General features: G+C 37.6%; 6 protein-coding genes across 8 annotated transcripts in view; 3 read left to right on the forward strand and 3 right to left on the reverse strand.

Annotated features, from left to right (window-relative positions):
- The window catches only part of LOC139149960 (actin-related protein 2-B), a 12,476-nt gene extending 1,193 nt beyond the window's left edge, over window positions 1–11,283 (forward strand). The window contains exons 3-9 of the mRNA XM_070722050.1: window positions 465–680; window positions 2,542–2,614; window positions 3,783–3,919; window positions 4,672–4,757; window positions 5,613–5,676; window positions 6,082–6,360; window positions 8,895–11,283. Coding sequence (XP_070578151.1) covers window positions 465–680; window positions 2,542–2,614; window positions 3,783–3,919; window positions 4,672–4,757; window positions 5,613–5,676; window positions 6,082–6,360; window positions 8,895–9,062 — 1,023 coding nt within the window. The 3' untranslated portion in view covers window positions 9,063–11,283. The remainder of the gene's footprint in view (window positions 1–464; window positions 681–2,541; window positions 2,615–3,782; window positions 3,920–4,671; window positions 4,758–5,612; window positions 5,677–6,081; window positions 6,361–8,894) is intronic.
- A 17,675-nt stretch (window positions 11,284–28,958) lies between these two features.
- LOC139149958 (cysteine-rich motor neuron 1 protein-like) lies at window positions 28,959–89,787 on the reverse strand. Of its 2 annotated transcripts, none has more exons than XM_070722048.1 (15): window positions 89,049–89,787; window positions 88,003–88,146; window positions 46,782–47,030; window positions 42,037–42,157; window positions 41,782–41,903; window positions 41,106–41,438; window positions 40,470–40,583; window positions 39,808–40,080; window positions 38,903–39,115; window positions 38,197–38,406; window positions 37,365–37,577; window positions 35,344–35,532; window positions 34,182–34,235; window positions 33,819–33,941; window positions 28,959–33,175 (listed from the first exon to the last, which is right to left on the reverse strand). In XM_070722048.1, the coding sequence occupies exons 1-15, from the start codon at window positions 89,365–89,367 to the stop codon at window positions 32,808–32,810; spliced, it is 3,045 nt and encodes a 1,014-aa protein (XP_070578149.1). In that variant the 5' UTR covers window positions 89,368–89,787; the 3' UTR covers window positions 28,959–32,807. The 2 variants fall into 2 exon arrangements, with proteins under 2 accessions (XP_070578149.1, XP_070578150.1); XM_070722049.1 differs by having other exon boundaries at window positions 37,365–37,571; window positions 89,049–89,644.
- A 17,639-nt stretch (window positions 89,788–107,426) lies between these two features.
- On the forward strand, window positions 107,427–114,230 carry LOC139149965 (proton-coupled folate transporter-like). 2 transcript variants are annotated; one of them, XM_070722059.1, is made up of 6 exons: window positions 107,427–107,791; window positions 108,710–109,672; window positions 110,341–110,583; window positions 111,719–111,802; window positions 112,085–112,244; window positions 112,833–114,230. In XM_070722059.1, the coding sequence occupies exons 2-6, from the start codon at window positions 108,781–108,783 to the stop codon at window positions 112,942–112,944; spliced, it is 1,491 nt and encodes a 496-aa protein (XP_070578160.1). In that variant the 5' UTR covers window positions 107,427–107,791; window positions 108,710–108,780; the 3' UTR covers window positions 112,945–114,230. The 2 variants fall into 2 exon arrangements, 1 of the variants encoding a protein (XP_070578160.1); XR_011556176.1 differs by having other exon boundaries at window positions 107,657–107,791; window positions 111,719–111,817.
- On the reverse strand, window positions 114,175–120,756 carry LOC139149966 (large ribosomal subunit protein uL4m-like). Its single transcript, XM_070722060.1, has 9 exons — window positions 120,563–120,756; window positions 119,526–119,619; window positions 119,204–119,378; window positions 118,633–118,684; window positions 117,944–118,061; window positions 117,361–117,518; window positions 116,787–116,845; window positions 116,133–116,212; window positions 114,175–115,075 (listed from the first exon to the last, which is right to left on the reverse strand). The coding sequence occupies exons 1-9, from the start codon at window positions 120,716–120,718 to the stop codon at window positions 114,918–114,920; spliced, it is 1,050 nt and encodes a 349-aa protein (XP_070578161.1). The 5' UTR covers window positions 120,719–120,756; the 3' UTR covers window positions 114,175–114,917.
- A 195-nt stretch (window positions 120,757–120,951) lies between these two features.
- LOC139149967 (DNA-directed RNA polymerase II subunit RPB7) lies at window positions 120,952–130,752 on the forward strand. The gene is made up of 8 exons (XM_070722061.1): window positions 120,952–121,071; window positions 123,697–123,806; window positions 124,110–124,269; window positions 126,370–126,420; window positions 128,027–128,092; window positions 129,638–129,709; window positions 130,179–130,212; window positions 130,594–130,752. Exons 1-8 carry the CDS (start codon window positions 121,060–121,062, stop codon window positions 130,605–130,607), a joined length of 519 nt encoding a protein of 172 aa, XP_070578162.1. The 5' UTR covers window positions 120,952–121,059; the 3' UTR covers window positions 130,608–130,752.
- Window positions 130,738–141,769, reverse strand: LOC139149964 (prolyl endopeptidase-like). The gene is made up of 15 exons (XM_070722058.1): window positions 141,338–141,769; window positions 140,727–140,758; window positions 139,926–140,025; window positions 139,696–139,768; window positions 138,804–139,178; window positions 138,425–138,551; window positions 137,961–138,177; window positions 137,142–137,333; window positions 136,436–136,639; window positions 136,112–136,287; window positions 134,598–134,667; window positions 133,960–134,106; window positions 133,235–133,384; window positions 131,839–132,018; window positions 130,738–131,191 (listed from the first exon to the last, which is right to left on the reverse strand). Exons 1-15 carry the CDS (start codon window positions 141,614–141,616, stop codon window positions 131,138–131,140), a joined length of 2,376 nt encoding a protein of 791 aa, XP_070578159.1. The 5' UTR covers window positions 141,617–141,769; the 3' UTR covers window positions 130,738–131,137.
- Window positions 141,770–144,179: the final 2,410 nt, after the last annotated feature.

Raw genomic sequence — 144,179 nt, forward strand, 5'->3', positions numbered from 1 at the left:
TTATTAGTAATACTCCATTTCAAACAACTCAGCCTTAATCAACAGTGTAAGAATTATTTGGGCATCATAGAGAATACCAAGTTTTAAATAATTTTAGTCAAATAGAAACAGAAATCTGACATTTTATGATATCAGTTAGTTTATGTCTGTGTAAATTGCAATATTAACATCCTGATATTTCCCAAATATAAGCAAATTTGGATTTAACCAAAGGTATTTGATCTAAAGAATATAAAGAATACCATTCAGCAGCTGGAGAAGATAACTTGGTTTCGTTTCTGCCATGGATGTTGGTCCTTTTTCTGCCGTGGATGTTGGTCCTTTTTCTGCCGTGGATGTTGGTCCTTTTGCGGCCATGGATGTTGGTCCTTTCAGAATTTTGTTTCCTATCAGATGATGCCAAACTTAGGCAGACTATCAGTGATGTTATGCTCAAATTTTTCCCTTGTTGGATCATCCTGCAGGATTTAATGGTTGGAGATGAAGCTAGTCAGCTGCGTTCTATGCTTGAAGTAGTCTATCCAATGGAAAATGGAATTGTTCGTAATTGGGATGACATGGTACATGTGTGGGATTACACATTTGGAGAGTCGAAACTCAATGTTAACCCAAAAGAATGCAAAATACTCCTAACAGAACCACCAATGAACCCGTCAAAGAACAGAGAAAGGATGATTGAAGTGAGTTATTCTTCTTTTTTGTCAATTCAGATAATTGTACAGATCATTTGTCTCTAATTATGGACATTATTGTACACCTGTGTATGTAACCTATTGAGTTTTGATGTACAGTAGTAAGTTTTGATGTCAGAGTGCATGGAATCCAATAATTTTGATTTCGAGTACAATGACTTTAGGTTTTATTGGGTATTATGTGACCTTAGCAGTGTTGCCGCCAGGACGCGCCCTTGCGACAATGTCCCCCAAACGAGACCCGTTGTCCCGCATTCTTGCGTCCTGCGGGTCACCTCGGGCGCACTTTTGAGCCACCTTGTGACGGTGTCGTCTGCAAGTAATATCTGACACTGACGGCGACCTTTTGTTTGCATGTTTCTTTCGAGGCTTTTATTTACGTACTTTCAGAGCTAATTAAAACCGTACACTTGATATTACAATTTGCTTTGATTTGTAGTCCGACAGAGCTCTGATTGGCGGCAGATACCGCATACTGCTACAATTACTTCCGCAAAATTCAATCGTAGTCCGGCCGCTTGACATTTGTTTTGTGAAACAAATAAGTTGCAAAATGATACAAATTTGATTGACGACTAGTGCATTTTCTTTTCGTTCGCGGAAAATTCCATTCTATTGCCATGCATCGACAGTTGAACGGCATTTCGGTAGGCAAGTTCAATATGGCAGGACGTCAAAAGCGAATTACATCATTTTTCACGAGTCCAATTCGGAGTTTGTCAACCGATCGCGATCGCAATGACGATCAAACACCGTCTGTTGCCCAGGGTGATGACTCACACTCGACGCGATCTGATTGTAACACATGACACAGTGCGATCCACCAGATTCGAAGAAAAAGAAAACCACGGAACGAAAGTTTCAACAGAGTTGGAGGAAAAATGAAAAGTATTCTAACTGGTTGGAATACAAGAGTGAAAAGAAACAGATACATTGCAAGATTTGTCCTGAAACTGGCAAGCAAAATACGTTTACTGAACAGTCTGGATGTGCAAACTTCCGTACATCAACACATTAGACCGCCTCATGCGCGGTAGTGATCACTTGCAAGCAATTGAAGAAGTCGTCTTGTTTCGACACCGCCGTCAATCGAGCTCTGTCAGAAAACGATCAAGGTATTATATCGGCAATGCAGTCGGTTTATTGGTTGGCAAAGGAGGACATTGCCACACGAAAATATGAATCACTTCTTGAAATTCCTGAAATTGCAAGGCGTTCAAACTGTGGATAAGTTTCGGATCGGAGAGAATGCAAGTTACACCTCCCGAAAAACTGCCCAAGAGATACGAAAAGTGATTGCTGATGTTTATGTTGTCCCCAAAATATACAAAATGTCCCCAAAAATAGACAGTAGCGGGACACAGTGTCCCCTGGTTTAAAAGTCCTGGCTGCAACACTGCCTTTGACCTTATAACACCTTTATATCAACATTGGGAAAAACGAGATTTTACATTTTTTGCAAAACACACATTTAAACTTTCAGTAAGTTACGCTGTGAATAATGGTGTGTCCAAAACCTGTGAATTTTATGAAATTATGCTGGTGAACTACAATGTTGACCACTTGAATAGTGCTGCATGGGTTGAAGTTTTGTTCTGTTCACTTAGCGGATGCACTGAACGCGTTCCCAGTCTGACACACGTTCCACCTGACATAGTGAGCAATTGGCATCCTCAAAACGCTAAAATTGGACTAAAAAGACATATGATAATAAGGTTATTCACAAAATAGCGGACTCTGTGTCTTCGTACATCGTACGCTTTGGTATTGACCTCGACAAGTTGGCACTTCGAGTCTGTAAATGAGATTTGCTTTCTGATTATGTTCTGATATTCTTGAAATATTTCAGATGATGTTTGAAAATTACCAGGTTGCCGGCTGTTACATCGCTATTCAGGCTGTACTTACACTTTATGCACAAGGTTAGTGTCAACTTCTATGTAATAAATGACTAAAAGTTTACTACAGGCCTTGAAGTTAACTTACTTATGTGGTACAGTCCAAGTGGACAACCATTTCCAAAAATTAGTTTTGCCAAGAAAACGTCTTGTGGTCAGCTTTTACCCCAACCGCACATCTAATTTTATTTTACATGATTCCTGTGTCTGAAAATCTGAGATGAGTATCATACTCTGACATCATCTCCCATTTACTGTAGTTTTCATAGTCAGTAAGGCAACGCAATGACAGTGGTGGAAAGCACTTTCAAGCCCAAATTGTACTAAAACTCTACCACAAAACAATCAGTTGTCTTGTTTGTTTAAGCAAATGAATATGAGACAAACTGTACACCATCCTCCACATCCTATCTTTTATCGTCCTTCATGGCCAAAGAAGATTTAACATGAATATATTACAGATGATGATCAATTGATCATTGTTGTTCAAATTTTACCAAGATACAATCACTGACATTCAGAAAAGCATACTAGCAAGCTCAGAGCCAACACATCTAATTCAGCTGTATAGTATGGTTTCATTCCATGACACAACAATAAGTGGTAGTTCCATTGGACAACCACTGCCAGAAATAAGTTAGACCAAGGCAGTGATTGGTTTTTCTAGGACCGGGGACTACTGTTAATTTAGAGCCATGTACCCGGTACTATACAATGTAAAGTCTGATTTGACACTGAAGTACTGTTCTCAAATTTTGCAACAATTGGTCAGTAGATCATGAATTACCAAAGCATTGTGTGATTGTTTTTGTATACCAAGAAACTTCAAATCAAATAGCTATAGGATAATTGGCCAACTGAAGTAGTATTTTGACCTTGTCCAGCACATATGGCTTACATAAAGATTTGGAAGGGGTAGAATATTTTAGTGAGCAACATTTGAACAAAGAGTCTTATATACCAAGTTGAAGACCTGTGCTTGCCATCATAAAAAATGATGGATTGTGACTGCTGGAACATTTAACTTTTAACAGACTTTTCATTCTGTTTCTGTTTACTTCAGCTGTTTATAAAAAAGTTTGCCAGCTAACATTTGTAAATGCCAATGTCTCAGAAAAGTTAGTGAGGAGCATTGTTCATTTGACTCTTTGCAGTGGATTTGTAATGTCATTGTAATTTGCCCTTATTCTAGGTCTGCTTACTGGTGTAGTGATAGATTCAGGAGATGGTGTGACTCACATCTGTCCAGTCTATGAAGGTTTTGCTCTTCCCCATCTCACAAAACGTCTAGATATTGCAGGGAGAGACGTCACCAAGTACCTTATCAAAGTGAGTCAGAACAGACAGTCATGGCAATAGTGCCATGACAGGTACAATAACTTGGGGTCTATCTTATGCCATGAGTTGTGTAACCAAGTGCAGTGTTCCATGATATTCTGTACCCATGTTTTTATGTACAATACCAAAAAGGAATACCAGCATCAGTAGACAAATGATTGTTGCAAAACAGGAAAATTGAAAACCATGGTAAATGTCACAATTTCTCCACTGATGACATTATGTTATTATTCAGCTTACAAATCCTGCATTCTACAATATCAGAAAGACATATTCCGATTTACTTGTGAAAAGAACAAAGGATTAAAATATCTTTAAATAGTAGTCAGTATCATTAAATTGTTTCAAGCCTTCAAAATTACCTCCCAGAAAGGAAACCTTGAACATTAGGTGTTTCAGCGACCATGATGTCTGCTCATGTTTGCTGTCTGTGATGATGAATTGTCTTCTGACACAACTGTGAAGAAGCTACATCGACATAATCCTCTAAGAAGTGCTGAACAGACAAACACATGAGTCCATCATGGTGAATTTGAACCTCTTGTTCTGTCATCTACCGTGTGCCTTCCAGAAATCATGATGGGAATAACATAGATTTTGCACATTCTTGCATATATCATGTGTCAGCATTGCAATGCAGTGTGTGTTCAAACTTTTCAAGTCCTGTCAGCCTCAACACATTACTGATTGAGAAATTTGCATAAGAGTAGACTACATTATACCTTCTTTTTATTTCCTGACAGTTACTCCTTCTTCACGGTTATGCATTCAACCACTCTGCTGATTTTGAAACTGTTCGTATGCTGAAAGAAAAACTTTGCTACGTTGCGTAAGTCCATCTGTAATTCACTGTTTTCCAGACATTTGAACATCATGTGTGTAAAAGCAAGACCAGTGTATCAGGAAGTTAATAAGAGATGTGTGATATACAGACTGCTAACTTGGTCTCTTGGTTTTATATGCTGACAGCATACTTCCTCTTGGTATTGAAACAAGTAAACAGGATCTCTACACAGATGACAGGTTTTCAGAAATGTAACATCATGATTTTTGTAGAACTACAACAACAGTAGGGAAGAAAGCCATGTGTGTATCCAATTTTTTATCCAATATTCAGTTCCATGAAGAACAAAGGGAATATTGGAAAATGACAATGCTAGTAGACGAAATACAAATCAATGTGTCCTTTGTTAATGGGAATACTCTTTCAGTATGATAGAACTAATAAAAAACAGTTTTGCTGAAAATTTTACTTTTTAATAACATCAACAAAACCTGGTAAAATGCAAGTGTTAGCAATCCCATGCAATGTGATATATATACCACAGCATGATACAAGTTGTTTACTGTCAGAGGTCATGATATGATTAGAAACAAAGGTCTTCTGAATTCCTACCAGCTTTCACTCTTTAGCTCACTGCTGTAATTTAATCAAACTGCTGAATTCCTACCAGCTTTCACTCTTTAGCTCACTGCTGTAATTTAATCAAACTGCTCAAGAATGAAAAAGATTTACATAGCTATTCCTCTAACAGAACAGTAAGCTGAAGGCAAATAACAGCTAAAATTGTGTCCTTTTTAACAGTCATCACCAAATTAGCCATAGAATGTGCACATATGAGTGCCTATTGGTAGGCGTTCCACTCTTAAAAGACTCTAATTCATAGTGGCTATTATGTTGCAGGTATGATGTTGAACAAGAACAAAAGTTGGCTCTAGAGACGACAGTTCTAGTTGAGTCCTACACAGTAAGTGATTGCAACTCCTTTGAAGCCAATGCATATTTTAAAAGTGTGCTCCAGCTTAAACAGTGATTGTTGTTTCAGAGTAATAAAGGCACAAGGCTCTGCAATACTGCTTAAAAAATGTTAATACTGCACTTCTGAACAATAAAGTGCCATAACTTTGAATGTTGTTATATATTCATTATAAGATTGTTGTAAGATGTCATGTATCATTTTGATATTTTTTAATCAAAGGATGAGGTACACAAGAAAATGGACAGTTTTACAATGTTGATTTGTTACATTTGAAGAAGTTAAATTGCAAATCAGTGTTTGAGGTTTGAAAACCTCTCTTGAGTTTGTGAGTAAAAATTTTAAAGATGGAAATGATCAGATGTGTAATGTCTCTCCCCTCTGTCCCCCACACAGCTACCAGATGGCAGGGTCATCAAGGTCGGAGGTGAAAGGTTTGAAGCACCAGAGGCTCTCTTTCAGCCTCATCTCATCAATGTGGAAGGAGTAGGAGTGGCTGAATTGCTCTTCAACACTATTCAGGCAGCTGACATAGATACCAGGCCGGAATTTTACAAACACATTGTGCTGTCAGGTGGTTCTACCATGTATCCCGGTCTGCCGTCCAGACTTGAAAGAGAAATCAAACAGTTATACCTGGAAAGGGTGCTTAAAGGAGCCACAGATAAACTCTCCGTAAGTTGATTTTACATATTAAATTATTAAATAGCTTTATTTATGAGTTATGTAGGAGTCATAAATGCATCTTTGGCTCATGTTTGTATGTGTAATGTGTATCTGGGTTTAGTTTTGTTTTACAGGTACCATTGTATCTGTCCAAGTTTCTAATTCAGAGCTAACTCATCAGTGTAATGTACTTTTAGCTCCGCTGTCAGCGACGCGGAGCTTATCAAATAGGTTGATTTCCGTCGTCGTCCGTCGTCCGTCGTCCGTCGTCCGTCGTCGTCGTCGTCGTCCGTCAACAATTGCCTTCTCCTCTGAAACCGCAAGTCCAATTGCTTTGAAATTTTATATGCGGTTCACTTGGGGTGACCTCACTTAAGTTTGTTCAAATCGTGGTGAAATTTGCATATTTGTATTTTTGGGGCATTTTTTGGTGTTTTTGGTAAAAAATCTTCTTTTCTCAAACCGCTTGTCCGATTGCTTTGAAATTTAATATGCAGTTTACTTATGGTGACTTCAGTCAGATTTCTTCAAATCGTGGTGAAATTTGCATATTTGTATTTTTAAGGCAATTTTTGTCATTTTTGGTAAAAAAATCTTTAAAAATCTTCTTCTTCAAAACTACCGGTCAGATAGCTTTGAAATTTGGTACATATGTCCCTAGGGATGATCTATTTAAGATTTGTTCAAATTGTGAAGAAATATGCAAATTTGCATTTTTAAGGCAATTTTTGCCATTTTTGGTCAAAAAATGTATTTCTCAAAAAGTACTGGTCTGATAGTTTTGAAATTTGGTATACAGGTTTCTATAGATGCACTTAGTAATATATATTGAATTTCTGATGAAATCTGTAATTTTGTATTTTTGGGCAATTTTTGCCATTTTTGGTCAAAAATGTGTATTGCCAAAACTACTCATCTGATAGCTTTGAAATTTGGTATAGAGGTTCCTACACATGAACTAAATGATATGTATTGAAATTATGATGAAATCTGCAATTTTGTATTTTTGGGGCAATTTTTGCCATTTTTGGTCAAAAAATGTGTATTTCCAAAAGTACTCATCTGATAGCTTTGCAATTTAGTATACAGGTTCCTACAGATCACCTTAATGATATTTGTAGAAATTATGATGAAATCTGCGATTTTGTAATTTTGGGGCAATTTTGCTATTTTTGGTCAAAAAACGTGTTTCTCAAAAAGTACTGGTCTGATAGCTTTGAAATTTGGTATACAGGTTCCTACAGATGAGCTAAGTAATATATATTTAATTTCTCCTGAAATCTGTAATTTTGTATTTTTGGGGCAATTTTTGCAATTTTAGGTCAAAAAATGTGTATTTCAACAACTGCTCATCTGATAGCTTTGAAATTTGGTATACAGGTTTCCATAGATGAACTACATGATATTTATTGAAATAATGATGAAATCTGCAATTTTGAATTTTGTGGCAATTTTTCCCATTTTTGGTCAAAATATGTGTTTCTCAAAAAGTACTGGTCTAACAGCTTTGAAATTTGGTATACAGGTTTCTATAGATGAACTCAATTTGATCTTTTGAAATTATGATGAAATCTGCAATTTTTATTTTTAGGGGGCAATTGTTGCCATTTTTTGGTCAGAAAATTTTATTCTCAAAACACTACTCATCAGATAGCTTTGGTTGACATGTTCCTAGGGATGATCCGATGTGATATATTCAAAGTATGATGAAATCTTCAATTGTGTATTTTTGCAGCTTATTTTAGCCACTTTTTTCTGGCCACTGCATTGAGCTATCAAAGATTTCCTCCTTCTTCATCAACATGTGTCAAATATAGTTATTCTCTACATAAACACAGCGGAGCTATATCGGCCGCTAGGTCGCTTGTAGTTTATTCCTTTGATTTGTGATCCAAGTAAATTAGAACGGTGTGTTTTCAGAGAATGAAACAAGCTGGTGAATCATACTGAAGAATGTGATCAAAAGCAATTGTGCTCAATTTTATTGAGTAATCATATCTGCATCATGTCCAGAATTGAATATACATTAAAGGGACAAAGTCAGCCATTTTTCATGAATTTTGTTTGATGCGAGATACTACTTATATTGTTTGACATGTTGAAAGATACTGAATGAACATATTCGAGCCTGGTTTTAGACACGATAAACAAAACAATTGTGAAAATGAATTAATGGTCATGACCATTAATTCATTTTCGCCATGGATTCATTGATCATGTCTAAAACCGGGATCAAATATATGCATGGTCACCCATTCGTTCAGTATCTTTTGACATGTCAAACAATATAAGTAGTATCTCGCATCAAACAAAATTCATGAAAAATGGCCGACTTTGTTCCTTTAATTTTAGTACAAATGATTGAAAATACAAATATAAATGCCCCATTGAGGGTAATGTAATTCTATGTCTAATAAGGAAATCCTGCTGCTGAAAGAATATTTGTATGAGACAATTCAAATAAAGGTTGCCTATAAGCAGCCACAAAGCAGTGGTGGATGCATTAAATTACAAGAAAACGTGTTCTCACATTTTTGTTTCAGAAATTCAAAATCAGAATAGAAGACCCTCCGAGACGTAAACACATGGTGTTCCTTGGAGGTGCCGTTTTAGCTGACATTATGAAAGACAAAGATTCGTTCTGGATGTCCAGAGAGGAGTACCAGGAGAAAGGAATCAAAGTTTTAGAAAAACTGGGGGTTAAAGTATAAATAAAATCTGAAGGGGAGGGAGGGATTTCCATAGGGGGAAGGTTGGGTGTTTTTTTTTACAATTGCCAGGTATTTTGCTAGCCATAGTCAATAGTTGGTAGGAATTAAAAGGAAGAATGTTATTGTAAAAAGTCAGTTTTATTTACAGAGAATTATAAAGAATGTAAATTGTTTTTGGAAAAAAATCATGGAGCCAGATGCAGTTGCTTCTTCTAAATTGTTTTTGTTTCCTTTTTCCTGTTTATGTATACGCAACCTCTTGGTTTCCAGGGCAGGAGCAAGTCACAGTATGAATGCACATCTCTCAGTATTTCACTATTTCTGTGTGGCATTGATCAAGTGAGAGGGCTTGCATTGTTTCCTCGGGTAGGAATTTTGAAGTAGCCATCAGCAAGGTGCTGGTAATGCATGAAAGGGATCACTGTTACAAAAGTCAAGGTTTCTGTAATGCATGCATATTCACAGAGTTAAACATCCACAACAGCAGAAGTCAGATGTTATCATCCTGGCACCATGTATTCTTTGTTGAACATCTGGAGTTTCAGACTGTGCCAGAAGGCCAAAGTTAGTTAACATTTTGTATAAATCTCGTCTACATATTTCTCTTGTATTTTTGTGAACCCCTATTTGACGTGGTTCACCCCTTCATTGTTGTATTTTTTGTTCTGATCACACAGCATCAAGTTGAGCAAAGGTTATGTGCAAAATCAGAAACTTACGGATGGATCCAGTAATATTCCAGAATTTTTTAAATAGATTTCTTTTCTGAGAACAGAATAAAAGTCTTGTTTGATCACACTGTAATACTATGTGCAGAGGCGAAATCAGTTTCAAACAAGCAGCTATCATAAATACATGAATATTCAGAATATTCAAAAACCTTGCCATTTTCAACAATACACGTTTTGTGATATGATATGCAGATGTCTTTCAATTGAGTTTGTTTCCAGTACATCCTAGTTCATTTCTCGTTTGAATTATCTGATTGTGGCCTAAAGAGATGATTTGTTAAAGAATGGTAGTGCCAGGTTACCATCCCGTCATTAATAACGAATTGAAAATATTACAATTGTTAGAAAAGAAATAAACCTATATACAGAATTTTGAAATCAAGAAGATTAGCTCATGATACGGTTCTTTTACCCATTATATCAAGTAGTGGAATTCATGTTTGATTACTTGTAAGCTGTTGACCAAATGTAACTCTGTAACTTGGTTTTATCTGTTTGATATGAAAAACCACTTTAACAAGGGCAACTTCCTGGTGGTATGATCAAATTGATTGTTATCTTTTTCATAATTCAAAGTTCCAGTAGGATTATTCCATTTACTGATTTTTATATTGGCCCAGTAGTCAGTTGTGCATATGCGTCATCTTTGAATCCTGAGAAGCACACCTGTAAGGCCTTTACTTACTCAGCCTTATTGTTCAAGCAGAGCATTGGCAGTGCAATGAAATGTCCATCTCAGTAGAAGACGCAGGGAGAGCGGCTGTTTTAATCCAAGAGAAAAGACTAGACTCAACAGAGGTGGGGGAAATATGAACGTCTGCAAGACCCTTCAATTCCTCAAATGTGGCGTTTGCTGAACCTTGGCAGTGACACCACCTTATCCTTGCAGCGTGGTACAATATCATTCATGTGCATAAATGTAATAATGAATTCATTTAAAATATGTATTACCAGTCAAAAGCATATTATAGTGACTCATTGTTACAGATAATTCATAGAGAGTGTCATTGGCACAGGATAACTACTTTCCTTTGAGTGGACAAATTACATTCTCGATCAGAAAAATATTATTTCTGAAAACACTGAAATAAGTATCGAAATCTGTATACACTTGATGTAGTATACTGTTTAAACATGAAGCAAATGTGAACTGTTAATCTTTTCTATCTCTGCTTGATCTTAAATTAGAAATATAATACCAGGGAAATCAAAATGGACCACACAATCGTATCGCAGTCTTACAAAATTATTTTATTTAAACAGCTTTCTGTAATATACCCGTAGTAGTTTCCTCCTTAAGTTTTGTATGTATCTATACAGTGCATCTTCTTGAATAGATACATTGTGAAAAACCAATGTATGGTAATTTTTTTTTCAACAATGAGGTGCTTGGTGCTTCTTTTCAGAAATTCTCAACTGTATTGTACCATAGCATCAAATTGAATCTGTGATCAATAAAACATGAGAAATAAACACCATTGTACCTTGGAGTTAAAGGTTTCATTTGTTTTATTCTTTTAGACATTTAAGGAGTGAGCATTGCTATATTTCAGTGTTATTACTGTGAATTTTTGTTTCTAAGAAACAAGTTGTGTTGCTGTACCATATGGTTTGTGTTTCAAATGTCTTCAGCAGCCCTGGGTAGGGGATACAGCATGTAGATATTTGAATGACACACAGGTCATTGCATTTGCCATCAATTACTCCTTACAATTATGTAGTAGTGCCCTACTTATGGATTGAATATGTCTGTGTTTCAAAGACACCAGTTGTGTCATGTGCCATCTTTTTCACCATCCAATCATAGTTGTGTGAGACCAGAGTTTTCATGGGTTGTCACTGATCATGTTTCATTCAGTTTAATGAAATCACTTTTTGAAGGAAGCAATAACGCCTAAAGATACAACTTCCTGTGGAGGTTACAAAATCTAACAGCTGTTCCATTCTTTCAAGTTGTGTACCTCTGCAGCCTTTCTTTCCAATTTTTCAATTTTTATTCAATAATATGAAGGTGACTATTCAAACTGCCTCATTTCTCAAAGTTCCTGTGCTTTGCCACCTATAGCGTATGCATGAAATATTGTTATTGGAGATTTTAATATATTATGCTACCATGCATCATTCTGATTGGACGAGAGCTATACTATTTGAGCATTGCTAAAACGGGTCCGTAAACCAGCATAGAGGGTTAATGTGGAAACCAATAAAAGGAAGGGCATTTAGCTTGCGAGGAAATTTTGGGGGGTGATAAATATATAAATAAAATAAATAGTTAATTTAATAATTAGTATTTTGCAAACACAGGTGTAGACTTTTTCATCCTCATTTTAGAAATGCCTCACTGTACTTTTGGCACTTTGCCATACTTGCACTGTCACTTTTTGTAGTCTGCTTCATCGTCTCAGGTGCTGAATTTTTGAATTTTTGACGTCAGTTTGTGCATTAAGGGCTTAAAGTGATGAGAATACCCCACTAAGACGACAGAGACACACAAGTTGATATAATAGCAATAACACCCACCACAGTCAGGTATACACTCAATTTTGGTACAATTCGTGGCATATAGCAAGAGCCAAAATCTCATGTATACACACCTGTGGTGGGGGTTATTGCTTAATTTTAATGACACGTCATTGCGACACATACCTGATTGACATACACATGGATGTGGACACACATTTTTCATGTCCCCCTGGAGCTGCCAGCTGTTTAATTTGCATAAGATTTAGTACATTGTGACATCACTGTGTTACCCAATCAACACAGTGAAGCAGATCTTCATCTCAAGGGGTGAGACATTTGTGACGATATTAAAAGGATAAAGGATAATTGCAAAAGGCTTACCATGTGATAAGACTTGAATGATCCTAAGCAAGGCAACATTTTATTATTAAAATTATGGTGCGGAACCTACGCATGTTCTCCCTCAAGTAAGAGTTCCTTTTTGGCTTGAAAAAGTAAGAATTGTTTAATTGTATTCTTACTATCCACTGACATTGTTTTCTTTCTAGTTTTTAATGTTCCGGTCAACTTTCAATCAGGAAATAAACAATGTTTCCTGTTTTCTGAACAAAAGATTTGGCTTGTGAAACCGTCTATCATATTTTATGAAAATTAATTTGATTTATTAATGTCAAAGTTGTGCTTCTAGTTTTGCTTTACCTCCGTGACTGAGATAGGACCTAATTAATGTGCACAACATGCTCTATGTGAAAAAAGCAGTAAAGCAGAACAAGGCTTTAGTCATGGTCACACAGTTTGAAACTGCTTCGAACTAGTATACTCCAGCAAAGCACTGGGTTTTAACACCATTTATCACCCAAAATATGCCTACGTCTGCAGCATTGGTGAGGAAATGTGGCCAGGGCCTGAACTTTGTTGTAAAGTTCACAGTGAAATGAAATAATAACATAATGATAGGTACCGTAAAATTTCATTCGTCATTGAAATGTATGCAGCCTTAAGGGAATAAAAACAATAGGTTGTTACACATTGTCGTTAGATGGCGGGCTTAATCCAGTTCTCGGATGTTTCCTGATGCAGCCAGAGGCTCCTGGTCTTTTTATCAAAATTCCGGACGAAGACTGTCACGATGAAGTTATGCTGGTACTTGATGGCAGCCGCCATGGGGATATCAAATAGACAGTAAGTGGTGAGAGGGTAATGAACTGGAAGTCATCGTCTCGGAGAATCAATCTTTTTTGACAGCCGAGGGAAATTTGAACCTACATTCCCGAGGCAATGAGTCGCTGACGAGACCTGCTCTTCCAAAAAATTTCATCGCAATATCGTCACCAATTAAACTGTAAGAACTTTCAATTTCGTCCGCAGTTAGGATTCTAGACAGGTTATGTTGTTCGAGAAAATTGCGCGGTTTTACATCAGAAAATTACTTAGTTTTTGTTTTCATGGGCTTGGCGGTGTTTTGCTACTACTGGAGCAGACGACAAAATTTGTCACTTTTGAAATGCGAAGCTGCAGGCAGTGTGTGCGTGGTGTAAATGTCAGCACCGCGCGGATGTGCGATAACAGCGCATCGATATATTTTTAACACTGTCCTCACCCCATTTAAAAATTTCGAAATTTTTGTTTAGTGCAATAACCCCTTTGAGCTCTAAAAACATTACCAACGTTGTGTTTATTCGCGAACATTTTGGACGCTCTCATGAACATAGCACATATTATCGCGGTCCTCTGTAAAATGTGGGCGCAGAAAATATGAAATTTCAAAATTTCGTATCACTCAAAATATTTGTTTTTTACTAAAAGAAGTTTAGTTCACTTTCATCATTATAATTTGGTTACCTTTTTTTTCTTAAAATCCTGCTCGTGGAGATCTTTTCCTTTCGAAGTATTTAGACTACGTTTTTCAGTTTTCATATGGTCATGATGGTGTTTGGGGCTTGAGGTTGGCGTTGCTTAAAAAGTCTATTTTCTAGTTGTCAAAGATGCTGTTAATAGTGAGAACACATGACGGTGATTTGTACAATATACCTCCACTTCTCCCACTCAACCCAATTTAGGGTTTAGCTCAAAATGAGCAATACCTAAAATATCTGAGATGTTGGTAATGAACTGGAAGTTATTGTCACTTGTAATGTTTTTTGACAGCTGAGAGAAATTTGAACCTACATTCCCAGGGCAATGCGTGGCTGATGACATCTGCACTTGAAGTGAATTTCATTGCAGTCGTTGTCTCCAATGAAACTAAGAATTTTGTTATTGCTACTATAAATGGGAATGCCAGACAAGTCATGTTGCTTGAGAAAAGTGTGTGGTGGACAGACACAGGAAAATGAGTTTTTGTTGTCATAAACTGGACGGTAATGGAGTTCTACATTGTTCTATTATAGTTTTACACAACAGACAAAAATACATCATTGGTGTGGTAAAGTTGCAGACATTTGAATAGAGAATAGAATACATGCTCGTGCGTGACAAACAACAAAGCGAGATATTTTTTCAGTCAACACTCCTGTTTACCAGTCAACAAATCAACTTAATTTTAACAATTACACCAGCAGTAAAATTTTTGTGGGTGGAAATATCTTTTGTAAATAACTTCTAATAATACAGTGTATCCTGCTTATTAACTAAAAAGTAACATATGTCACAGACTTGTCAAGTAATATCCATAAAAAGCATGATGGTACATTGTGGTTCAAGGTAAAATGGGGGTGTTGGAAAGGTGAAATTTCAGAATTACAAATTTGCTCCTCTTCATACCATCTATGGGTACGTTTTTGTGCCCTCCTTTCCTGCAGAAATCACAGAATCTTTTTTGTGTTTTCCTTTAACTCTTATGTTTAGAAGTCTTGTTTCCTTGAAGAACTTTGTATATTTTTACATCACATTTTTCACATGATATTTCACAAATGGCTTGTGTTTCTAAAAAATCACTTTCTCAGTCTTCAAGATGGTAAAGTACAAAATGCTAAAAGAGGTGCCCTCAATCTAATTTTCAAGCTCGCTCCAAGTTTTTGTTCTGCTCTTCTAAACTTCCCACTGTTTGAAAGTAAGCTTCACTGGCGACAGTGATAATAGATAACAAGGTCATTAGCCAGATTTTCAGATAGCCAAAGTGATTTTACCTCTGGTTATTTATACTCTGCTGAATGGGGTTTGCTGAGCTAAAGCCATACCCAGTACATTTTGGTTCACTGTAATGGCCATAAGTTCCTCAAACATACTGAGGCAATGAATGAAAATTTTAAACTGTGCTTTACTGTAGAACATTGAAACATTACCAAATGGCTATGTTTATCTATGTGCAAGATGGTGCTTTTAAGGGACGATCTCCAAACTTGTGTCAGTTTCCAGCAGACAGTAGGGGATACACTTTCAACAGTGCTGCTTGCACTTTTCTCAAAAAGTAATACATGCTTTTTTCTTTGGCTGAAGTTTGGAATTTTTCTTTGTTTGACAAAACCATTCATCAATAGTTGCTACCTTTAGTAGCCTGTTTTCAAATACATACTTAGAACAAGAAATGTTGGAACCTAAGTTAAATGGAAAAAAAGGCCAATTGTTTCAAGATTTCTGGATTCTCAAGTGACACTTTTTTGCTCACAGCTCCCCATCAGATACTTCTTATGTTGCTGGCGAAGCTTACAACATGTTGCCAATATCTTGATGAATTTCCCGTGTTTTCACAGATTTGAATGGTTTCTGACCTTCAACACGTCCATAATGGCTTAAAAGGCCAACAAAGTGTATATTTTAGGATAAAGTCATTTGGCATTGGTATTACCAAGCAAGCAGAAATCAAATTCAATTGAGTCATTGATCTGTTTCTGTTATTTTGAAGACTGCCGTCATCAATTAAGAATTCTAGGTTCCTACTCATATTCAAGGGTATGTTATGATGAGTAATGTAGCCTTGAATATCATGCACGCACATATCTTTGACCGTTCAACAGAGTCAAACATTTGATACATCCTGCACTTATTCAGCTTTCCTTGCAATATTTCTGCTTATCCCTGATGTAGATTAAGTCATGTCCTGTCATGGCCTATGGCTTAACACAGTCTCTTTGACTTCTCACTTGTTGCTATGGAATGTTCTTAAAGAGGTTTCTGAGGGTGTTTCAAGCCCTTGCAACCCTCTTGAGTTAAGTATAAGTACAACAATATAGAAAAAGTGGAATGGATTTTTTCATTGTAAAATGGACATGAAATTACACGATTAAGGCTGAATATTACCAGCGTAAGGCTGAATATTACCAGCGTGGTAATTTTAAGTTGAGAAAACAACACAATTCATGTCTGTTATATTACATAACAATATTGGCATATTTTGAAGTGAAATTTTACTGATGAAAAGCATCATCAATTTCCTGGATTCCGGATAGTTCATTCAACAAAGCAGCTCAGCAGTGTAAATTAAGTTGCCCTATTATAACTATTCACAGGTTAGCGTAGGATGGATGTCAATATTGGCACGTCTTGTATTGCTAAATATTGGTAGATGTAATTTAGAATCAGTGAAGGTAAATGAGACAATATCTTGTGAAAGAAAAGTGTAATATTATATTATATTATAATCATAATAATGCTAATATGCTTGCCTGTAAATAAAGGTTTACATTACACTTTGTAGAAGTAAAGTTTTACATCAAAACAAAGTTAAATTTCCTCATATAACAAAACAAATAAATTGTAAATGATAAATATCTAAGGGTATATGATGTGAAAATATAGTCTGTGAGTTGTTCATTGAATGACAGTTCTTGTTTTGTCAGAAGAAATACAAGTTGGTTTTGATATGTGTCATTTGGAAGATTGTTGAGAAAATTATTTTGTTGGACTTCATATTCAGACAGATTGACAAAAAGTGAAATTCATCTTCTCTACTGTTACATTGATTGCAATACCTTGCAGCTGAGACAAAAATACTGGAACTTTAATTAGACAGGTGCTTTCAATGATGAGCCCTTATCAGCTCTTCGAATATCTAGGTCACTGACATACACACAGGTCCCAGAATCAATTGACAAAAGCCACTAATTATAGAAAAATAGCAGGATCAAAAATCTGCACCAAGGCACATCTAATACTGCAGTTCCATTAAAGGAAGGCTGTAGAATTGTTTAGTGCTTAAAACCACAATAGCTGCAAATGTGTAGTGAACCGATCTCAAAATATCCTGAGTTTTCCAAGAGTTTTCTTTGAATAAGACCCATTAAAGACTGAAAAAGTGTATAACACTATCATGAGTGTCGAAAGTGGCATGTAAATTAAAATTCATCATTTTAGATTTCATGCTATTTTCAAAGACTAATCATTTAACAGAGAAAATAACAATTACAAAATGTTGGTCATCATGCGTTGTGCATTCAAGTAAATGGCATCACGCTTGTTTCTTGTATGATCACAGTGTGTATGTGTGGGAAATACTGCATTTTGTGTACTTTTCCATGGGGGCGCCATTTTATGAGTGCACCCATAAATGGCACCCAATTATTATTTAACCTAGCTGTTAAAACGTATAGGCATGGTCCAAATCAGCAAGCACTGATACTTCTATACATCCTCCGGTTAGCACATTACACAACCAACCAACTTTGGTTTGAAAATAAATCATGAAAATAATGCATAAATTTGCAGCTATTGTGGCTTTAAGTACAAAATATACAACTATATGATTGTAGTCCAAATGAATGATATGGAGGTACAATATCATCTCAATAACAACAGACAAGCTGGAAGTTTTATCATGCTGACAGAGAAGCACACCTAATCATAATGTTACACAGAACACATATATGCCGAAACTTAGTGAGCTACTGTTGTCCCTTCAGCTTCACATTATTAGGCGCCAGGTTTTTTCTGTTTTAAGGTTTTTCCTCCAGATGTAACATTTTTTAGTATGTGTATATCATGATTACCAGCAAATCTTTGGGCCATTAAGCCAAACTTACCGTTAAAGTCATTTTATAAGACGCGTCTTTTATTATGATGTTGCAAATTTTGAGCCCGAATTATTACTCAAAAGATGGGGTGCGACTTATAATATGTACTTTTTGCATTTTTAAAGAGGGCATTACCACTAATAACATGGAAATTCTCAGATTACTTTTTTCGAGGAGTGGGGGGGGCCTACTGATGGATTCACCTTTATTGAATAAATAACTTTAAAAGATAATTACAAGAAGAGTTTGCTAAATGGTAGCTCTGTTTTGGAGGATGTGATTGCCCATGGTTGAGAAACATGTTTCAATTTTATTGAACCCCCAAGGAACAACATAGTTTCAACTTTTGATGAATAGAGCCAACCTCAATGGTGGCTGGTAGTGTGACAGCTGTGCTAGAAAAGGGGTGCGACTTATAATGCATACGTTTTCCATTTTTGAAAATTTAAGGATTTCATCCTATTCAAGTCAATCAAAGGTGGGTGCGACTTATAATGCAGATGCGTCTTATAAAATGACTTTAACGGTAGTCCTACATCAGGAGGATGTCAGACATCATTCTTTAATGTGTGCAGTTCCATACTTTATTACAGCTGCTCTACTAAAAGACTTAAGTGGTTGTTTTGTTATGTCATTGGCTTTGAAGTCAATAAAGGATGTTGGTTTTTCAGTGTGTGGCTTTCAATTTAGAAAGCAAGGAAAAGTTAATTTAGAGCCCTGGAAAACCAACAAAGCCTATCTAAACAGGAAGGGCTCACAGGGCTCCAAAGCTCTCAAGGTTAACAGAATGAACAGAGAATAATAAAAAAAAAATTGCTATGGGACGTACCAGTTGATTTCTGGGTGGGACTTGAGGATTTTGATTATGGCCCAGCTTTTATAGATTGATTGATAATTAATTTGGTGCATAGGATATATGTTATGAATTGGTCAGTGGAAATATAAAAGCAGAAACCTGAGTATGCATGGATGTGTACTTGTATTCTGTTCATTTGAAAGTTATTTACAGCTAAACGTCAGATAACATATTACCGATGTTTCAAAGTTTAACTTTTTCTCTTGAACTGGATTTTATTGCAAAAGAAAGCACCAGTAATTAGGCATTGTAAAACATTGGTGAAAACTTGTAAGGCAATGAAAGAAACACTTCAGAAGAAAGGTAAAAAAAGGGGACTTTTGCCCCTTTAAAAACTTCTATTCAACAATTTTCAATAAACATTTTATAAAATGGCAACTTTCTTGGAATGTCTGGTATCTGAAAAACTTCAAACTTCAAGCAATCAGAAAAGCATTTCCTGCAGAACAATTTTATGATATTCTGAAAATCTAAGCTATTCTAAAATCAACACTGCTAAGTTTGTCACAACTTAGAAGTTGAAGTATCTGAATCTGAACATCTGTAGGAACCAGCAAAGTGAATTTCAAAAGAACTACATAAGCTGTTTCTAGGAAGATTTTACGACTAACCAGACCTATCAAAAATAAAGACAAAAATTATAGGAAATTGCAGATTCATTTTAATGGTTTGTATATATTAAATAATCAAGAAGTGTGAGGATCTGTTTTAGGAAGGCCCACATGATGCACCCATACACTGAACACCAGTCCTGGTCTTTTCCAAATTTATCGACGCTATACCATAGGATGCCATGATGGACTGAAGGAAATGTAAGAAAAGGCAGTGTCATGCAGCACTGTAAAGACCGGTCATGGATTTTTTGCAAGCTATGTGCTGTACATCAAGCCGGGACGTCCCTGAATTTATCTCCGTAACTTTGAAATAAAGTCAGTGATATGCATGTACAAAAATATACATATTTTCACATAATTAAATAATTATTAATGTTAAAGGCAAATCGCTGTAATGTTTTCTGATTTTCTCAGTATCTTGTCACTGCACTTTGTTGTTTCAATCTCCACGTTGACATACCAAAAACTACAGCCATTACAGATATACACTGCATTTTTTTTGTGCACAATTAAATTTCAGTCCAGACTGAGATACATTTGTACACCAAAAATTAGAGTAGCTATGTTTGGTACAAAATATCAATAATATTACTCCTGACAGAACTGAGCATATAGGCTGTGGCCTATGAAGATCTAGAAACATGATACTTAATGTTAGTTATGTACTGTCAAGTTTTGCAGGGGTAGTACACATTGATCATTCACTTTAATATAATAGGTTGCATTCGTAAATACTGGGGGCTGGAGGAACCACGATGGAAAGCTTCATTCATTTTAGATCTCATCATCAGTACCCTCAAAAACACCTCAAATCCCATCCCTCTATATGATCACAAATGTTCAAATCCCCCCTCCTCGATTATATGGTCAAACATTTATCAAGCCAACAATAGAGGTATTTCTGCTTTCTTTGTTGCAACTTCAATTTCTTGTTTTACACCCTATTATGTTGAAATATTCAGTATTCAGCTTGCAAACATAGCCTATGTATGCGTACTGTACATTTGCATCTTTGACAAATTAATTTCCCTGTGGGCTGTATTTCAGTCATCAATAATAGTATATTTTGTGTAGGGAGATAACAAGAAGCTCTAGTTGATACATTGAAGAGAAATTTTGGGAAAGAATTATCAACTGTTGCAGCTTAAGTCCAGTGTTACAAGGTCTGCTTGTTGTTTTCCTATGAAAGTTCAATTGTATTCATACTATTTTAGATTTTTTTTTTTTTAAATAATGTTAAATGCTATAAAATGTTTCCAGGATTTCTTTAATTATTATTATTAACATTTTAGGCATTGGATGACATAACAATATTATTAATTCACTTTTCTATTGGATTACCTACCAGACTGGAATCCGAAAATGTCAAAAAAAGGCAACCAAAACATTGTCAAGTCCTACCCCTAAACCTGGCACAAACCGTTGAAGTTCCCTTCTACTACTCCCAGAACTTTCAAGTACCCCTCTGGATTCTTCCACCCCCACCCAGTATTTGTAATTTTATGCAGCCTTATTCTACATATTTGGATACTTAAACAATTGCATCTTTACAAAAGATAACCCAAATTACACACAAGATAAGTACATCATTTAATTCTACTGGCAATCATGTCTCTAGCCTGAGAAAAAGCAGAAAAAATTTGTCCTGGCCATAATGAAATACACATTGACTACCATGATACATTGCCAGCTGCGTCATATTCACACTTATATTTTATCTTTAAGTGATACTTACAAGGGTCATCAGAATTGTAGAATGATCTTTTAAACAAATTATGAGTACTATTACAAGTTCTCCTAAATCAAATCCTGATTCGATAGGAATTTACCAATTTTCCATCTATCATTGCTCATTCACATCTGCAAAATGTTTCCGGATGTGTCTTTTGTCAGTGCTTTATGTAATACTCTTAATGTATGGGGCATGGGTCAACCTGACTCTCTAGTTTTACTTCTTTTTACTCAATCAACACTAGCAAGGACTGCATGAGCTTACTCTGGTGAAAAGTAACTGACATGAAACAGAAGCTGTTAATTTCAGCCGCTGCACTACCATGCAATTGACTGAGGCACACATTTCCCAAAAAAGCAAACAAACAAAATCTCAGACACAAACAGTCCTTGCAGAATATTCTGACATAACTTATGCTTTCAGTTTCTTTGAACATGCTCTTGCTCTGTCAATGAAAGACTTGCCACAGACAAAGGTCTCCAATGAGAGGTTAATTCTATTATGACAACATATTGCATAGTGTTCATTCCTTTTAAGCAAAGGTACCATCTTCAAAAGCTCAGCATGTCCACATCACCACTTTCGACTGTAGGGGTCAGAGACCTATTCATTACTCCCTCTACCATTTCTGTGAAACTGAAAAAAAGTGACAACAGCCCCCTGAGAAAACAGAGAAGAGCATTCCACAGTTAGTGTATCAAAAGTTAGGCAAAAGTCAACGCCCTAAATTCCAGAATTTCATAGGTCTCCCTGCGAAGTACAAGGATAGTAACTTTAATTTAAAGAAAGTGAAAACATTCCTGTCATACCAGACTACATGGTTAGAGGTAAACCCCAAGGCACGTTATGTAAGAAACTGTGTACGTTTTTCTCACACTTGTATAAAGTTAACTCTTTTAAGAGCTGTGTTTCAGATCACTGCAAGAAATCAGCAAAAATTTGCAAAAACTCTCAAAGTTATCTTGTCCAAAGCTACTAATGACTAGCCATAGGGGTTCACAGGAGAAACTTCATTGGTCTAGATGACGCTTTTTTCTTTTATTAGTTGCGTCTCGTGTTTAATTTTAATATAAACACTGATGAAGAATAAGTTTCCTATTCCTTTTTCTCTTTTATAGATGGCAAAGTTGTTAAAAACTTATAAAAAAGTAAACAATATGCCTAAAGTAGGATGATCCCTGTGTCAAAAGCAGTGCCTCATTAGCATTGCAATGCAAAAGATGACTGGGATAACCTGGGTTTAAATCCTGTACTTAATTTTGACAGTTTTTAAACAGTGAGGATAATTTGTGTAGACATATAACACTTTCTTGGTCCACCACCCAGAACTTATTGAAGTATACAGATTAAGCTCATTTGCACTGATTGTACATGTCTGACAAACAATATGTTATAGTGCCTAGATCCACAGTCACTTGTGGATGGGTACACAACAAATGCCCCAGTGACAGCCACAGGTGCTTGCAGTGTTGCTTGGATAGTCAATTGAAGACACAGGATCAAAGTGTGACGCTGAAGGCCAAACCTTTATTCTTTACACAACCATATCGAAGTTTGGCCTTCAGCCTGCACTTCGATCCCAGGCCTTTGATCGACAATCCAAGCAATGCTGCAAGCACATGTGGTGACAGCATAGAAAAAGAGGGCCTTTGCCTGTACCCATCTGCAAGCGACTGTGCTTAGATCTGAATATTTCAGGACATGGATTCAATTATGATGAACAAGAACAGTTCTGTTCTGTGTCTGCACTCTGTGTTGACAAGCTAATAGCATGCGCGATGTATTTCAGCATGCTCTCATGAGTTTTAAACTGTGCAGTTGTTGATGCACAGAACAAAACTGCTGAAAAAAATTGTCCAAAATACAGTTGCCAGGCCTGAAAACCATTATCATTCCATCATAGTTACAATTCAGATCTGAAGGTCAAAATGCAGCTGGAAGTTGGCAGGCAGTAGGATCTAACACTTTAATCAAATTGCTAGACCTTCAGTTAGCAGACTTTTTGTTTATGTTTTGACTCACAACATAGCTGGCCAATTGCTCTGGAGGCGACACAAAAAGTCAATTTACTTTTGGCCAAGGGATCAATTCTCAGACATTTCAGATTATTTCTAATATTCATAACAACGTCCCAGAGAAAACTAGAACAGTAGTCAAAACAACAAGTATACCCAGAATAATGAGTTATTGACTTGATTCTCAAATTGTTATTGATTTTCCCCACCTGCCATACCAAAGACAGGCAATCATGTGCATTGATCTGCCAATACTTACATGCTCACCAATTCTGCCTGACAACAGAAATGACTGACAAGCACTGAACAAAGCCACAGGTGAATTTTGTGTTTCTTAGCTGTCACAACAAAGCATCAGAACACTTCTCAATCCCCAGCATCGAATTATCATTCTTAACAAACAAAACATTACTTTTCCTTTCAGAGAACAAGAATTGCCTGACAGAGGTAATTCTTTTGCTTGATCAGTTTCAGTTTGTTTTCTGTGTAAGCTTCTTTTCTTCCTTAAGTCAAGCACATTTGGAATTTAAACACAAAGATTTTCCCCGGCTTCAAATTACTCAAAATATGTTGAAATAGTTGTGAGAAAGTGTTTACTTACCATTAGCACATTACTAAGTATAATATCTCTGGTAACTGTGGCTTAACCCAGAAATCATCAGACTCTATAATCTAACCCCACTGTTTTTAATTTTGGCTGGGATGACATCAGTGCAGATACCTGGGAGAAAGCTCGGTTTAGTAGTTGATGCAATCAACGTTACCATGTTGTGTTGTATTCCTTTACCCAAACAACACAACTGAGGGAATGGTAGAGCTACAGATTATAGCTAGGTTGGTGGCAAATTTGTACAGTCAAGGTGACCTTGAGGGTATAAACTTAGTGCAAAATTTCCTCAAATCTTGTATTGTTTCAACAGTTTTCACCAGGGCCATCTGCACATTCAAATTGTTCAGATTGTGTTTGTCTCGCAAGAAGCTGTATGTTTCTTCATATAATTTCCACTTCTCTACACTTGGCTTCTTGGAGACTCATGACTTAAATCCTCTATCAGTGTAAAACTACTTGGGATGAAAGCAGACTGTGAAACTAATTGGGGTGAAATGTGTACTTCTTCAGAATGTCCTTAAGGTTTTGAAAAATGTGTCACTAAACACTTGAATCATATTTTTTTTATTTAGAATTGTTATGACATGTTTCACAAATTAAAGATTTTTTATGCAAAGGAAACCTGTTTACAAATTTTACCTGTCTAACCCCCCTGTTCACCATTGTCATGAGGTGGATTTATATCATATTTCAGTTGGAAGCTAACCTAAATACAAATGTGAATATTTTCTTTCAATGAACTGTTTGTATACCAATGCTTGACTGCACAATGCTCCAGTAAAGTCAACATTACAAGTGAACCTTAACCTCATCTGCAATTAATTCTGCAAGCCTAAGAAATACAAACCATGTTCTCACAGGCCAAGATCAACATCATCTTTCAATTGCAGATCAGTCAAAAATATTTCAAAGATTTGAATTTCACGTTAATGAGTTGGCGTTACACAGGGTATTTGAAAATTTTAAACCTAATGCAATCTGAATACAATCTACTATGGTTAAATCTTCAGAGGGAGTAACAAGAAATCTTGTAACCTCCCTTATTAACATAATTGACCCCTCCTTAATCAAGCTCAATCTCCTGGTCAGTATCCACTTTGCAAAACAGATAGGCATTTTGGGTTTTCAATTTATCAAGAACACAAAATTCTAACTCTATTTCCTGGCAAGGCTTACATATTGAAATATTTGCAACTTTGTATGTCATAATGGGATACAAGCTACATTCATTTTATCTTCATGGAACCTCAATAAAAATTCCATAATCTAAAATATAGCTGTTACATTGTATACAGAATGTGAGGCTAGACGCTTTTAACAGTTTGAGTGAATGGATTTGCCGATAATGGAAAGATTATTTCATGAATAGATAGAATGCCAGCTATTTCAATTGAATGCAATTGAATGTCCAGGTGTTAATACAACATATCTGTATTGTTAGATTGGATAACAACTGATCATGTGACCTGAGGAAAAATGAACAGCCCCAGGCATTGCAGATTCTGTGAATCTGTTGTTTTTTATGAGTTTGTTTATTTCTGCCTCATTAAAAGGCGTAAACGTTAAAAATGATGAAGATTATCAAAAGGTTATCCAAACTATGTGGCTGGCTGTGGTGCCAAACAAAACAAAATTCCGTTGTTAAATGACACTGTTGTTCCATAGCTTTGCATAGGTACAAAGTAAACATACTGAATGGTATAAATTGTGATCTTAGAGTTATGTATCCCATAGACCCTAAAAAGGGTCTGTGCATATCCTGACTGCCATATGTAAAGATATAACTCCCCCTTGTAAGATGTAACATTCTGACCTAACAAGTTACAACAGGGACATTCATGTGTATAGCAATTACTCAGAATGACATTTGAACAAGGTGATGCCAAGGCAAAATAAAAACCATTCGCTTGTATTGTCCATGAATTATGCAGAGCAGCCACATTATGTAATGTTATAAGTTGTGTGGATACACAATTCATAAATGTCAATTATTTCATATGAGGAGGTGTAATTTGTTGCTACCGGGTGTTATTGACAGCTGCAATCTCTGTGTCCTTTGATCTCCTCCTGACTTTAATGCCTGTTATGCATTGGCTGTTTCATGCTAAAGTTTGTCATTCAGGATACAATTCCCAGTTGGGTAAACACAATCATGCAGTTGTGAGTTTTGGTGACTTTCCATTTGGTGTTTTTTTGAGTTATTAATATTAATTGTCCTATCATGGGATCTTTGATGGCAATGACCATTGACCATTAATCATGATTTATCAAGGTATGTGCAGATACATAGTAATTCAAGAATACAGGATATCTTGTGTATGTATTACTGACTTACAAGCAAGATTGTCATTCAATTAATGTACATAATTGTCTTCATCAGACCTTTGCAAAATAGCAGTGAGCATTTTGAACAAACTCTTGTGAATGGGTGCTTCAGGTGTTGACAAATTCTAAGTAACTGTAAATGAACAGAAACAAGTACAGTAACTGTAATTTGAAATCAGAATGGCTGCTGTTGTAGGGTACAATATGGTCCTGATGACGTTGTTTAAAAGGCACATTTAGCAATTTACCCTCAATAATAAAGAGGTGACTTCTAACGTTCAGCAATGTGCTCTACTGAATCACAGACACACCCCTGCACTGGAGCTACTCTTAACAATACAAGTGTGCATGACCTCAGCTTGGCAGACGTGCATTGTTACTGATAACCAACTGAATCACCAGGGTGCCAAATACATAGACACACTTCATACACCCTCCAACATTCAAAAGAAAGTACATGTTGAAGTCAGTGTCTGCATAACCCAGTATAACTAGCCACTCAGAAATATATATGAAACAGAATGAAATTCAATTAAAACGCTGCTACTTGCATGCATGAAGGTCAAAGCTATTTCATGCATGGGATCTTTATCATGACTTCATATCCAGAGTAGCCTTTACCCTAGAGTTACACAGTTTTTGTTTTTTAACATTTCTTTTCATTTCTTTGTATAGAAAAAGGGCAATTGACAGAGCATAGTTTCAGTCTATGTTGATTTTAAAGGAGGGACCATTATTATTTATTAATTTTCCACACTATAAAAATTATCAGCCAACACACAGGAAGATGCAGCTGGGACTCTAATATAATATGGTAACTTACTCGTCCGATAATGTTTGACCATAGTTTGGAAGGGGTCATTGTTTGACTGAAACACATTTTTTCAGATATCACATTTTCCCTTTAGCCTTCTATTTAATGGAAAGCCATAGTCTACAGCAAATTAAACACATGACTATAGAAAGATCCAAGCAACAATCAGGCCATAAGCATTGTCGCTCTTTGAATGTTCTGTTCAGTTTCTTTATCAGTGACCATATAAACACCTGAATTGAATTCCCAAGGCTAGACACATACAGAAAATCCTCTGTGCTCTAACTCAATAGCATGTCTCACTACACCCTTCAGTACCAGCTAGGAGAGGTGAATAGCTGTCAGATGAAGGCATGTACGAGATGTAGCGGCACCTTTGAGGACAACCTTTAGGCAATCAATCAGGTCATTTTTTAGACTTGTTTCAGTTGTAAAAAGTGGATGGAGACTGCACAGAGACAGAAAAGCGGTCTTGGAAGTAGCTGTCTGTGCCCTTATGTAATAAAATCAAAGTTAACCAAACCTATTTATCAGCAAAGAGGAGTGGATTCAAGGTTTAATTGGGATGATAAACAAATCACAATAGTTGTGATAACTAAAGAAATGTTCAAAATACTTTATTTAAAGCCAACCACAGGAGTGTAAAAAAGCATAATACCTTTGAAGTGGACAAGATTTGATAGTGAAAGACAAGTGCTACCACATGGGAGTAGTTGCATTTACCCCTATTATCAGAAAACTCCCGAGAGACAAAACAGAAATTACCTAGTTACCAAGCCACTGGTATCTCACTTTGTGACCACTGTTTATGATATCTTCTTTTGTTGAGCTGGGAAGCATGCTTTGTAAATGTTGGTATATACATGTCAGCTTTGGCATGGCTATATGGAGAACCATAAATAGCACCAATTGACTATTTCAAACAGTGACTTTAAGAGATGTGCGAGTCGCACTGAACGATACCAAGCTATAGTAACCTGACAAATGTCAAGTGTGAAAACTTGACCTTTTGGTGCAAAAAGGTCAGGTTATTATTTTTCAAGGGAGAAATTTGGGATTGTAGCCATTGCTAACGAAATAGTCTCAAGTAGCTATTGTTGCCAATGTGTCATGTTCTATCTAAATCTGTCATATATTGTCTGGATAAATATTTCCGCTGATGTGAATGGATTTATGGTATCAAAGTTGTGTCAAGTGACTGGGTTATTTTAGCCAAACATCTTTTACATTCATATGTACGTGACAGCAATGTGTGTGCTTTTCTGATGTATCACCTTACTGTTTACAAATTAGGATAGCAGTGGATCCATCTCAAGCATCCCTTATTTTGAGAGAGACTCTAAAGACAGTTTATCTTACTCTGTCATAGAGAAATTTTGCAAAACAAATTTAACATTGCAATTAAACATTGAAAATCAAACCTTTTCAGTAGGACAATAGGATTCTGAAGCGTAAAGTGGAAGAGTCATGTATACTGATAATTTACACTTCTGCGTTTTCTTGCACAGTATTTTTGTCTTTTACATGGTCGGTATTGTTCAGTTACTGACATAATAGACTGGTGTTGTCGTGTCCCCTGTTGGTGTTTGTGATGTTTGGCTGGAAACTCCACAGTCATTACCCAATGTGGCATTAAGATTTTGAGGTATAACCTTTCACTCTTTTATTCTGTGGAAAGTAAGCAGTCTTCCCATTTCCATCAATACACAGTTGTACAACCCAACAATAGCACAGGCAAATAGCCAGACTACTGATAAAGATGATGACAACAATAAGACAAGACTCTAATAGTCTTTAACATATACAAATTTTATTGTGCTGCTTTTATCGTAATATTCACAGTACATAACATCATAACATGCCAGCAACATTAATTCTTCATTGCCAAGGCCGTCGACTCACTCCATACATCATTACATGCTTCTCATTTTGTTAATGCACCAACTTCAAAGCTTGTACTACTACAGACCACTATTACCTCCTGAATGCTTATCTGTCAAAAGATACAGTTCAATAGTGGACCGTAGCAGACAAGTTTTGTCGTAAACTTACAATGCCATCATATTATATGAAAGTTGCCTTTAAAAAGTAGGTCTGAAGAGTTAATGTATTCAGGAATATGAAGATTGATGACTGGGATGGGTGTGTAGTAGTTTACTGAAACTTTTTAACATAGTCTTCTAAATAGACAGACGATGGACAGAATTCATGTTCATTTCAATACGGGACATTACATTGACCAAACAAAATTTAAAAAAAGATAGGTTTGAGAGGAAAATATCACAATTAAATATTTTACTCTGAGATCACAAAACAATAGGACTTTTTATCTTTTTTGAAGTGAAGTGTAAATATGAAGACTGTAGGGGAAGTAATACAAAAGCCTCTGTCAGCAGTACAACTGTACATAAGAAGTTAAAATGTTACAAGATTTATAAAATATTCAACAAAATAGTACATAAGAATAAATTGTAAATTTCTATGGCAGCTTGGAATTGCACCATAAATTGAAAGATTACCAACGTGTGCACTGCAGTAGCTGACAAGACTCATGAAATACATTTTCTAATCACTTAAGAGAAGGGAACAAATTTCAAAACAGTAAAGAAAAATAATGAAGAGATTCGGGTGTTGAACAGGATGAATCTGTTTGTTAGTGTCCATGCATCACCATCATCATGCAGCACATAGAAGATATATCTTATCTCTCAGTTAACTCATTGACAAAAATATATATCATTAAATGCTCATAATACACTAGGGGTCGGACTGCAATAATCTATTACAAAAACATAAATCACATTTTGTGTGTCTGATGCAGCAGGATTTCCTCAAGCGCAGTAGGTATCTCATAAAAGACTTTTTTGACTGCATGTAAAACAGCAAATGCTACAATATATACATGATATCTACTATGAAGCATCTTCCCATGGCTTGTATACTTTTTTATTAATTTCTTTTTTTGTTCTTGTTTGTGTACCAATAACCTCAAAACAATAAATTAAATAGAATTCTACAATAAATTATAGTATATGTATGTACTTTCTCTTCTAGGAAAAACTAGACCTCTTTTGCATTTCAAAAAAGCAACCAAAAACCATTTTTTGTCTTTTTTTGTCCCCTGGTTCAGGGAGGTGTGATTTTTGTGGGTGTTACTACATCAGGCAAGGCATTCATTGTTTTGCAACTGTCATCTGTGCTGTTTTACCACTGTTTGTCATTCCAAACTCTGGGATAACTATCCCCGGTCATTGCCCTTTTTCCTTAATGTATGCAATACTGTCAATCTAAATACAAAAAAGTAGTGTTAGTACTTCAGGCACGTGGATTCAATGCACTGTATTTGCTCAAGCGTACGTCCTCAATTACTGCTGCATTATGAAGGTAAAGTAAACTGTCACCTAAAAATAAGGAGTTGTAAACTTTTGTCAATACTCTGCTCAAAGAAGTGTAAAATAATTCTCTTCATCATGAAGAAATCAGGAGTTACCATGCAGGTGTTTTTGTTATAGAAGCAAATTGCCTAAACTTTGCCAGCGGTGAAATGCAGAATGGCCACCATTATGCCTGTTAGCTCCATTCAAAGAAACTACATTTTATTTAAAAAATTTCAAGGCCAGCATACCAGCAAAGAATTGTAGGACTGTACAAGTGAAAGTCTCACTTGCCAAGTTATGCTCTGCCATAAAAGCAGCAGTCTCTAATCCCTGGTTCTCAAATTTTGCTGTTCTGGACATTGACTAATTTACATGGTATTAGTCCTTGGTTTTGCTTCGAAAGTTTTAAAGTTTTATCAAGAGGAACATGCTGTTTGAGGTAAAGCTGAAATAACCCTGCACATTCAGGAATAGTGGTTCAGGTGACCAACACTAGTAGAGTAGAGCATTACCAAAACCACAGTAATACCTGCTGTCATAGAAAGCTACCTGTAGTATTTTCGTGTGACAGGGACATAAATTGTGTAAAGTTCTACTTCACATTGCATGAATGTGTCACCTTACGTAATAGTGCAGACAAGGTACATTTCATTACATAATGTTACCCATCCTTGAAATTGCAAAGTTACATGTTTTTACATTTCAGCATTGTCTGATGAAGTAACACCCAATTTAAATTTACGCTTTATCATAATCTCTACAGAGAACTAGTTTTCCACACGTATTAAAAGATGTATTTTACAAATAAATACATCAGATGTACAGTTAAGGTACTTCCTCACAAAAAAGGTATTAATAATCTTTCAAAGTTATGAAACTTTGAACTCATTCGATAATCTCATTTATTTTTAATATAGAGTAAAGCTGAAGTGTATAGCAAAATGGTGAGGACTACTTCCAAGTTCTACCAATTACGGTGAGAGCTTTTGCGTTCCTTTTAATACCTGGCTTTCATTAAAACGGCATACAATTTTAGCCTCTGTACCTTGTACAACATCATCTTAATCTGTAACAGATCATTACCGGGGGTGCCAATGGGCCGAAGTCAAAAGTTAATGGAAATGTGAATGGGAGACCACTTGGTGGTCTTTACATACTTCACATTTAATCTTTTTTCTAAACATAATGGGTTAAAAAGAAAAACATAAAAGGGTTTAATGACAAAAAATTTGCAATATCAAAATAAAAATTCTCAAGCTGGGGAAATAAACCTAATAACAACATTCTTAGATTTAGAGGATCACTTCATATGTGTTCCCTAATTTAACTTGCAAATTGTAAGTATGTCAAAAATGCTTTTCTCTGTTTTTACTCTCATTAAATTTGAGTTTTCGTCAACAATTTCTTTTAAATGTCCCAGAGCAAATTTTTAATCTGTCAAATGGCTATTTCAATCATAACTTTAATAACTTCAGTGTACAAAGACAGCCAGGACTGGAAAAGAAAACCAGCATGATATGTTTAAATTTGAAATACCAAAACAAAGATCTACAATACCAGTTGAAGAAAGCTTTTTTCATCTTTTGGACAGGGGAAGGGTGGGAAGTATACAGAGTTGGCTGACTTTGTTGTGTTGAAGGAGAGGAACAGCTAAAAATACTGAGCTGTCATGCCAATACTTGTCCTCTGGAAAGAATACTTTACAAGTTTTAGTATGTTGGCACCAATTAATATCATGATTATGTCATGTTTTCCTTTGCCCCTTTCAATTAAGCTTGTCCAGAATATACAAATACAAACATTTTAAGATACTTTGAATATGAAAATATTTTCTCTTTTCTTTTAAAATATTTTTTGACTAACAACCGTGGACATATTTACAATCTTGCAAACCACTAACCGAGGAAACTTCCTCAGAAGCACTGAAAATTTGCCATAGTTAGTTACAACATCTGTATGGCTTCTTTTTTGTTTCATTGATAAATATACTTGGTAAATAGAGTGTCTGTACGTAGACCAACACAGACAAGCACGCATTCATTGCATTGGTTTTGGTCTACTCTGTCACACATACTTTTCTTTTTGGCAAAAGTCACAATAGAGTTGTGTATGTAACACATTGCTTGCACACATAACTATCTGGACACTTCCATTGTGCAGTCTCTGTCTGGTGCCATGTAGTAGTGGTCAATGAGTACATATTTCCTTAAATACTGTTCAGTTTCAATTTCATTCCTTTACAACGAAGGCAATCCTACTCCTACAACTGCTGTCCAAGTTTGTTGTTCCCCATGCTGTACATACCACTGTATCTCACTGATTCAATGTCATAGTTGAGTTTACTCGGGTCAACATAGACGTTGCTTACTTTTTTGGCAGCACTATTGTAAATTGAATTGCTATTCTTCAAGTCCATGTTTTTTGCTTTGCACAGTGGTGTTGGTGGTAGCTCTGGCTTTGTGGTCTTCTGCCATTCTGAAGATTTCCGTCGATGCCTGACACACAAAATTCCAATAACAAGGAGACATGTAAGTGCCACTGCACATAAGATTGGTAAAACAATAGGCAGGAATACATTCCCTTCCGTACTTGTTGCTTTTTCATCCGTAGTGGTGCTCAGGAATGGATCTGAAAGATAAATTAGAAGCATAAGTGTGGTATTCTGAACAGGTAAAAAATTCTGTAATGCCAGCATTTTCAAAGATGGGTAGCTCTCTGGAGATTGTATACAACCAAACTAAAACCACTGAGCTGCACCCTTAAGTCAGTCTTATTTTTCTTGCTGTAAAACAGGTCTTTTTAGCAAGATCCTTTTCAGCAAATTTAGCTAAGTCTGTCAATTTGCTAATTTAGGATGCTGATAATTTAAACTTTTGCCTATATTTATCATTTTTACAATGTCTTTTTAGCTAAATTAAAAACCTGCTGATTGCAAAGAAAATTCAAAGACGCTACAATGCATGCAGCTAATTCAAAGTGTTTTACAGTATATAGTTGATCAATAAAACAAAATGCAATACTAAGCTGTAGATGTGAAAACATGGAAAAAACAAGTGGCCACAACATATGTTCAACCCCCTACAAAGACAGACTGACAGAAGTACTTTACAAAGCTATACAATTATTGCATTTACTTAGATGAGGGTCACATGGGTCAAACCATTCAAGAACAACTGGGTAACAAGTCTCTCAAGTATGTCCAAGCTACCAAACCCAATGCATTCTAATCGTCCACTGACCAGTGGAATTTTATAATTGCAAAATATCTTACCTTCCGTCATGAAGACCTCATTCCTTTGTGTTTTCGTCTTATCCCTGATGTCAGTGATGTGAGGCCTGGAGGTTGACCTACTTGTTGAGATTACCTCATGTGCAGTGGGAGACATCCTTGTTTCTGGAAAAAATGTTTGAATGATTACGATCCCTGAAAGCTGTATGCCTCTTCCAAATGTCCTTCTCATCTCGAATAAAAAAGCTCAGGGTCAATTTGAGAGAACAGACACTGAATGTTTAAAGCTCCTTTAGAATTCTTTGAGCAAATGGGACATTAGACTTTTTAATGTGAGCTGTGAAGGTTAGATTCAATGTCGTAAAGCCCATTTTGCAAAGGGAAGAAGGTTGAAGTGTTATTTACCTTTTGGTACTGGAGTTGAACCCTTGACTGGCACAGGATACAATGGTGTTTCATCTGTAAGCAGAACACCAAAATATCACAGACTGCATTACATTGACAAGGACCTAAAGTTTTTGCAAGTTTTAATTCTCACAGGTGCAGGCAGTAGCCCATCTGGATCTCATAAGAAATTACACTACATTGCATGACTGGGTGATTCAAAAGACAAGGTCTCATTAGCATAGCAGAATCCCCAGATTTTCCCCATCACTGGCACGGCCAGTAACCAATATCATGTCTACAAAAAAATGGCAACAATGCAGCACTACCAACAGTGGTGACATTTAAGCTAACACATGACCTTGCTTACAATTGACAGAAGCCTTCTTGAAGAGCTGTTGACTTTTGAATGCCCTTCACTGAGTCTGGTTTCCTTTCTTGTGTCTGTTATTAAAGTTTTACAATGGCAAGAGTTGCTACTAATTGAATGCATCTTAACAATAGTCCTGTTATTCATAAATTTACCGCAGCTTTCCATTTCAAAGTAACAGCTGCTGAGAAGGTTCGGTTTGATTTGACACAATCTTTGCTGGGAAGCTTAAGTCAACCCCTTTATTACCTGAATGTAGAACACATAAAATATCAACTGAATTATCCAAGACTCAAGGTGGCATTCATTATGCTGCAGTAAAATTTAGCCATTCAAGGTGGTCAAGGAGATAAACCCCTACTGCATCAGGTATGAACATGGTGTAAATTTGAATGAAATCTTATCTTACTCCTACATCTGTCCTTAAACTTCATCAACTTTAAAATGTAAAACAAATATGAACATTAATATACAAACTTTGGGTAATCGTACTGTAATAACTCAAAGTTAATAACTGCTTTCAAAACCTGGTCCTAGACAAATATGGCAGCTATAGCTTTCTTTATACTGTCATAGAGAAGGCACAGATCTATTTTACACTAAGTAACTATGCGCTGAAAATGGTTTTCCTGAAAACAGTATCATATGAAGACTGCTTCTAGTTCTTAGAATCTTGTAATATTTGGATGGCTTGTCCATTTTTATTGACTCATAGCTCAACTATGTCTATATGACAACTTATCCATTGGTTCACTTTACAATGTACAGTGACCCAGCACTTTTTGTAATAAGTAAAATACTACTGGTACTCACCAATACATCTTGGACAGCATTCTCCTGGGATGAGAGCTTTATCAATACACCTTAACACTGGACATTCTGGTTTTTGACACACACTCTTGCCATCCTGACAGTAACAGTGAATACAGGCCGATGCATTCCACCTTTCCCCATCCGTATAAATTTGATTTTCATATTCACAGTACTTTTGCCTAGAAGAATCTGCAATTATGAAAACACATAAAGCAAATTAGACACCACAACTGGATCAAGGTATAAAAAATATTCATTATCCTTTGGTAGCAACTTACACTTGTTTAAACTTTATCCCACATTTGTATAAAACTTCTCTCCAACATCACAAATTTGAATTTGCTGTTAACCCTTTGAGTGCCAGAGTCAATTTTTATCGCCTTTATAAAGTGAATTTTTTCAGATTTTTGCCAAAATTTTGATGAACAAGTCATTGACAATGACATAGTCCCCACTTGTAATAGGAGTATTAGTCTTGATGGGGCAGGGAAATGTGGTCATTAAGAAGTATCACTGGAGTGTATATGTTGAGATCTATGGGCACTTAGGTCTATGTCGTTGTTCCCAATTTGAAACACATGAGGCATGTCTAAGTTATGGTTCTAAATCGGGAAAAAAGATCAGACCTCTAACTGTATTGGCCAGCCATGAAATACATATGCGCATGATAAATGAGGTACAAGATGTGACATCCTAAGGTCTAATATCCTATCAAAATTGGAGGGTATAGAACTTGTGGTAACTGAGTTATGCATATATATGTATAATCAAGGTCAAAGGTCATTGAGGTAACGTGACATTTTGAAAAAAAAAAAAATTGTATTGCTAATTAATTCCTATATGCCAAAAATCAGACCTCTAGCTCTATTCGCTTGCCCAGAATTAGATGTGTGCATAATTAATGAGGTAAAGCGTGTGTTGTCATAAGGTCTCCCATCCTACTAAATATAAAGGACATAGCACTTGTGGTTACTTATTTATTGACATAAACGTATATTTTAGGTAAAAGTCATCGAGGTCACATGACATTTTGTCAAAAAACTTCTATCCTATAGTTATCCCTATATACCAAAAATCAGACATCCAGCTCTATTGGCTTGCTCATAATTAGATATGTGCATAATTAATGAAGTACAATATGTGGCGTCATAAGGTCTCCAATCATACCAAATATGAAGGGTGTAGCACTTGTGGTTACTGAGTTATGGACAAATATGTATATTTGAGGTCAAGGGTCACTGAGGTCACGTGACATGTCAAAATATCTGAGATATCTGCGTGAACTGATGGACGAACGGATGGACGAACGGACGGACATGACCCAATCTATAAGCCCTCTGGACTTCATCTGTGGGGAATAAAAACTGTGTCACTGCATCCTTTTTGCAATATGAATATGATGAGAAACTAAATTTTATTTTTCTTAGCCTTATACATGGGAGTCTATGGAGAACTGACTTATACATGGAAGTCTATGTAGAACTGCCTTATACATGGGAGTCTATGGAGAACTGCCTTATACATGGGAGTCTATGGAGAACAGCCTTATACATGGGAGTCTATGGAGGTGTAAACTAAAAAGTCCTCTAACACGGCCAAATTTGATCGCATTGTGAAGCAAATCGATGTGCATCTGTACGGGGTAGGATAGTCCTTGTGCAAAGTTTGAAAGAAATTGACCTGGGCATGTCTGAGATATCTGCGTGAACGGACGGACGGACGCAAGGACATGACCAAACCTATAAGTCCCCCGGACGGTATCCGTGGGGACTAAAAACTAGCCAATGAAATTTAATGGCCATTTGGTCCAAAATTATCATAAGAATGACAGAAAAATTCATAAAAATTGGCAAAATGTTGAACTAAAATTTTGGTGGGAAAAATTATAGCTCTCAAAGGGTTAAAACTCAAATTCTTTGCGACACTTACAAATTGGTTTATCACTTTTCTATTGTTAACCATTTAATATGCTGGAAAATGGGAGTGACAAGTATGGGTAATACTACATATGAATTGCTCACCTAAACAGGTTGGACAACACTGTCCCTTTTTCAATACTGGTGTTTTGCACTGTACGAGAGGACAGACATGAGAGTAACATGTGATTTCTCCGTATCTACACATACAACTGGTACAGTCATCTTCCTTCCAAGTGTCTTCGTGTAAATGTTCAACCCCATAAATTGATATACAATTGACAGGCTGTAGTTGATCAGTTGTGGTAACCTCTGTTTCTGAAATAGAGTGTGATTTTAAAAAATGAGTGACAGGCACTGTGACAGAATGATAATATTAAAAGTGATATGCTGTTATAACGTAAAGAGTGTGATAACATTTCAGATTCTATGCTTTGTTACATCCATCCAAAGCACACTCTCATCAGTTATCATAATGTATACGATTTCAAATGTTGCATGGTGGGTGGTAAGATGCCAACAGTTTTACGAATCTCTATTCAGCCCTGTTTTCACTGATATATGGCTCTAATGGGAGGTTCCTGTGAGTAATACATGTAATTTTGTTTTCCAATACAATGCAGATCCTAGGTTGTGTCACAAATGTAACAATTGTAGAAGAGTCAGTTGCTGAAGCCTTTCATTACCTGTTTTTTATGTAATGTGAACTGAATCAGGTCAGAGTACTTAGGTACTACAGAGGCAGTTCAAAAAGCATTCAGTTGGTAAAAATGGGTATGTGCCATCAGCACTCAGTGATAACTTTAATCTTAGTGGGTGGCCAGGGTGATCATTTTGATGGTGCGTAGGTTTATCACCACCACCTGTATTCCTTCAACATCACTCACAGCGAGTGCCAATAGTGAAATATCAAATAGTGTAATTGAGGATTATATACCTGGGCATATGGGGCAACAGGAGCCTGCCTTGGAAACGGGGTTATCACAGGGTACAGGTGGACACGTCATTGGTGCACACAAGACATGGCCATCATAGCACAAACACAGAGTGCAGCTGTCAATATTCCAGGTTTCACCCTCAACATAGTATTCTCCATCAGACGAGTGACACACTTTTACATTTGTTTCTTGGCCACTTGATTCTGAATCTGAAATGCAAATCAAACACTTACTTTCGGTAAATTTTATTCAATATTTTGCTTTCCTGAACCATCACTTTTCTTTCCCTATGCATATAGTATAAAGATCACCATTCATATTAATTACGTACACTTCTTTTCAGGGGCTTCATATTTGTGATTATAATTACTTCTATTTCTCTAAAATTGCTTGATGAAAGGGTTCTTGGCAATCAAAACCTCAACTTGTTGTCTCATGATGCGTGCCGCAAAATCTATCAGCTGTACACTTCAACAGTATCTGGTACAGATAGGAGTCTACTGAAATGCTTACAATGCACAACACATTGGATGACATCACATTGGAATGCCCAGCTGGTGGTGAAACAGATCAAAGTTGACCATTATAGGTCATAATTCTTCCTGAAACCCATATATTTTTAGACAGTACACCTTCAGGTTAATCTAGATAGTATTTTATCACACCTGATCACTTAAAGACTAATCTACGATCCTTTTCTCCTACCTGGACATGAAGGGCAGCAGTCGCCAGGTCGTATTTCAGGATTGTTACATATAGGTATGGGACAGGATATGAGTTGACACATTTCTTGGCCATTATGACAGAAACAGTTCCTACATCCATCATGCCAGCTTTCACCATTATCATGATACTGTCCATTCCCTAAGCTGCAGGATCGCTTTGGGATTACAGATACTGTTGGTTGAGTTGGAGCAGCTGAAAAAGATTTTTGTACAAATGTAGATATTGGATTCACATGACAAAAAATCAGAACTGCTTCTCTATATACCCTTCTACCCTCCCTGCTGTTGTGCTTCTGCCTTCTCGGCTGTTACTGTTTTCTAGAGATTTATCCTCCCTTGAATACATGGCAGCAAAAACACTGGCAGTAAGAATTTTAAGAGAAAGGTCTTATATTCAGTAAACCCTCTTCAATGAAAATAAGCAAAGGAAATCCCCATCTAAGAAAAAATTCCATCACATTCCTTTCTCCTTAAATTTGGTGTCAGACAAGTGTAGTTTTACAGTTATTAAACAAACACAATGAAGTCAACAAGAGTGCTACAAAAGTGAGACAGATTCAATGGAGCTTATAAGAAGAACAGGTGCTATCCTCTTCATACCCTAACTGGTTCACTTTTAGGAGTTCAAATTACATACAGGCTGCCAAAGTGGGTATGAAATGTTTAGTTATATTTATCATTGAGGTTCTTACCAACTAAGGACAAAGAAATTTAACATATTCACATTCGCATTTTACAATTCTTTTCAAAACATTGTAAAGACACATAGCAACATGGGTTTATAATTGTCTATTAGTAAGTTTAATTTTAGTGTCAGTGCCACTGATTACAAAAATAAAATATGTTGATTTGATAGTTTAACGCTATACATATGCAGGGTTTTACCTTTACACTTGCAGAGAATACATCCGTTGTCATTGGTTTCAAATCCATAGGTACATTCTTTATCACAGATGAATGCTGGGCACTTTTCACATTTACACTTATGACATCCATGTTTGTTTCTCTGGTAGCCATAGGTACATCGTTTGTTGCAGGAGTCCATCGATGGGCAGTTCCTCAGCTGTCGACATTTGCATATTTCACAACCATTTCTGTCAGTTTTGTAACCATGAGGACAATCCTTGTTGCAGTCTCTCAACTCTTCACATGCAGACTCTGAGCCAGGTTGGAAAGTACAAAAAAGTATGTGAAGACACTCCAGTTTTCTATCTTCAGTCAGATAAACATAACTTACTCTTAGAAAATACTTTCTAAAAAGAAGAGTAGAACTAGAATTTCAAAGAAGCTAACTTAACATTATTTCAACTGAAATGATATTATAAAGGAGCATAATTATACTATTACTATGTCAAACCACAAAAGGAGTGATCCAATACAGAATTAACATGACTATAGACAACCCTAGGAACACAAACTAATTGTTTCTCCCCAGTTTAATAATAATAATTGCCATAAATAAATAAAGATTATTAATTAAATTGTAAGGATCACTTTGCAGTATACTTTAAATATTCATTGATTCAACTGAAGAGGAGTTAGTTTACCTTTACAACTGCACAATGGGCATCCCTTGATATCAGTTTGATGTCCATGCTCACAATGTAGAGTGCATGTAAGTGGTGGACATGTGGGAGGAGGGAAAGTGATGAAGGTGGGCTCTGTGAATACAAGGCAAGGATGGAGGTACACATAAATATTTGGATATTTATCCTGTAATCCATGTTTGTGTCTAACTGATTCAAAATACTCGTTCCACATGACTGCCATGATAAACTCAACAAAGACAAGTCTTGTTTTTTTTTTAATATTCTGACTCCAAAACTTCATGTGTTTACGAACTGCAACAATTACACAACACTGCATGGTTGACAGTGGGTTCCATTGTGTAATATTTTTTTTGGTGAGATTCTCCATTATGTTCTTTGAAGGATTTTTTAGTCTGTGCTTCTGAGTATGGAATAAATGTAGTGACAAGTTAACCCAATTCTAATGAAGTTAGTTTTTTTTTTAATAGCAAGCATGTGATAGGATAACCCGATCCAACAGCAACCTTCCTTCAAATTACAATGGGAAGCCTTAACCATTATCAATATATACAAGAGGTAGTGGTGGACTTAAATATAAATTTTAGTTTCAAATCACACTAATAGAGTACAATGTGATGATATTTTAAAATTTACCTTCACAATAGGGACAACATCTTCCAGGTATTTTAATTGGATTCAAACAACTGACAGCACAGCTTGTGGCAGTACACTGGACTTCACCATTATTGCAACGGCAGACGGTGCATTCATCTCTGTTCCAGATTTGCCCATGAGAGTAAAACCTCCCTTCCCCGACACACAGCTGACTCACAGCCGGTGTGGTCTGTTCACCCTGGTTACACTCTGGTAGCGACTGACAGTGAGAAATTCCACTGCGACACTCACAGTGTAAACACATGTCAGTTGTCCAACTGGCGCCATCTTCATAGATGCTTCCCTTGTACAAGCACCAGTCACTTGTAGTCTCTGCATGTGTGGAAAAAAATCAAAGCCTTAACAGTTGGAATGGTATGATATGCATGTAGCACTGTAACAGCCCTGAAATCATTTGTGGTTTGTGTGTTGCATATCTGACACAAGATTCAACTGTGTAAGACTGATGTTGTGGTCAATAAATCACCAACATGTTGTCATGTATAATGAATGCAAGCAATACTTGTCATGCAATATGATGATAGCTGAATACATTGGCCACTGATGAAACACAATTGTCCCTGAAAACAGCATCAGTACAGATTATAAAACAGTCATCAAATGAAAAATTCAACAAAGATCAGAGATACTTTGTAAGGAAAACCCTGATACATACTGTTTACACATTCATACACATCACAACACGATCCTGGCTCCCCTGTGGCTCTAGCTATCCTCCTTGTCTCAAATCCTGGTTCACAAATCACAGGTTGGCACTCCTCCGCTACACACTCACATCTGCAAGTGCAAATAAGATGGTAAGCACTTACACTCCTTGCTACAAGTGACAAAAATCTACATGTTTCTGATGAAAAAATTTCACAGAGTAACATTTCCTGAGTCTTAAAACACTAATTAGGTGAAGTCTTACCTTGGTGGAAGCAAGCAGCAACCATTTTCTGATATGCCACCAGGAACCATCCTGGATCCAACCTGGCACAAAATTGGCTTGGGTTTTATGCACACAAGAGTGCTGCAGTTGATTTGGGATTCTTTGAAAAATAAGAAAAATTTAGAAATATGAAATCACTACTGAGCAAGTGTAAGACAAAATCTATCAGGTGATAAACCACAAAGAATACAGACTTTAATTCATATCTGCTAGATGTTACACTTACAAAATAGGTTTGATAATAGGAATATATCTATAGTTAGTTATGACTACATAGTTATGTTCTGTTTGGTGTTCTAGTCCCACAGATACCCATTATCAGTGCCCACTACTTCAGTACTGCTGAGTCTATATATGCACAGTGAGCAAAAGCTGTTCTCATTTTGTCTCTATAATGAAGATATTTACAAAACATCCAAGTCTGGTAAACCATGTTTACTGTCAACACACTTAACTCCTGAAGAAGTTACTTTAAATCCAGGCTTTCAATATAATGTAGCACCCAGTAAAACATAAGTAGTGGAAAATTTTAGAAAAAAACATTCTTAAAAAATGTACTAAGACAAAAATTTATCAAGAAGTAATAGAAATTAAAGGTGACTATCAAACATTTCATTCAATGTAGGGAAGGTAAATTAGATGTTTTGCAAAAAAATTTCTTTAAAAGCTGTAGTATGCAAATAGTGTTAGTAGTCAGATTTGGAAAACTGAAAGGCCATCTCAGAAGCACTGTTCAATGATGAGTCCGGAAATACTGGGCAAAGTAGTAGAAACATTGGAGTTGTAATACCCCTAGTAGTTTTCAGTGACTTGGGATATGTAATTGGTCTGGGATATGAGTGAATAAGTACATGACGTTTGTTTGGTAACCCTTGAAATAGTTCTTGTCATTTATGACAGTACAACAGTATTCCAAAAGCATGAGTTATGTCACATGCATCCGACTTAAAAGTTTGTATATGCTGAAAGCTGAAGCTAAACGCCAACATATCATTGCTGACTGCATAGGAACAGCTGTAGGCAATTACCTACTGCTCAAAACAAATCAGGAGCACTTCTGGAAACTATATTTAGGGTTTTTTGTGTGCTATATCTTGTTTTATACGCCATTAAAAAACTTTCTGCCCTTTCAAGGTAAAACATTGATCTGCCATGTGTTCTTTTAATGGTCATTTAAGATGACATGAGAACACCCCGTACGAAAGATCAAAACTTGCTACATATTAGTACATATATGTTACAAATTTGATACACACTTTAATTGAACATGTGAAATATGCACCAAGTTTGTACTAGTTTGGTACACACTATGGGATTTTCACCATGGTAGTTGTGACATTTGTACCAAGCTTGTAGATATATGTGAAATACAAATCAAGTTTGGTACGAACTTCAGATTTTTTTAGCTGTCCCACGTGGCACTGTTTGTCACAGAATTGAAACAATGATCGAACTACGTACCCTGTGTTCATTGTACAAAATGACAAATAATTCTTTTTTATTCAAAAATTTTTAAATACTCTCGGTTGTTAAACACATATGAATTAGGTTTATACGCGTGGAATGCACAAATTTATAAAAACCATTGAGGTATAGAGTGTACCTCCATATCAAACCATTGCAACATCATGAATGAAAAACATCAAAAGTCAACTAAGCTGCCATTTTTCAAACAATTTTCTTGGACATATTTTAAATGATAAGGATCCAAAAATGGTACTCGAATTCCATTTAAAGACTTTTTTGTTCCGTTCACTAGTCGTTACCACTGAAGTACCTGTCATGTGTCCGCCAAAACACATTCACACTGTCATACCAGTACGCTCAGAGCAGGGAAAAGTCATTGCCACGGCTATGAACGATTACTTGCATTATTACACATGTCCAAAGACCATGGATCCCAGCTGACACCAAATGTCTTCAAATGATTGATTTCAAGTGCATAAAAGTTGGTAAAAAAGTAATATACTCTCCCATTTCTCGAGAAACTGACGTTTCAGATAAATGAGAGCATCGAGGTCACAGGTCACACAGCCTTCGACCTTACAAGATCACATGTCGTGAAGAGAGACACTTGATTGGCTAATTTGGCCAACACCAGCATTTGAATTCCACTGCACCATAGCAAGTCATGGATCATGTACTGCTTCAGCAGTCAAATTTCCAACGTTTTTACCTGCCGTTTTGGGGAGAAATTGTAGACTATTTCTGTCATCGGACGATTAAGGGAACAAAGAAGAGATTTGGGAGTACAATTGTTGTTTGATGAAGGACACATTGCCTCCGTTCGACACCGAGAGTTTATGTAAGTTAAACACATTCAGTGGATCATGGATGTCCGTTATACACTCAAATGACCTTGGACAATTCCGCGGGATTTCAGTTAAGTTTCAAGCTAGAGTTTGCTGCTTTGGCACTTTCCATGCCACAGAGGACCATTTCAAACCAACCGCTGTTCATTGAGAACATCATTGATGACAAGAAGTGAGACTGTCCCTATCGATCATTGCATGGTTCTTATGATAGAAACTCCACTGCATGCTGTGCATTGGACAAATCGGACATGGCAGAGTTATTTTCGTCACAGTTGTCAGTATCTTAGTTCTTACGGTGGAAGCAATATTTTGGACTCGGCGGAACTAATCTATCATCCAAGTGATGTGGAATGTGGTTGTGTTTAGTTGTTTGCTTTTGAAGTTGGACTGAACACTAAGTGTCTGTTCAAATATCGCTGTTAAGTCAAGGTCATCCCATGAAGTTTTTATTTTTTTTGTAGCTCTGGACAATGTTTTTCGATGATTTTGCGTTTTGATTTGAACATGTAATAATACAACATTAAGTTAAAACTCTTATGTTTTCCATGTACATTCAATCGGAAAGGTATTTTGAAATGTTTAAAGTGAATTTTATTCGTCAACAAAAGTATATATGTCACAAAAATTACAAAATTTTTTGAATAAGTTTTTCATAGTTAACTATCTATGAGACTTTAATATTTTTTCACCACTCAGTTTCTATTTGGTACACATTTAAAAAATTGTGATCTGTATGATCTTCTTTAAAGAGACAGAATTTACCATTTTTCAATCTAAATTCCATTGTCAGGGAATGTTTTGAATTAGAGTGTACTGTACATATATGCCAAAAAGAATATATTTTACAGCTCATTTTATGTATAAAGTACAAAGATTGTATGTTTATCATAGTAGAGATACTGTTTTATTCTGCAGTAATATATTGTGTGTTTTTAGTTAACAAAATTTATTGTGTGAGAAGTTTTTTCTTTTTACAGTGTAGTATAGTTGAATGTGTCGTAGGGTGAGTGCGTGTTGGATGTAGTAATATCCTCTCAACTTTTTCATAGATGTTCAACCTAACATCTGGATACATGACTCTAAGGTGAATTTTAGAATCTGCTGCTCACAAGGTAAACATATCTAAAGAGTGTACATTTATAAGCCAGTTTATAAATTATCATTTGTATACAATACAATGGGGAGTAGCAGCACGATGATGTCATGTACCACATGTTGTGTGAGCATTACTTTGAAAAAGACGCTGTCAGGAATTACAATCATCTAAATCCCCTGAAATGTAACCAGGGCAACAGTATATGTCTGCTGTTGCTAAGGCAACAGATACCATGCCCACGATATTGAATCCCCCCCCCCCCCCCCCCCACATCTCCAAGCTTGGTGCACACTCAATACAAACAAAAACGAAATGACCTCTACATTCTCTGTACAAACTTGGTGCAATGTTCATCACACTCTCCACACATACTTGCTGCAAACTTAGCCTATATTTGAATCAAAGTGTATATAACTGACTAGCAAGACTGGTGCTTGTTTGGATGTCAGAATTTGTATCAAGTTTGCAACAAATAAGGAATGCAAACTTGTGGCAAATTTTGATCTTTCGTAAGGGTACTTACACGATCTGATCCGTGCAGTGCTGATGTTTGCCAGACATATCATTTGGTTACCTTTATTCTGAGCTGATAACAGGCATAGTGAACATGGACTAACTGCCCGTCATTGGCTTTTAATAGTACAGTATGACTGCAAATTACAGTGTTTGTTTAGAGCCCAGTGACATGCATTGGGCAAAAGGCCAATTCCTCAGGTAAATATTGCTGCTCTTAATGCACCAGTGTGGCCATTAGGGGGAGCTATAAATGTACCTTAATGTGTGGAGGAATGTGGCACAACCATTTCTTGCATTTTGAGGCACCATCACTGCCAATGTGCAAATGATCAAGTTGAAACAACCTTCATGTAGCTGAAAGGCATGAAAATTGCCCCATTCTGCTGTATCCTCATTATTATACATTTTTTGAACAGAATCTTATCATATGCGTGGCAGGCATTGGTACATCGTAAGAACGCCGGGCCTTATCTTAATGAATTACAGTTTGGTTTCCTCAGGGGGCACATAGCTTTTTGAAGTGACTGGAACCCCTAATATTATGTTGTATGGTGTGGGCCAAGGATTCGTCAGTCTGGCCCAAGCATGATATCCAACATAATCTTCATAAATACTGGTACCTAACACATGTACATCTTTTTCTTGCTGATGATGGATGGAGACTCACACTGTCATTCCAGAATCCACTTTCTCTTCCATTTTATTGTGCCGATGCCTAATTGCCTATTGCACCTTGCCATATACTTACTATTGACCAATCAATATTTTTTACTTGCAGTACATGTAATAAACATTACCTTTTTTGCTACATTCAAAGACATCACAGCAACGTCCTGGTTGCCCCGTGCCTGCATGTAGTAGTTTTTTCTCATAGCCTTCAGCACACATCACATCAATGCAAATGCTGAAATCACATACACATTCTGGCGGAGTTGGGCAGCAGTCGCCTGGTTGTATGGTTCCTCCAACAGAGGGGTGACTGTCGTCTGGACAATTTGGTATACGGACAGGTGGACAAAGAGCATTTGGACAGGCAGGGATAGGCACTGGAAAAACACAGAAAAGAAATTTAGTCTCAAATCTACAGCATATAAGCAAATAAAATGAAGTGGCTGTTAGGAACACCAAATACCAAAGTAGTTAAACCCTGTTCTACTCATGAAACGATGTACTTTGAAAAGGGAAAGTTTTTTAATTACCTATCCATGACATGTTTATTGTTAAGGAAAGCATACAATGCATTCACTGAAATCAAATCTTAACGGGATTAGATATGAAGTCACCATACAATATGTAACTTCAGTATCATTAAAAATAAAGGACATTACTGAAATTTGAAAAGTGATTTAATATGCGTTGACTAGGACACAATTAACCAAGGGTGCGAATCTACCAATAGCTTGGTCTCATCTTTTATTCTCAGACTCTGTGTATTACCGGTACTGTTACATCGGACTCTGACAATTTATTTGTATAGATTTTACAAATTGCGATTTAATCTGCCAGATATTCACCTTGGTATTGTGCAAAACTGTTTAATGGGCTCTGTAAACAGCAGCACCTCAAGAATACACTCTGTACCAGGTTTGTTTTAATAATGGCTGGAATTATCAGCTTATCTGAAACAAGGACATATGTATTGGGATAGCTTTTCAGTTCACCTCTATAGAGCTTTGCCTAATCTGGAGCAAAGAAAAACGTGACCATTTAATCTCGATTTACCTGTAGGACTATCTTGTGTGTTCCTTTAAGTACACATGTGAAATGGAAGTTCCATTGTTGCTGTACTTTGTAAGGTTGTCAAAAGTTTTACATTGATCAAGATCTTGCCAATCCTGCACAATTATGCACGAAATTCATTTATAATTTGTTAATTATTTAAGGTGACATGACCTCTTATGGATTTCCCTTAATAACAGCACATACCATGTTTGGAATCTGAAGAAAATAAAAGAGTTTACCAGTGCTAATATTACATCTTGAGGACTACACAAAACACCAATTCTCACGGATTATTAGAATTGAGTCACTCTGATAGACTGTACAACTACAATGGGAGAAAACAAAAAATGTGTGACTATACGGTTGGAAAAGTTCAACCATTTCACCTATATTGACAAATACCACAGCAATATTGATGTAGGGAGCCAAGTACAGACATTCATTGAATCAACATATAACCTATATCAGACTTGGTGGGGCTTTCTGTCAACATGTTCATTTTGTTTCTATAGTCAAGAATAACTTGAAGTGGGCACTATTGGCCAGTACTGCTATGTCCCTTCAATCTTGCACAAACATATAAAAATACCACATACAGTAAAACAGCACTCAGCTCTCTGTATGCAAATATATTGGGTTACGTTTTAAAGTTTGACCAGCCACACTGACAAGAATTGCATGTAAATTTATTTTGATTATATACTGTCAATCATTACAAATGTCTCTATTGAGTCAGAAAGTCATACTTATTTTAAAAGATGTGTAATACCAGTGCTACTCTAGGAAACTTGACACTCCAAAACGTCATGGAAACTAAACCAATGCATATCAGTCATGTGCAAACCTTCACTGTGATATCTTTGGTGTGTAAGTTTAAACTATACACAACATAGAAGGAAACTTAGTTACAGGAAAACCTGGTAAATGATTCACCCTTTTCAGTCTCTTTGCAGATACTCTGACAGAAGTAGACATATTGACATATACCATGACAATGGCATCCTCGTGTTGCTATCCTGCCACAGAAAATGCAGACAATTCAGCCTCATTTGTTTTTCTTATTTCTTGATAGATATTTGGCATCATAGTACTAACAATGGTCTCCAATTTTTTGGGCTGGACTTCATTCCCTCTTTATGCTCAACATAGCTCACTCTGGGATACCTGAAAATACGGTCTAGAAATCTAAGTCATTCACCCTCCAGTCATTAGTCTTTTTATAGCCAAACTGCAAACTATAAATCTGATTCCAACCCTGACCCAGTTATTGCCCCACACTACATACATGGACCCTGAATGAAATCATATATCAGAGAATTTTGTTTTTCTCACAGCAGGGGGTTTCTTTCTGTCTTTGTGTCAGTATGGTTTGCATTTTGTGCATTTTTACCACATGCATGACAGCTCTAATCCTACGTTTTATAAATAGCATCTAAATCCATGAACAAACTTTGCTGATTGGCCATGCCCAGTAACCACCATGTGCTGAGGGTATTTGGAGGTGTCAATGACCAGGTTATGTTCAATGATCTTACAGCACTATCTGTCTGGGCTTGCAAAGCTATTCGTCGACCGTCAATATTAATTAATCTTTAATGTTCATGCACTGACAAAATTAGCTGCACTGAAATTTGTTCACTTAAAAGTCATGCTTTCACATTCTCCAGATATCTGGATTGACAAATTACAGCAACCCTAAGAAGACTACTCAAACTTTGATGTCAACACATCAGATCCTTTGTTCTGGCATTGGCAAGGTGGCCAAAAGTCAAAACCCAAGCTATGTTGAATTCCTATGACTATACACAATATTAAATGCACAATCATGGTCCTTGGAGACCCTAAACAGATTAATGGAGTTTGCCTTTACTGGTGGAATGTAAAGTACACAGCTGTTACCTAGTATGTTAGAAACCAATCAAATTCACAAGCCATGGCCAAAACATCTTAAAGGTGGCATGTTGCTACCATGCTTGAAATTCCTCCTTTTTTGTAAAGCGAAAGTGCATCAAGGAGAAATTGAACAAGGAATCTCCTACATCTGGAATGTGAATGCCATGGGATCCCAATGTTTTGGGCGTGCCTCTGTAGAGGGAACACAGAAGGTAAATAACCAGCCTCCTTCATGATTTTCAACAAAACTGTAACCATGTGCAGAAATAATGAGAAGACTTCCTTACTGCTATGTTATTGACCTCTGTTGTTCAGCTTGTCTTAACATATGCATGAAATGGGAAGGCCGAATGAAGCCATCTGTACTTCTATTATTACATACTGTCTGCTGACTATGTACAGCTACAAGTCAAGCGAAAAACACACTCGACGCTGAGACAGCTCAAACTTGAAATGCGCATACAGAAACATATGGTGTTTTTGTAGGATGTCTAGATATTTTATTTAATTGCTGCTTAGTGTGACTATAAAAGGGCTACATAGTAAGGGTTAATTTCATTGAGGGGAGCTGTTTTGAGTTGCTTTTTGAGAAATTTATTTTCACTAGCAGGGACAGATGATACTGAAAACAATAGTACAGCAAATCACTACATTATATACCCTAAAGTTGTAAATATATCTGAGAAACAGCATTCAGTGGCTTTTAAAGCTTGTGTGCATGACATACCCATTTGATTTCACAGATGAGTGATGAAAAGGCTGACAGAGAAATTTTATAAATTTCTCAAAAATATTTGCCATGTTAAGCACATGAAAAGGGGAGACTACAAGTTCAGTACTTATGGACAGGTCATGCTTGCAACCACTTTGTACACTTGTATCCCACTTGAACAAAACAGCAGACAGTGGCCTGCTGCCTAGAGCACCAGTATGTTGAGAATCTCTGTTCCAAGTGAGTAGAAGAATTACTGACAATGATGTCCTTATCTGTGGTCAGACTGGCCTAAGGCAACCCCAATCCTTTTCCCTGTATAGTGTAAATAAGGTAGCAACCAGCTGTGACTTGGTTGTCATCACCCATAAACTGTTTGGTACTACTCTAAACACCTTCCCATATACTTCAAAGCAGTCTTAGTCTTGGGCACACTTCCCTCATGAGCCATAGACATTAGTATATATACTATAATTGGATTAATCAGTTATCCAAACACAGCACATTTAAGTTCTGTTTGAATAGCCAGTTCCCAAGAGAACTCTGCCCAGTCAAAAGACTCACACACTTAGACAGTCTTAGTGGCTCAAACTCACAAAGTATTTGTCCCTGCAATTTAGAACAACAGTTTAGGGCGGATTATTTTTCTTCATCCAGCTCAGTCACAAGATGGACTTCTAAAAACACATCCCTGAAGCCTCAGATTGACATAATAATCCTTCTACAAATAACAAATGTTTACTTAGAACAGACACCAAATATTTTGAGAAGGATTAATTTTAGAAAAGTTTTACAGAAAAATGGGAAGTTTACCGTAAATTGAGATCATCTAATAAGTGGAGTCTGGTTTGGGTGAAGCAAAACAGCACAAGTTTTCTATGGTGAACAGTTAAAACAACATCCACTATGTGTTCTAGAGAGTGCTTTTCTGATTGGAATGTTCAAAGAGAAATATTTAGATTCATGAAAAGCCAAAAAGGGAAAGATCACCAACAAAAATCTAGGATAGCCAATCTGACGTCATTTCAGGGAGACACACTGCAATTTGAAATGGCCATGGAACAGTGGCCTGAACAAACATGCAAGTAAGGGTTGAAGGGTGCTGCAAGTCCATTAAAAATAATTGGAGTTTATGCAACAGCCAGCTGTATCTCCTAGTGGGGCTGAAGATGGAGCATAGAAAAGCCAAAGTGTGGCTGCAGTCTGTTTACGCTCCGCCTTCTTGCCCTCCCCATACAAATGCTATCTGAATGGACAGCTTTTCTCTCTGTGCATGTACACTAATTTGATTATTTACAATCAAACTAATGGCACAAAATCACAAACCAAAGAATATGGAGATAAAGTCGAAGAAAAAACAGGAGGGATATGCTGCTTTGACTTCTCTATAGGCAGTGTTTTTTAGAAACAGAGCGCTTTCTTATTGCTAATGATTTAACAAAGTAATCAATGGTAATTAAGAGTTCAAACCAGAACAGCAAATCAATATTCCTAATTGTTTTACTGAAAAGGAGTATTATTGTGTTTACAATGTAAGACTTGACAATGCTTTGTAACAGTGACAATTTCTTGGCAGGAAGTCTTGGCAAAGAGAAAGATATGTTTTAGTAGTACCAGCAAGTGGTATTGGATTGGACAAAGTTTCAATAAGATCATGCAAATCAAGTATTTATTGTTCCCATTTGGGAGCCCACCTAAAGGAACAATAGAGGACCTGCCTTTATGTATCACCATGTGCTAAACACCATAAATAAGTGACTTGGAAGTGTGTATTGGTGTAAAAGAGCATGATGTAAGCTTTCAAGGTTTAAAAAAAATAAGTTTTCGATTGTAGACAATTCAAATTTACACAGCAGATTCACAATTTAAGATTTTGAACATGGTAATTTCTATCATTTTTACTTTCGTAAGTGCTGTATCAATAGATATGTCATGCCAGCGGTTACAAGTTTCAAGCCATATTTAGGAATTTTTGATAATCATTACTACAGTCCAAACTCCGAGGTATTTCAAGATTACAGGAAAACTGAACTTGGCAGGATGATCAATATCTGAATTGTGTTGTAGAATACAAAGAACTCGGCAGTAATATAAATAGGCGGCAGAGTAAGAGGTCTTATGACAGTGAAAATGGTGGGTTTACTGGCTGTTTTTCTGTTTTGTTTTTTTTATAGCAAGAGGAAGGTCATCGTCTAATGCCCCGAGGATCCAGAATGCCAATGATGAACTTGAGTAGTGGTTTGTACCAGCTACATTGCATATGAATGTGGGCCATTTACACCTATTCTGTTCATTGAACACTAAATTAAACAGAAACATTGAAGGGACACGTTCTGACATACATCAAATCCACATCCACAGTGTTCCCACATAACATAACATTTACAAAGATAACAAATGAAGTATTACAATATGATTCATCTGAAAAGTAGTCGGACCTTTTCTTTCATTGATTGATAATCAAGTTGGAATGTAAAAAATTGTTGGTTTTCACTTAATTCAAAATTGTTGTCATAGTCAGAGGTAAAGGTATTATCTGGTTTCATAGCAGTACCAAATATGCTGTGCATCTACTTAAAGAAAGGGGATAAAAATAAACATTTAATATTTGCTACTCCCACAGGTAAAAAAAGAATCACAGAGAGGCATGAAAAGAAAATCTGTTTCTTAATTGCTTCTTCACAGCACATCTTATTTGTTCTCTGGTGATGCATTTTTCTTCTGAGGCAGCACGTTCGTCCTTTGGAAACAACAGTCATTGAGGTGCTGATCTGCTATACTCAAATTGGCCCAAAGGTACAACATTCTTTGGTGAAAGAGTCCAGCTCAGTGGTATTCTCAGCTTTATTTTCAAAGACGTGTATAAAACCCATTTGACTGGCTTTCAATGTGACTAAATATTTGCCTGGAAGAGATGTCCCGTCTATTTGTGAACCAATGTAGTAATTGCTGTCATTATGGTACACTTCTTATGGTTGACTCTACCATCAAGGGTCAAAACTGGGGAACTGCTGCTATCTTGGGGGAAATTTCCCCTAATTTTGGTGACCATTTATCAGACTACTGCATTTCTAAATATAGAATGTCTTGTTCTTGCCCCTTGTTAAAGCTAATAGAATTGTTGGCTCTGAATAGAACTGGAATGTATTGGTGAACAGGGTCAAATTCTTCCCCACCTGGTATCCAACAAATCAGAGTTTGATATTTTGCAATGTTGTTATGTGTTCTTCAAGATCAACGATTGTGTCATGGATTTATATTTGTAATCACCTTAGGAATTTCCACTGGACATGCTATACATTATAGAGTGCCTGCAACTGATGCCATGCAAGAATACACACATTCATCAGAAATGTGACATCATCTGCAACAGTGATTTTCTCCCCTTGCTAGCATCAGCTGAACAGATCTTTAATGATTAGGGCTAACAACAAAAAATCTATAAGTAGTAAGAACCTACGGCATCATAATGTCATATTGGTAACAGTATTGCATACAATGCATTACTGGATTACATTTTGTGTCCAATACCTTACTGGCAGATTAGTTTAAGGGTATTGGCTCCCTGAAGATGGTGCTTATTGCTTGTGGTGTAGACATGTGGTTATAAGACCCTTTGAAAGTAGCAGTCTAAATACCCTTGGCTACGTTTAACGCTGGGCTTAAAAACCATTCAACTTGACATCTGGTGGCAGGAAGTTTACTACTACAGTAATTTTACCTTTCAGGGGTTTTGTTTGAAAAGCAACATTAATCTTTGAAAGTTTCCAACACAAAAATATGGTGGTACAAAAAGAAACAAACACCAAAAATTGAGTATGCATTTCACCAGCTATCTTCGATATAACACTACAGTCTCAATGGTACAGTCGGAGTTCTACACACAAGAATGTGAGAGAGGATTAACTACAATTTGAAGAAAAAAGACAGGTTTGATTGATAACAAAAGGGTCAGTTTGCTTGGTGCCAAGTCAATACTTTCAGGTTGGTACTGAGAGTGTTTTCAATCATGTGGCTTTCAGAGGAAGCCATACTTTCCTAGCGATTGGTTGCCATGTACCGCTGTAAGTTATGAACCTGTAACAACAGATGTACAAACAAATCTTACAGTGATTTCAATATTTTGACGCAATTTGCATAATTAAAAATCCTAAACGTGAACGTTGGGTACGTAAAATATCAATTACACTCTTTCTTGTACATAATAACCATGTGGTATTGACACCTTGTTTTAATTTATAGATCAGTGATTGGTAAATGACACGAAAGGTCATGGAAAAACCAAGCAATTAATTAGAGAGGTAGCTCAAGCTGTATGTTGTTTTCCTTTAAAAGCTGTGAAAAGTACTTCCCAGAGGCCCTTGTATTGGTTTGGGAACAAAACAAAAAGTGGCACTTTCACTTTTGACCTTCGGCTGTTTACAGGAACAATCAGTGACAGGGTCTGGATTGTTTTTCTGCAAGTTGTTTGTCTCATTCAAGTGTTGTTTAGGTAAGTTTCGAGCATTTCAGGAATGTCAGAGGCACATTTGACCATGTAGTCGAAGGAAAACCTGAAATCTCTCCAGCCATTGAGACTTTTCAAATTAATTGTCTCTGAGAAAACAGTAACCACTTCCCAGATAGGATGTAACATACTTAAGCTGACAATTACTCCACCCAAATTTGGGTAGATGATGAGTACACGCAACAAAACAAAGACTTTGCAATTGTTGGGCAAATCAACATGGTGTCTCAGTGCATTCAAGTTAGCCTATATGCGGGTGTTGATTTGCCTGCTGTTTCCACCGCACACACATGAGTCTGCAGTGATCAATTAAGGTCTAATTCAGGGAGGTTTATTTCCTTTGATTACCTTTCTCTTCTGAAAGATATCAAGTCTGTTGTCGAAAGGCAACCTGTGAAAAACTGGCCTCTTATTGAGTTGGTAGATTGACAGGTGTCACACAGTCAGGGATACACTCATCCTCATTGTGGACACTTAAAACTGTCTGCTGGTACTACAAGTGGACAGAATGGCTTGATGTTCTCAAGAGAGTCAGAGATGTAGGAGGCAAGCAGGTGATCATGAATGGCCCTGAGAACTGACAGCCCTGCTGTGTGATTGATAGCTGACAGGGAAACACAGGTTCAAATAAGGGCCTCCCTCACCAATGACATTCAGAGGTACCAAACACAGCACATTGATGAGAGGCATATTACATTGAAACCTTTGAGGGTAAAATGGTGTTAGATTTTATTCTTCCACTCCTTATACACATTATTTTTTCATAAATCATATTCACAAGGCCAAATATGGAACCTCCACAGGCTCCATTGTAAGCAGTTAAAACAGTCTTCGGAAACCTTTAGAAAGGCAGAGACGTGCAGCAGTGATAAAGCCTGTTGTTTTGGAAAGGCATGCAACAGTTTGGCCATGACGTTTTCTGTTACCTTTCCGAGTTACGCAAATGATTTGTCTTTCAATGGAGGACAGGCATGCCTGGCATGCAGTTAATTGTACAGACACTAACAAATGATCAAAGCTATTTATTTTGCTTGTGCCAAAAGCTCTAAAAAAAGTCACAGCGGGGCAAACAATAGACAGTCTATGTCTCCAACTCCAATAGTTACGTAAAATTAACCCTTTCAAGAATCAACCTATGGTACAGGCCTATTGTTCTCAATGCTGTTTCTGGACCTTTACACATAAGTATAGGAGTGAAAGGGTTTGTAAAGGAACTATGCAGCTGTGGATGCTTTTGGATTTATTAAACTTAATTACTGGTATCACATGTATTGTCATAATTGAAATACATTTTATATCAACTTAGAAACCATTACCCTCTCTTACTTAGTTTGAAACCCACTCTGAAATATAAAAAAAACTTAAAAAATTAAAGTTAAACATATTCACTGGTTCTGTACACAGATATGATTCAGCAAAGTCACTTTAGAAGAGTTTAAGCGAAGGGACATCTTTCTCTGTGTTACTGATCAAGACGGGGCTTGACTGAGGTCATGTATTCATATGACAGATGAACTGGGAATAATAACAAACATGTAATCATGCAAATGAATTTACTGGTTCATGTTACTATCAAGACAGCCCTTATTTGTTTATTCAACAACAGTAAAGCCTATCAAAAATATACAGAAATTAAATCCTGTATCATGCATGTATTATCTCTATTACAGTTGACTATTGGCCATTACAGGCATCACTGATATTGTTGAGAATGTCACTGATATCTGTTTTCAAACGAACATCGCATATGAAAATTCACTTCAATCTTAATTTGGGCTGTAAAATTCCAGATCATGGTGCTGTACACAATTGTTGAACCACTTCTGATACTGCACATCTTACTTGATAGAAGTGTGATGACTGATGAGAAACAAGCCCTGTAGTTCAGGCAATGCAAGTCACACTTGCATGTACAAGAAAGTCAGCATTTGGTACATGTCAAATGGCCAGGTATGGAGACTGTTATTCTCCATGTATCCAATACTGTGTATCATTCAGTGTCAATGAACTCCTCCATGAATGTGTGTGTGTGGTGTGGGGGGGGAGGGGGACGGATGATCCTTGTGTGGTAAGTATGATCTTACTTGACTTTGGCCTTTTCCAATGCCAGTTTCCGGATTTTCAATTACTCCACTAAGCACATTTCATCAGCGTCATTGTTTGCTACAGAAGCCACAAGAGAGTCAAGCTGTCAAGTTTGGTATGCTAAGTACCCAACAAAAACCTCAACAACAACTTTATGTAAAAGGATAATGGCTTAAGGAAGGCCACATCTTTTTTGTGTGTGTGTTTGCTTATTTCAGCCATGGGCTGAAGTCAGAACAAATTGCCATCTTCAATAGAATCAAACTCAACTCAAGTGGTGTACACAAAATACTTAACCTCTACTATGGTATTAACAATACGATAAAATTGACTTTGCATTACTGGCTGTCGAGCTCATGATCACACCCATAAATCTCAAACAATAATTCTTTTCTGCCTTGAAAGATTGAAAAGCTGTCGGAATCTTAAGGGGTCAGTTAGTCAACAAGATCACAGAATAACCAGTACACAGAACGGTAGTAATTCATCTGTTGTCTAACTTAGGAACCCAGTAAATCAACAAACAGGGTGATATATCATTAAAATTTAATTCCAATCCAGAATTAACACATCAGCATTTGAAGACGTTCACTGGACAAATCTGTGTACACAGTACCTTAAACTGTTGAGAACATATGGTTCCTCAACCCTAACAATTAAATGTACTGATTTATTTTGTGTTTTCTTCTTGGAAAGCATCCCTTTTTTGATGTGTTCCATTTTCTCTTAATTTTTTGAACTACATCCATGTGTATTATTTCAACAAAATTAGCCTCACATAAACAACACCCCTTTTTCAGGTTCGAGCAGGTGTACATCGGAGGGTACACATCATGGCTTCTTGAGCTCCCCAGATATTGGATATTTCAAGTGCAGTTTCGACTTTCCTAGTGAACTAGCTGGACTAATGACATTATGAATACTCTGTGCAAATTAGCCAAAGAAATGGGAGTCGATTTGGGACAACTATAGAGCAAGTATTGGGCTCTTTAGTCTGATCCTTGTCAGTAGAAAGAGAGGCATCAAGACAGGTCAAGGGGCTAGTACCAAGGATGCAGGTGTGATTTTGTTCTTGCTATGCAGTATGCAAATTATGTTTTTTTCAATGATGTCACAACCACTACATAGTTATGAGATGCAGAACTCAGATTGGTTTACAAATTCAACAGTTGGACAGGCCCTAACAGTGTCCACGCAACACCTGGAAAATGGGAATTCTAGCCCACTGTTTGGATTGTCAACAGTACCAGGTGTGAAGGATTTCCAAGATACTGGCCTATTGAATTTGACTGTTGTGCAACTACCATTGTTATCAAATGCTGGCGCTCATAAATATTACGGCAATACAAATGATGATAACCAATTGGACTTGCAAGGAAACTTCCATGTGGTTTAAAGATCTGCCATTGGAATGTGCAAGGCTTGCAAGAGGGGAAGCTTGACCAATTAAAACATGCGCATCTGGACGACCCTGAGAGAGACGTTGACATCATGTGTATATCAGAATCCTGGTTGAACGATTCATTTAGTAATGCCAGCTTATTGATTCCAGGATATAATCCTCCTTTACGGAAAGATCGGCAAATAGATAAACAGCGTGGTGGGGTGGCTGCCTACATTAAGACAACAATACCTCACAAGATTAGAGACGACTTTCATGAACCAGAATTAGAGACTTTATGGATAGAAGTAACATATCCCAATTCACCGGGAATTATCATTGGGGTGGTGTATAGGCCACAGTTCCAAATATTATCATGGTGGATCCCCAAATTTGAGATTTTACTCGAAAAAGTTTACGCCGAAAATAAAGAATTGATCATTCTTGGGGATTTTAATGTTGACCTACTGGAAGAAGGTCAACACTGTGATTTTCGTGACCTTATGTCATCTTTTCAGTTAGATCAACTTATTACCCAACCAACCAGAGTAACTGATCATTCAGCATCACTGTTAGATCATATTTATGTAAGTAATGCTGAGTATGTTCGTTGCGTCAACATACCTACTTTAGGAATGAGCGATCATTATCCTACCATCATAGTCAGGAAAAGAAATGTAGCCCGAAAAGATACTTCAATCAAAATTAAATATCGGTGCTACAAAAATTTTGACGAAACAAATTTTATCAGGGAGCTTGATGAGCTCCCATGGTCAGTTTTGGAAGTGTTCGATGACCCAAATGATTATTTAGAAAGTTGGTATGAAATGTATATTGGTGTGTTGGATAAATATGCTCCGTGGCGAGAAAAACGTGTCAAGAAACCAATGCAACCAGAATGGTTGTCTGATGATATTCTGAATGCCATTCATACTAGAGATAGATTTAAGGCATTGAAAATCACACTGAATATAAAATCTGGAGACAGAAAGTTAATAAAATGGTTAAAAAGGCTAAAATTGATTACTACAGATCGCTTCATAGAGGAAAACAATACAAATACTAAAGAGCTATGGAAGTACATGTCTGATCTAGTGCCCAAAAAGTCTAATACTTGCCCCGCTTCATTGAAAGTAGAGGGATCAGATATTACAGATCCAATGGAAATAGCAAATTCTTTCAATAAGTTTTTCACAGATATAGTGAATCAGTTTACTACAGAGTTTACAGATTCAGAAACAGATTTTACAAAACTAAGAAATCATGTTCATGACACTTTGGGTCCAGATGTGAGTTTTAAAATCCCTCCAGTTAGCGAGGAATTTGTGTTAAAAGAATTATCAAGTTTAATACAGCTAAAGCTACTGGACTTGATCAGATAAGTCCTAAGATTCTTAAATTATCATCGAACGCTATAGCTAGATCTTTATGCTACATCTATAATTTAAGCTTAAAAACAGGTGTGTTTCCAGATGTGTGGAAGGGAGCAAAGGTTACCCCTTTGCACAAGTCTGGATCCTTACAAGATCGTGGAAACTACAGGCCTGTTTCAGTACTCCCGGTCCTTTCTAAGATATTTGAGAAACACGTTCATAGTCATTTATACGGGTTCTTAAAACCTATGGTTAATGACTCACAGTCAGGTTTTCGAAAAGGTTTCTCATGTGAGACAGTTTATGTAAAATGGTTCAAACCTGGTCTAAGGCTATGGATAATGGTGATCTAAATGGTGTAATTTTTATAGATTTACGCAAAGCTTTTGACCTGGTGAACCATGATGTGCTTCTTAAAAAGCTTGAAATCTATAATTGTGATATAACATCCATAAACTGGTTTCATTCATATCTCTCAAATAGGAAACAAGTTGTGTGTTTTCAAGATCAAATTTCTGATGCTTTACCGATATCTACTGGGGTTCCTCAAGGTAGCATACTTGGGCCCCTTTTTTCATATTGTTTATTAATGATTTACCTTTAGCTGTCAACAACACCATTGAAATGTATGCCGATGATTCTACAATCATGGCAAAAGGAAAGAATCTGGCAGAAATTGAAAAAACACTCAATGATGATCTTGAATCAGTAAGGAATTGGTGTATGCAAAATAAAATGGTTATAAATACAAGTAAAACAAAGACCATGCTTATGACCACACATCAGAGATTGTCACGTCTACCAAGAAATGTTCTTCATTGTAAACTTGGTCAGAATATTTTAGAGTCTGTAAATGAAGAAAGACTTCTGGGTATAGTGGTAGATCAACACTTGAACTGGAAGTCAAATACTGATTCAATTTATAAAAAGGTCAATTCACGTATAGCTCTACTTAGACGTATAATACAATATTTACCATTAAGTACTAGACGAACATATTATAATGCATATATACTTCCCCATTTGGACTATTGTTGTAGTGCATGGGGAACTAGTGCAAATATAAACAAGTTATTCAAATTACAGAAACGCGCTGTGCGTGTTATGATGGGCACTAAGTATAATTATCCGACCAATGGACTTTTTAGATCATTACATATTATGCCTTTACCTGATAGAATTTTATACAAAAATATGTGCTTAGTTTTTAAGTCCTTGAAAGGTATAGCCCCATTGTATATGAAGGAAATGTTCCAATATGTCAGTCAGTGTCATAGCCGTGTGACCAGAGCTAAGCTTGATATCCCTAGAGCCAAATTGAATGTTTTTAAAACACATGGTCAGTACAGGGAGCTATGGAATGGAATAAGTTGAAAACAGAAGTCAAATCTTCTGAGACACTTGTCTCTTTTAAAAGAAATTATTTAAAACAATATTGGGCAGAATTTTAATTTTTTCTTGCTTTTCCTGTTAAATGTGGCAGTTGTTATATGTGGTTATTTGTATTTTCACTCTGGAAAATTGTTTTTGTCGTTGTGTATATATTTGTTGTAATCTCGAGGGCCCTGGGGGAGATAAACTCTCTCTAGAGTTTACCAGGCTACCCTCATTAAATAAAGCCAAATAAAATAAAAAATAAAAAATTGAATGATACATGACCTCTGACCTTGTAACTTTGGTTGTACCATGGTTAGGCAAAAACAAAAGAACATCAATGTAAGCTTCCCCAGTATCAGATGTTTGGGTGACAATTCCTGCTAAAGAGACGACACTGATAAAATGAGATTTAAAGCATGATTTGATATCAAACTATCTGTCATGGCTTGATCGGATTAAGTAAAAATAGAAAAAAACAACTTGTTAAGGAATTCAAAGATGATAAGAACATTGTTTGCTGTAAGGTCTGTTACATACATTAAGTTTTAACTGCAAGTGTTCAAATTGTAAATTTTTATTGTCTACTTTCTTTTTCACTCTGCTTTTTCAATGTTGACAAAGTGACCTAAACACTGATCACTACAGAATTCAGTATGATTGAATGTCAAGGGTAAGCAAAAGTATCATGCTATGCAAACTTTGTTAAGTTTACAAGGTTGTTAAATTCGTACAGTGGTCTTGGGTCTTATAAGTTTCAAAAGAAACATCAAAATTTGCTAGGTGTTAAAAAACACAATCTCTGTAAAATAACAACTACAAAACCAAAACACACCTGTGTTCACCACAATTGCATCACAAAAAAAACAATCTATTCTCGAGGAGAATGGAAGGACAATGACAGTTTTCATATTTTCTTACAAATCAATCAAAGATAGTATAAATTAGTTTCCAGTCAGTAGACTCAACTGTACCAAAACATGAATTTGATCTTGTCAACCAAAGTTACCACCATCTTTTCATTCGCGTGTCACAATCTCTTCAAAACACTTAGAATAGTACCTTGCTGACATAATTACAAAAAACCTGAACAAAATGTCAATATGTTTCTTATGACATGAGCGACAGTCTAAAATCAAATCAAGAGCGACAGTCTACAACCACTTCTCGATACGTTGTAATTTAGATTCAATATTATTCTTTCATTTAAATGATTCCAGTTGAAGCCTACGAAGAAGATCATGTGCATTCAATGCTATTGGCAGTCTACCAAAACTACAACATTCCTTTGACTAGTTACATGTACACCTACATGTGTTCATGCTACCAGGAGCTTCCACAAAATTTGCATATCTTTACAATGTGGCCTTGAATGCCAAATACGCCCAAACTCCAAGTGTTCATCTGTCTAACCCTGCGAACAAAATTACATTTTGTAGAGATTCCTGCCTGCAAGGACTTTTCATCAATATTCCAGAAATGATGTTACACAAACTTTCATTTTCCCGACACAACCAGAATTGGTACATCAGTAATGAAGAAGAGGATATCATTTATTTTTAGAAGTGTCACCTGCAAAATACCATGGAAAAGTGTCCCATCCTTGATCATTGATTCTCTTTTGTGACAGAAGTTACTGGAGATGTCAATGTCCCGTATTTTTCACTTTTATGTATCTTTCATTTTCTACCTGGGGCAGACATCTCCCATTACAGGCAACCATTTAAAACACTGTGTACATGTTTGCCTTGCAGCAACTGAACACTTTCAAAATATTATGCTTGTACTAATGCTGTCCCCTAAAGAAATGCATCAACATGGCTTCACCCAGGCGTATGCAACACAAAGCTTTCGTTACTCCAGGCAAGAATTGCAACTGCCCGGCGGTATTAGCTCAAGCATGTATGAATGGCTAAACTCTTCTGTCCAGAGTATTCTGTTCATGTAGGATGATCCCCCAAATCACATGGAAATCAACAGAATGTGCTCTTTTCAGTCACAAATTCCTCACTGTGCCTTTTTATTTCAAAGTTGCATTGCCCAATGTCATGCCACATAAGACATGTTAAACCTTTCAATGAGTCTACAGCAAAACAATGCTGGTAGGTTTTGTGTTGTTGTTATTGGTAGTAGTAGTGGTAGTGGGGGGGGAGGGAATCAATCAAGGTAAAGAAAGTGATGAAAAATACCAAAACCCAGTTTTACATTAACAGCAGTGTAAGTTCAAACCCCCACCATGGCAACAGGGAATATGGTCTACAATTTGCCAGAGTTCAGTCACCCCCATGCATGGTTACGTCACCTAGGAATTCTTCGCCTTGACAAGGGTAAGGTACCTTTAGTTTAATTTTTTACCTCGTGATCGCCAACATATTCTAATCCTGACTGACATCTTCACATTCCTTCAATTGAAATCTCCCTGTGGCCAGATGTCTGAAAATTCTACACTGAAAATCACGAAGATATATACTGCATAAAAACTGGCATAAACTTTTGATTTTATAGCCCACTTTGTAAACTTGTGGGAGAACAGAGTGGCTTCTGTAAACTCACGGTCACACCAGTATCTTGGCAATCACCTGTCAAAAGATTTTGCTCAGACCTCTGTCACTGGTTAAATAAATGTGAAATTCCCGGCATACCTCACAGCATTAAGCCCAAACAAATCACAGATAGAGGCACCCTCTCCAGTTCTTGTTGTTTGCCTTCTGATTAATATTGACTGAGTCAGTCTTTCGCCAGAACTCACCAGTAGTAATAGCAACTGAGGCATTAAACTCATGCTAACTTGAATCCGGCAATCACTGTGACAACCTCATACTATGTGATGGGAAACAACAAAATGGAAATAAAGGCAAAACTCCACCTGGCAATACAAATGAAGTACAAATGAAAGGAAGTACAAAAATGCCATTCTGAATTCCTATGAGGAAAGAGTATTATGACTAGCAAGGATGTAAATTGAGGAGCAATATTCCATGTGATCAAAATGTGTAACAATGATCATACAGTAGCACTATATCCTGCAATACATCAGAGGAAAACAATCCATGGGTATTAAACTGGCACCATGCCAAACTGAACAGTAACTTTCCTCTTCAATGCTGGGAGAGAATTTATACGCAGCTTGCTACCCTGTTATTAATAACGGCAAGCTTGATATATCAGTGTGAAGTAATTTTGCTGGAACTCAGTAAACAACTAGGAACTTTCAGCCTCTACGATACCATTACGAGAAAGGAATGGTACGCACAGCGGTATGTACTTATAACCCCTGGAAGTCAAGACAAGTACTGGGGTACATCTATATATACATTCTCCATTTTATCTTGACACTTTGTAAACACTAAAATGTAAAAAACTTTTCTCTCTCTCAATTTCTTTTGCAGGCTGAATCTCTGAATGTAATTATTTGCATGGAAACAATTGCAAATGATGCTGCTGATGGGCACAAGTGGTGGCCCTGATATTCACAACAGGCAGGAAAGCAAGATACATATCTGAACTCTACATGAACGTATAACTACAGTAACTATTGATCATCCCTCTCCACTTGATTTCAGCTTTCACTCCAGTTCTATAATCAAATCATGACAGTTTTGCCAGGGGTCATGACTTCCTCCTACTCCTTGATAATGAATGATGTGAAAAACTGGCTCCTTTGTCGACAGGCTGTGGGCTATTTTTCATTCATGTTACACTACTGGAGGAAAGTTCATAAAGCAAACAAATGAATTTCTTCTAATAGCTCATGAGGCTTTTATTGTACGAAGCTGAGTGGTCAGTTGGGCATGTTATCGCAGGATATGTTGAACACAACAGGGTAAATAGCCAAGTGTTTCTCTTGAAGCTGCATGCATGAGTATATCATCTTTCCACAGAATCAAATCTAATCTAAACTCAGGCACTTTATTTCAATTTTAAGCAATGGAGTGGGTGATGGGAGTATTCTTGAAAACAACCCTGTCAGTAAATGATGTTATACCTGAGAGGGCAAGGGAGAAAGGAAGATAGATAGCTCAAGGGTTCAACCTCCTATTGTCACCAACACCAGGTAGCCTAGGTTACCACAAACATACAAGGCTGATGAAATGAAGGTCAATTTGCCTGAATGCACACGTCACCCTGGCTGTGCCAACCACTTGGGGTGAAAATGGACAAATGGCATCTCCCTCTATCTGCAATGACAACTATTGATGCCGACTCAATCTTCCGATTAAAACATTTCTCTGTCCAAAAAATTTCCATACTCACTGTTTCAAGAATGTCACTTTCTTATAAGCTGGGTAACTTCTTCTTTTGAAGCATGATATGGGAAATATAACAAGTTCTTCTGTCAGTTTGTAACATCAATGTATCATATTCGTGGTTCTGTACTGTGAAATCTTAACAGTCATTCATTTTACACTCTTGATTTAAACCAGACTTGTTGAATGTATACTTTGAAAAGAGGGTGGATTTATTGCCTCATCTCGAATTTAGCACTCATGGGGACAAAACAATATGTTAATTACTTTCAGTACATCTGCCTCCACTCTCTGTGACAGGAATCAAACATATAATAATATCTCTACATAAAAGTTAGCAGGATATTGAAATTAGATTCTTTAAGTAGGTGCTAATGTTCATCTTGTCAATAACTGATCAATTTGCACAGGGACTGTCAACAAAGCCACCTGTTAAACTTTAAACCAAAGTCAATTACCTGGCTGACAGTGGGGATGGGTTTTCTCTGCTGGTTTGTTGACCACTTATCAGAAATGGACAGCCGAAATGGAAGACCAACTGTGTGTACCCACATATGTCAATAATATCAAAGTGGGATTTCCTGTTTGAAATCAATACTGTCTTTTAATTACAACTGACCATACCTACTTCCTTATTTTGTCCTATCAACAAATGCAGACATCCCATAGGGTCTTAGGATCAAGCCCCAGTTTTCAAATAACCAAAACAGCACTGTGCAGATGGTCACATCGGAAGTAGACTGTCTAATAAGTATCTACTCCGGCAGGCTACACCTTATCAATCAATCACGATAAAGACAAACACAAACCCCAAAAATGATGGTGAGAATTTAGAGGCTAGACAAGGACTAAACCAGCTGACAGGCAACTTCACTGCACACCCTTTTGCAAGTTTTATGTTTGTTTCATGTTATAAACCACAGATGAAGTAATCAATAATCGTCAGCATTGTGCCAAACACTACTTGAGAGCAATTAATTAATTGAAATTTTACCTTAAAACCTGGCAAGCCGCTAGCTGTACATTATAAGACAACATCCCTAACACTGTAAATTGTAATTTTAACATATGTCACAATGGGTAGATGTTTCATAGCTAGAATTAATTGATACAAAGCTTGAAAAAGAAGATAACGAGATTTGCACAGCATACTGATGCCAAGTGTTGCAGCAAATAAAAGGCTACCTGTAGTGAATAAAGTTATATACCCTTCCATGAATATGGACTTGTGTATAATTAATACAGGCAGTCTTTCTGAAGCTTGTAATCAACAAATCACTTCTTTAACATGCCCATTTTACTTTCACACCGAGATAAACGGGACTTGACTTCTTGTAGACAATGACTTCATCAGAACACAACCCAGACCTATTTGTTCAAAACAGAGACATAATTCAGAAGGATAGAAACACTGTAATTAACCTATGGACAGGACTCGGACTTTTCCCAGCATGCTCTACCTTCAATCTGAAAGCAGCATCATGTCATGCTGGCCAGGCATAATCCCAGTTTTCTGTCAAGCACAGAATAAACTCAAACTTTTATTGTGGATACAATAGAAATCATTGATGTGACATGGTGATGTGAAGTCGGAAATTCCAAGTACTTTTATAGGTTTGAGTCTTGGCACATCTGCATTGTAACCCCACATTGTTCTGTATCTACCACACTGATCTAGTTCCTTTATTTCAAAGGACAACAACCACCCACATGCTCTCATTCAGTACATTTGCTTCCGATAATTTAAAATAATTACAACACACTAATTACCACATGCCGTTTGTTGTCATATGGTGACTAAACTTATGCTACGTGAAGGTTTACTAATGTGCTCTGCTACTTGCAAGATTGGGATTTGTGTCTGGTCTGTCAGGTGTCAGGTAGATTTGGTTTTCAAAGTTGTGCTAACACAAAAACCCAACATTTGCTATACTACTTGTCATGATAAAGTTACATTTCAAATGTATTGTGTACCCACATTCTGCCAATGCCTTGTAACTTTGTCCAGTCCTTGGATTAAGAAAGCAGTACATTTTCGCTTTTCAACAGATTTACATTTTTTAAACATTTGTATCCAACACATGGTGGTTCAGGGTTTTGAGCCTTGGAAAACACAACATTCACAGTATCCCAATACATTTTATGCTTGAGGTAGTATGAGCCTCGGGGACAGCTATTTGGACTTGCAAATTTTTACAATTCTTTTCTGATCTACCACTTGCGGGGCTCATTTAAAATCCTTGGAGTAAGCAAAATTTTCATAGTCATAGTTTTTCTAAAATCAAAATTTTTTACTCCCATAGAGTTAACACAGAGATGGCGGCCATTTTGAATTTCATATACTGGTAAGAAATGTAAAGTAATGTATTTCTCTAGTACAAAACTTAGCACAGTGACCCCTGATTTTTTTTCTTGATTTGGTAGGGGTACAGTTGAAAGTTCATTGAGGAAAGTTTGAGCAGAGCTTAAGTCTTTTACTTTTGAGGCGCATACTACCTTAAGGGTAAAAAAGAGGCAGTTTTCCAGTTTCAAGATGTTCACAAGGATCATCTGATTTGGTGCCATTTTACAACATGCAAATTTATTGATGTTGTGAGCCCATTCCTGCTAATACTTTAACATGTATCAACATACATAACATTTGCTGCCAAAGTTGCCTGCAGCCATCACACAGATGCCAATGACACTCATTGCTGGTGGTTAAAAGTGTAAAATTAACAGCATTCCAGACACTATGTCATGTACAGCAATGATAGGATCATTTGAAAATTACAGCTGAAACCGAATACTTCATGATTGCAACTACTTTTAGGCCATGACATCAATTATTTGTGCCAGGTCACCCAAGCTGCTGTGGAAATCAAAAAATATCCCTGTCCTTGAATTCCATGTCGCCTAAATTAGTTTCCTGGTCAAGTTGTGCAACTGAGATCTTTATGCTGATTTTGTAAGTACTTCTCGCATACATTTCAATTTGTAGTTTTATCCTATCGCTTTAGTCTTTCGCCAAAAGAGTTTCTCAACAGCTAGGAATTTACCTCGCCAAGAGATCACTTTTCTGTTCACTGTACCAGAACGCTTTCCCCAAAACAAAGGGTGTTTGCCACAAGATTCCGACAAAAGAAATATTATGAAACTATTACACCACTGGCCCTAAAGCACACCCCCCTTACTTTCATAAACATCCTTCAAGAGTGTTTAAGCCAGGATACTCCCATAAAGGACCCGACAGCATATCTTCAAATAAGCCGCCTGAACTGCACCGGCATCTTTCATAGGGCTGGCACCACTAATTGACTTATCTGTATTAGGCATTTATTTGCATTTGCGCAGAGAAAGAGAATTCTAACAGGTGCCTTGAGGTGCCCAAACATCTGTACCCACATTCACGTATCCGCTAGCATGAACTGTCTAGGATCGACATACATTCCAATTTTTTTCTGTTTTCTTCACTTGTGCTCTTTCATTTGCAAGTTCACTTTGCACTTGATGCATGTATGTGAAAGGGCAAGATTATGTCAAGTTTCTGGTCACTTTGTCCCAGCTCATATACCCTAGCCAAATAATTGCCTATTTCCTGCATCATTGCACTTTAATTGCAGTAAGCTTTCATTGGATATTTTATGTGTGGTTTCTGAGTTGTTTGTGTACATACTACAGGTCCCACCCTCCCCACAGTAAACAAAAGTCCACTTACATGCTCAGTAACTTACTATGTGTACACTAAAAGCCTCCGACCACAAAGTCAAGCTCCTCTTTTCAACACTAATGTGGGAAATTGGACATTGACTTACAGCACCAGATGTAGTGTCTGATGTATTTATATACCAGGGCACAATCTGACACTGTTTAAGGTTTAGAGTTTGAAGATATATGAGGGTGTCATCATCGGAAGTGCGTGAGAAAGTTTTTCGTTTTTCAAACACAACTCTATAAAAAGGATGAAACTAGGTCTCCCCAACCCACTGGTAAAGCTTGGTGGAGAGATGAGAAACTCTCAAGGCAACAGATACATCCTGAACTTTTCATTAAATCCCAGGAACATCTGCTAAGTTTACACCTCAACAGGAGTTGCACCAGGATGAGCAGTGCAGTATTTATGAAACAGAACCTAATCTGGCTGTTCCATTAGTTGCAGCTTGAGGTCTATTTGCAATAATAGCGAATTACAGATGCACTCTTCACTCTCAATACTTGCAATCTATTTATGGAGAAACCTTATATCATGCACAAGCTGAAAATGAGAAACTTCTTGCTCTGGGCTAGCTTGCTCAGACAGTGGACTAATGTTAGTCAGTGGGAAGACTAAACCCCTTCCCTGAAGTGTGTAAGGCCAGTAACCAAATCTTGCATATTTACAGCATACCTAAAACATTCTGTTCTGCTCTGAAACCAAATGATCCATAGTCAACCATGGAGAAGGAGAGTTGTCCCCTTGCAAGTCTGTCCAGAATTGTTAACATTGTTGTAATTTTTCTACCATTTGGTTTACAACTACTTTTAAAATAACCACATGACCCATACACACCTCCCTATCGAATGTTCCAAAGTTCCAAATTTTTTCACACGAAATGTAGGGAATTTCTTGGTGTCTTTAGCTACCTGGAATGGTTGGTATGTGCTCAAACTGGTGTTGGATACAGTACTTTCAAACAAACACCAAAAACACCTGTTAGTGGGTGGAAAAGTTTACTCTATACCAGCACATAGGATTTCTTGCCCTTGGTCCTTTCCAAACTTTTTTTATGACCAGTAGGTGTTGAAAGACGATGTCAAACATTCAACTCTAAAACAGCAAAAATGCATAGCTCTACTAGTATAACTGTGGTTGTCTGTCAACATACACCCAATACAATTGTGATGAACAGTTGATATACAAATGGTATACAACATTAACATACAAACATCATTGCCCAGGACAAAACAGTAAGGAATGTCTTTGAGAGACTTTGCTGTAAAAGGTGAATTTGTTGCTTGCTCCTGATTCTGTTTGAACATTTTAGGTAAACAATTGTTGGTGACTTTTGTGGCAAGAAACTGCAAAACTTTAGTTACTGCCTAACAATTGTTCAAACATATTTCTGATAGTGGCAAATCAAACAAAAGATAAAGCTATTCAACAGTCAGTGCACAATCTAATCAGAAATACAACATGGTGTGGTACTACACCAACCGCAAATTTTTACACGACCACTCATTAAGCCGTTTTCATTATCATGAAAGGCATGCATGTTACGGCCAGGTACACCTTGTACAATGTCACACGACTATGTATTCCTGAGTGGAAGTTGTTGACACTACTTCTAAAAGGGGCACCTCTAAAGAGGCCCATCCAAGGGGGAACAAGTTACTTAACTCTGCATCTCTGCAGTTTAATCACATTTGAAGTCTGGCTACTTTGTCTCCCTTTTGCTCAAATCATTTTATACAAATTAATAGAATTGTCAAACATCCATGACTATCTATTTCATACCAGGCAGTAGTTCCCTTGCTACCAAAACACTTCTGTGGTCACAAAAACCAGTGATACATGTATCATTGCAGGGCCTCCCTGAAGTAAAATAATATACATATAACCCTCTCTCAATGTCTTTAGTAATAAACAATTTTGTCAGCTGCATAGCAGGTGTGAATACATTCTGCCCTCTTATCTAAAGGTAGAATTCTGGGCTAATGTGCACCATCTTGGAAGCGGTTATCCAATTGGTTGTCTGAATCTTACCATTATGATTGAATTATAAAAATAGACTCCCTAGGTTGCTGTGAATAGTGACAATTGACCAATCAGACATAACCTTCCGAGCCAGCTGCACATCAGCAGGAAGCAACTGTAATGTGCTCATTCTTATTAGCATGATGTATGTGATCATATAAATATGAGCGAATCATAATTTCTACTAAAACCTGGACTGTGGTTAGTGATAAACAGTTCCGTTTTTATCAGAAGAATTGTTAGCTGAGTTTCAAAGGCATTCACACACACACACACACACAAACACATAACACACACATGCATAAACTTGTGATACAACATCATAGTGTCCAATCTGAAAATGTGTCCTGACTATTTTGCATATCTGCAAGACAAAAATTTAGAAATAAAAAAGCTGCAAAATAAAGAAAGTCCCTACTCTTTGTAATCACTGAGAAGCACATAGTTGTTTTATTTGACCTGATGGTAAGTTTTCCTATCATATTTCAAAAGTTGAATATAATTCAAGAGACACACCTGCACTTAAACATGACAGAGCAGATACGTGGTGGCTACGTTCCTTTCCTGCATCTAAGGGGATTTAAATTATTCCCATTATATCAGCAACACCTAGTGCTATGTTTGATTGCATTTTCTGAAGGTGGCAGACTTCAGACAAAGTAACCGAAAACCAAATGTTGGTGTTAAAGAGACTGAGAAAACAACTCCAAGATTTTAATGGTTGTGTGATAATTACAAGTAAAAGTTTATTTTGATTATATGTTTCCCAGTGTGAAGCCTGCTCCATGGCGTGGGGGATAAATAAACCATTGGGTAACAAATACACTTGAACCAGTGTTACCAGGCCATAGTACCACACTACAAGTGCGACCTTGTACGAGTTCACACATCATGTTTCTGAAAACAGCACCACCCAGTATCTGGTTAATTTGGAATAAAAGCATCACCATGACCACTGAGAAAATAACTGCTCTCAGCTCTGTTTATCTATTGACAGCCTTTAGTAACTATGCAGTGGACTCAATCTCCAAACAAATCATATTTAAAATCAAAGAACTTTTTATGACTTTAATGATGAGCCCCTACGCTCTTTCCAATACAAGCTGAAGTGTATTTCCTGAAAGCAAGGATGGGTTCTTTCATTACCAACCATGTGGGGGAATGAGATAATCAGAGCTTAGCTGGTGTATGCAGGAAGGAACAGTCATGTCCTTGCCTGGATCAACTTCAAGATGCAGTATGGATACATCAAAGCATGCTGGTCATGAAAACTTGTTGTTTCCCTGATGCATCTCCCTTGAAAATCTGACTGAACCGTAGCAATATACATCAATGACAGCCCTCTTTGTTTTATCAAATAAATAATCTTCAATTGATGTGCTGAGGAATCCCTGCCTTTAAATAACCTAAACAAACACAGACTGAGCTCTACCAGGGAAAAACAAATAAAATAACTTTCATTGGTATAGCGGTAGACAGTAATGAGTCAATGCATGCTTTTATTTGGGTCGTTCACATTAATCACTGGGTTAGTATACAAAGGGATTCTGCTCATCGGTGGTTGGAAAGGGTTTTGGTGAACAGGTCATGTGGGTAGTGTGTAATATATGAGACTGTATATCGAAAGTTCTTGATACACCATACAAGTCACTGGAAGTGGTGTACAAGTCCCATTGTCACAAATAATTGGCATGTACTTTAGTCAGTGAAGCTTACCAGAAACATAGGTTATCCACATAAATCCCAAGTTTATCGGGTTTTGGAGTGTGATCGAGGCACAATGAGAGTTCTACACATCAGTCAAAGATCTGGTCAGAAAAGCTGTGAAAATGAGTTGATAAGAGCTGAATATGTCAATGTGAGGTGCACTGCAGATCCATCACACCATTTCTGCACAAGTCTCATCAATCAAGCAGGTTGTGCATGATCAGGTTCTGCACAGGCTGTGCAACCCAGGTATGACTCTGCTGTACAATGATACCCTGAGCAATCAGCACCACTGGCATCCTGCACATCAATCAGTGGTCAGACTGCAAATATGTACCTGGTATTCAATACACATAGGGCTCTGAACATCTGTCACGAAAAGGTGCTCATTGTTGTTTGTGCCCAACATTTATTTGGTTTCAGTTTTTGGTAATCTATCTGTACAAATGCACAACCTTCGTTTTTGCTAGGGCAGAGCAGGTTGGCAGGATGCATGCCATAATATATGTTCCTTTCAACACTTGATGGTTGTAATATTTTCTCACTGTGCTTTTTAAAGTAAGTTGAAGGTGAAGTCAAGAACTGATAAAAAAAATGATGTAAAAGAATTGAAATTCTGTTGCAGGGTAACATTTCCTTTAAGTTCAAAAATTAGACTTCAACTATTTTCCAAGGGTAACAGCTCATCTCAATGACTGTAATTGTAGCAACCACCCATCCAGTTCACTACTCCGATGAATAATGCCGTGGCCCCTCAACAGTACCACCACTCTCCTTCTTCACAGTTCATCATGTGGTCGATGACAGAAACTGGACAAGATGAAAGCTGTGCAAGCATTCTCCAGGGTAGGCTTCAAACTACAAGGTTGTTTGACTTTGCGGATACTTCAGTGAGTTTGTATGTCATGGAAGACACTTCCACCTGTACACACCACTTTGTCCTGTCAACACAATCGCTCTATTTTCACTTAGCCCTCTGCCAGTGAAACGTAGCCCCTGCTGCATCCTCTTGGCCCTTTTTATGGGCTCAGTGAACATTAAAAATGGAACACGTCTCTCGCATTTTTCTCCCAAAAGGCATGAAGTGCTTTTCCTAAATACTTTTGTGCATGATATAACTTGGATAAAATGGAAACCAAGCATTTTAAGTGGTCCGACCCCACGTTATTGTCAAAAGTAACTACCAAAGCTATTCCATGCTTTCAAAGTTTTATGGGCATGTATCACAGTTACGAGGGCTTTTTCACTCTACAGGAATTCCTGTCATCTAAATAGGCAGGAGAGGATTACTCCATTATTATTACACATTTTCTTAGTGAAATCCCTCTTGTCTATCACCCCTATCTCTTACAAGTGTTAGTGAAGGAAGTTAAGAATAAACCCATTGAAATGGACAATGCCAGCAAATTACAAGGTGATTATCTAAAAGGAAATCAACTTCTTTTAGTGTCCTCCCCTAAAAACCATCCCCTCATCTCAAACTTCCTCATTATGCAAATGGCCTTAACAAGCACTCAATCGATCTACTAAACTCTGAGGGTGAAAATTAAAGCACTACCCTGCAACCAGGTGTTTGTGAAACCTGGGTCATTGACATTTCTTACTTAACTGCACACACAAAGGCATTACATTAAAATGGCTTTTGCCTTCAGACACAAAGATCACAGCTTAAAAATTTCCAGCAACTGAAAGGACACCTGCAATAAATGATACTCTTGGGCAATCAAAGTGTCCGGATACAGATTAAAATGACCGACACAAGGTAGCTGAATTTTTTATGACGTGATTAATAATGGACCAAATGGATTTTTTCAACCGTAGGCCATTTACGATTCCTATACTTCAAGAAACTGTGATGTACTGATGAAGGCCATGTACTTGAGGCGAGGCTAGGACAACAGGAGTAGTCTGATGGGATTTAAGGGGAAAAGATGCCTCTTTCAGAATCATCAGACATGTAAATCATATGCCAAGAGCTTTAATTCCGGTATCATTTTGCAATAGACTTAAAGATGTTAACGTGTTTTTTACTTTGAAAGACCACTTTGAAGTGCTGTTTGTAATCACTAGCTTGGTGACAGCGGAATAGTTATTCATACTATATACCTGTTGAATGTAAATCATGAAATTCTGATGAGATGAACCCCCCACCACCCCCACCCCACCAAACCCAGACAGGGTTCGTGTCTTCCAGCACCATGGATCGTTCAACAACGATGAAAAGAATCATTTGTTCAGGTGTTAAAGTTGATTCAGGTTGTTAGTTGTTCCTAATATCTGCAAACTGCCAGGTTTTACAACAGCCAGAAGGATATTTGGAAAACACGATTTACTTTCTTTCCTGTACACAGTAAACAATATGAATTCCAAGTGAATAGAATTGAAAAATTATCACAGCTGTGCCGAGGCAAGGAAAAGTTTACCTGGGAAGAAAATTTATCAATTGAAAATTACGACTAGCATAGAAAAGACTTCAAAGTTCAACATAACTCTCAGAAAAACTCGACTTGTCACATTCACTCCCCAATCCCCCAAATCAACACTAATGGTGGATCATACCATTATTTAAATCAGTCCAATATGAGTCATATCACCCACATAGAAATACTGATTGATAAAACACATGACAACTACAGATTGCACACACAGCAAGGAAATATTTACATGTTTCTTTTTCTTGATTGTGAGGCGACTAAAGCAGAGAGTTAGGAAAACACCATCATGTCTGACAGCTTTGATGTCTATGAATCGCATTATAACTTTCCTGTGGTTAGCTGATTGAGTTTTGGCTTCATCTGTCAGTGCCTTTGTCTGACTTGTCATCATGCTGTCAGGATTGCTAAAACACAAACCAATACACTGTAAAGTGACTTGGTCACTCAGACATGCAAGGGGCCAGTGTTGTACATGTCTAGGCTGTAATATGTGTAATTTTGCCAGCAATTCTCATGATTAATTATCTGATAATGTTCTCCCGAAACATCAATCTTCCACGGACTATAGTTCCAACCATGAGAGGTATCTTCTCTTCTCTTTCAGAGTAACGGTCATTGTCATGACAATCAATGACACTGCACTGCATCACCTAAGGTTAACCATACGAAATGAACTTTTCCTAACTCTGAAAAGATGTAGTTTTTCTGCTGTAAGCCATCTGAAAACATAATTCTTTTTGTTTGCAACCTTTCGTTTTGTCCACGTTGTTAGTTTGGAATGTGCTAACATGTAGGGACATGACCAAGAAGCAAGGAGATCACTTGCAGTGGTTTACATTGGTCATTCAAACTTGAATGGAACAAAATAACATAATTCAGTCGCAAGGATATCTATCCCTCCCAGTGTATGCTTGATTTATACAGTTATCAGCGACACAGTAGATTTATATTAATTAACCTACATACTGATGTTTCACTTCTAATTCAGATTTCTACATTGTTCCACTCAAGGTATAAATATACACAAAAGCTGCTACAACATACCCAAGGATCTCATATTCTGCATTCTTTTTATTGTTTGCTACAGAGCCTGTAGACATAATTGCCAGGTGATACACTGTGGTCAATCTATTCTTTAAAGACTCATTCATGCCAGCATCTGTAAAAGCTGCCTCCCAGTTCTTTTGGCTTGCTTCTTTGCTCTGCTGACCAAGTGTGAATCTTTCAATTGTTTTATGGGCACTCTTACTAATTGGACAATGTCACTGGTGGCTCTAAATCTTCAAACTATACCACAAAGACCATAGAAACATCACGTTTCAGATCCGTTTCCCAACAGATAGTATCAATCAATGCTTCTCACTTTTTAAATCCCAGTCTTGGTTACCCGATGGTTCAGAACACTTAAATCTTTTGAAAAGAGGTACCTTTTGAAGGGAGGTAAAGTTTGACCTCATTTGGGTCATCATGATATGAGCCACTGAAACAGCATGTGTGGCTGGTGGGAAACACAACTATTTACCAGACAAAAATCTTTGGACGTACATAACAAGCTCTAAATGCCAATTGCTGTGACAGTTCATTAACAGGTAGTGTTCAAATAGCCAATGGTAAGCATACTGATACAATGCTTGGCAGCCAGACTTTTCATTGTTATGTCTCAGATTCATACACTGGCTATATGACATTTCCATATACATGTTTTCTCAGGAAACAACAAATCTACAAGTATTCGCTGACTCGTTTTTGCCAGGTCATCATCTTATTTTTCTTGCTATGTCAAGGACAGTTTGATGGACTGCTTCTGTCAAAAATGATTGAGGGTCATGTCTAGTTGTCCCCTAGTCATCTAACAAAATCACACGCTGTTCAAACTGAGTGGTTTATTTAGAAATTAGAAGGGGGCACTTCAACTTGAACTTGTCAAAAGTGACAAACCCTTGGGTTGATGGAGTTGATCCTGTTTCTGTCAAAGGCTTGAAACCCTTGGGTTTTCATTCAGTAGAATGAAGGATTTGTGTCACATGTATGAATGGTGTAATATTCTTTATCAGAGTCTAATAAACTGAATTATATGCCACTCTTCCAAAGATATTCATTTGGAATAATGTCATTCACATTTTCATCAGCAAAAGGACAGTTCAACCAAGTTAATAAAGCAAATACATAGATGCATCAAAGCACAGAACATTAGTATTAAATCCGCACTCCTGATAAATTTAAAAACATAAAGTCAAAGTGGCCAAAATTTCAACACATTCAACTTATTCGGTAACAAATGTGCAAAGAACCAGGTTATGAATATACATTTGTTTTATTTCTGTTGGGTCTTCATTAAGGAAATATTTCTCCATGTGGGGGAACCTACTAATAGAATAGGATACTATAAAACAGGAAATTTGCTGACATGGAAAGGGATCAAATTCACTTTCACAAATTGTCCTCAGTTCTCTTGGACTGAACTGCTGGGCCTAGACTATAGCCAACCCCTGCCTTCTCAACTTGAACATTTGACTCTGGTTTAGAATTTCCCCGTGGTTCATAGACACTTCTACAGATGTAACTTATTATTGAACCCGATCTAAATGCATCCAATGATGTCCAAACATAGTGCCTGCCACAGCTGATACTTCTCACAGAACCACTCTCCACAGTATGACTGTAAACTTAATCATATTACTTTGTTACCAGGTGGAGTACCTAAACTTCTATGAAGTCCCTACTTCAAATATATACCCATGGCAAAATATTTACATCTTTTAACATTCTTTCTAGTGCAGTGCACCCAACTGAAAATTTATAGGAACACCCATTCCTGTACATTTTACTTTAAAGCTGTAGTTTAAATTGTTTTGTGTATCTGTATCAACTAAAATTTTTTAAATTTATCCGATATTTCATCACTATCAAAGCTATTCAGATTGGAAAATATTCCACAAATCTTGATCACTCTTCACTGCAAGTTACAAGTGGCACTTGGCTGAAAACTCTAAAGATCAGCAATTCCTGTTATGTCAATCTTTCCTGCTTTTTAAAGAAGACAAAAAAGCCATCAAGCCCACTTGACCTGCCCTAAGGCAAGAACAACCCCTCCCATTAATCCTGTGGATTACAGTTTATCTGCAGGGGATAAAATCTCCGCAAATTGCCAGCTTTTAGGATCCAAACTGTTGTCACCAGTTTTTTTCCTATTTACCGTTGGCATTTCCACCTCACTGCATCCCCGCAGTGGAATGTCTGGCTGCCTCACGAACACACCTACTCGGTGTTTGTAGAATTTCTGAAAGAATCAGAATGCAACTCCCTGAATGTTTGAAATGTACACTCCCTTGTTGACAGAGAGATACTCTCCAAAGCCCTGCTTGGAACTTCTTCAGAGTTTTGCCCGGATTCCAATCACCTTGTCTATGCCGGTTATTTGTCCTTGCAATTTGCCAGTGGACTATCAGCAAACTGTTTATTTTGGCCATGATCCTGCTATTTAATGAGAGAGAAATTTGCCCAATCAGTTGATTTGGGGCAGCTTTTACATGATTGGCAGTCACACTGAGCTGTCTCTCAAATACTCATGTCATGACCTGCCTAACAACCTCCAGAACTCCATTAGTCCAACATTCTAGCATCTGATTTGTTTACTGTGGCAAAAGCTCACGTTCTTGGTGTTGTTTCCTATCCATCAAAGTAATTGGGTATATCCTATAGTCATCGAATTGGCTGTCCATCAAGTGTCTTCCTACCATACCGTTCTCAGGCCCTGTTGCAAAAGGTCCATTTTTCTCATGCACTTAATCTGTTGCATTTCACAACTTTAACCTCCTTCACCTATGGACTCATGTTTTACAATGCACTGCAGCAACCGAATACTAGCCAAACTCTAATCACACAGTATTCCTTAAATTTGTTTGAAAATAAACCCACTGGCTTGGAAGGGAGTTCACAAATGTAGAGTCTAACTAGAAAAACATGTGGTAGACCTTGTGAGTGTAAGGCAATATGGGGTATGCAAAGGGTTCATAAACTTTTGTGACAGTTGAACTCTGAGATATTCACCAAACAGTCATAAGAATTTGTGAAAACACTCAAAAAATATTTACATAGGATGATGAGAGCATCTGGCCTGGTCTGTGGTAGAACACAGAACAATAGCGTAAGTTATCAGGTTTGGGGGCCTCTGCTGAAAGAACTGGCCTGGACTAGTTTTTCCATTCATTATTCAACCAACATCACAGAATCCAAACTTGCCTTCACTGTCTCAGACTATCTCACACTAGTCACAATCGCATTGCTCTTTGAATAATTTCCAAATCTTCGCCAAGTCTCTGTGACAGAAGAGTAATGGGGGAAAAATGGAAAAGACGGTTGTCCTAGGCAGTATGGTGGTTCACGCATTACTGCACTTTTTGTAATCTGCTGCATAAAATGATTTCTTTCACATTTGACTTGTCATTCAGGGATTTGGGGCAGAAGAAGTGACTTGTGTCCAGTGCTTTTTAAAACCATTGTGTAATATAGCTTAAAGCGCAGTGGTCGTCGCGCTGCGCATCCTCCTGAGGGGTCCCCCTCTGTTGTAAACAAATCCAAGAACGCCGCACATGTTACGGGTTGATTGTAATGTTTGCGATATTGACGCTTGTAAAAATGGCGGCTGATCTGTCACTAGCATACCAACTAACCAAATGTAACACGCAATAAAAGGTCAATTAATCTAAGTTAAATATCTGCTGAATATTGAACAATAATTGCACGCTGGATTGAGATCACATTTGTTCATGATTTTCTTGAATCAGTTGAATGGGGCTCAGCTACTGTTATCGCTCGAGTCATAGAGCTAGACGTACGCATGTACGCATGTATACGCCAACATTATCAACGACCGGGCTCTAGTTTTCGACATCGCTAGCAAGGACGAGAGCTTTCATTTCAAGAGGCCCGACAGGAGTACAAAGACAACAACCCGAACTACAGAAATCTACAGCTCGCAGAGCAATGCCCGCTGCCGCAAGAAGCATCTCTGCATCTGTTCCGTTCCGTGCTCTGTATGAACGTCCGTGTCAAACCGGGTATATGGCGCGCTACACTCTGCTGTGGAGAATCCAACTCAACTACAAGTTTACCCCGTTTGGGGGTGCAAACGAGAATTCCGAGTACAGGTATCAAGTCAAGCGAAGGACCTTTCATAGGTCTTCTTGTTATGTGGGGGTTATCTCACTTGAAAGAGGATTCAGACCTACCCGGTAATCAGGAGGTACAACAACGAAGTTTGCCCAGCACCGGTAGGCCTACACCAGCTAGCGGTTGGATCACTGCCATGACCGTGCACAGGACCGGGGCACAGGATCTCTCGATACGTCTATGCACGGTGTATAGCCTGCAATTTTCCTGCCAAATGCCGCGAAAACCCGCTCGTTTTGTCTATTATTTCCTGTCATTTTACTATTTCTTACCACGTAATACTAGGAGAAGTAAGACATGGTGATCAACAGTTGGTTGTGGGCCAATTCGTCGCGGGCCGGTACGTGTGGGACCGGATTTTCTATATCCGTTTACGTCAACGAGGTGACCGTCTCCCAACAACATCTCCCGTGTCCTGCTCTGGCTTGCCGATCATGTCTTGAGTGTAATTTTTGTGTTAGGCATTGTGCTTGTTGCTGGTCTACATATATAGGCAATGTTGATCATTTTAGTTATGCATTTTCACTGTACTGTACGTACATAGCATTGTGTACAACCAGCGTGATCGCGCGCGATCAAACCTTTTTGTTCACTGTGTCTGAGTGCAGTAAACTCAGCGACATAATGTGCTGAGTGTAGTGTCCCAATGTTCGTAGCTCTACACGAGTTTATAGATAGAAATACACCACTGAAGTTCGTTTCCGATCTTAATATTTTACTATTGCATGATGTTGAGTCTTACAAAGGCCTTAACAAAGTGGGGGACTGCTCCCATCTCACTCCTATTGAAGTTGAGAAGACTTATTATGTTTACAAAATTTATGTTTATCAACAAAAAATCACGCACGCGCAGCGCGACGACCACTGCGCTTTAATATCATACAAAGGTCTCTTTTACTTCTCCGCAAAGGTAAACATTGACCGACTGATCCCCTTTCTTTGATATAGGCCCACAAAGCCACCTATAAGCACCTCCTTTTTCTTTAATTTTCAACAATTCATGCCCATTAGGTTTATAATCATGAGAACATAAACACAGTTAACAAAGACCTCTTTATGAACACCAAGAACAGATTCACATCTTTGGATTTCTCTTAGCAAACAGGTGCCAAGCTATGAAAACACTCGACTTTGCTGTACTTAACTTTACCATGCACAGTTCACCCACACATTCAGGTGTGCTGCTTGGTGGTAGTCGTCTGAGCCAGAACTTGCCTACAGAAATTGTCTCAAAAGAGATCCTACTTAATCTAATAGTAATAACTTTACAAACAATTAGGGCCCCATTTACATTGTTGTGACATCACTTCAACTCTGGCTTGGTAATTCTAACCTTAAAGGGCTGGTGAAGAGTAAAAATAAAATCGCTGAAAAGGTTGTTTTCACTCGTTAAATAATGCTTGGAAAGGCAAAAGCAAAAAATTTCCAGTAGGAAAATGGTTTAAGAGCGTATTTTAGTGGAAAAAAGTGCATTTTCCGAAGCTAAGTCACATTTTGGCGCGAAAAATCAAACCCGGATGTGTGACGTCAATAGGGGGGGGGACAGCGTATCTGCATGATCTGTGGTTGCGTGTAACATGTGTAATACGATGGCGACTAGAGTAGTCGATTACCGGTATACCACGACCAAAACAGTGTCTATTCGTCCTCTCAGGACGAACAAATGTTAGCTAGATTTTGGACTGTACGCGGTAGCTGTAAGTCTCTAGCAAATTGTGTCAGTCGTACTGACAATACGCTCGCTCGTAGTCGTACTGTCCGTATTACGCTCTATGGTACTGTTTATGGTAGTCCTTCACTGGCTTCAGAGAGAACGCTCGCTCGCACTGCCCGTATTATCGTACTGTCGTCTCATGTCAGTCCTGACAAGACGATATAGACTATAGGCTACGCTGATAAAGGTTGAAACGGCTAGGCTGTCAGGGCCAAATAAATCGGGGTTGTGAAAATTTCCGGCCGAAATCTACTACGTGCCGAAACATCGAGAAACCGACTGAAAATGTGTATGATCTGTTGCTAGTGTTGAAGTGTGGTGTTTTCCGAATCCAATCATGTATACAGCCGAAAACTTTAAATCATTGACATAGCTTTGACATGAGATTCAAAACCCTCAAATTTATGCCCGTATAAAACTTGGAAAATTGTTCTCCATAAATCCTGTCTCAGTATTTCACTGTACATTTCTGTAAATGTAGATTGACCGACTGTACTGTGTCCAAGGTCACGCCCTGCCACGCACAGTCAAACATTGTACCGCTCACGTTTTTAAATATGAATTTCTGATATTTTTCACAGATGAATTTCTTCGATAATTTGAGCTTAGGTGTGTTGTAGTTGTAACTTGTACACTGAATTCGTCATCGAGTGTGAATGGCATGATCCCGGGCGTATGAGATGGTTTGCTGTGCAGTAAATATACGATGTTGCGCAACACATGGTTTGGCCACATAGAAATGCTTGGAAAGCAAGCACAGTAGTCGTCGTTGTCTTTGGTTACCGAGAACTCGTGAGGTAGAACTACACCACCAAAATAACCTAGCCAATCACTAGTTTTCTTAATAATCTTATAAATTAGGGCTTGCCTTCTGGAAAATCCGTGATCGTATCCCGTGCGATTGGCAAAACAATTGGCAAGTGTTTGTAATAAAGTACGCTCGAGGCTACAGGGGTAAAATTAATCCGCTTTGCTTCCACAAACTTGGTCCATTTTCTGGCCAGATTTTCATCCTTCGGCCATTGAAACAATTTTGATTCTGAATGAGAACGATGCATAGAGACACAACGCTTAGCAGTTCTCTGTCCCTAGCCCGCCTTACAACTTTTCACGATGGATTTGGAGAATGCGTGCAAATTAAAGCACTGGCGTGAATAGCTAGCGTCAGCTATCGATGTCCTCGGATGACGTCATACCCGACATTTGCCGAAGATTACCGAAGATTTGTATCTTCGTATCCAAGGGCGTCGCTAGGGCCTTTATTCGGAATTGGGAGGGCAGTTTTGAAAAATTCCAATGCTGATGTTTTTTTGACCATTTAAGTCGTCAAAATGAACAAGCAATAAAATTTTCAGTTTTACTCTTCACCAGCCCTTTAAAGAATCTTCAAATGTCACTTTTTATTCATCTTCAAGAAAATGATGTTTTAGCAGTTTGAATATATTATTCATGTAAGAGTACCTAAAACATGGTGGTATTGTTGAAATCAACAGCAAAACTTTTAGCAATATGCTACAAAAGATACACATTGTACCTGGAGGACATCTTGGTAGGGTTTAGTCAATGTTAATTCAACACCGGCAATATCAGTTGTGGTCAGTGTACCATTCTAAAAATAGACTTTATGGCCAAAGTAATGGTCTGGGATGTTCCCTCAATGTTTGACCAATGGCAATTTGACTGAGGCAAATCATGGTCTGGTAACAACTACATGGTAACATCAATTGGTGCCTCAGGCACCACTGTAGTATTTGCAGAGGCCAATTTTCTTTTTAATTAAGTACTCATTATGAGTGAAACTAGAACTCTAGATTTCAAACTTACATTTCTCATGCCCTATCACCATTTATCCCTTTTGCTGCCAAGTCCATATTTCACCACCAGGTCAAGATGGTGAAAATTAATGAAACATAACATATTCCATATGATGTATTTTAACATAATACTGTACATTTGAAGGCTGTTGAAAACATAATACTGTAAAGTTGATTTTTTTGGACAAAAGATGCTATAACATACCAAGCCAAGTGGGTGAAAATACGTCATGTTTTGGCTGAATACCGCTTTTTACTGACTTGGCTGATGGGGAAGTGATACAGTTATTACTGTCTGGCAGGAAAAGGGTTAAAGTTCATCACAAAAGAAACCATGTACTCAACAAGTTTCATAAGACACCATACTCTCTGGAAATTGTGTCCAGCGCTCATAGTCATCTCATTGGTATTTTCAGTCCTAATGTACTTTATAACGAACTTGTGTGACTTTGACAGTTTCATTGGCTTGCAACTTTATTGGGCAGACATTTTAATTTTGATCACATCATTGCCATGAGCAAAGCAAGGAACTCATAAAATTTTATCACTTCAAACTACCCAACACAATAACATACATTTTTCAGCTGGGGGCATGCATTCCAAACTGCTCTAGCCTGTCTGCACAGATGACTTTGCTCAAACTCTGATAACATTTTGATGATGAGCGCTTTTCATGTCATTGCTGCATGCCAGTCATTGTCTGTGTTCACAATTTGACATGCTGTCTGCCCATCAAGTCACCCTGTGGAAATATTAGCCAGCAAATGATATGATTTGATATGCCAACGTATGACATCTTCATCACAGTGTCACGCCGTGTCTCTTTCTTTGCTACAATGTTTACGGATTAGTTAAGGCACCGGTAATACTATATCTCACCACCAGTGCAGTAACTTTTCTTTTCTGTCCTTGGCAACCTTGATTACCCGCAATATTAAAATTTTATGCCCCTTTTCTTCCTTTGAGTTTTATAAATGTTTACTTCTGAGTCTGCTTAGATCAAGGTGAACATGATTAAAACTGTAAGAACGTTGAAAGTTTCCCACAACCTCTTCACATTTAAATGCTTCTATTTATGTGCATGGTTAGAATGTGAATGGCATACTTCTTTTCCAATGTACATGCTCTAAGTGCTATTTACCATAACTTTAAATTGCCTTCACTTAAACAGCTGGGGAGAAAACTTTTTCTGGGGCAAAGGAGTGCTTGAGCCTTTGAAGAAGTGATCAATCATTGTTCAGCTGATCCATGCAATAAAGATTTGGGAGAGTATATTTGATATGTCAACTCAATGACTCATCAGCTTTTCGCAAGAAAAACTTAAATTAATGGTTGTATCACATTACTTCATATCAATGATAGCAAACTTAGGTGATGGTTGTAACCTCTTCCAAGATAAATTATCCCAACTTGTGAGCTGCAGTACCTTTGCAGCTATTTTGACTCTGTTAAGGTAGTATGCGCCTCAAAAGTTAAAGACTTAAACTTTTGCTCAAACTTTCCTTGAGGAATCTTTCAAATATTCTTTCAAAATCAAGAATAAAAATCGGGGTCACTTGCAAATTTTGGTACTTGAGAAACAAATAACCCAAGATTTACCAATATCTGAAATTCAAAATGGCCGCCATCCCTGTGTTAACTCTATGGGGAACTAAAATATTTTCGAATTTTGAAAAAACAAAGCTGATAAAAAGTTTTCTCACACCAAGAGCTTTAAAATGAACCCCCATAAGTAGTATATCAGAAAAGAATTGTAAAAGTTTGAGAGTCCGAACATCTGTCCCCGAGGCGCATTCTACCTTAACTACGATGAATTTCATTCAGATGCAAGTTATGATAACTCTGTAAAATACCCCAATAGTCTGTCTCCCTCTACCCCACCTCTCTTAACAAAACCGAAAAACAGAAAAATGTGATGGAGAAAAGTGGATATGTGATTCTCTCATCATTAAATTTGTTTTTGATGCCTTGCCAGAAATGCCTCTTATTTCAATGGGGTGTAAAATTCACAAAAGGGCTGGGAAGCATCTTTTGGTCAGCCGTGACATTTGATGAATACAGGTAGGTCGGTGAAGAGGAGGTGGGTCATACCCAGTGTGTGTGTGCTACTTTGTCTGTGCAATACAATGGTAGTATTGAAGATTGCTGGACAGTGATTCTCCTATTTTTTCAGATATGAATTGCTGTCAATGCAAGCTAAACACCTGCTTGTTACAGAGACATTTCAGTCGGCGACTTCTGCAATTAAAGAGTCAGAAGCTTTTCTGCAGTGAGGGCATTGTATGGCTGGTAGCAGCTTAAGCTGGAATATGCCCAGAGCAACTCACTGAGCAATCTGAATGCCTTGGTTAGTTGTTTTGATGGACTTTCTTGACAAAGTCTTTATTGTTGACTGATTAATTAATTTTCACGTCAACAATGCTGACTGTGAATCATATTATTAATATGCCACAAGTTTGAGGAAAACATCAATACTTAATGAGAACTCTGGTGTCATCCATCAATACTGATGTCCTAACATTTTTCATGACACTTCCGAAACCACACGTGAGCTAGACAACCGTCATGGGAAACAACTTTGCTTCCAAACAATGCGCACAAGTTTGGACATGAGAAGACCCCATTGTAGGAAAGATGAGGACTGAGTGATTGAAGCTTGTCTTGCGGTCACCGTCCGGGTCAACTCCCCTTCCTCCTCTCATTCTGTCTTAGAGATCAACACAAGTGGCAGATTAAACAATGAACGAGGGTACTAACAAAGCTCTATTCATTGGCCTTGTTTGGCAGTAAGCCACGGTATACTAAGACACCTTGATATTAACACCGGTAAAGCCCACAAATGCTACATGAAAGCCTCCTTTATGTTATAAGCTGCCCATACAATATGCTGTTCTTTTAGTTAGTGTTAATTTAACCTATGCAGTTAAGGTTTCAACACTGACAAACATGCTCTGTTTATCACAAAGTTCCTATGCTCTTTGAAAAACTGACAGGGTGAATAACAGAGTGTAAATAACAAACTATCGAATTCTCTGATCTTCTGACATGATTAAGTATTAGTTTGAATTGAACAGAGGACTGGCAATATTTTCCAGTGCTTGAAACCTACTTGTTCCCCTACCCTCGAAGCCTGCAGCCTTATATCGTATTGGCACTACATCTGAAGGATCTAAGCATTGGTATTTATCTCTATTACAGTTTGGTGGAAAAAAACACTTCTCAAGTTGTAGCGGTTTCCTCAACCTAAAGAAATTCAAGGAAGTGTCAGTGGCTGTGCAAAGTGCTCTATCCTGTTTACAATTTGAATACTGCACACCAGCCTGTATAACTGTCCAGATACCATATCTCAACTGTTCTCAGCAATTAGCTGTTCAAATATAGCAGCCCATTCACACTTCCTGCAAACTGTCATCACTGATTCCCAGCTGATTGTGACCAAACAGATAACCCCCCACTAAAATCTGATAACAAGTTTATTGGAAGACCTTAATTCAATTAACAGTTTGCTGTTCTTGGGCCTGATTAAAGTCATACTATCCCATGAACCCCTGCTGTTTTGTTTTAGGATGGGAAACTGCCTTATTTGAACATCTTTCAGGTATTTAATACTAGGTCTTTTGCATTTTTTTCCACATAATGCATGTTGAGATAGTCATAGCTTTTTACCTTGTGTATGTGCCTGGCTATTTTCTTATATCAAGGTCACACGCATGGCTGAGGGTGAATATGCTGTGTTATTGGAAAAGTAATCAACTATGAAATTTAAATGTTGTGGTTACTGGTTCACAGAACATGTATGGAGATCGACATGGAAAAACAGTCGTTGTGTGACTGTCGGGGGGGGTGACGTCACGAATCGATCCAATTACGCAATAACTAACTTAAAACAATATCCAAGAAGATTGCTTTTCTAAAACACTTCATAAAATGAAAGTCATTTGGTGACTGAGGCGGGTGTGAATCTTTACAGTTGACTGTAGGGCGCCGATGTAACCCCGGTCCCGTTCAAAAAGATATAAGAAAGTGGGGACCCAACGGACCGTGCACAACTGGCTCGTCTGACCCAGCGCATTAACATTTCCATTTTGGAGTGTCTGCTTGACCATAGGATCTAACAAAAGAGAAGAGGAAAATCACGGCCACGCACAGGCACGCAGAAACGTTCTCACCTCCTAATTGAGACAGTGCTTTGCGGCATTCCCTTTTGTCACCAAACTGGTATGGATTGGTACAGGCTTTCACAGACGTGTCGCAAACACACTCCATGTTTTCGATATTGCAGCCGTGACATGGTTTCAAGTTGTCTGGCTTCTCTGTAATTAGTAACAGTGAATATGATTTATGTGTATACGACTTCTTATCAACTCATTCAGTATGACCAGAACCCCGCGCCCCTTCCATTCTCGGTAGCGAAGCTTGAGTTGGAACGCAGCTTTTTTTCCTTAATTGTTTTGTTTGAATGTTTCCATTCGTGTGCTTAGGAACGAACTTCAAACGCTACCAGCAGTATGTAATATGTATATGCAGAGAGAACCGATCAGTCCACACGTGTTCGCAAAATCAAAAGTCTACCAGGGGATGTTTCTGGTATCGTACTGCGTTCTGGCAGTGACGTTGAATTTTAATCCAGACAGTCGACTTTAGTGTTGTACATCTCAGGGACGAATTTCTCAGTATTTTGATGTTGGTCAATTTCATTGCAGTCCTTGTATAAAAACTGAATGTCTTCACGTTACAATGTATGAAAATAATTCGGAATGCCACTGACTAATTGACACTTCCAAGCAAACGTGTTCAGTGTAAACCACTCTGTCTCAGACATGCACATTTTCATTGTACGTATGGTAATAGACTACCTCAGTGTTTGAGAAATATGCGGCCCTTTCAAAATGGAATAAAGAAAAACAAGTCACGCGGCGGTTCGTGCAATGACAGCGAAGTCAACATGTTTAGTTCAGTACAGATTTTACCTACGCAAAGCCGAACCCTTTTAATGTATGAGAATGGCGATAATTTGTTGAGTCTTGTTAAAATAAAAGTAATAAAAACAGCACCATTGGCAATCAAAGTCAACGTCTCCGGCCCGCATGAGTATATAGATAATAGCGGGTGAAGTACTTGAGAGTCGCTGGTACAAACACACACGCTCGAAAACAGGTTGTTTACACTGAAGGCACATTACGCTGACTGATGTAGTTGGCAAGTATATACTTACGTTGGCATGTACCCATGGCCATTTCGTTACCAGTGATGGGATCTCCGTGAGGTGGTGGCTGAACAGCACAGTACAAGCCTTCATCACAAATCCCAAACAAGTTATCAATGCCTCCACATGTTTCGTTAACCAGTCTAGCACATACTTTACAACAGCCGCACAAATCGTCGACTAGACCCCCTTTGCAGTTAGTTGGTGAGCATGTGCTTGTATCACAGGGCTGCTGACATGAATACGAATGGCCGACTACGGTGTCAGTGATCGTTCCAAAAGTTATTATCACCAACGAAATCACTCCGATTTCCCGCAAGGTAGCCATAGTTACAGATAATGTCACTCTACGACGGATGTAGAACAAAAATTACAGATCTTGAAAAGGTGCACGCAAAGATCTCGGCTCCAAGTCCATAAACGGAGAAACACGTCAACGTACGCTAGCACTGCAGTGCTAAGGTCCAAAACAAGGAAGTGCCAAGGAAGCTCACAACTGGCAACGTTCGCTACAGTACTGCGCGTGAACAAGCACGATCGCGGTTCAATACCTCCAGAGAAACGCACTACTCTTCCACAAGGATCGTCGATGTATGAAAAGTGGGAAGAAGAATTCGTGTATTTAGTCACCCCGACACCTTTGGGGGGGCTGGGTCAGCAACAATGCTGATTGGCCACCACGGCGCCAAATAGTGAGACCAGACACCTTCTTTTGGTTGCACAATGTACGATAGTAGCTGGCCGTTATTAGCTATTCATTGCTGCCGTCAATCACTCTGGGCAAGTGTGGCAGGCTCTTCCGTGAATTGGTTCACCTCCCGCTAGAGAAAGTGCGTTGCGTGGTTATCTGAGTCCTATCGTGAACGTTATATCCGATTACGCTCAGTAAATAAAGCGTCACCCCACTCACATTGACCAGTCACTTTTTTTGCGATGCGATTGACCGTTATCAACAAAATCCAGAAAAGTGACACTAGAAAAGTGACAGTAATTATAAAGGTGGGCGGTATCTAAGTAAAAGAGGATTCATTTTTTTTGCCTATTGCAATTATCGTATGGCGTTTTGAGTGATCTGCTAAAAGTGAATGACCGAGTGATAACCAACCGCGCCACTGTTGATAGCACATGGTCCATGTCCATATATTGCAGGTCGCCACTTAGATGATGTTTTCGCCCACGGGAACAGCATTCCACTGAATTTGTGGCTAGATTCCTTCCTCTTTCTAGGTGTGTCAATTGTTTCAACTGTGTAACTTTAAATGCGATGCAATACCATGACGAAAGTAAACCCTTTTTCAATGTTTCCTACACACCCATTCAATTAAGGCAATCGCTACTATCACTTCTAATCATTGTCGCGAAACCGAAAATGCGATTCTCATGGGATGGCATTAAGGCAGTGCTGGGAACATGAGGATTCCGAAGTATCTGCGATTCAAATGCGACATTTTGATACACTAGTGTGACTCGATGCAGTTGACTCTCCCTCTGTCTGTCGCGATGTCCGTCAATCATATACATACATACATACATACATACATACATACAGAGAGGGGGTATGTAAAAGTGTCGTACAAGTGTACAATGACTCCATAAATGCAGTTCGACCTTTTGTAAATGTTCGTTATTGTTAGACTATGGACCCAAGCCTCGCCCACGCACAATGTATGTGAAACTATCACTGCAGCTTACAAGATACGTCGCAGAAGCTAACGTTGACCGCAAACTACAGTAGCCACCGGAACTGGGTAATCTTCCACAAAAAGACTTCCGTATACCTCGAATTATACTGGGAGGGGGGTTTACTGTGCTCAGGTTTGCATCTTATTCTTGCAAAGCGGGTTATCAACAGGTAAATTCAATGTAAAAAATCCCTATCTCTAGAACGGACAAAAGCACGTGTCCTTGTTGATAAGTGCATGTTATTCTCTTTCACTGAGGGCTAATTCGAAAGGAATGTCTGAATGTTATTCGTCTATGTGCTTAAAACTTCGCGTATCTTGTCGTAGTTACCACCATGCATCTTTGCCTTAATGGAAGCCTGACAGATATTGCTTTCGACACCGGTGTTCTCGTTCCTTGCACTCGCCAGGCCATGGGTATTACCTGTGATAAAAGGGACTGAGGAGAAAATATTAGGCCAGTGACCGTTTCAGCGTTCTCGCTTGTTGTGTACCGCCGGAAAGGCGTAACATTAGATACGCTTGATTCTTGGGTAATTAGCGTAATTACGGCGCGCCTTTCAATTATTTTGTAATTACAAGGCGGATAGCAGTCCCTAAGTCGCGACATCCTCAGTGATGGGACTTTCCGGTATACTGTACATGACACGGAGTCCCAAGTCCCTCGTGGACCCTCAATGAGTTTCTTGCACTGGGCTCTATCCGTGCATGCGGAGTGGCCCTGAATGTAAACTATTCCATGTTTATCGCATTTGTTAAAAAAGAAAGAATTTTTGGCATTTGAAGAATTTTTTTAGCGTTTGGTAAATCAATTACAGACTTTGGTTCGATTAAAATTTATACGTTGGAACGGACGAAGGCCTGTTACAAATTCGCAACGCGATGTAAGCAGTTCAGTGAGTCAATTGCGATGTTGCGCATTGTACGCATACATCTTGTCTTCAGCGGATTCGGATAGCTCTCTTCGCGCCTCGTTTGGAATGTTCATCCATCCAGACAAACCGAAGAGAATCACCCTGTCTTTCAAACTGGCTATTTATGCTTTTTAATGTCTGGATGAACGTCAGTAAACAGCTTGTTCTGTAGAGCAACCTACATTATCCGTGAAATGAATCAATTTGTTGGTGTACTGCTAATACGTCAACGCCAATCAGATCACACCCGTCTCCATCAGGGAAAATATGTCTGTGTTTTGTTCTCAAAACATCAAACTTCTTCAAAGGACTTCAACTTTAGACGGGATACGTATAGCAAGCTTAATATATATCAACCACATGGTTTTCATATTTAGATCCGGGATATTGAGGCCAGAAATAACAGTACTGGGTGAACTGTGGCATCGAACCTTGAGTTTGTTTTTACCATTTTGTGTGTTTACCTATTTGAAGCACACGAGTACGAAGTACGCGGCTTGGTCGCCAGTGCTTGGATGTTAATCACTCCTCGTGGATTCGGTCCAAAACATGTCAAGAATTCCCCGCTCTTTGATTTCAATCGACGTTTCCACTTGATAAACGCCTTTTACAGTCCGTTTTAGGTAGGCGTGGGTTTTGATAAGAATTAACGAGGTCGGGGCCTACTTTTCAGAAATCTCCGATTCCATCTATAACACAGATCGGATGTTGCATCAGTTACGTGTAGAGGGGTGTACTTTGTATACGAATTCTTTCACCAATGACGAAATCAAAGTCAGACTTTCCCTTATAGCTTCGTGCAGACCGGACATTCCTTTCTCGGGAAAAAACGTACTATTGATTCATGACTAACCGCTTTCTACGTGACTCAGCGTAATTCCAATGATTTCAAATGTACAAGATGATAACTACGATGGAATCAACAGATCCATTTGCATGACTAATAATTTATGCACAGGCCTGGGCTTATAACCGAGCGGTCTGCCCGATCCACAGACACTGAAAGTAATATTTCCTGTGTTTAATACCAGTATCATGATGCAATCCAAACCATCAGTGAAACAGAAAACATTATGAACCGAGGAAAAAATAACAAGGGGAAAACACATGATCTGTTTCTTGGTACTGTTCGCACAGCAGATGTTCACTCCATACCACACATATGGTACTTTTGGGAAGACATAATAATCATATCTCCACTGATGACGCAATCGCACCAAATTTAGATCGATTTTTGCATGGAGTTCAAACAGGTTCTTCCAAAAATATCCTCATCGCTCAGCTGAAGGCCCCATAAATTACGTGAGAGTAAATCTCACTGGGGAGAAAGTTCAAACCAGTCACCCAACAGCTTTCATTTCCTCATACCCCAAAAAGTTTCTCATCTGAGTTCCTTTGGAAGGCATCACTTAGCACTGTCAATACAAGCATTCGAAGCTTTGAAAATGTCAACGTTTTACAATAAGTATGTCCTTTGACAATTAAATTTAGAGATTCGAATTTCCCATGATTGTGGTGCGGTTATCCGTGCGCTGTTTTCTCGTCTCCGAATCCCCCCTAGCGATAGAATTCCAAATTCTTCATCTTCAACCTCAACAGCGGCTTGCTATTCAGCAAGTCACACTGATGATTTGAATATTTATATCTCAATGCATGATATTTTCAATTTTAGCAGACTTTTCATAAAAACTGTACATGTGCGAAATGGCTGCCCCTTTATATCAAAACATCTTGACTTGCTTAAATATTTGGAAACGGAGAGCACAATTATACATGTGTGGAATTTAGAGCTAAAGAAAGATTTACATGAAAAAAGCGACTTCGAGCATTTCTCTTTACCATTCACAAAGACAGTGCTCATTTACATCGCCACAAACACAAAGTTAAATTTCATGAGTTCTCTTCACCATAGCGGACTTAATGAGACGCTGTTGAGTTGAACTCGGAGCAGTGCTCGGAAAAGCAACATGTACGTTCACTTACTCTGTGCAAATATTTTTCATAAAACATTTAGCTGGACGCTGTCACAACGACCTTTGTCTGCCGAAAGTCTTTGACAAAAGCACAAGTAATCGCACAAGCTGATAGCGTATTACCATTTCATAGAAAGAAGTCCTGACAACTAATTCATCGCCGACTATAGCATTTGTCTGGTAGCAAATCTTCGTGTCCATTTTATCTGTCAATTCAACCGTATCTAATGTATAAAGTAGCTTAAAATTTGACTCCTCATCGGAACAATCCCCATTTATTGGCATCTTTCCCTTAGAATATGTTACATGTGAGAGACAAGTGTTACATCCATGACTACATGCATGTTGCACAGGTTCAAATGTTACACGGATCTAGCGACAAACAGTTCGCTGTATGTATATGCACAATATACAGCTGTATACAACACAAACGGTCTAGAAAACATCTCCGACTATGGCAACCTTGCTCCCCGAGTGAATTGTTCCAATCTTCGAGTCATAGCCTGGTCTGTCAAATTTTATTTAAGTATCTGACAAATATGCGCACAACACAGTTGTAAAACGTCATTTTATGTACACAAGTTCGCGAGATCCATTTTCTTTGAACTTACATATAAAAAGGCGCATCTTTTTTTTGTTTTTTGTTTTTTTTGGGTTTTTTTTTCAAGAGGCTCTTCTCAAAAGAAGAAAGTTTAGCAAAGTTCAGTTTGGATAAACGACAAAATGATGTTTGTACACAGTCGCCCGAGTGAAGCACAAGTCACAATGAACAGAATGTACTCTAAACAACGTAAGTCTGAACCGCGATGCTGTCGGCTGACATCACCAAGACACTAAAACTGTCGGCTGGTCCTCTTTAACAACCAGCAATCGCGCATGTGCATGAGAATCACCTTGACTCGGCACGGATAAGAACATCTTGATATTTTCAATGATTTATTGGCAACAAAAAATACACAGGTCAATAGTTTAAGAGTTGCAATCATGTCTGTGTTGTGGTAAGATATAAAAGTCTTGATTTACAACAATCATCGACTTTTTCTTGCAAGCACGGTTCTTGCCCAGACATAAACTACAACCCTCTTCGCGGCAACAGCTTGATTTTTGCGGAGCATGCATAGAGAGAAATAAAGATTATGTAGCTCTCGAGAGTTAGCTCTTGTTCCTTCGATGTCAATACATCAACATATTTTATTGTCGAAGGAGGGTATCTCTCGGGAAAAAAAGCATATATACATTTCGGACATTTGCGGCGGCGCCAGTTTTGATAACACCTGTACCTCTATGACTATACCATCCAAATCAAAGTTTTCATTGCCCTCGTCCAATAGGCCTGCCACTGATTCGCACTCCACGGACACTCTCATCATTTCCAAATACTCTTCATTAAAACTCAAGTTTGGGCACCTATCCGCTCACCCGTTGGCCTTTCAGCTGACCACAGCCATCTAATGATGTATACAATACTGAGCTGTGGAATGGGGCGGAAAAACACGTTTTCTTTGAACTGGTACTCTGAGGTCGTGATCGTGATAGAGATCTTCTGGAGAAACATCCCGCGTTATTACCTCGCTCATTTTGAAACCTTTCTCAAAGTGCCCATGAGACTGCAGTTTCATTAACACACATGTTAAGATCGTACAAGGTTGCCTTCGATCGATTTGGAGATGATTGTCTGCAGAATAATGCTAAGAATTCTCCGATCTCAAAGGCTTAATATAAAGTGTATACAATCAAGGATAGCCGTGGGAAACCAGAGCCACCCCTGAATCTCCCTCACCTCGGCAGAGACGCCATGGCCTCATCGTAAACTTTACAATTCGCGAGGGTTTAGCAGTCCCTAGTGAAGAACATTGAACCTCTGAAAGAAAGACTCTTTGCCGTGCTTCACTGGTCAAAGACTACCCTGAAAAAAAACTCAAAACCTTTCTGAACCTTCCTGGCGGTGACAAAGCAGTGTCCATTTACACATAGCGTATTTTAATAGGGGATTATACATTATATGCTACATGATTACGACCAGAGTGAGTATTAGGCACCCATTGACGCGGTAATAAAAGCACGGGTGGCATTGCTATATTAGAAGCAAATAAATATAGCAGAGAAAACTTAGACTACGTTTCGCCAGTTTTCTTGATCGCCCATGCATGAGAGTCAGACACTGGGTGGACTCAATGCTGTTCTGAGGTGACCTTAGTTCACCGATTGAGGTGAATGAGTATGCCATGCATGTCTCCTTGTCTGACTCAAAAGTGGAAGAAGGGTCAACGCGGTGGACAGCCTCCAACGTCAGAACGACCAAATCATGTATGCAATGCTTGTCTCTTTTATACTGAACTAACAATTATTTTGTACGAGCGAAAAGGGGATTGTGGGGTAGCATTGACTTTACGTGTACAATTTATCTCAGCACGCATGCAGTGCATGCGCACTGCACACTGTTGACGAGAGAAAGGGCAAAAACTCTGATAGTTTATTGAATCAGCTCCGTTCAAAAGTATGCTCAGACAAGTAAAATTGATAAACATACAGACCCAACTTTTGACCCTTCATTAATCATATTTGGATGACCATTCGGTCGCCACGTACAAGGTGACCAGAAAAGCCGTCTTTCTCAATTATGCCTTGTCACTGTATACGTTCACGTCTGGTCACCCTGTCTTTGGAGAATGTTGATAACCAACGGCGACAGAGATTCCTCATATACTTCTCGACCACATATGTTTAAAAATAGCTGTGATTGAAAAGGAAGGCTTAAAGTGGAATACATGATCGATGGGGGTCGAATGTCTGATTCGGAGAGTTGACATATTTCTCCCTTAAGTTTTCCAAACTTTTCGACCTCAGTTCAATTGCTTCCCCCGAAGAGAGATTATTGTAACGCGTCACCCTCAAGCAAGCACGTGCGCTCACTCCACCTCGTGACAATCGTATGATCTAAGATAACCTCGATAAAACTGGAAGTTTTAAACGTTTTCTTGATTTTGCCGTGGCACTCATTTCCCAAAGCACGGCCCTGTTTGTGGAGAGACCGTGCTCAACCGACGATAAGGAGTGTGCGTTTCGAGTATAGACCACGTGTATTCGTCTGTAAATTGATGATGGTTTATTTTAATCCATACGTAAAGAGTTTTTTTTTATAATCTAGTATATATGGAGAGGAACTGAGTTCGTAGAGCTATATTACGCAGAGAGTTCAACAGTACTAGAACAATAGGTAGTGATAGGGGATGTTGACAGTATAAGATTTTACGCTGAAAAGAGCAAATGTGGTGAAACCAGTGAAACGGGACATAGATGTGCATGGTCAGACGCAGCACACCTAATTTGGCATAGCTAAGAGGGCCGTTTTTATAGTTAAGTATTGTGTCGTACCCAATACCTACTGCCTACTGGACTTACACAACACGACACAAAGCACACCCTCTTCAATTGGTATTACATACTAAGTCTATATCTTCTGCCTGGACGAATGTAGTTATCGATTTACCAGACATACAGTAGTGTGCATGATACTTTCAGTCAAAGCAAAACACTCGCGAGAAAGTCTCGTTCCTATAACGACTGAAAGCTTGTTTACGTGAAAGTGACATCGAAAAGCGAGATTGCGTAAAGTGACGTACTTCACAAGGCTACACGCCATATAAAAACCGCCCAGAAAGAACTTGGTTCAACCCCTCCCCCGATGCAGAAGGAGAGATACATATCTACATAAATAACTTTGTGCAGTGACGTCAAGCCCGTAAAGAAATACACAAGGTGGAATTTAAAAATAAAAGGTTCTGTATATTATCAGGATTGATGACGATAAGAGAAACGGGCGATCTTTTCATATGTATCGCATGTTTAACAGCCGTGATTTTGTTATGTTGGAAAGTACGTAAACGTGCACACATTCTACTTGATAGGAGTTTATTGGTATTGATTTTTTGAGTTGGTAATCAGATTTACCAAACGTCGACTTTGATTCGTTATCACTTGGTCCGGAGTGTCAGCATCCCCACTATGGAATTTTCCGTGTTTTTGTGTATAGCTGTGATTCGACCGCACCTAGAGCTGGTGCTACCGCAGTAAAGCCTTGAGCATATCCGTCGCGTGTAAAAACTTTGCTTTTGCATGTTTTGTCATAAACAACTCCATTCAAGAATAAGAACACACACCAGGGGAAAATAAAGCAAAAACAAGTGTCCTTAAGTTGGATTATTGAAACATCTGCATATGACGTCACATCTGTGCCATGAGTGTTTCAAGTTCATTGGCAAAGTATGAAAATCAAACGTATAGCGTAATTACTTCAAAGCAAATCTCATGGACAATGCTCTTGAATGCCTTTTGCTTTTTAAGGACGGTCATTTTGTGTACTGATTTAATTTCAGATGACTGTCTGTCATATATACCTGTTAGATTATGGTCTTACAGTCGACATTTCCACTGAGGTATTTGCTGGAAATAGTTCGCCTATAGAATGTCATAATTAGAGTTAATGTAAAAAACAACAAATACCGGACATGACCTGTTTGTAGCGTAACTGCACGTTTCTGCCAGCTCTTGGTGACTATTTTCGTCATTTTCTCATACTTGTTGAAATAGTGATTTAAATTTATCACTGACACTTCCAGGTATTTGCTTTAAAAATGTCGCCAGGGCCTACTACACAATGCTGCAATCCGGAGTTAATCGAAAACACCGAATTCCAACATAACCCGTCTGTAGCGCAGCAGCAGCACATTTATCGTACAACACTTGGTTTTTCATCCTCTGAAGCTGAGTTTGAGTGCCTACCCGGATTTCTTCACATTATTTCAACCATTAATTCCGGTGTCAAAGCAAAATTGAAATGGTGGAAACGGACAGATGTTTGAAATTACATGAATAACATTTTCATGTTTAAAAATCATGTAAAAAGCTGTACCTCTTTATTCGGCAGAGATTTTAAATTTGTTTTAAAAAATTAATAATAGTCACTTGTTTTATTTACATTATTCGCACATTTCAATTCCATTTATGGCGCAAAGGAACCGTATCTTCCCTACTTCCGTTGGGTTCACCTCGCAGCGTGCACGTATTGAACTCATATCCGAAGTAAGAACGCACAGTCACTTATACGCTTGATCTCCAAACTCTGACGTCGGTCTTGTATTCTAGCCGCTGTGGCAGGCTATAGACGAAGCATAATGAAGTGTAGAGGAACAAACATAGAAACAAAGCAGTTTTTGTTCAACGTTCTGGCCCCGAAGAAAATCAATCTTTTGTCTACGAAGGTGAGACGTGTAAAGGTACAACAGGTGTACAAGTTCAGGATTCGGTCACAATGGAGGAAACCGGTGCGACTAAAGACGAACCGCGTGTTTGATGGTTGTTCAGGTTGGGACAGTTGGATTGAAAAATACAACGCAGTATGACTTAGAACAGGGCAGGTCTTGGGCAAGGTTATGACGTCACAAACAGAATTACTTCTTTATCACATTTTGATGAAATTCATTTCGTGCTTATGCTCATGCATACGTTTCATGATTTAGTGACTGGGTAAGCCAGGGGGACTGGAAGGCCGTTCACTTTTGTATGCGTCCCGTATCCTGTTTCTTATAGTTGTAAATTGTTGATGATGTCACATGTTCGTATAAATATATCTGCTTGAAGATGCATAGATCCGTTCCTCATCTGTTTCTCTGAAACATTACCTTGACAACCTTCCTATCGACGACTGTGCATCAATGGTATATCGACGGCCTTGGCAAACAAACACTCCCTCCCCATGCTCCCCGACGAAGAACTTGAAAAATGAAACAGAGAAACAGAATGCATTTTGCTCATACCTAAAAGCTTTTTTGTGGCTTCCATGACTAAGGACGTCCAGGTGAACTATTTCTCGCTAGAAATGTCCATTAAACGCCGTGGGGGACAAATACTGCAATTATCAATTTATTGGTTTCAAACAGGCGATCCGTCTCGCTAAGGCCGATGGATTGTGTGGACTCTCGGCATTTTTATTACCGTTGTCCGTAATTACTGACACATTTGACTGTATTGCCGGGAATAATTAGGGTTCCCGCTTGGTGCCCAACGTGCCGTCAGTGGCATAGTCGCGCACTCATACCCAGACAATTTATAACAGCGTATGACGTGTTTTACTCGACAAACAACGACGGTAGGAATGTGCAATGTGGCCAGTTAGTCATGTCTGCTAAGCGTTATAAATCAACTAAATGGGGTTAAGGAGAATGGGGTCTTCCAGATCTCGACTATTTTAAGGACCTTAATATTTCCTGTCGCGAACACACTTCGGATCTAAAATAAGTTTTGGTCGTGATGACATACGAATACAATTATGTTTGCACAAATGGTCGCCATAACTAAACTTCCGACGGTTTTATGTCCCGGATCGAAAGTACAAGACTTCCGTCAGAGAACAGCAGTAAAAACTGGAGCAAAAGCAATCAAATTTAGTGTGGGGTCCGACATCTGCAAAGTTACTCACCACTCCAAATCAATTACAATCGGAAGAGTTCGAAATTGAACATACTAATTGTTTAATACAGCATCAACATATTGTACTCTAGTTTACACTTTTCAAACCCTGTATGAAAGAATAACGTCTATACCCTGGACTGCATGGGCAGGATAAAATTTGAAGGAATTTCGTTAATGTTTCTAGTGTGAGACCGAGGCAATGAGGGGTAGTCGATTTCTCCGCTCCATCGCGTCTCTAGCATCTCGTTAATCAATTAAATGAGACAATGATTTATCGGTTGTCAGAATCTCCAATTGTGGGTCCCACAAGAGTTACATGATACCCTGAAATCCATTTGGAACCCCCAACCTTGAGCTTGTCAGCGCCCTGGATGTGATCTTGTTCAAGCTGAACCCTTGATGGGTCAGGTTAGCCAATTATAGTACCCAAAAGGACAGCCCAAAACAGGCTTTGCTAAGATATGAAAACGGTATAGGGTGTGTACTCTTTTACACTATGACTCAAAACTTTTGCAGTATTGCACGTACGATCAGCACAATGGGAAGAAATAAACAGCACACCCACTACAGGACTATCCTTAAGTACTATTAAAGGGTGCCGACAGGGTGAACTGAATACCGGTGTGCGTGTGGACGGAATCGATTGCCCATCACCGCCGTGTGTGACCGATACCTCCTACCCTAGTTTCGTCCGAGACCAAATGTGGTGGAAATGATGAATTGATTCGGTGTCACGGACAGACGTACACCCACGCGACTGCTGTAAACACGGCCGTCTCTCGATCCCAGGCTAGCCATTACAAAACACCTGTTTATTTGATGGCTCATAGGGCATTTACAACGCTATGGATACAACACGAACTGCATTTTAATATGCGAATGACGACTTATTGCCACAACATCATAATCGAAGTTGAACTGTTCTACAATCGCCTTGTGTGAATTAATTTTTCTCTCGCGTAGCGCTGTTTGATCTCACACTCTTCATTGTCCATTTGCTGTTATACAGCAGGCGTACGTGGTTCCGGACCATCGGCGTATATTTATTTCTTTGACAGGACTTCCACAAGGAAAGTGGATTAGGATACAATACTACCAGACAAAAATCCTTTGAAATCTACGTGTGGAGTAACACTCTCGGGGGCAATATATTTTTTCTAGTAAAGCCGAACATAATGATTTATACTTTTATAGGAAGGGTAAGGCTAACGTGTGTGGCAGAAAATCTTTTCAGGTGACGAATAGCAGAAGATGCCCTAAAGCTTTGTGGCATATTCGATGGAATTTATCCATGACCTAACAATGAACTTCAGATTCCTGTTGTTGAGACCTTGCGAAGTTTTGGTGCAAATTGAATACCTTATTCATTGTGAAAGAATATTTTGAAGTTCGAGTGACTACCTCTCACAGTACTTACCGATAGGGGGCGCAACAAAATGAAACGATGGTGCTGCTTTCGAACTATTACCAGATTCACCAGGTTGCACAGGTGACTTGAAGTTAGCTACCAGTGTTACGCTGATATGAAACAATACGTCTGGTCCGAAGGTTTATCTAAAAACACCTTCATCGCATGCGAGGTCATATCTATTTATTTTGCGGTTGCGCATTGATTTATGTTTGCCAACTGTCAGACCTAAGGTAGAAAGATTGCCGATATTGGATCGGATCCGGGTCTTAGCGCAGAGAATTGCTGGCGACAAGTTGCCATACGCATGCTATGAAAGTTTCAATGTAAATATGTGCAACTATTGGGTTACACGGGGACAAAGTTGGGGCCTTTTGGCGGTAGAAAGCCGAAGCTAAAGGGTGTATTCTATATGTCATATCATATACGTCAATAAGTTATTCCTTTTATGTCATGTACTTTTAACGTTCCCGGTAATTGGTGTGATTTATATGGCATGACAGAATAGTATGAAAGCGGCAACCTGACAAGCGACAATTTCGCTTTAAGTGCGTGAGGATAGAAATAGTCGAGAACTAAATAAATCAACTGTAAATGAGGGAAGCTAAACAGCATCTTCGTCCCTATATAAATTCCTCTCCTTTAATAGCTATATTTCATATTTGTTCAATTTGTGGGTTCAACGGACTTTTCTGTTGGTAAAACACTGCATTTATTAAAGAAAACACTATACTATACTAAAAGATTCTTGAAACTGGGACACTCCGAATTTCCCATATATAAAGTCCCTCAATGGGCGATAAAACGTGCACTTTATCGAGAACTTCTATTAGCAAAGGGCCGTTGTAATGCTGGCTCTTGGCGGGAACGCCCATATCCTGACATCCCTTTGCGCTATGGTTGACTTCGTTATGACTCGACCAGCCGGAACTAGATATTTTATTGTCGTGTATTGAACATTTTACTCGTCTAATGAGAGGTATATACTTTAACAAAAATAGCACCGAGTGGGTGCATGTATCCTGTTTCTGGTTTGGTCACGCAGGTTTCGGCACGGATGCGTTCCTTGTATCTAGATCTAATATTGGGCAGATGGGTGATCTTTCCCCGGGCGAATACACAGGACAAGACGTACGCAATATACAATGTGAAACACCATGGAAACTGTTGTACTGGCATTGTTTCTGCATACACATTGTCAGAAATACCAATTTTCTTTGCAAGTCAGATTTAGCACAAAGTTACCATCCTGGGTCGTTTTATTTTATTTATTTATTTATTTATTTATTTATTTATTTATTTATTTATTTCGAGAACCAGCTCATACACCAAAAAACATACAGAAAAAAGGGGGACTGATAAACTATAAAAAAACTATAAAAACACTAAATCAAGATGGAAATTAAAACTGTCAGACAGAGAAAACTTTAAAAGCAGTCGGAAAACAGTCTTTTCCAGAACAGGCTACCACACATAATATATGTATTGATAGCAGCACTAATAAGAGAATTTTCACTATTCATCAGCCTCATATAAAATTTCGAGCGTAAAGTGCGCTGTTTACTTTCGAAAGTCAAAATGTTGCTCTGAACAAAAGTGTTCGAGATACTTAATCTTCTGTCAATACCAAACAAGATTCTAAAGCCGTTGTTATAAGCAACGCGGACATTATTGATACACCGATTTGTGAACTTACTCAAAAGACGTGAGCAGTACATAGAAGTACGATATATGTTATAAAAAGTCTCGTTTTGACAGAGTACGAACAGTTCCAAAACTCACGGATTAACATGTTAGCTCTGGCATAAAACAACCTCATTTGACGCTTAATATCATCATTATCATCGCCATTGCAGTTGAAAATGACACCAAGATAAGAATGCTTATCTACAAAAGAAAGCTCTTTGTCATACAAGTACACATGCGGAATCTTACAAATATTAAGCATATTAGGCAAAATGGCAAGACACTTAGATTTCAAAGCATTAAAGACAATATCATGGTCATTAGCATATTGAGTACAAATATTCAAGAGGTTGTTGATACCCTTTACACTAGGACAAATCAGTACTATATCATCAGCATATAGCAGGTTTTACCTCAGCGTTGGATAAACTGTACAGAAGAAAGTTACTCAACAAAAAAACCCCGATGAATTCGATGTTATAGGGGTAGTGTATATATATATATATATATATTATATATATATATATATATATATATATATATATATATATTATCAATGATCAAGTTGACTTGTTTTCGCATAAAATTTGTAATGAAAGATACAAGAGCTGTAACTTCTTTGAAAAAATATTTTCATCATTTTACATGTGGGTTAGGAAAACAAGCACATTTTCTTCATCTACTCCCAAAGTATGTTTTAAATACAAATACTACAGTCTTTAACTGTAGTTTCACAAACACGAGATATTGTGTACAACATTAGACTTCATCGTTGACCGATGAGTTCCTGTACGAAGCAGCATAAAGTAACATTGGACCTTTATATGAACTCAACGCTGCGTTGATGAGGTGAACGCCATGCGTATGGGCATAACTTTTGGAGTCGGGACATTTTTAACAATAAACTGCATTAAACAGGACACAAACAATAGAAACATCATCACATGTTCCTGCACCTCACGGAGCTTGAATTAGAGAAGAAAGATTCAAATCGAACCCTTGGCTCAGACACAGTAAAGTTTGTAAAAATATATCGGACAGTACAGTATTATATATGGCGTCCCAAGTGTGGCGACCTAGTATTGCAGTTGTTGTATGCACTGACAAGTAGACCTTACATATTAATCGTGCATGATTTGAGTTTATAAATCCGTATTTCACTCCTTTAGTACAGTTTAATAACTTAAATCTTAACAACTCTCTCTAAAGTTTATACTTGCTGTTTATGGTTCATCTTTTGGTGGCATCTGTAATAAGTTTAGTGAGATTAAAATTGGAAAGAAGGAAATTGGGTTGTACCATTTCCATTGCTATCTGTCCATTATAATATATCACGGTAACTCAACATGCCGCGAGACAGATGACTCAGAAATTTTTGAAAAAGGTAACACAAATCAGGTAAGCCGATTCGGACAGTGTGCTTACAGCGCACAATCTTCAATCCCTTTCAAGGACACTCACAATGCCATTAAAATGATAAAAACAAACAAACGAACAAACAAAGACGTAGGAGGGGAAAACTAGGGACTTTAATTCGACAGTTGCAGTTAACTATTAAAACAGCTGTAATCGATTTCGTTCGCATCACATGTCATAGGAAAGGACGTGGTCACAGGAAATATCCGGGTACAAGAGAATACGACACATGCTTCTCAATCAAATCTACCTTGCAGCTAGTTTCACACATGGAAACATTCTATACACAGCAGCTCGTCAATTCTTCACGTTCATGATTTTAACTGTATGCGTTGTGTGGTAGTATGCCAGGTGTGCGAAAAGCAGTCATGGAAAAAAATTGTGCATTCATGCTCGTACTATGAACGCCTTCGAGGCATAATTCAGCCAGTGTGCATATAATATATATTTTGTACCCCGCTGCGGCTGGTACACACCTTCAGGTGATGAAGAAAATGTCCTTTGGTAGCCCCGCTCTCGTTACACAGTCCGCATCGCACGGATTGTTAGCTCGACCTGCATTCTCTCTGGTCGATGCAAGTCAATAACCCTTTGCAGACAAGGGAGTGTTGATAGAGATCACGAAGGATGATGTCGGCTTGCAGTGGCTCGACAGACTTGCAATACAGTGTGAGAGCTGTCCTGCTGATTACGTCAACTTAGAGGGCAAATGCGCCCGCTTCACCTTTCGGTAGTAGCTCCAGTCTTCACACAAGGGAGAGAATATCATACCGATTTCTATCAGTGATACTGACGTCGCATTTTGAATGTTTTGCATGTAAGGCTGCGTTCACAAATAACGATTGGGGGGGGGGGCGCTTGAGGAATCTCGATTGAAATCTTATTTTTTTTCAGATCCCCCCCTAAGTACCCTAAAAAATTTTCAAATGCCCCCCTCTATATGGTCAAATTTTTCAAGTCCCCCCCCAACTATCACAGGCCCGCATATTTGTAAAGGATGTGAGCGCAGAAAAAATAAACATGTATTGCGCCGTTCTGCTCACAGGTGTTCAACACTACCTGTATTAGCACTTTGTATAGTCATATTCCCAAGGCAAGTTCTTTAAATGCATCAGTGAATTTTTTAGATTTATTGGTCTAAAAGCCAACTTGAGTTAATCCAACTCTGGCCAGGTCAATTGCTCCTGTTGAAGAGCACACAAAATGCAATCATGAGAGAGTAGGAAAATTGTGAATTCTGGCTAATTGCCGTATTGCACAGTGACCTACCAAAAATTGTTTCAAAACTACAAGACCTATATGAATTAGATGCTACTCAAAATTGACAATACCGGAAGGTTAAAATATTCCATCAAATAAATGTTTTAATCTCTGAAATTTTGGGTGTGATAATTGCAAATTTGATTAAAAAATAAATAATTCCATTTAGTCACATATTTTTTCTTTTAGTCTTTACTATTCAAAGTTTTACTTCTGTATCATTTTATAATAAGAGTGTGAAAATTTAGAAAATCAAGCATGGTGACCCCATCTTTTTTCTTTAATATTTGATTATTCTCATATGCCAGAATTCAAACATTTCTATGTTTTCTTCCATGTGTTGCTCTCTGGCCTGATCTTGTGTACAAGTGAGTTTCACTGTCATGAGTGTCATTTGACCAAAACTCTTCTTCAACTACCATGTACATCAGAGTCAGAGCTGTCTCTGTCACTGTTCAGGTATGCAGTGACAGTGACACTGCAGTAGCAGGGTAGTATCTGATAGTGACACTACCCGTAGGCAGTAGCTGTATTAACTTTGATAATTTTGGCAATATTTTTGTTCAGTTTTACAACTGCGTTCTTGTTCTACTCCCTACAGCATGTTGAATTGTCCAGTATTCAGCTGGCTATCACAGCCTATGTATGTGTACCATGCATTTGTATCACTGACAACTGACTGTCAGTCTGGACTCCAATTAAATTATCACCAAATACATATTTATATTTATATATACAGGCTTTGTCGACAAACTAAATATTGTGTGTTTGAGCATGCTGTAGGGAGATAGCAAGAAACTGTAGTTGTTATATTGCATAGAAATATTGCAGAAATCATTAACAGTTGCAGCTTCTGCCCTGTTACGAGGCTCAAGTTTGTTTTTTACGACAAATCACACGTTTAGATTTTTTCGAGATAAAAGTCATGAAATGTGACAAAATGGTTCTAGATTTTGTTAAATTATTACTAACATTACAACATTTTGATGACATAAAAAATGGTATTCATTTTTCATTGAATTACCTACAAAAACTTGGAATTGGAAAATGTAAAACTCAAAAGGGACCCAAAAATTTTCAAGTCCCCCCTACAGGTAGAGCAAAATTTTCAAGTCCCCCCTCCACTAACCCCAAAATTTTCGAATCCCCCTGAATTCCTCCAGCCCCCCTAACCGTTTTTTGTGAACGCAGCGTAATGTTCGGTCAATTATTCCAATTCTTATTTAATTTATTGTTTTCTCTTATATTTATTTATTTGTTTTGCTTGTTTGAGTTTTTGTTTTTATTACTTGTTTGTTCGTTTTTTTTATTCGTTGTTTGTTTGTTTGTTTGTTTATTTGATTTTTTTTCTGACTTTCCTGTGATGTGACTGAAATGAATACCTCGCGTTTGTTTTTGTTACATTTGTGAATAAGTGTCGTCCCAAACAACTGACAAACTTTTTCATCCATTTCATCGCGGGGCTTGGTACGCATAGTGAGATACTTTTCCTCATGTTTCAATCGGCAAGTAACTTGAAAGCAAGGATTTTCTTTGTCACATCACGGGACATGACTTTCTTCTCCATGATCACACAGACTATACTTCAATAAGAAGATTCTCACGATCAAATCAGTGCAAAAAGTTCCAAAATCCACTTAACCGGATCTCCAGTGGGAGAGAGAGAGAGAGAGAGAGAGAGAGGGGGGGGGGGGGGGGGGGGGGTGTGGAGAATACGAAGCCACAAAATCCCAATCAAACGGGAAAGTTTCTCCGCATGCGCAGAAGATTGAGCGGGCAAAGGTCAAGAACGATTACTCAAAAGAGACTGAGAGTATTGTTTGGATTGTTCCATGTAAAACTCTGCTGATAATGTCCTCGTAATCCAACACATACACATGGCTATCCAACGACATTTTTAGTCAAGAGTTCCTGATACACAATTTAAACGCCGCGATCGACGGTAAGACAAAGGTTTCTGAACTACATGCAGAGATCACCTCATGATCAGACTATGCTTGTCAGGAGGAGCTTCGAAGCGAATCACTGTTTTCGAACTCTGTTGTGCAATTGTGTTGTCGAGCATGCGACCTTGAGAGGACTTTACCATTGTAGCAATGAGTTACAAGCGAGAAAAATCATCCCGTTATGTAAACCAAGGAGCTTAAAGAGACGGAAACGATTTCTAACACACATCATCGCTTTATTCCGATATTCGCAATGTTTTGACACAAGCGTGCATAGGTGCAGACACACCTGTGTGATTGATTTAATATCTATCAATAGTAATCATATGTAACGTTAGCTGCAATATAGTAGCTCGGGCAAAAAAAACCTGTACTGCAGCTAATGAGATCTATGGTGTATGTAATAGAAAATCAGCAGAAATGTCTTTGAGCATCGTCAAGTTTAAAAATCCCGACAACCCTTCTTCATTCAAGTCACACGTTGTCCCGCTCAGCTGATCGTCTATTTTTGTACATCCTTGGTTTGAGAATGAGAGTCAGCGTTTTACACACAGGATGTTGTAAAATGACGCAGCAGAAATCTGAATGAACAAACGATGGCATTTAACCCTTTCACCATAATGGTTTGGCCCAAGCCTATTGTTATCAATGTGTGTATATGTGCTTGTGGACTCACAGGAGGGGGATAGTGAAACTGAAACATCACAATCACAGTTCCTCTACCAACAATGTATGATCATTTACCCTGATTTCATCTGATTTTCTTTTTTCTTGTTCAACCATTTTACATGGAACCTAACCATTATGATTCTGTAATTGTAAGGCATAAAATGCCCAAGAAGTACCAGAACTTCCCCTGTAATTCACATCAAATAAAACAAAATATGTAATATTCTCATTACTTTTGTTTACAGGATTTCTGCTCTATATCCAGTGCCACCATCAAATTCATCCGCCCCACAGAGAATTACCACCAAGAATCAAAATGGCCAACCTGATGTCATACCTGAGATTGGTGACTGTAGAACCTGTCATGTTTCTGAACATGCTGGGATCATTCCTGCAATACACCAGTGTTCAACACCTTATCTATGAAAAGACATGCATGCAGCTATACAACTCATCAATATGTGACAATTTGACACATCACAAAGAGGAGGAGGAACAGGTACAGACAGGTACATCACACTGGCTGATTTATCTCAACCTTGTACAGACTGTTCCTTCAATCCTCACAGCACTCTTCCTTGGATCATGGTCTGACAGAATTGGCCGAAAAATTCCCATGACCATGCCTTGTATTGCGGCCATGATATATGCCGTAATACTGATTGTTTCTTCCGTGTACATCTGGCTCCCTGTGCCGTACATCCTGATTGGATCCTTCCTTCTGGGCTGCACTGGTGGATTCATCACCACCACATTCACCGTTTACAGTTACATGGCAGACATCACTGACAAAGAGACAAGAACAAGGCGAGTGGGAATTGTGGAATCCATGACTTTTCTTGGCAGCACCATTGGATTGCTATGTGGGGGTATCATGATAGACAATGTTGGATTTGTACCGGTCTTTATTTTCTATGGTGCTCTAAGCCTCACGACATTCCTGTACATTTTGCTTTGGCTGAAGGAATCAGTCCAGGTTAAGCAGACAATGAGAAAACAACATCCAGATGCATCCCCTGGAAATGTTCAAGCTGACAACCAGGACATACAAATGAGTAAAGCTGAGAAAAAACTTTGCAGAGAGCTCTGTAGGCTGGAAAATGTGAAGAAATCTCTGTGTGTTTGTTTCAAAAAGAGGCTGAACAGTGGGAGATTACACCTTCTTTTACTCGCCATGACTCTGTTGTTGTTCCAACTGGTTGGAAGTGGTAAGATACACCAGGATTTTGCTATGAAGTCACAGCAATAATGGTTAGACTCCGAAATAAAAAGGATGAGATGTGTTCTAAAGACTCAGTACACCCAAAAGATCACGTAATGGCAGTACAAACAAACCCATGTGTACAAGCGCATTGGAAAATATGCGTATTTTGCGCATGTGGGTTTGTTTTTACCATGGTCCATTTCAATTCCGGGTTTAACCTATTGTAGCCCTTCAAGCCAACCAGACAACCCTATCAGGCAAAAACAGTGACATGTTTTGCAGCTGAAATTCATCAGTAAGAAGAAATATAAGCTTCCAGGGCATACTGTAGAGACCTGTTATGTTTATGACCCAGATTTTCTTGTCAGACTTGTTTTGAATAAAATTAAGCATATGTACCATCTCATGACACAGTTCATGAATATTATTTGCTTTTGACAAGAAAATTGCGTGTCTTCAACTGAGAGTGAGGCTGTAATACTACCATGAAAGAAATTCATATCTGTATTTGCCGCAAAGATGTACATTTTGATAGTAGGTCAGGTGTAATGAGATTTGAATCAAAGATATGCACATACAACCCTGACTACTGTCTATGTGATAGCTGTGTCTCACACTCCAACCTATGATAAAACATGAAAAATGCTGCTGATTTCAACTTGTATTTTGCAGGGGATTCAGATGTCACAGTGCTGTACACTAAAAAGGATCCCCTTGGTTGGAGTTCAAGTTTAACAGGATACTACCTTGCTCTGACTAGCTTCTTGAAAGGCCTATGCCTTCTGACAGTACTGCCTCTGTTAACAAGCAAGACGACTCTCCATGACACAACCATAGCCATGATTGGTACCATATTCCGCATGGGAGCTTATGTCATGATTGCCTTCTCCACAGAGACCTGGATGATGTTCATAGGTTGGTTGTTGTACTTAAAAGGACTACATTTTTGATGTACTGCCTCCTTTTACAGATTTACTAGTAGATAAAGACCAGCTTCAACTACACGCTGAAGAAAATTTAAATCCCTAGTTTCTGAAACCTTTTGAAAGAGAAAACAAAATTCTTTCCTTATCGCCACAGTTTATCAGTCTTATCTGGCTGTACTATACAATTGACTAGGTCTAAACTATCGAACCAAAAAAGCAAATTTGTCCACAGCTATTCAACAGAATTGTCAGGTTCTGAACATTTGTTTTATTATCGCTAACAGGTTGAACTGCAGTGTCTCTTCACAAAGCATATAGCTTCAGCACTAGCACAGAGAAAATTCTTCCATCTCACGGAAAGACATTGCTTCTGACACATTTCTAGGCAATTTACTCCAACTGTTACTCTTCACTGGAATTCAGATTATACCACATTAACATTCACACAAATTTGATAAAGGTTACACTTACTCCATCTACAATGACGATAATATAAGGTTATCCACAAAATACCCAAATTGATGTCTGAGTACATCGTACAGCGGAGGTAGCGCAGCGTTGGGGACAATACCAAAGCATACAATGTATGAGAACATAAATCCAGGTATTTTGTGAATAAACTTTACCAGAAAAAGTCCAAATTATAGCCTTTTGAGGATGCACGGTGTGCACAGCGTTGCGCAATTGTGAACTGACTGGAAACATGTTCAGCACGTCCGCTAAGCGCATAGAACAAAACTACACCCGCACAGTGAAGTGCATGTGGTAGAAATTATAGTTCAGCAGCATAATTTCACTCAAATTCACAGGTTTTGGACTGACCATTATTCACTGCGTGATGTACTGAATGTTTAGATGTAAATGTATATTTTTTGTAAAAAATCTAAAATTATCTCTTGTTTTTCTATGTGTTGATGTAAAGGTGTTACGAGGTCAGAGATAAAATAGTATCCAATAACATCCAAAGTTATTTTACTCCACGTCAAAGTTATTGGAATCCTCCTCCCCTGATACTGAAACTTTATGTAGGACAAAACTCCATAGGTTACAGATGCAGGTGTATAATAATCTTGTATACTGGTTGATCTTCAAGTATTTCCATCTTCTTTCTTGCTGTATTTTAGTTCCTGTCCTAATGAGTATGGCTGGAATACCTGCTGCCTCAGTGCGATCCCTGCTATCCAAAGTTATCAATGCAGATGAACAAGGTAACCATTTCTAAGGTACTCCAACCTGCATTGTAGTCTGGCACTTGGTGTATTTTGCACAGGAAATGATTTCTTGACAGTTCCAACCATTATGATTTATGCAGAGATTGCAAAAAGCCATCCAACCTTCACAGCTCTTCTCACCTGCCTTTTGTCTTGTTCATCCTAAATCTTATGGGCATGAAAACAACCTGTACAGAGTAGGAGATGAGTGTGTTATCATTATTCCTGATACTACTGACTCACATATTCCTGATGCTTTATGGTTTTCTTTTGCTGTAGGAAGTCTGTTTTCCTTTATGGCAGCCTGTGAGAGCCTAATTAGTTTCATCGCTTCATTCATTTTCAACTCACTGTATCCAGCTACATTACATATTCTCAATGGCGGACTTGTCTACATCCTGATGGCTATCATACTTGGTATCAGTCTGGTCCTACTGTTGTAAGTATATAAGTATATGCACCATGATCTGATATGTATGTATACATAGCATACACACACACACTATATATATATTATATATATATATATATATATATATATATATATATATATATATATATATATATATATATATATATATATATATATATATAAAATGTTGAAGTATACACGTCCTTGTGGGAAATTACAGTGCTTGATGCTATGTGAGAGAGTGAGATACACGTTAAAAAAATTATAATAGTGAAGTGATATTTTTCTCTTCCACCATGACCAACCTATATATTCTATCAGTGATATCATTGAGCTTACTCATGTACACAGAAATATAGCAATTACAAAATCAAGTGTTTTTACCCAAGTGATATTATGATCCAGTCTCCTTTCCACATCATTCATATTAGTCATTTTTTAAGTACTTTCTTGTCTGCCAGAATTATTGGTAAAGTATCAAATGTTCTGGTTACAGTTCAAATATTATGGTGGACCTAGATACTTACTTAAGATGGGAATTAAACTTAATGTAAACATGTTTGATATTTTCTGTGTGACAGCCGACTCACCTCTTGCTTCATATCCTCTTTTCAGCATGACTGGCTACAGTATGAGACAAATTACCAACTACTATGGTACCCTTCATGAGGAAAACCCAGCTGATGAGGATGGTGCCAATGGTAGTGATGAAAACAGTGATGTCTAGATCTAAGATCTTATAAAAATTTTATACTTCTTTCAAAGTCAAGACAATAGAATCTCTTAAAATGAATCAAACTTGCTGCCAACTTTACAAAATTGTCTCGTACATACTCATGCATTGCTTAGTCAATGAATATAGTGTTACATATTCAAAGATAGTGTGCAAAGTCAACAGAATGAAAAAAATTTTAAATGCTAAAACTTGTTATGACAAGTTTTGACCTATTTACAAATCAGATTAACTCAATTTTTATCCCGATTCAAATAAAGTCGTTTTAATCTTTGTACCTTTGAGAAAGTATCTAGTCACAAAATATGGAAAATCAACTTCCAACCTTCCATCTGCGACACGTCCAGTGATTTAGTCTCATGGTGGCTGTCAGTTTGCATTCAGTGATCCACACCAAGTGAATTGAACTATCACAAGTGTTGGTGTAAATCTCTCATTTTAAATTTATCATAGACACTCATCACGATTTGATGGCCTGATGCAGATGGCTTATTTATGTGTGATCACAGGCAGGTCCTGTCTTTCACAGCACAGCAACTTGAGATATACGAGAATGACAGCTGAGACTTGACAAATTTTACTCATGTATCACTTACATTAAGTGTAGTAAACAAAGTCAAACATCTACATGCTATTAATATCCACTGAAAGGTTTTGCAAGTTTGTTTCTGTCAATCAATGGTATCAAATCTGTGATATTTTAGCAAAGTATTTAGTACAGAGATGTCATGGTGCTATGTTGCATGGATTTTCAGAGAAAAAATTATCTCAGACAAAGTAATTTAACTGATGGCGTAATTTTAGTGTAAAGTTTACCATTTTATAGATGCAGTAATATGCCCTATTGACCATAGGGTATTGAGATTTGACATTACTGCAAGTTTTTTCAAGTGACATACCCAAGACAGTAGGTGAAAGTTCAACTGAAAATTAGTCTTGGATGTCTAGTAAAATTTGCCAATGCGTAAGATTTGGAGTAGATGGTGGAATATTTGTGCCAAATTGGCATAGAAAATTATGCAATTACCTATTTCAGCTGACTTTAAGGTTAGTTTAAATCTGTACAGAATTACTGATGTGCAATACAATTCCATAATTTTTCATAAATTTTAATATGAGTCTTTTCAGTACTTTGATAAATTAGAAAATGAAAATGACTTACCGTAGTTGTGTGTTAACTTGAGGGAATGACAGATGAATTTTTTGTCACAATAACACTCGGAATAATTTACCACCGGTTTTTATTTTTACAGTCTTTAATAAAATACAGATTTACAGAAGTGACTGGTATGAAAAGCATGTATCACCCACAAATGACATGTTGTAGGAGTTGTTCACCTCAGGTGACCTTCGAGAGGGTCAAGGTAGTCCTTGCCTGAACTCATAAATATTTGTTGTTTACAAAGAAAACCTTGGCGAATGTTCTCAGCCAGATCATAGACCCTCTGGTTCCAGGGTCTATGCCCAGACAGCGGTGACACGTGGTTGTAATCGCCAGTACCAACAGCAGACAATAAATTGTTGTAAATCTTTGTTTCTTGAAAAATGTGCCATTGCTGGGAGGCATCAGGGATTGATGCGGTCTTAAATTATTTTGTACAGAAGTAATGAGATCTGCAGGAGAAACGTGGGGCACTGAACATGTTCATCATATATTTCCAATCATGAGGTCAGTCACTTCTTGCTTGGTGATGCAAACCATAAACTGCTCCAAGGTTCCTTGCCCATCACAAACGTCTTAAAGCTTCAGGTCAAATGAGCACAGAACTTTACATGTCAACTCTCTGGCATTGCTATGAGTGTTAGAAAACGGAAATCACCATCGGATATCCTCTGGCAAAGTTTATTCATTTTGAAGATGGCATACCACTTTTTTAAGTTTCACTCAAATACACTGAACAAGTCATAAAATTAGGAAATGAAAAATAAACTTCAAAATTGGGGAAAAACTCAAATTTTTGCCTGAATTAACTAATCCTGTTTAGCTGTTGTGACATGATGGCGTCATATTTCAAGTCCCCAGTGTATCTGTTCATCAGATACAGCAGTCTGTCTTCTAAGAAATTCAGTGCATCTAACGTCAGTACCAGCGTGTGATGTTTCAACATGGAGTAGACATTCAGACCTGCAAGTGATGACAGAGACCTATTAGAAGCAATTCAGGAACTCAAAATTACCTCTTCAGCTGTGCTTGGTCAAAGCAAGAAACGATTCTACAGATGTAGTCTTGCACCAAAACACTAAGATATGCCATGACACAGACACTGATACTTATGGTCAATTGCCACTCACATCATGCTAGTATGGCCTTTTCAGATACAATTTATAAGGTGTCAATATTTCTGATCATACACTGTCCAACACCCGTCTCTAAAGCTATACAAAACATGGTATGTTCAACCATATGTAGAATGGTAGAATGATGAGATTGATTAAACAGAATATGAAACTGAAGAGAAAAAGGTCTTATTTTGTCTGACAAACATGGAAGGAAAGAAAAGACATCAAGCAGACTGACTTAGTTCTCAGTAAAAACAAATACATACTAAAGCAAATCAACTAAACTTAATGGCCATGGACAATGCAAAGAAGAAACTGAACACATGCTGCATTCTGGGGGTGAAGAGAACAGTGTGTCCATGCCAGCCTATGTAAATCTGTTTCAAGGTCATAACGGGCACTGCATCACGAAACCCTCTAGCCAATAGTTATGTAAGGTTCAAAGAAGAAAATCTACCCAGAGAAGTGATGATACATTACAGTGTGACATGATATAGAATACAACTACCTTATTTTGTACACAAATTTTGAAATTTATAGATTGAGAAGAATTTCTGAGCCAAAGTACTGCAGAGCTTGTCACAGGCCCTGATGATTTATGAAAGCTTGCAGTTCACATTGTAATCATGATTGTTTCATTGATGAAGTTCATGAAATACTTTACCGTATGTATTTGCCATAAAGAATATGACAAGGCGACACAGCGCACGAGTTACTAACACAACAGACTTCTTTGTTAAGAAGGAATTTTCTCAGGTTTTAACATTGATGGGTTTTTACAGATAAGAAGGTACATCAAACAAAACAGTACACCCATTGTACAGACTTTCAGCGTACATCATACCAGAGATACCTAGCTTTGCTGTAATCCCAAGTGCATTGTTAAGAATGAGGTTACCTACCTTCTACTGACATGACATTGTATGTTTTGATTCTGTTGGTAGCTTCTATTAAATTTGGAGATATTTCTTCAATTGGCTTGCTATTACAACAGAAGAAGACAATTGCCAAAGTTTAGAGTGAACATCTTGGACTTATTATACTCTTGGATGCACCACATGTAGAATAAGAACTAATGTAACACGTTCATGATCACTCGCCCAGCACAAATGTTACTTTATACACAATTTGACAATATGAAGAAGAAACTCAACTACTCAATTGAACTACTGTAACTGCTTGCTTATGAAATCCTGAACATACACATTACATATTGTATACACTCTAGATCATATAAATTACTAACAATGGGGTTTTACACAATACAGGAATGCATCCATTAGTACATACTGGTAATATGCAGTGTAGACTGGCCCTATATACTAGTCACTTGACTTTCCTATGGCGAATGTAGCAGCTACTCGGCCATCACGTCTACCCCACAATCTACGTGAGTCTGCCAAAGTATACAGCTTAAATTTCGCCGCCATACCCCATTTTAATATTTATATGCCCAGAGACTTGGAGCAAGTCTCTATGCACTGCTATCGGTTTACAATACAAGGACTGTTAGCCTGAGCATTCCTATACAGTCATTTGAGTCAGCAAATACTTACTGGTCAACAAACAGAACTGTAGGCCCCCAGTACCTCTCAACAGCCAGATCTTCAAGATACTGTGAGAGATGGCAGATGTATACAATGACTGTTATCTTTTCAGGCAAATGATTCTGATATGGGTATACAGTGTATTTTGATTTTGATATGAGTAAAATATTGTGAGGTAACAGAGTGAGTGACTGCCATTGATAGTTGAAAAGATATGTGTATACCATGGAGATAAATAATATGAGTGCACTTAAGGATTACTTGTGTACAGATATTATCGTTGTGTAAAGTTTGAAATGAGTCATTCAGTATATCTGCAAACTGCTGAAATGAACAAACTGATGTATGAAGCAGCACAATCCATACTGCTGGTTTTACTGCATTATTCATATGCAACACCTGTCAAATATTTGTTGTTCACCATCAGTGCATTCTTTCCTTTTTCATTAAATTTCAAACTTTGACACAAAAGTCTCATCAGCTCATAAAGAAAAGGTCATCAATGAATGGATATAAGAAATTGCATAAAGAGCATTTAACCAAACACCACCATCAAAGGGCTACATGTGAACTTTACTCTTACCTCAGGCTCTGGAGTGGGTATGTCCAAAGAATCAACTATATGTAAATAGTCTTGTGAGTATTTCACTGTTAGGGCTACCCTGAGACCCCTCTCTCTTATTCTGATGGGTAGAACATACCAGTAACTCTTTGGTCCTCTGGGTCCCTTTGATGAACCACCTGCCAAAACACAACAATTCAAAGGGACAAACTGAGAAACGTTTGCAGGGCACTACAGGCAGGCACAGGTATCTTTGGAGTGCAGACGTTGTCAACAACTTGAAAACTACAATGTAGATGTAGTTGGAAATTATTTTAAATCTAGTACCAAAATAATGTATCCAACATGGCCTTACAGTTTCATGATCTACTGTTCATTTACCATGATCCTTGCAGTACATTTTTTCCAAATTGTCATTTTTTGTGCAGAATAATAATAAATTTTCAATTATTTTTACAAACAAAGGACAAAGCAGAGCATGTGTTCCACCAGTAGAACAGTTTCACATCATTTCCTTCGAAAGTTATTACACACACCTCACTGAGTATATAAAGTAACAAAATGCAATATTTGGTCATAAACACCATATGAATGGTGAGCCTACCTCCTTTCCATAGCGGTGATCTAATACTACCATGTCTGGCTCTTCCAGAACCTTTCTGTGGCCATGGTTTTCTACCACCACCTCTCTTCTCTGCTCTTGTTTTCACAGTTTCTAAATTCTGTCCACATGGTAGATCAGAAGTGAACACCAATTGGCATAGTGATTTTGCAGGTTATGTATGCTCACATGAATGAGTCACTAAGATATGTATGGGAATCATAAGAAACTAAAATGATGGTACAACAAGCTTGAACATGAGAGGTACTCCAAAAGATTGCACTTCTTCAAAGTGAATAATGGTAATTTTCAAGAAAAATTTCCTTTTTCTTGTTCTTTACCCATTTTACCTCCATATCCATTTGGACAAACCATTTTCTTTTGGATGATACACATAGGTTAATCAGGTGGTTACACTTGTAACTTTTAACGTTAGAGAAACAAGAGAAAATAATTTATATTGAAAATAATTATATTGAAAATAATGTATTTGAAATGGTATGACGGACTTATTGTCACAAAATGAAAGTAACTTGGCTACTGTGTGGTTTTATGACAAAGCTGTTGGCAAAAGAAACCACATCCTCAGCACCACACGCCGTCATAATATCACACTGTTCAAGTATTAAGAGTAACTGCTCACAGTAATAAAATTAACGATACTTATCAATGCAAATGTCTTGGATACTTACAACTTTTTTGTATGTTTTCTGCCACACAACACATTTGTGCAGGATATCAATCCTACGGACAAAGGAGATTAATGATAGTAAAATCACAGTCCTCAAAATATCAGTCTATAAAAACAGAATACATGACCTATATATGAATAGCTCACATTTCCATAGCAATGAGGCTAAAATGAGTTTTCAGTCATGTAACCTACACACCCATTCACTCGTAAAAACATTAATTATTGGTATTTATGCACATAAGAGATCTAACATGAAAGTCAAAAATTTACAGAATTTAGTTATTTTGTTACTTTTTGTTTCAAAGTAGCTAAAAAGCGTTAGGGCACTTTTAAATTATATAATAAATGACGACATGCAATGGATACATGTTGACAAAATACACATGGATTGTTATTACTGGCATAATGTATTATTTTGATAAAATTTAGACTTTTTCATCTCTGTTTTTGAGATGCTGTCTTTTGGTATGTTCACCAATGTGGGCTGCAACTTAAGGATTGATTTTGAATGTAAAAGTAAAAATTTTAAACACCCGACTTGAAATTTAAAGGATGATGAAATGTTTTACCTCGGATATGTAGCGAACACATCTGGATGTAAATCTAGCAGACCAAGTTTAGTGTCTTCTACAGAACTGAGAGATTCCAGCCATGCTTGCTTTGGTTTTAAATGAATTGGTAACTGTTTTATTGGTCGTGATGTCATCAAAGGGAGATGACTTCTTCTTTGTGCTGATACAAAATCTGTAACAAATTGTTTAATATAAATTGTGCTAACAAATGCACTTTGACTATGAAAAATTTAAGTTATGGTGAATTGTCAAGGAAAGTATATACAAAAGTAGCAATAACTAATGAAGCATGTTTGAAACTAAGAAATATTCCACAAACCTTTCTGTATTGTTTCGACAGTGCCATCTGTATCCTCCAAACTGAAATTGTCAGGCGTTACTTCTTTGAGACTGCACACCGTTGTTGATAAACTCTGCAAATATATATAAAGAACTACATAAACCAAAAAAGTACTGTACTGACAGACAGTCTTTCATAAAAAAAATTACAGGGGGGTGTCACTCATAGAGAAGGAGAATCCCATTATATACCTTTGAAATGAGAAATGAGTTAGTAGAAAGAGGGTATGCATTTTGGAGTCTTGGAATTTAAAAGAGAGAATTTTGGGCAAGTTCCTCTACAAAGCAGCAGGGTGAGCTTCAAATTATTCATACAAATAATTCAGACTGTAGAGTCAGCACAACAAGAAATTCATCTTTGCCTCACTGTGCAGCAAATGACTACAGTAATTCTGATATTCCTTTTTGATGACAAGTCAGAATGAACAAGCTTTTCCCTGTTTATGATAATGCACCTAACTGCAGTCTTTTTGCTTCCTCTTGATTGTTGGCTTACACATTGTATTATCATCACATCAGTGCAACACTATTGCAACATCGAGAACTAAACACTATTTCGACATCAAGCATGCAACTTGCTTGGAAGGAATAGAGGTAAAATTATGTGTTTTTCAAATTTTCCTATTGAGAACAAAGAATCATCTCTTCAGACAACTGTATGAGGATACTGAAAAATAAATTAGAATACAAAGAATTGATAAAAAAAAATTCCATAATTATGATGTTCATTGTCATCTTCTTCTTCACCATAATCATCATCATCATCATCACCATCATCATCATCATCATCACCATCATCGCATTAATCCATTGTTATCCAAATAATGGACCACCAGAGTTAAGAATTTACAATTAGCTGGCTATCCTTAATTCCTGCGCAATAAAGTAATTCCTTATAACAATATCCCCCAAACACTGTTCATTAGCACACGAGAGAATTGTTAGTGTAAATATTACAACTGCGGTGGATAGGCTGAAAGGGTTCAGCATGATCAGATTGCAATTTTTTATGCTCACCATTTTTTGCAACTGTCGGCAACAAGTCGTTGATCTAGTAAGACACGTAGTCTTGGTTGTCAAACACCTCAATGAATTTGAAAGAAACATGACTCTACAAAGATCGCTTTTTCTACAGACAGTTTGAGAGTAGTGTAGTACACCGCCATGTAACATGTGCAAGCAAACATTATAAATGACCTTTATTTCAAAATGACCTACCCACAGTTCATCTTTACATCCGGTAACTTGTTTTGTCCGTTTCTGGGAAGGAAAGCTTCTTTCAGTCATTTTTTCTTTTGAAATATCACCCTGCATGAAAGTCAATGGCTTCACAAGAACGAGTCTTTCTGAAATGTTTTATTAATTTTATTATTTAATATGTAATAATAAAGGAAAGCATGACCCCGAGAGAGGGCGCGCTCTGAGATGAACTTTAACCTCGGTCTTCCTCGCAGCAGTTTGCTGTCATCAAAAGCATTGTCCATCACGAAGGACGGAGACAGGCTCATAAAATCATGTTTTATCACGTAAGAAACAATTACTGTCAATATTTTATTCCACCAATACTTACGGAAAATAATGTAAGTGTGTCGGGATGTGGTATGTTTGTATTTCCTGAACTTTAGACCGGTTTAACCACATATGTGGTACAATGCCTCCACGGAAGGCTCCATCTTACAGCATGGAGCCAGAAACGTCCGTTTCTGGCTCCATGCTCCAAACAAATCTACCTCAGTCTCACAGGCGCTTGGTCACGCTGTGTACGGCCCATGATTGCTATATAATGTAGCAATCACAGAGCTGTACATGGAGTGTACCCAGCTCCTGTGTTCAGTGTAGTTTCTTTTAGATCTCACGTCGGATTAGCTGCAGTGTGGTACTGGCATAGCTGCAAAATTGTAGCTCTATGGTGAGGCGATTGGTGAGTTTTGGTCTTTGCGACCTTGCTCATCAGTAGTGCTACAATGCTGAAAGCCCTGTAGCATTCAAAATAAACGCGTCGCACATGACGTGGCATTTTGATATGAAATCCCACATAGTTACTGCATTTGGTCGTACCGATTTATCGCTACTGAAGACTAAACACCATACTACACTAACCTTGTCGTTTATAGGTTTGGTATTTGTTCAAACACGTCGATCGAGTTCCAAAAAACATTTCTAGGAGCCGCCATTACAACTTCCGGTAATGGCGGCTCACAGAAACACACTCAATGTTTTTGGAACGCGATCGACATGTTTGAACAAATACCAAACCCCATAAACGACAGGGTTAGTGTACTATAGTGTTTAGTCTTCAGTACTGGCACTAAGTTTTGCCTTGTGTTGTGTTTCAGATGGCAAACCAAGGTGTAGCAACGTGCAGGGGCTCAGAAGGTTATATCTGATTTGAAGATTGTCATTATTTACAGCAACTTAAGGAGTCTGAGACTAGGGCCATTTTCTACCTGATTGGCTGTTTTGAAATAATTCAAGAAGAACAATAAGTTTCATCCAATCAATCACCTAAAAGCTTCTGAGAAGCTGCGTATCAGCCCCCCGGGGTATTGGGGTAGTTTTGCTGTCTAACCCACACCGATAGGCAAACCTCAAGATACTGAATTGCACCTAACATTGGTTATATTGTGATTGTTACACATTTGTTGTACTGAACAAGCTTCCTTAGGTCATGCGTAGATCATGATGTTAAGATCATTGAGGTGACACACACTGTGCTACCTCCATGATTAGATGATGAGTATTGACAAATTTTTATACAGTGTTTACGTCTTTCACAGTGATTCAACCATATCATCCTCAATGGCCAAGTCATTGGAAGCAGGGTACTTGAATGGGAGTTTCATGTAGTAAATAGCCAGCAGCTGGCAAAAACAACTGACTGCCAGCTAAATTTGCCAGCTGTGAAAGTTTAATTTTAGTAAAAAATCAGGACATTTTGCATAAACTTACTGTGCTCACACACTACTTAAAACTGCTTGTACCTTTATTTTTGCCACCTGTTACCAAAATTTTCTACATCCCTGCCGGTTGTAGCATAGAGGTACTGCAGAGTAGGACTCTGTGGCATTGTCATTGCTGTAAAGTATAAAGAATAAATAATGGACATTCTATACAGTAAAGTTGTTTATTTATGAAGGATATTACTGTGATCAGTGGCCTTACCACTGTCACTTCATACCAAATCTACTTCATCCCACTAACACCAGTTCTTATTCTAAAGTGGCATGGTAGCTTATCTCCAACCACTTTTGCTGTCCCCCTCTCTGCTGTTAACCTCACAATCATAAATAATACAAATCATGCTTTAATGAATGAAGTCCCTAGACCCTAAACACAACACAGCACAATCAAAATATAGTACAGTTATAGATCGCACCAAGTTCAGCCTCAGCTTTCAATGAGGATATCACTGTGGGCATACTGCAATTATGGAAATGGGATTTCAAAATTTATTTAGCTGTCAAATTTTTGGAACAATCACAAGAAGAAGCTATTTAATCCAGGACTGTAATAGAGGTCAAGATGAAAAAGATGCAGCTGAAACATCTTCAAAGCTGTAATGATATCATTCCAGGAGAAAATGGATCCAAACCAGTTGACACAGGATATCTCTTGACGGAGCAATCCATTTTGATTTTTACTGTATCAATTCATGTTGGTTAATGATAATATTATGATCTGTTTATACACAAGATGTACCCCCCAAAAATGTGTCAAGTATAGTTTCAAGTACTTCACAGTACAAACTGTGTACTGACAATGTTAACACTCAACATCAGTTAAATGGTTCTGGTATCATATAACCACAATGGTAGGGCTTTGTCTAAATGACAACAGTATTATTGTTATCATGTGAATAGCAAATTTCCACCAAAATAGTGATGAAAACCACAAATTCACTTCTCAGGACCAGCAATACACTGCAACAGTAAATCAGTAAATAGAAGCACAAAACAGACCCAGTTTGTCATCAGTCAGAGCTGTCCATATGATTCTACACCTGGTAACAAATACATGATTGTTGATCATTGGTATCACCACACAATACATGCACTGTTTGTATCATTAACAATTCAATGCTAAGCATTTGAAAATTAAATTTTCACCTGTTTGCTACGTACTGATAAAAAGAAACCCTGTCTCTCTTACAGATATCCCTTGAACATGAAATTTTACTTCATCCAAGATATTTTGGTCCAAATCTACTCAACACTGTCAAGCAAAAACTATTCACAGAAGTAGAAGGAACTTGCACAGGGAAGTAAGTATGCTTTGTTGTCTGACATTTGCCTTCACATTGAATTTTGATTTCAATTTCTGATTGCTATGAGAACGTAACTGCCTGCCTTTTACTCTTCTTACGTCAATTAATCTGTAATACATTAATCATACAAAAAATAATATGCCTTGATTCCAAATTCGCTGGATTAAATTTCATTCGTCTGATGTTGCAGCAAATTTATTTGTACTACACATGAGTTCAAAGGACAAACATGTTGGCAAGATGGATTATAACTTTCATCACATATAACGTCATTGAAATGAAATATCCAATCTTATTCAGGTATGGATTTGTGATAGCAGTGACAACGATAGATAACATAGGAGCCGGAATGATCCAGCCAAGCAGAGGATTTGTCAAATATCCAGTCAAATACAAGGCTATTGTTTTCAGACCATTCAAAGGAGAAGTGGTTGATGCTGTAGTCACTCAGGTTAACAAGGTCAGTCTGTGTTTAATTTCAACTTGTGTCGCCCTCCAACAGGGTTGGCAACTTTGGTAGAATTTATATCACTGGTTGTTGCCTTCTGCTAGAATGCGATAAAAAAGCAAGAATTGGCAGAGGGTACTTAGTTTGAAACTTTTTATCTGAGATCTTACTGAAAACTATAGATACAAAAATTTGAGGTATGTTCTGTGTGAATAGTCAGCTTAGCTTAGCAGTCAAACTTACACACACTGACACAGTTTGCAAGCTTTGTCATGGCTTTAATCCTAAGACTCTTTTTGCTCTCACAGAGTGGCTTTAAAGTGATTATTATCATTTGACAGTACTTCAGCCCTGAATGGAGGCTTTGAAACCCAAAGTGCAGAACACTTTACTGAACAATCTGAGTGTCACATTTCCCCTGCCACCCATACATTTTCCTAGTACATGTAGTTTTACCTAGAAGAAATTAAAATATAAGATTTTCACATGATGAATTATAAGAATAATATCACATGTGCAGATGTTAGAATGTCTTCCATCGATGAGGAAATCATTTTAAAATCTGAACAGAAACTCTTCTCACTGTTCTCCGATTTCTGTTCCATAATATGCAAATTATTAAGTTGATCCATGAAGACAGACCAACTGAAAGGTATTGACAATTGTCATTGTCTTGGTTTGTGGATTTTTTAACAATTTTGTAACTACTGCATGCCATTGAAACAATTGACTTTGAAATTCCTGCTCGGGAGCTAAAACCATGAGGAGAGGCATTTTCACTTGGCTGTAATTATCATCACAATTACTCTGTAAACAATAGTGAAAGGAAGATATTTCAGAGGCAGATTTTCAAGATTAAATGTATCTACTTCAGACTCTGTAATACCCAGGCCATGTTACCTGTGTGGGCAATGTGTGAAGTTTGGTTTTTCTGTGTTTTTTGTCGGAGCACACTGCCTTTATGCCATTGTAATGTATCTCTGTATACTGTGGTCGCATGTGATACAGTGTATGGCCAATTTCATGGTAAAGGGGAATTGATGCTACATGTGAAAAAACTTGTGAAATTGAACCTGGGATATCACATTCATTGTGTTTATGTTCTCAAATATCAGTGCATACACCATGTTACATACATTGTAAAAGCAACTTTCCTTCAATGGAAGTAGAATGAAAAAGGTTAACAGCTCCAGTGTATTGTAAAGAAGGCAATTCCATGAATATAAATAACGTGAAAGAGTAGACTACAGGTTGTAAATTCATCTTGTGTTTGATGGTCCATAAGAGGTAAACCAAATAGACATGCTTCAGCAACCCATTATTGTCTACTTCTGCAGTCATTCTCCATCATGCATTCAAGGTAGTATTAATTCTTGACCATCTCAGTTGTAACATTGAAAATTCATGGTCCTGGAAACAAAATCTGTAGTCCTTGACCTTGTCCAAGGATGCGTTCAGCCTTGTAAGTAAATTCACTTCAATATGCAAATGAAAAAGTACTTCCAGAGGTTAGATAGGGAGGATAATGAACACAGCTAGTTCATGTCAACCAAGCACGTTGGATTTGGTGACACCATGAATTTACAGATATCCACAGCATAGCACTAATGTCAAGTAAAGAGATGTTGATACAGTTGATGTTGTACATAGGGACACATGGGTTTGTTTGATATAGCCATTATTAACTGTAAAAACCATGTAAGTTATGCATCATTAACAGTGATCACAACATAGATGCAGCAATATTGAACAGATTGATTTGTTTGACTGTAGATTTGTCCAATGGTTTTGGTTATTTTGAAATATTCAAAGTCAATGCCATATCTGTCATACCGCTAGACCTTCAAAGGTAGCCATCAGCTTGCACTTACCGGCTATCTATGTAGCTAAGTAAATTTTCAGATTTAATGAGAGTAGATTTCCACCATGAAGAGCTTCCACAGCAACTTTCAGCCAGGTTTCATATGTTCAATTTGTACGTTCAATGCAACAGTGATGGAAGACAAAGCATCATGGCTGTCTTTTATTTTGTTTTGTCGGCAAATATAAATGCAGAAAATGAAATTATAGTGACTATTCCATCATCATGTTTTCACTCATGCTGTATTTCAGGTCGGACTTTTCACAGAGATAGGACCTCTTTCCTGCTTTGTCTCCAGACATGTAAGTATAGTTTGGAAAACGTTATTTATTCTATGCAGGTCTTGGTATAGAGTGATAGACCACAGAGAACTCCTCATCCTTTAGGGGGTGATACTGCTTGGTAGAACAGCAGATTTTGATGAAAGAAAACGCGGTTGGGCGTATCGATAGCTTTTTTGTACTGGAAACTAATTGATACCCTGGTATGCCTATTTCCATCATCTGACACTCAAATGTGTCCGGGTAATAAACAACACTAATGTGTAAAATGATGCCAGTGTTTGCTTAAGTCAACAACTCTATTAGGATATTGAGCAGCTATATGGGCCCGGGTATCTTAAGGTGCATCGATTACTATTGGTAACATGGAGTGCCACTTCATACCTGTTGACTTAGCGTCTGACCCTTTCTAAACAAACATCACACCTTGAAACTCTGGTTATCAGTACTGTGTTGTTGTCATGGTGATGGCAATAACCATAAAAAATTAGGCATTTCTTGTCACATTAAAAGACTTTCAGGTGATTTATTCTAAACTTATAACCGTGCTGTCATTTTAGCTGGAAATACCTCTAGAAGTGTCCATTTGGTTTTTCTGATTCTTTATGCACTCACCGTTTAGATAACCTTTGTTCATCATCTGTGAAAGAGTGGATTGCTGGACGTGATAGACTTAGAGCTGGCAAATTTTGATTTTGAATTTCAAATGAGAAATCTACAAGTCTAATATACTGTGAGGACTTACCAATTGCTGTTTGTAGATTTGTTTTCTGTTTTAATAAAGTCGACGCAATTCAGTGTCTAGCCAAGCGAGTGTGTAAAATGCTATTAAATGCAAGGAATATAGATTGATGTGTCCCAGGATTACAAACAAACCCATATTTTTTGACAAAGTTCATTTAACACTTTGTTGACAAAACGGACTGTCCAGTATCGCTTTCATAACAAGGTGATTTGTAACATTAAGACTAGAAGCTGTTGAATAATTAAATAAAAGAGTCTGTGAACTCAATATTACAAGGCTCATGGATAATTAAAACCACACTCCCTCCATAGAATTTTGTGGTTTGTGGAGGGACTTTTTTAGAACAAGCAAATGACAAAGTCATCGCAATTGACCTCAAACCTTCTTCTGTAAACAGAAGTGTGGAACTTCAAAAATAGGACCTGCATTATAATTTTAATTTCCTCCAAGCATAATAAATTGCTGAAAGTGTTTTTTGGAGTTTAGACTGCTGACAAGTGTTTCAACAACAAACATTTCAAAATAAAATCTGCATGGTTGGTGAATATCACACATACCGGTATACTGTTTCAACAGGCCAGAACTATGGCATATAGTTTGTGCAAATTTGCATATGATTATTAAAATAGAGCTGAATGCCCTACCACAAAACATCATGATTTTCGTTTGTCACGTGCATGGTTTTAATACAAGGTCCCTAAGGTGGGAAATAATATCAATACAGTGCAAATAACAATGTTACTATGGTTTTGGAATATCAATTCTTTGAGTTGCCTCGGTGGTCATCCTGTTCTTAACACCTGACCACCTGTTGAATACTTAATCATCTATCAATGAAGATATTTGTGATCAGGTATGATGTGTCTTTCTCTCTTCTCACAGTCCATTCCATCAGATATGGAGTTCGATCCCAACTCCAATCCTCCCTGCTACAAGACTCAAGACGAGGTGAGTTTGAAATTGATTTGCCGTTGTACCAGATGTGTATTAGAGTGCTATCTTTGTCATCTGGTGTTTACTTTCATCGGTGTATTAATTGAAAGCCGAGTTCTACTAAAAGCACTGTGTTATTCTAAAAGCATGCATCAAGTCGTAGGAAAATCCATGATAAGATAAGTGAACTGTAACACTTAAGTTTGGCTTTGAATTTGACCTTCATTTGTGCATGGGATTTTGTTCAAGGGTAGCATACTGATACCACCCTTTTCACTGAATTTCAGTCAATTTATGATAACCAATTTCATTCCTTTATACTCAAGATGCTAGTCGTACTAAAAAGTCAATGTCCTCGCATCAAGCCTTGCAGGAATGAAATCCTGGAGAGACACAGAATACATGTGATGTGTCTGTCAAGTATGTCAAGGTGCATTTTTTCTTCCCCCGGATAGGGGAATGCACCCTGGGCAGACTGTCTCCAGTCTGGAATTTTGTTTTTGTTTACTTTGCGGCAGTAAAGTCCTTCTAGTGGTAGGCCGCAGGGTAACAACAATATCATCCTTGCATTCAGCTCCTTTAACATGACACACTTCTCAAGAATGTGTTCAAATAAACAGCGACATGTTCATCAAGCAGCTCAATGACTTCAACATGGAGGGTGGGTGTCATCATTGAGGTTTGCACTAATTGCAGAGGGTGTACATACATTTCTGAAAAGCCAGTAGCTGTAGACTGAGTATATACATGTGTGAAAAAATCAAGGTACCATTATGCTATTCTTTTCTTCAAGCTTCATTTTCCAAGCCATTGAACTGGATAATCAACAAAGACATAAGGTGATATTAAGTCTCTATTTGTGGCATTTTATGGAAAGATACTGGGTTTCTGGGATCGCCAATGACTACAATATAGCTAGCAAAGAGACCGAACACGGTTGTCAGTTTGTGATGCCAACCATATGATACCCTTTATCAACTCCTGCATTCCAGACCTACCTAACTCACACAGATTTTTATTCGTTGCTTGCCAAAACTCCAGTGTGTATTCTGATCCACAGAGGCATGTTAGACTTGCCAAGCATTTTCAACACCTGACATTTTGGAAGATGGCCAGATATTTAAAATAGAGAGTGTAGGATGGTCATTAGTTTTGCGCTGAGGTGATGGTGCCATATTGCAGAATGAGAACATGTCCACTATTAAATCAAGTCAGTTCCTTTGATTTCCACTGAGAGCATTTGCCCCATTTTCTTATCTTTCAAATTTATGAGTACTTTTTTGACATATTTATCCTGAAAACGTTCCTTTTCAAACGCTATAATGAAATCCGTATGTTCATGATTTGTAAGAGTTTCAGTACCAAACTTTGGGTACATACCCACAGCTTTCAGTAGAGTGAGTGGACCTTCATATTATGGAGGGGGAAGGGGCTGTTGCAAGGATGTAAAACTATGCCAAAAAGTGACATATCCAATTTTACACTTTTATAGCAGGGTTTTTCAGTTCATTTGTAGAGAAGCAGTGTCCTTACTTGCTGTGTCATCTCATCTCTTTTCAGGATGTTGTCATTCAACAGGATGATGAAATCAGGTTAAAGATTGTAGGAACACGAGTAGATGCCACAGATATTGTAAGTTGCTCAGTGTACCTCATAAAAGTTGCTTCTTGTGCAATCTTCAGATCTATGTTCAATTTGAGGACTTCCAGGTGTAGCTATCGTCCAGCACATTTGCATAAGTGCAGTCATTCTCTGTTGCACTCACATCAACAAATTGTCCACTGTTTATCAAGATCTCACAAACTCAGAGGATTTTTTCAATCAAATGCTGATTTTTAGAAGTTCTCTGTCAATACCATATTTTACAGTTTTCAAGACTGAATAAAGTGATGTAGTTCTTTTGACAGATATTTGGCCAAGATTATCCATCATGTTATTCCATAGGATGGCTGGCTCACTTTTTTCAAACGTTTTCATCTGAAATTTGATATTGAGGCTTTCCTCCAGCACTTCCATCTTTTTAAAGCTAAGATTTACTTCATGTATTGAAGATTGATGTTTAACACAAAATTAATCATAATTGTTGTTTTTCTTTGCTCAGTTTGCTATTGGATCTCTTATGGATGATTACTTGGGTAAGTCTGTTAAAATCATCTCCAATTTTGTCCAAATATATTCCCGTTTAAAAGACAAGCACTTCAGAAGAATCATACTTGCAAGAATTTCAACTGGCTTGGCAAGGACCTGTGCAATATGTGCAGCATATCATCCATGTTAGGGAGAGGTGTAATTAAAGTTAAACAAAAGAAAAATTCTGAATCACTGCGAGGGGGCGCTATAACAGAATCTGCCCCCTGATGAAAATGTTCATTGTGGCCCAACTGGCATTTCATGTGAGCATGGCACAAATAACTTCTTAAATAGCTGTAAGTGTGAACAACAGCTACTGATGACTGTTCTGTTGGTGACAGTCAACATGAAATAGTCTGTATTATGATTATTTTTCTCTGTTGCAGGTCTTGTCAGCTGAATGCAGAATTTGTCTCACTTGCCACTGGACTCTTTACTTTCCGTTACATATTTTCTCGCTTTTAAACTTTTCAACTTTCTAACTTTATTGTGACTTTAAATACAAGTAGAAATTACGACAAATAAAGCCCTTTTTTATGAAAAAATATTTTATTGTGACTACTTTTATAGAACCCAGTGACCATATTTTAGAAAAAATTATCAGTGCCTTACCAGTTGGAATTAATAACATCAATTATTAATGTAAAACATACATTACAAACGTACAAGTGAAATAAGCACCAAGATCTGTACTTTACAAGCCAATTTGACTTTCAATGGATCTGATGAGTATCAAAATTTGCAAATGCATAATTATCAAATTATTGTTATCACATTCTATTCATGAAGTTTGCCTCATGGTGGGACAGGTATTATGGAGTCTGTTAGACTTCCCCCTCCACCGTCTATGGCTCGACGAAATTGCATAGGATGAGCTGAAACATCAGAGAACCTTGGGTCTGTCGTCACCTGAAGACTTTCTTCTTGTGTCTACGATAATGGCATTCCCAGAGTCTTGTACAGAAATGCACATTCCATAGCAGCCTGAAAGAGACAAGTCAGTTTCTCAATCTAGTGGAATGATGTCTACAATAATTTTACGCGATGTGACTTTGTTAAGATGTCCGTGGTTCTGTCATGACATCAGGTGCAACATGTGGGAGTTGACCCATGAATTGCCATTCTTTCTAGATTTACACTTTATTCCAATAGAAATTCCAGAAGAAAATTGATGAAAAAGAAATATGCTGAGAAGAGTAAACACACCAGCGGCAAACAAGTGGCGTGATCGCCTCTATGAGTTGAGATGTGCAGTTTGTGCTTACGTGCACCTTGCAGAGCAGTCGATAATGCCCACAGGTCCCAAGAGTACTTAAGAAGAACATCACTCATGGTATTGCCCACTGGTTCTTGGCAATTATACAAATATTTTCAAATATACAAATGTCTATCGATAAAATCTAAATTCTGTACAATAGCTGTTCAACAGCTCTACTGGAATTTGAAGCAATTAATTACTTTGGTAAAAATATGTGACAGACTTTTTTTTTCTTTGACCAAAACCCGGACACCCCATAGCACTGAGGACACCTGGTCTACATCTAATGCTCATATGATAATATTTCATTTGGAACAGTTTCTTGGGGCACAAAATAATGTAAATTAAACACCTGTTAGCTTCATATACATACCTGTTCATAAGAATTGCTATCATAATGGGTGCCTGTAGTATCAAACTGGAACACAAGGGGATCTTGATCCACGGAGGACTCTGCCATACAATGTCTCCTCTTTGCAACGTATTTCAGCGGCATCCAAAAAGGTACTCGAATGTCATTCATACTGGCAGTGACTAACATAGACGGGTAGTTCTAGGGTAAATGAAGAAAAACAATAAACAAAACAAAATAAAAAGCATGACAGAATACCTGAACCAAGGCATGGTTACAATACAAGTCCTGTTCATGGCATGCATGAGTTAACTCTAAAGTTAGCATAAGGAGAAACTGCCTGTAACAATATCCTGTACTTTAGCATAGATCAGGATGAATGGTCTGGCCAGTCAATCGGTTAACTGGAACCCAAGCGTCAACATTCAACCAAACAACTGGAGTAGCACATGTTTCTGCTGACGTGATGTCAGTCACGCCTCCTTGCTACAAACCTGAGCTATTTATCATTCCATTGAAAAGTCAATGCCCTCAGACTAAAGCTGGTAACTTTTCCATCGACGATAAATTATTTACTGTCAAGAAAGAGAGAGTCAGTCTTCAGACTAGTATTCAAATTCCAGTGAAACACATCAAACTGCCCAATAATATGAGAATTATGGAAAAACTATTTGACCGGACAATGTACTCTTGGAGAGGAGTGTGTGAGCCTAACACATTGAATTTCAATGTACATATGACTTGTGTTGACACAGAAGGGAAAACCATTGGTCTTTAAATATGTTCACCATACACAAATGTAAATGCGCTTCAAAAGTGCACAACTTATTTCACTCAAATTTTCCTCATGAAACTTTCAACCATTCTCTTACCAAATCAAGAATAAAAATCATTGTTCCCCGTGCAAAGTTTAGTACCAGAGAATTAAATTACATTACACTGACCGATATTTGAAATTCAAAATGGCTGTCATCCCTGTGTTAGCTCTATGCAGAAAATTAACATTTTTGATTTTCAGACTAAGACAGTAAAAATTGGTCTTACCCACAAATGGTAGATCAGAAAAGAATTTTAAAAATTATGACAGTCCAAATATCTGTCCCTGAGGTACATTCTACTTAGCGTAAAATTCAAAAAGTCTACTACCTACACACTGAGAAGAGGCTCAACTGGAATTTTGTGCATTTTACATTTGTCACCATTGAAGATCACACAGCTGCTCTGCAAAAGTATTGAAACAACACACCCACAGGCTAAGTAACTAATAACCTCCCAGGCTCAAAGTGCTTTGTATGCCCACTGATTAACTGCCTTGGATGGGAAATTTTGATATTCAATATGATTCCTGTGATCAAAATATGCAATAAAGAACATAAACTTATCATTTCATATTATCATTTCTTTAAGAGACCATTACCTGATTAGTAATATTTTGATATGGACAGTAACTGTAAATGGCATTAAAGATGTCACTGTCTTCCTGTGGATTGCCCCATTCTTCAAAATCTGGTGATGTCAGTGGCAAAGATGGCCGTAACATAGTATTCAACACATCCACAAATGGCACCTAGGTGTCAGATAGAAATAGCCATGATAAGATGAAATACGGTAGCTTTGTAGGATTCTGATATGCAACCTTTGAAGGTGATGAAACAGATTTGTGGTGGTGACTAAAAAAGCGAATAAAATGAAACACAATAAAACTGAAAATTAAATTAACTACCTACTTACTTCAATACTTATGCTTCAGCACATAAAACTCTTACTGTACATTTCAGTATTAAAGTCACGTTTAGTTTCTTTAATACAGCGAAATCTGATAAAACACATTCTATAAACTGAACTTCAGCATGAATTTGACTGTGAGATACATAAATACTGACAGTATTTTACTAATCTTTTCACTGGAAATCAGCAGCTATCAGGTAAAATTTGAAGCAACTTCAACAAATTTAGAAGTGTATTACACCCGACCCATGCAAGTGATTAGCCAAGATTTTTAGGTATCAGACTGTGAAATCTATGCTGAAATATATAGTAATATACAGATTCATTTTGACAATAGGATGCTAAATTGTTGTTAACTTACAAACCTGTCACACAAACAAATGTTATTGCACAAGCTGAAGAATAGAAACACACCTTAAGAATGGCAGTTTTCAGGAGTTGAGGAGATCGATTGCACATACTGGCAATAAGTAACCCTCCAGCACTCACACCATAGGCTGCTGTCCTTGTACTCTCTGAGTAACCCAGTCTATGCAGGTGTTCCAGACAAGCTTCAAAATCCTAGAAAACATCGTTAGGTTACTCAGAATGTGAAAATGACCCTCACTGAACCAATTCTTGAACTATGGGAGTTAATGCAGTATGTATGTATTGTTTATTTTGAAGTGTTTTCTTGGATGAAATTTTTTTAATGTTTGTTTTGATATTATGTATTTGAATTCTTTAATTTGAAAATAAGTTTACTTTCTACATGGACTATACCCAAGTGAACATAAACCCAAATATTTCATATGATTTTACTGAGATGTAATCTTCAAGAACTGATTCCTCCTAAAGTTGGTCAGCAGTGCGCCCTCTAACAAGATTCCATGTCTTTTGGAGTCAATTTAAGAAATATTGCCTGAAATAGTTTGTTTACCAATACCAACACATGTTACATGCCAAAAAATAAGTCATTGAGAGCTTTGTATTCAGCAACCTTTGATACTGACATCACTTATCCAATATCTAGGATGACTTATTGCATTCTTATAATGGGAATGTAATCTTACCTCAAAACTTCTCTCTTTGCCAAGTTGCCGTGCTTGGTAATACCAATGTCTCCCCAACTCACTTCCACCTCTGAAAATGTTACATATTTATTATTTACATTGGAGACGGACTTTGAAACAATTATTAGTATCAGTCTATGATGTTTGCATCAAAGATGTCAATGTCAATGTTACCTTATTACCAGGATAAAGTGCATCAAACAACATGAAAACATCTTCCATCCATGGCAGAAATCTCATAAGTTATACAGCTTACTTCATTGATTCTCACATTATTTTATGTTCCCATTTTTGTCAACTTGCAAAATTCAAGCAAAAACTGTCAGTTTCAGTTCAATTGTGAATGACTAATACACCAGTAAGGTTCCATATCTGACTGACAATTTGTAGCCAGTAAGATTCCGTATCTCACTGACTAGTAATGCCAGTAAGACTCCATATCTGACTGACTATTAATGCCAGTAAGACTCCATATCTGACTGACTATTAATGCCAGTAAGGTTCCATATCTGACTGACTAATATTATATAGGGCTCAGCCCTTGGTGTCCCGCCAGGGGTTAAGATTGGCAATGTTATTTGTATTGATTCATGATAAACTGTAATTGTTACTTCATAAACGTTTATATGACAACTATGCCAGTTTCCCTCTGATTGAAACAGTTCACGTACGTACACGACGTCAAACCTGCAGCTGGGCAGGTATAGATTTTCTGTAGCGTTTAAAAATTTTGGACAAAAATTGGCAATTTTTACAATGATAACAGCCTATTGCGTTAAACAAGGGACGTATTATGCAATCATTATCATTGCAATGGTAACCGCACTGCCCACCTTCCACTTGCAAGCTGAAAACTATAGCGTTCCGTCTAAAAACTGGCAATTTTTGAATCTAATTATTGACACAGGGGGCGCTCTTCTATAATTCAATCCCAGCATTCTTTGCGTATGCCCCCGTTCATATGCACGACAGTTTTCTCCGTTTATCTATATTAACGATACTTTGTATCAGCGACAAGGTGTATAATAACATTTACTGGCTAATAAAAGAGGTATATTTTATAAAAGGCATGATATATAATAGTAATTTGTTTCGTATTTGTTTATTTACGAGTACTCAAAAAAAAACATGGCAGCGCCCATGAAAGAAGGGTACACTTCCGGTACTTGCATAGTATAATTTATGAATAAGCGCATGCGTAGTCAGTAAGCCGCTGGCGCGACTATTAATGCCAGTAAGATTCTATAGCTGACTAACTAATAGTGCCAGTAAGATTCCAGACTGACAATTTATAATGCCAGTAAGATTCCATATCTGACTGACTATTATCACTATAATGCCAGTAAAATTCCATATCTGACAAGTTGACAGACATGAACATAAGATGTATTGCCGAACCTTAGATTGAATAATTGGGATATTGCTATAAGGATGACAATATAATCTAACAATGCAATATTGATAACAAGAAGTTGAGGAGACAAACAGAAAGATAATTAAGACAATTGACCGACCTGACATGAGCAAATGCCAACACCCAACCTCTATTGAGAAGCATTGATCTTTCTGGTTTAAACTGCACATCAAGATCATCTCCATATGCACCATAGCCATGGATCAACATTGGGTTTGTGCCATCTAACTTCAATTCAGGCTTGTAGAACAGAGTTACAGGGACCTCTGTACCATCCTGTGAAGGAAAACCATCATGAGCATTGATGTAAATTTATATTGGTTACACATCAAACTGTATTAATTACTAAAGGTTTGGCCATATTCTGTCGGACATAAAATCAAAATAATTTTTTGTGATGCATGAATAATTATACTGCCCTTACCTTGCTGGTGGTCAAAAGTCTCTCACATTTGTAGTTGTTGTCAAGGTTACAAGTCTCAGCCGGCATGGCATTCAGTGTTGATGTCTTGAAATCAAGCTTATATTGACTTACTGGCATGGATGGTGATGATGCATTCAGCAGATAGTGTGTGGAATGGAAGTCTGGATTCTGCTCAGGTTGCACACTGCTCATATTGTCAGGCAGCTGTCAGTGGAAGAAGTTGATTCATGTATAGGCATTCATTTTCATTCTGGTGGGAAACTAGTTCAATCAGTTTATCACCAATGCATTTGAAACTTGTACATTTGATGACACAATAGAATGAACATATCCCCATTGCAGATATCTAAGTTTCTTCTTGCTAAATGTTGCTGATATCATCATAATAATCTGTCGGTACGGGCTTTACAAATGAAATCAGCAATTACAGACTCACTCAAGTATCTGAGGACAAGTTACCGCCTCCAGAATGAGGATTGCATCGTGGGAAAGCACTCCTTTCAGAATGTTATGAAAAGAAATGGATTCTGGGAAAAAAACAGTATAAAAACTTTAATTTTGAAATAGATATGGGGACTAGCAAATTACAAGGTCTGATGACATTGTGAAGGTTGCTTCATGATAAAAGTTATGAAGCACAGTTTATTTTAGTAAAACATGAAATCGAAATTTTCTTTAAATTGTACTGAAAAACAAACTGAAGTACCTTAATGGTCTTGAGATCAGATGGGTTTTGTAGTGGTACAACAGTCAATGCAGGCACTGATTGAATCTTTACAAGCAAGACACAGAGTGAATCAAATACATCCATATCAATGATGTTTGTATTGGATTCTGGTACATACACATCCTGCCAGTTTTCCATTGTAAGCTCACCAGTGTTTGAAACCTTCATCAGCTGAATCAGAGAAAAAAAGATAAATATTGGCCGATTGTAATGGTGTGCTTTTGAAAGAAAGTTGTATTTTAATCAATATGATGTAAATTTTGGCCATATCCACTTGTTTGCTATGGTGCAGTTCTGACCATAACCTCTTTTTGTGTGAATGTGGGGCACTTCATTGTGTAAAGTGAATCACAATGTGTGCAACGTGTTTGAGATTGGCTGCAATGTATTGTAGGAAGGAAGCCATATTGCCAGTGAACTGCGCCCCCATCTGAGATCAGTTATTACGAAATCACAAATCCATGTATAACGAAGAAATGATTGTAGTTCACTGCTTTTTGTATCAACGAAGTTCAACTGAATATTTCTTTTGTTTATTTTTATTTATTTTCCCAATGTATACAAATGTACAAACCGAGCTGCATGTAAATTTATTTACAAAATTACAGAAGGCTGTAATACTAAATTTTGTATGTTGGAAGTCTATTAGGCTGAAAAGCCAGTGTTATTGAAAAGGATAAAATTTACATCTTGTGTCTTTGTATCCTACAACTTAAAAATGCATTTAAAGAAGCAATGATAAACTTTGAACTTTCATTGATGCAACAATATAAAATTATAAAAGTATATTGTTCTTACCTTATAATCATGAGCTCTGTCTTTATTAGTTAAAATGTATAATACGCCATTGCTGTGTTCAATGAAGTATTCCATTTCATCCTGCCTCGGCTGAACCAACACTGGAGAGGTGTCTGGATCACCACATTTGATCAGCTGAACTTCAGAGGAAGATTTGGAACTGCTATTTATAGTGATGTAGTTCTTATCTTTAGTGTGGCTGATATCAACAAAGAACCTGTAAATAAATTGTGGTCAATTTTAATGTCATAGTATACATCATATTTATATGCACATGTATGATATACTGATATCATCCAATAATTCCTTTGATATTGAGGAGAGTGAAGACAAACTGAGTGCAAAGGTGGCATACATCATTTGTAATATAAAATATAAAAAAATAAACTGTTATACTGATACCATTTTATATTCAAACCATTCCATGATGAAATGCAGTATGAGAGAGACTATTATGCACTGACCTGTCATTGTGTTCTCTGTAAATTAATTCATCTTGGGAGACTTTGGTTCCCACTTTGTGTTTCCAGACTTGGTTAGCAATGTAATTGCTGGCTGATGTATACAATAACACATCTTCTGAGACCCATTCTGTGGTAGGAGTACAAATTCAAGACTGTAAATGCTTTTCAGGGGATATAGTTTGCAATGACCAGACTGAGTTTAGTTGTGAAGTACTGTATCCTAAACTTTTCATAAAACTTGCAGATGAAATTATCTTCCACAAGTTCCATTTCATTTGATGCAGTCAGTTCACAATTTACAGAATCTGAAGACAATAACAAAACTTACAAGCACAGTAGAGAAAAATACATCATGTTGTCTCTTATAATTTATACTTACCAACATTTAATACATTATGAAGAACTTCTAACTGCATATTCACATTGCCATCTTTGTCATCCTCTGAATCAAGTTGTTCCTGCGAGTCATCTTGTCCCTTCTCATCTCCATGGCTACCATGTGAATGAGCACATACATGATGAGAACAGCAGCTCCCACTGTGACTATGGTGATGATCATGCCTTACAATAGGTTGCGATGCCTTTCCTATCTTCCAAATTTGGGCGTCGTATATGTCATTTTCAGGTGTTTCTATGACAACAGCTACCATATTGTGTGATGGTGATATCTTGAGGGTTGTGATGTTGATATGTGGCTGGCCATAAGCAGATGCCAAGATGTTTAAATCCACGACTACTTCTTCTTCTTGACATCCTTGATTTAAAGACAATGAAAAGCTTCAGCTCACTCAGTCAATCATGAAGTCAGAGCAAATGTTTAACAATACCATGTAAAACATGTTTGACAACGATAACTTTTCAGGATAAGCACAAAGACAGATAAGATGGCGTAATTCATAAAGTTAGATGGCGACCACATCTTGCCCTACCACTTACAAAACTCAAGGCTTTGATTGTTTATGTCTGTAGAGTTGATATGCTATGGAGAACCTTCATTTATGTAAAAATGATTCTTCTGAAAAAAAGTACATGTACCATGATTATTGAAACCAGGAGTAAGCAGGACAAGCTGTAAGCAACCATAATGACTGCTTTGCTTTAACTTATCCAGGTCTGTGGCTTTGCAATTAGTCTAGTTGACTATAGCTGTTGTAAACGTTACTTCAACTGAATTAACTGTGAAACCATCAGATGCTGCATGGGTTTGGTCAGTTTTTTTAACTTGATTGGTTTACTTTAACTCATTTGGTTTGATGACTCTCTTCACATACCTTCCTTGTATCTGCAATGAACTGGCATGGAATGGTTTCCTGTTTTATCATAATAGACATATCCATCAATTACCTGGGTGTAGGAAAAAAACAGAGTCAAGCATGATGCAATTATTGATTCTGCAGACTACCAGAGGCAAATGTGAAAAGTAACAGAAAATAAGGTGTTGATAAACTCACTACAAACATACCATGTCTGACAATTATGATAATTATGTCAATACATATACCTGAGGTGCTTTCTCAACTCCTGGTTTATCATAAGTTGCAATCTCTTGCATCAGCTTCTGCAGGAATTGTTCAGAGTCTTTCATTGTGTCCTGAAAGTATCTGCAATCATTGAGAGAATAAAGCCACCAATATGAGCCAACTCTACTTGTACAGAAAAAATTAATTTTGTTTGTTATCATTGCAATAAACATTTATGAAAGTTTTACAGGAAAACATTCTACTTCTCATTTCTTGGTCTAAACATGTCTAATACTATAGTACTTCACTACTTGGACCTTGTGCCATCTCTTGGCTTGAATTATCCCTCAAGTGCATGTTTCACTATATGCATGCCCATGTTATGTTTATGTTCATGGATTGCTGGATTGGTGTGCAAACTACGTGCATGTTTGAAATAAACTATGGCATAGACTGAGATAGTTGTACCTTAACATGCTAAATGAGCATGTTTTTTTCTTTCACTTTCAGAATTTTAACTTTTTTAAATTTTATCTTGAGATTTGAACTTACTGATCACATCTTAAACACAGAACTCTGATACATCTGAAGCTACACTTATGGTCCTTAGTTTGAACTTTGGTGCCAAGATAGTAAAACACACAGAATGGTCAAAGAAGATAAGAGGAGGAATTTGTGTTGGATAATGAGAAGGATGACTCGGATGACTTGGAATATATTGTCAATACACTATAATCTGGTCATTGTGCACATACTGAGAAGCTAGCAGTACATGTTGATGAATAACGTGACATGCACAAAAAATATATTTCAAGCCCATACCACTGTGTAATATGCTTTACCTAGTTTCCTGGGTGATGTATTGTACCACTTCCTGATGAATACAATAAATGAAAGGAAAATGACAATGTGATTATACATTGATGGAAAATGAGCTACATACCGGTACAGACATTGTACTGTCATTCTAGGCATAGATTTATTGGAAAAGAGCTACTTGAGTTACCTGATATATTTCTATTGATTTTATTAAATTGTTTTAAAAAAGTGATAAATAAAACAAGAAATTCTGTTCAATGTAAATAAACTATGAATATTTATCGCAACTGGTTGTGTAACTTTTAACAGGTTTCCATTTTATTTGTTCACAAATTATTGTTTTGCACACAAAAACTTTGATATTGTGTTGGCTTCCTTGCTTTGCTTCGCGGCCGGAAAATCTTCACTTGCTGAATTTGCGTTTCACTTTTGCAGAAACATTGGTACAGCACAATTACAACATGAAAGTCCTCAATGACAACGAGAAACTAAGCCCTGCATCGCATACTTATTAGTAGAAACAGTCTAAAAATCGGGGGAAAGAGGGCGTGTCATGACAGGTAAACGTGAACAGCACCCACGTGTACACGTACTACATGTAAATATGGCCGTGAAAAAATATTGTATTCCTCACCTTGTTTCTGACATCTTCAAGCCAGGCAAAGTTGTCCTTAATCTCTTTTCCATGAACCCTGATGGTATTTGGTTGCCTTTTGGCCAACGGCGGTACAACTAGCGACGATGAATTCCTAATAGCTTGGTTGGCGACTGCTGCAACAGGTACTGTAGTCTGCTGCAGTTTTCGGTTCACTGAAGTAGCCATCGACACGGTATATAGGCGGTTGTTCGAAAATCCGAGCTGCAAAACACGCTTAAAAGAGTTGTTTACGTACGTATAAGCAGCCAAAGCCATTTGGTAGAGCACTTATTCTCTAAACCGTGAAAAAATTGCCATTATTTTGATGCAATGCGAGTCCGTACCCGATCGAAGGACTCCGGAAGTGAAAAGGAGAAGAAGTTGTCGCTTGAGGGCGCCAAAAGCAGTGTCGATTCACGAGTGAGGTGTAATATTGCCAGCTGAGGCACGATCCACTGGTGGCTGAAGGCTACAGAAGATTGAATTGTATCTAGGATGCGATGAGGTTATGAACCGAGAGAAAAATGATACAATCAAACAGCCACATCAAAGAAGAAGGTTTGTCAAAGACATGATGAGAAACGGAAACATCGGAGAGATACCAACACTCAACTCATATCAAGTGCTATCACGTATCAGAAGATGAAATTGATTAATCCGACAGAGTCGGATGATACAGTGAACAAATGAGTTGCAACAGATTATTTAAGTCTAAAAACTAATACACCTACGTAACAGATAAGACATCCCAGCCCAGCAAAGTCGCGTAATAAGCCTGGGAGTAAAGGAGATTAAAATCATGATGTAACTGAATTTATAGGTAAATTTTCGGGTCAGGTGAGACTTGGATGCGCCTTTACTTGAACTCATTTGATGGTTTATCTGCACCATTGACATTATGTTATTATCACATTTTCATTCAAAACATTCTTTGTACCTTTTTTCGTCTGCGTTACTTATTTACAGTTACATAAACATGAGCCTTGATGTTGATGGTAGAGACATCTGCTATCAAATGTCACTATTTGTGAATAAATTTTACTTTCCTTTCAAAGAAAAGTTATATGCTAAAAAGTTGTATATGTATTGAATGATGACAACAGTGCAACATCAGAAATTATTTACTGTATCACTTCTTATGTGAAATACGCAATTTTGAATATAAGAAATTTCTTTTACTCTTGATGGGGCAAAGGTGACCTTTTAATCCTATGTGCCGGGAACTCAATCTTCATAGATGACTATGTTGTACTTTGTAAGGTGATGAACAAAGTTGATGATCTCGTTTTTAAGCCATGTTTAGACTTGGAGATATTCTTTTTGCATCTTTCAAGCTAATGAGCTACTTTTTAAGACCAATCCTTTTGTACTTTTATTTGTTTACTTGCATATTTACAGTTGCGTGGTATAAATGTTGGAATAAATTATCTTTGAAAAAACAAGAGTTTGGCCTATGCTGCATATTTTGGTTTGTGTTTAAGTTACAAGTATTAATCAAATATTCTTTTATTCCCGGTGTTCCAATCTTCAGACCCATTTGTGAGCTTCATTTGTTCTTCATGGTCTGTAATATGCACATACAAACCTTATCATGGGTTTAAAATTATAGTTCCATTAGAAATTTTGGGCCTGAATCAGCATACATTGAAGGATTTTTATTCTGAGTTTACTATTGATTGATGATGGATTTTATGGACGAAAAAGAGATCTTTCAATTTAACTGTTCTTTATATGCCCTTCATGAAAGGTAACTAACATCAAAAGTTAGGCAGAAATATGATTAAATTTGAATATATTGTCACATTTCCTACCCAGCCAGGTATTGTAAAATTACACCTAGTGCAGCAAACATTGACAGCTGCTCCCAAACTTTACCTTTGATGCAACTTGCTGGTTGGAAAACTATACATATATGACTTCCTCTGAACATAATACCAGATCAATGACAGTGGATTTTCCAAATCTGACCATAATAGTATCAGGGCTTTACTAGCTAGTATCAGCCATATTTTTCTTTGAAGCTCAAATTGTAAAATGAGTTAACATTTGTTTCAGATGAGTACATGATCGTCTGCAATGCATTAATCCACACGATGCTGACCTTTCACCTCAGATAAATTTGACCTGTTGCCCTACATTTAAACTTCTCAAATTTTTTAGAATAATTAATTGCCATTGGGTAATAGCTTTTTCATTGCACGTGAAATCCTTGAAATCACAACTTTTGTGAGGTAGAAATCACAAAAAACATGGTAGAAATATTTTTTTGAAACTAGCACTGATCCATAAATTCTTTCCTTCTTGTGTTATGAAACATGGCTGCACCAAAACAGGAAGTTCACATACTTTGGTATTGTAACTTCCTGATATAGGGACTATTTTTCTGGAAATGATGAAACAGATTGTTCTTTCACAATGTTTTTAATAGAGCATATATTTATTCCATCTCAAACCTGTCATATTTGAATTTTCTGTTGTAATATTTGTACTGGAGACTTACAGAAGGGCATTGCTTTGTCAACAAATTAAAATTAGTCAAACCTTTTATTTCTAATATTTAGACTTATGGGGATAAAAATATTAAATATTTAGGTTTGAAAATTATTCAAACATAGGTTGCCCTATGCTTCATCAACTTTGCATTTTTCTGAACAGATTACAGTCAGTATTGAGTTATAAAACAGACTACTTGTTACCTTTCCAATTCCTAATGTTAAGCGATTGCTTTGCTAATCAACTTGCACACTGAGAAGCATTATTTTCTCCCTCTCTATTATTTAAGTAATAATGTACTCCCTCCTGAACCGTAATGGAAGAAAGCAAACTTTGCATGACATAA

The sequence above is a fragment of the Ptychodera flava genome, chromosome 14 (genome assembly GCF_041260155.1).
Source record: "Ptychodera flava strain L36383 chromosome 14, AS_Pfla_20210202, whole genome shotgun sequence".
Classification (NCBI taxonomy): Eukaryota; Metazoa; Hemichordata; class Enteropneusta; family Ptychoderidae; genus Ptychodera; species Ptychodera flava.

What these genes read in the sequence shown, in the direction of transcription:
- LOC139149967 (XM_070722061.1), top strand. An exon ending in GAAGGAACTTGCACAGGGAA is followed by an intron (nt 123,807 to 124,109) that starts GTAAGTATGCTT and finishes AATCTTATTCAG; the next exon opens with GTATGGATTTGTGATAGCAG. An exon ending in TAGTCACTCAGGTTAACAAG is followed by an intron (nt 124,270 to 126,369) that starts GTCAGTCTGTGT and finishes GCTGTATTTCAG; the next exon opens with GTCGGACTTTTCACAGAGAT.
- LOC139149965 (XM_070722059.1), top strand. Translation starts at nt 108,781, where the DNA reads ATGGCCAACCTGATGTCATACCTGAGATTGGTGACTGTAGAACCTGTC. An exon ending in GACCTGGATGATGTTCATAG is followed by an intron (nt 110,584 to 111,718) that starts GTTGGTTGTTGT and finishes GCTGTATTTTAG; the next exon opens with TTCCTGTCCTAATGAGTATG. An exon ending in TATCAATGCAGATGAACAAG is followed by an intron (nt 111,803 to 112,084) that starts GTAACCATTTCT and finishes CTTTTGCTGTAG; the next exon opens with GAAGTCTGTTTTCCTTTATG.
- LOC139149966 (XM_070722060.1), bottom strand. Translation starts at nt 120,718, where the DNA reads ATGTTACATGGCGGTGTACTACACTACTCTCAAACTGTCTGTAGAAAA. An exon ending in GCCGACAGTTGCAAAAAATG is followed by an intron (nt 119,620 to 120,562) that starts GTGAGCATAAAA and finishes ATATATTTGCAG; the next exon opens with AGTTTATCAACAACGGTGTG. An exon ending in AGAAAACATACAAAAAAGTT is followed by an intron (nt 118,062 to 118,632) that starts GTAAGTATCCAA and finishes CCATGTGGACAG; the next exon opens with AATTTAGAAACTGTGAAAAC.
- LOC139149964 (XM_070722058.1), bottom strand. Translation starts at nt 141,616, where the DNA reads ATGGCTTTGGCTGCTTATACGTACGTAAACAACTCTTTTAAGCGTGTT. An exon ending in TCATAATGTATTAAATGTTG is followed by an intron (nt 138,552 to 138,803) that starts GTAAGTATAAAT and finishes CTCCTACCACAG; the next exon opens with AATGGGTCTCAGAAGATGTG. An exon ending in GCAAAGAGAGAAGTTTTGAG is followed by an intron (nt 134,107 to 134,597) that starts GTAAGATTACAT and finishes GATGTTTTCTAG; the next exon opens with GATTTTGAAGCTTGTCTGGA.
- LOC139149958 (XM_070722048.1), bottom strand. Translation starts at nt 89,367, where the DNA reads ATGGCTACCTTGCGGGAAATCGGAGTGATTTCGTTGGTGATAATAACT. An exon ending in GGCCATGGGTACATGCCAAC is followed by an intron (nt 88,147 to 89,048) that starts GTAAGTATATAC and finishes TACTAATTACAG; the next exon opens with AGAAGCCAGACAACTTGAAA. An exon ending in TGCTGCTTGCTTCCACCAAG is followed by an intron (nt 41,904 to 42,036) that starts GTAAGACTTCAC and finishes TTGCACTTGCAG; the next exon opens with ATGTGAGTGTGTAGCGGAGG.